Here is a 144,179-nt window from a genome sequence, read left to right as displayed (position 1 = left end):
GTTCCCTTCAGCGCTAGAGGCAATATTGAATATTTACTTGTTTAAGAGTTGCAGTTTGGCATGTTAATTATTGCGAGGTGTGTATAGTCCACTGTAAGTAATATGATTATCAGTTTCTATAATTTCGAAAGCGCTGATACTCTCGGCGCTGCCTCCCCAAGAAATGTCTGCACACTGCGCGAAATACATGCGCTTTCGAGAAGCTTGCAGACAAAACAACCTGTCTAGTGCAAGTAACAGTTTGAAAGAGCCAACATTTGTTAGGCCACAGTGGCGACGGTAGCCGTTTTTTCATTATTCTTAAAACTGATATAGATATTATGGTGTACTACACGCCTTTGAACGATTAATGAGTTTAACAGCAACAGTCAGAATGTTAACTATTCAATACTAGTTAACCATTCGGCTAGTTATCACGTCTTAGCTGTATTCTGACGTACTGCACCACTGACAATGTTACGCCAAAAAAATTATTCTAACTCAAACAGCCTATTTTAAAAAACTGTGTAGAATGTTATGTGAAAATGTGCACATCAAAAGTACGCAGTAGACGCACGTGCAGTTACAACAGTATTGCATCCGTACACGAGAACGTTACCACGGGGACTAATTGATATGCTCTATGGGTCCGCGTAGCATGGTAGTCTGCACCGCTGTATATATAATTGGGAACTTTGCGCTGTAGCGGAGAAGTTTTGTAAATACGCCGCTAGTGGACGCTGACTGTCAATTGTTCCAAGATGTAGTGTACAGGCTCCTAGATTTGCGCGCTTCTTTCCCCTGCACCGCTCACAACTGTATTGATTAAGCACGATCACCTGATTGAAAAACATCCATGTGACAGCCCATTCGTGCAGCTACTGTTCTCGTGCTTTGCGGCATTTTATTTTGACCGAGTGCGCATCTTCAGTGAAAATAAATTTGTAATTTTTTTCTTTTCAATAACGCGCAATTCCATCACAAGAGTTCGCTAACTCTTGAAAAATGTTTGCGATTTGTGGCGTTTGCAAGAGAGGGCGCCACACATCCACTTGGCGAGTATTTTGTTCTTACCTCATCTAGACGAGCCTTGGTGCAGCCGACGCATTGCTAGCAAGCTCTCTTGTTCAGCGAAACAGTAATCTGTTTAGACTGAAGCAAGTTCGACAGGCAGAATCCAGCGGATAGAAAGTGCACTCGCTCTAACCACTGTACCAGGCCCGCCTCCTGCCGGAGGGTTTGAGGGTTTCTCTGATGGTTTCGATGCTTGTGAGAGAAAATATGTTTGACCTACGCGGGAAGTCTAGGAACCTATATATTAACTCCACCTCTTCCTACATGTTCCTGTTCTGCAGGGTTCGGAGTCAAGACCCAGCAGCAGGCTGTCGTCGTCCAGCCAGTCCTTGTCAGTGCATACTCGACTGCCATCGTTCACTGGCAGTCCGCGGAGGCAGCTGGGTCACATGGAACCGCAGCTTCAGCCTCTGGTGGAGCTGAACACAGAACGCTCCATGCCACCTTCGCCTTCAATCTACCTTAGTACGGAGCAGCAGAGGAATTCGAAACCTGTGTATTCGTGTGAGTGTCCGTGATGGGAGTTACCTGCCTGCACATAAACTCTATGCACGATTACGTCTGTGGGGGAGTATAAAAGAAGTAAGCTGTCCTCTAAGGCTCTCCCTTTACAAAAGAGAGTGCGTTCAGGGCAGCTTATTGTTTTTTTAATCATTTAGTATTTAGAGTGATAGCCGAAGAAACTCATCACGTTCGTTGAGTGGCTCTGGCGTTCCGCTGCTCATCGCAAGGTAACGGGAAAAAATCCCTACCACAATGCGTCCGCATGCCGATGGAGGTGAGATGCAACAACAATCGAAAGCATCCGATGTTCTGTGCAAATTATGTGCGCCTTAAAGAATCCGAGGTTGTCTAAACCATTCGTCGCCATCCGCTACGGCGTCCCCTTGCTCATAGCCCGTGTTTCTATGAGGCGCGTTGAGCTCCGCATACCGCTGGCGAATCGGCGCCACAATTATTCCGGCCGGCTTTATACCTGGTGTTCCAAAAAGTTTCAAAAATTGGATTTTGGAGGAAAAGTATGCCTTTTTTGGCATAGTAATACCAGTGTTGGCGGCACCAGAATATCTGGGAGTCGTCATAAGTAGTAAGGTGGTTAACTAAATTTTATAATCAACTTTTTAAATGTCAGACTTAGGAGCCCAATTGGAATTTGAGATCTGTATCCGGTCGTTAGTTATAGCCATTTCAGATTTTGGAATTCATAAAGTGCTATTATCCTTGGCGCTGTGGCTTGAAAATGTTTTGCTTTTTCGACTAGTGACTTGCACTGGAGAAGGTGTACTGAAAAACGTCTATGACGTTTTCCCCATACATCTAATATATGTTTTTTGCAAGCAGAGATGTATTAGTTGAGATGTATAACAGTTTACCGAGGCCTCCTGTGCAAGTGCAGTGGCCCCTCCTGGCCGCATGAATGTTATTACGCGAGAAATGTCCGGTAAACCTGTATACGTCCCCGCTAATAAGTATCCGGCACGCGAAAAACGTCTATTCTTGAGTCGCACCGCCATGCAGGCAACGTATACGGGCACGCCGATGATGCATACCACGCGCCGCTGCTGCGCCAAAGGTTATAGCTTTGGCTGTGCCATCGGCCAGAGACTTCCAGTAGTTCTTACAAGAACGATAGGGACTTGTGTGGTACACACTCTTGAATAGCGTGAGTGACGAGGGCCTCTCTCCTTACTATATATACATATAGCGGTTGGTCATATTCTTCGCGTTTCTCTATCATCTGGCTGATAGTGTAAATATGTTCTACAGTCTAGTATATTTAACAAAAGCCTGCCTGGTCATTAGGCTGGTTGAAGTGCAAGGTTGTCCTGATTCTATTTGCGATTACCTTAGTAAATACCTTGAAGGCAACGCAGAGCAAGCTGATCGGTCTGTAATTTTTCAAGTCCTTGGCACCTCCTTTCTTATCAGTTACGATAATGTTAGCGCTCTTGCAAACTTCTGGTACGCTCGAGGTCATAAGGCATTGCGTATACAGAGTGACTGGTTTTTCTCCCACAATCTTTCCTCCGTCCTTTTGGCCTGTTATACAGGTGGGCGCAGATCTGCATTGCTAAGGTGGCGCGTTTCACTACTTTTAGCGGCGGCACAGGTTCGCATGTGCGCAGGTTAAGCGCAGGCACCCACGTATAGAGAAGGGGCATTTGAACTTAGTTCAAATCGGTTGCCAAGATGCAAGTGGTGCGTAGGAACTTTAAACGAGAGCCATCAAGCACAATTAGCGCCATAAGCAACTGATGCCGTATAAAGGAAAGCTGGCGGAAGTAACTCAAGATTACCTGTGTAACGCGTGAGCTTTGGTCCAATGTAAAAACTTGAGATGGGCCTTCAGACTACTGCAGTGCTATCAATGCGTAAGGATTTGTCTCTCATTGTGGGTTACTATAGTTGATTTTTGTTTCCTATCGAGTAACCAGTAAAAATACCTCAAGGGCTTTTATGTTTGAGACCTTTACGGTAAATGTCTTTAGCTTGAAAGCCTTTAGAGGGAAACCCTTCGTATGAAAAGCATTTAGGCGAAAAGCATTAGTCCTACTGGCATTGACTGTATTGGCCATTGGTTGTCTATGTATACAATGGTTCCTCTGTTCACTCTCTCATGGCTGCTATGCAGCTGAGCTGATGTCGTCATTGGGGTTTTGGGGCCGTTTGGTATAGGCAACAACGCCGGGTTTCATTGGCTACGAGCCGTATAATGGTCGCGCATTATTAATTCTGTTGATGCTGTTTTCAAGGCAATTTCGGGAAGAACAGGTTGCGGATGCACACCTCGTCGGCCGCCGAACTCCATTTGTTGTCATAGGTTTTTCTTTATATTTATACCGCAACCGCTCCAACCCCTGCTTGCGACGCACCAGAGCGGGAGGCTTCGATGTTGTCGTTGCGTTGTGGTGCAAATTCTTAACAGCTATTTCAGTGAATTGTGTTTCATCTACACCGCTCAGTTTACCACCTCTCCCTTGGTGTGATGCATCGCAGGGTCCGGTGGCTGTCACGACCTCTACGACCATCAGAGCCAGGGTCACTCGGACGAGGCCAGCACGGGCCCGGACACACAGCTGTTGAACGAACCCCTGCCATCTCTGCCTCATCTTTGCTCGCCCAGACTTTGCTCGCACGACACACCGGTGGAATCGACCAGCGGGGGCTACGGCCATCCTTCACCACACCAAGAGCCGCAGCTGCCTCTTACACTGGAACAGCACTCCCGACCGGAACTCTCTTTTTCTCGTCAGGAAATTCATCCAGTGCAAGAGGCAGTGATGCCTAAGGAGCACTTCCTTCCGCGACCGGGACCATCAAATTCGCGCGAGGGAACACTGCCGCATCTGGAGCTGCCCCCGCAGTTCCCGTGGCCACCTCAAGGGCCCCCACTGCCAGGAGGACCCACTTGGCCCCCTCTACAAGAAGAGACGGGGCCATGGCCTACGGTACCTGGATTCAGGCCGCGAGCGGGGCGGCTTCAATTGCCTGGGTGGCCATACGTAGGGGAGCCGGTGTTTGCGGCGATCGCGGAGCCGAGGAGGGCCGTGATGATGGAGGACGGGACATGGTACATGTTGGTGTATCCGGCATTTCCCGAGAACGACGAATGCTTAGCCCGAGCCGTATGGCGTTGGCAGGAATGAATTACCGCGTGCGGCGTTGCACTGTAACCAATCCTGCGGCACCTGCGGATAGCAGCCAGCACCTGGGCGACGGGCTGGTGCCTTCCATACTCGGGTTCTGATTCCCTAATCGGGTTCTGACAGGATGACTCTCACGGCGTAACTGCGACCAGGGCAGTCATCTTAAGAGTCGGCATTTGTTGTTAGAGAGGTTTAGCATAGCGGAGACATATTAGCGTAGACGTATACTTGCTTACCGGACACCTGCTCGCCAGCATTGGCACGGTGGAGCCAGGCAGGGTCACTGCGCGTGCGTAGGCGTGGTCTTGTACGCTGGTATATACCTGCGCTAGTAAGTCTCCGCCAAGCTCAATCTCTCTATTAGCTTTCTCCACCACGCAAAAGAGAATGTGGTGTTTTTTAAATGTTTTTTCTTTCAGAGCACGGGTGGAGACCAGTATCGTGTCCTCGTAGTACAAGGTAGAGCGGCGGTTAAAATGAGTGGGTTTTCAAGTTGCGTGTTTTTAAGACGTTCATTAACTCTTGGTCTCATAGTCAGGGTACAAATCTTGCGGTCAGTCCGTGAGTGCCCGCGAAATTCAGGCGAACTATAACGTTTTAGACCCTGAACCCTTGGCGATTTTGATGCGCTGTTCAGGAAACTGTGTACTCGCTTACGGCATTTTTTTGCCTCTCGGAGCGAAGCTAGATTTTGATGGTTGCGTCCCATCGCTGCTAGACAATGGCAGCTTTTACATTCCTTATCATTTCCTAGAATTTTTGATCATGCTGCTGCGTGTTTAATTTTTCTTGCCAAGCATCAGGTGAATCCTTTCTCTATCTGACCCTTAGTGTCGTGTGCCTTATAATTCACTCTGCAGGCAGCACCCAGGTGATATATGGCACCTTTCTAAAGGTAGAGCTGGGATTTATCCACTCCGACCGCTAGCTAGGTGCGAGCTCAAAAGTGGTCATGTTTGCAGTCGGGTGCTGAAATCTGCAATTTTTGGATTCTGGGCTCGCTCTATAATTTGGTTCTATGTTGGGTTGTAGATTAATGACCCCAGATGATTTTTTTTTCACTTTTCATGTTGAATGTTAATATAGTTCGCTGCCGTCTTTAGTGCACCAGGTATTTTAGGGAAGGTGATAACTATTTTTTTAAATAAGGTTCTCGAGGTTACGAGAAGCAATTTGCGGCATAGTAATATGAGTGTGAACGGAGGTCAAAAAACAGGCGAGTCATAACTAGCTAAGTGATCAACTGAATTAGAATACTTAACTTTTTAAATATTACCAATAAGCACCTGATTGCAATTAGATATATGTAGCCGGCAGTCAGTAATAGCCATATAAGTCTTTAGAATTTCGAAAACGCCATTACTCACGCCGAGGTGGCACAACAAAATTTGGCGATTTTGACTAGTGGCGACCACTGAAGGCGTTGCTTTGCCTGCATACTTTCCGAAAGTCCACATATTTTAGCACGATGTAGTCAAATTCTGTTGTGCCACAGCGGTGAGAGTAATAACATTTTCGAAATCCTAAAAACTGATATGGCTAATATTAACGGCCGGCTACAAATCTCTATTTGCAGTCAGGTACACAATGCAAAATTTTAGAAAGTTACCTATTAGAATTTAAATAATCACTTAGACAGTTGAATGATTCGCCTGTTTTTTGACGTCCTCTAAAGCTGGCATTACTATGCCGGAAAAGCTTCTGTTTACTTCAAAATCCCTGTTTTTACTCACTAATGATCACGTTCCCTGAAACACCTTGTATATTACTGGCCACCTTGAGACCACCGAATTCTCTTGTTTCCTTTTGTTCATTTGCCGTTCAGTGCTAGGCTTGTTGTTCATAATCGACCAGGCATGATCTCATTTTTTTTCATTTTCCGCATTTTTTACTGTACAGTTATTTGTGTGTAGTTGTGTGTCTCTTATGCTTGGTTCATATCTGCTAAGCAAGACGGACGGAGCTCGTTTTCTGAATAAAATTTTAGCAGCAAAGAAAAGACTGGTTTCGATTTATGAGCGACATATTTTGCGCGCACTCCAGGTGGTCTCAGCCGTTGTGCCACTTGAAAGGTCACCGTGTGACCTGTTCTTATCTTTTTGAACTGATAATTGCATTACGACCTTCAGACCTCTCCCTCTATGCTACGAGGAGTCGCCTATATTGGTGCAGAAATGGATTTTAGGCAACTGACAGATGTTTCGCCCATTTCTGCTTACGCAACACGCAGTTCACTTGGATAACAACTAAGGTTTTTTCTTATGTATAGCAGTAGAGGCCAAACTTATGTAGAAAAGCTGCCATTGTATACATGCATGACATGACATAACGTGCGCCATAATGGTGATTCACGCTTAGCTTGGCCGTGCAGGCCAGAAGAAGCACTTCTTGCAGTGCTCCTGGTTCCCAAAATGGCGGCTGCTGGGATGTCGGCGCAAGCTATATTACCCTGTATACATGGCTGTTTCTTGCAAGTCGTCCATAGGACCGTAGACAGTGCTGCTAGATTACACTTTCAGTAATGAAGAGAGAGGGGAGTGAGACCAGAGAGAGAGAGAGAGAACTAAAAGGGCAGGTACATCCTTTCTCAGAAGTCTACAACCAATCGTGTCAGTTCCTGAGGCATGTAGTGTGGTTCGTTTTTGCGTAGCCAACGTTCCGCGCCTCAAATATGTGCGGGACTCGAACGCCCTCGCGACTCTGGCAATTATGAGGACTATGGTGGTGCAAAAGCGCACAAAGGCTTAACTTCATTGATTGATTGTTTGATTGAAAACTTAATGTGAACATTGGAAATTGCTGTAGCCCTTGGTGGTCCGCCTATTCCGGCAGCCCTTTGGCCTGCGCCGCAGCGTGGGCCCTGCGAACCAGTCCTCTTTGCTGGTCGGTGTCCTCGCTGTGCAGAATTGCCTCCCACTGCTCCCAAATCGCAAATCAGAAGTGTGTCTGTAGCAGGATCGAGTTGGCATGCCCACACCCTGTGAAAAGCTGTTACTATTTCTCCCCAGTGTGTGCACTCTAGTTTGTAGAGTGAGGAGCACTATTGGTGGAGTTACGAGAGTGTCTATTTGTAGTCGGCGAAAGGTGCGTTATTCTTCCTTGTTTAGAGTTTGGTGAGCTGTGGGGTATGACTGTCTGGCCTGTCTGCAGGCCTCTAGGTGTTCGGGGAAGCTGATTATGGGCTGTGTAATGTGTTCCTCTCCATGGCTCTTCAACTAAGGGGGAATCCCGGTACAAGAGAGCTGTGTGTTACCGGTGGGCGGCATCATTCCCTCCCGTGTGGTCTGTGTGGCCTGGAAACCTTATGATTGATGCTTGATTACGGGGATGTTTGGCTAAGAGTATGAGAACTGAGGCTAGGTTATGGAATTTTCAATTTGCGAAGTTTTCAAAAACTTGTTAAAAATGGGTCAGTTATCCTCGCTCCTCTTAGTGGGACGTGTGTGGCCATATTGCTTTTTTGTCACATGGGTGGCTGCAGATTACGTCACGTATGTGGCAGAAGTGGTGACGTTGCACACGTAATTATGCAAGCGCAAATTGACAGTTTTTTGTGACAGCCTCGAGGCGGTCAATTTGACCGTTGTGTTTGTGACAGAAAATGGCGGCATGTACGCGGCGATACGAATGAGGCGGCTGCGCTGGTGCGAGCAACGGCGAAGGTAAGCGCACGAAGACGCGTTTGACTTTCTGGGCAAGCTGTTCCGACGCCTTTGTCGACTGGAGAAGCAGACGGTGGAGTGGCTATGCGACGAGTTCACCCGCGATGAACTGGGAGGCGTGCTTGCGAGCGCGTTGTCCGTGCGGCCGCAGGTGCTGTGGGCACTGCGGTTATTTGCCACGGGCGGATTTCAAACTGCCGCTGGTAACGAGGCGCACGTCGGCATCCCAGAACGCATGGCAAGCAAATGCGTGAGGCAGGTGTTGGAGGCAATCTGCAAAGTTAGCGTGCAGATAGTGTAGGCTCCCGCGGCCATCTCTGTGCCACAGCTACATATAAGTAAAACACGCTTATGGTGGCAAAGCTCTTCAGTTTTCCCAGCAAATCGCACTTCGTGGTCGTCTTCTGTTTCCGAAGGGAAAAGAAACAAATAACTACACATCACATACTGCAACACCACACATTTTGGCATTTTAGTCATCGATCAAATGAGCCGAACAGCACAGAGTTCAACAAGTTGTCTTGGTCGATTTCGTTCCGTGCGGTCGTTGCAAGTTTGCTCGGCAGGCACGTAGCCTTCACTGCATTTGTTCAAACTTTTCTGCGCGCTTAAATCAACCGCACAATAGCTTGATTTCAGACGCCGCGTAAAAAACAATAACACGGCGTGGAATCGGCTGCTTTCGTGCAAACATGAAGGAAAAAAATTGGCTGTGGTTTAGTTCTGGTTAAACCTCGTTTAATTGCGAAAGCTTGCTTAGACTTCGCCTTAGAATTTAAATGTTCCGAAGCAGTAGAGCAACTAGATTCAGATATAGACTATTCGTCGCTAACTTCCATGGCGAGTCTGATCAACAAAAGCGTAGTGCCCCGCTATATATCCCAGTGAAGCCGCCATAGAGCGAGCGCAAGGCGATGAGGTCGTCATATCAACGGAGAGACCACCTGCTAGGCGCGGCGCCGGCTCGGGGGCCACGGCACACGCGACGAGCGGCTGCCTTCTAGCTGCGGCGGGGAGCAAGCTGACGCCACGCGCCGTCATAGCAACGGAGAGATCTGACGTCACACTACCTGCCAAGCGCAGCGCCGGCTCTGGGGGAGGACGGCATACGCGATGGGCGGTTAGACCTGGCGTAGTATTTCTTTCGCAATAAAAATCTTTTTCCTCTATGCGTGCAAAGCGGCTCGACGTCTTTTACGGGCATCAGCGCTTTCCCGCGGGAGCAAAAGTTACTCACTAGCAATGTAATTGCATAGCCTCGAACACTCTTTGTTATTATTAATATTTTTCAGCATTAAACACACTGCTTTGGCAAAATAAAATATTAGTTATATTGATCACTGCATATTTCTTAATACTATTTGCAAAAGTTTAGCGGACGGTTCCTCACCATGCAAATATATTTATCAATACTATCAATCTCTGTTTCAAGGGTTTTCACAGCAGTGGGTTCTGGCCGCAGGCAAAAGTCGATCATGGAGGGAAATGAATGCTTTCGGGGCGCCGCCCTGCTGCAATTGGCTGATTCCTCGTTGCGTCCAGCGGTGACAACGGATCGGTTCGTCATTTTGACGTCACTATCAATAACTTTTGACAGAATTTTCGAAAGTTCCGTAAAACGACCCCTGATTGGTGGATTAGTCCATTGTGTATATTTGTGTACGAATTTTGAGAATCTGTCAGTACAGTGGCGGTTGGTTTGGTAGCTAGCGCTAGCGCAATCGCTGGCTCCTCTGCGTGAGTGAGGTTAGACGTGCGCACTGACGCGCAGCCGATTAGATTTCCCTCGGCGTTCGTTATGGCAATGGTCATCCGCCATTGCACTGGACAGGCTGCATCCACGTAGAGCGTGTCCCGGTGGTCATCCCATTTCTTGCGCAGGCTCTCGGCTCTGGCGTTTCTTCGCTCCGCGTTAAATGTTGGAAGCATATCTCTGGCTATTTGATGGACATATATAGAGCTTCTTGCGGATCAACAGAAGTTCCCTCCCTTGGTCGACCATGTAGGGTACTGTGAGGTGTATCTTGCTCAGAAGTGTCCGGCCTGTTCGAGTGAAGGCCAGGCGATGGAGCTGTGAGTCTTTGCGCCTCCCAGATTTCTGGGGCGTGTTGTGGATACCGAGACATGATGCGCAATGCTGATGCTGTCTTTGGGAGACGCAGTGCCGTGATTAGTGATTCCAGCTTTGCTATTTCTGACTGGGTAAAGGGGATGTAGGCAGTCCCATACATTGCTCGTCAGACGACAAAATCTTGCACCGGGCGAATTGTGTCCCTCTCCTATATGCCGTGGTGCTTGTTGCAGATGCAGCTGGGCATCCTGGTTATCTTCTGCGTAGTAGTTGTGAGCTTTTTGACCCCAGCTATGCCCCTGGAAAGGAGGTCGCATCTATTCCATTTGCGAGGTAAAGAAATAGTGCTTTATTAAGTTCACTGTCGAACAGAGAAATCGCGCTGCATTCAAGTGACGTCTATTTCCGTGAGACAACATGGCTGTAAATTTGGAGCTGTTTCATGTTTCTGACCTACCATCTGTACTGAAAAATTGGCAGTTGATATTTGCGTAGTTAGGCCAAATACGAATATGTGCCTTTGGGGCCGCGTTTTAGCTTCTGCTTCAGTGGAGTGGCTGATAAGTATTTTCGGTCTTGTTAGGGCCTCTGCGCTTCTTGCCCCAGGCTGCTTGAAAATTTGACCACTAATTTCAGGCCGCTGATGAATCCAGGAAAAAGAAGGGCGCCAAGCGAGGTCTTGACTGCACCGGCACAGCTTCAAACACAGCGGCAAAAATGACGCAACTTCGTCACTCATAGCGATCGCTATCATCACCGGCACCAATGTCACTGTTTGAAAAATATTGACAAACACTAATATCGTCTCTCTATCTTGGATTTCAAACTTGAACATGCAATTACCGCGGCTACAACTGTAAAGTTTTACCGACATTAAATATAAATATTATAACAGGGCTTTCAAAAGTTAGCGCAATGTTGTGTACTTGTAACCCAGTTCCTCCTTTGCCTGATTGCTGTTCTCGTTATTCATTTTTTTTTTGGCTAAGAGTGATATTCTTCTATCATCATCATTATGATAAGTAAATAGCAACTGGACAAACTTATCTGCAAAGTACGTACATCTAGCACAAATGCGTAGCGCTGTGCCGACCTCTGCCATACCGTTCTCGACAGATGCGCTTCGTGCAAAGAAACGGTGACCGTGGATGATCTGACCAGCGGCAGCAACAATCCGTTGAGATATAAGCAACACTCCATTCAGACTCACCCCCGCATCCGGGTTCACTCATGATCCACCCGCCGTGGCGTCCTCCAGCACGCAAGTTGTGTCGTGTCGTTCCCGGGTCTCGTCATGATCAACTCGGGGCGAGGACGTCGCCTCATGTTCGCGTCTTGCTTCTCGCAGCCCGTGGCGACTTGTGCACGGCGTCTTTTTTTTCCTTGTAGCTCCACGAGCGGAGGTCGCGGTAGTTGCTTCGCAATCTACGACCGGGCATTCTTAGCGGAGGCTAACTCGCCTCTGCTCGGGAAACTGCGATCAGCCAGTGACCCGTACGAGCATGTTTTTCTTTTTTTTCACCCTCCTCACATGTGTTGTTTCGCGAGAAATAACACCTCGTTCTGGGTGCATCTTCGAAGGAGTTAGGAGCGCCACTCTACGTAGACCGGCGCAGTGTTTCCTCAACTTTCGCAACAGCTTGCGTAATATAAGCTCGATTGACGGAAGACTTCCTGAAAATCAACTAATCGACAAATGAACTAAGCGAAGCCGAGTACCTGTTGATCATGGTTAATTGACGGGTGCCTCGTGTAGACTGCATAGTTTTCAAGGGACGAGGTGGTTGTGTCACGCGGTTGCGGCCTGAGGCTTCAGGCTGACACCAAATGCATCGGCTGTGATCCGCTTGCCTGTTTGCTCGTACAATTAGTGAAAAAAATTGAAACAGCTGTACAGTGCAAAAGCGGAAAGTTTTCTGAACATCGCCTGCGTGATGACGGCTGAAATCCTGGGGCAAAAGAATACGAGAATCTTTGTAAAAGGAAGCAGTATGTCATCTTACAGCCGACTTTGTGGGCTGAGTGTTCAGAGCGTCTTGTTTTTCTATATTCGTTTTTTCTTCTTTCTAGGGGCAGCGTTGCGCTGCCAGTTCTGCCATCTCGTGTTTACGTTTTGTTTTACGTAAGACGAAGTTTAACGTCGTCTAACGCTATGCATATTTATGCTTGTGGTGTCACGTTGTCCACTGAAGAAAACACACATGACATGTAGTTTTGCCTCTTAATTTATTTGGCCAGTTAAATCATCATTTTTTAATTGGTCTTGACAGATGGTCTGTCTAGAAAGTACAATATGATAGCTACAATATGATAAAATGCAGTACGATATATAGTGCGGTGATTTTACTCTGCAGAGATTGAGACGATTTCTGTGATCACTGTGGCATGACCTACACTGTGGTGAATTACTAAGCTGTTCTGTTACAGCTGCCTTGCAGGTTGTGCCATGCACTTGTACGTGCCAGCCGGCAGTGACATACAGTAATTGGAGCATGCCCGGTGCTGGAAATTTTTCCATCTCGCACCTACGTTATGCAGAGTAAAAAAGTGACAGCATTCTCACTGCAGTGTTTCTTCATTGGTGATGAAAATTTACGCTAGTGAATTTTCATGCTTGGTTCAGGTTATTTTCATGTAATCTTTGGTGGAGCTGGTGTCCACTCTAAAATCAATTATGTTTTTGCAATTGCATCTTGAGCACTATTTCTGCAGAATTTCGATTTTGTGAAAGCTGACGCAATCCTAGAGCGTTCCTCTATACTCATGTTGAAAACGCCAGATCAAAAAATCAGGGACTAGAAGATGAGGACAGAAACAGCACTCCATAGATGTTGGAGATGCTGGGTCCTCCAGTGAGCTCTTTCAGCGCCGCAGGTCCCTTCTTCGAATGACGTTGTTAAACTTGGTTTTGAAGGAAACTGTACAAGGGGTTTATTTACATTATTTACAAGATTTAGGAACCCATTGGAGGGTGATGGGGGAAGGTCGGAGGATCTGAGAAGATCTAATGATGATCGAGGATTCCTTCCCCATGGCACTTGTCGTCCGGTTTTAAAGGGGCCCGGTCCCTAGGATTCCACAGGTTCGAGAAGGTCTTCGCAGGTTGGGCGTGGCCTAACCTGCACTGTCGTACACACACGCCACTTCACATAGGGACACGCCCCTGTCACATGCCTCGCCGGAGAGACGGAGAGAGAGGGTGCCGCTGGACCATCACCCCCACCAGAAAGAGCGTTGTCTTCGCGTCCGAACGACAGTTCTCACGCTGTCAAGCCGAACACGTCTTCCGGGAAGTCCGAATGGGCGAGGCGCCGGCGAGCAGGCACAGTTGAAGGGGTGAGCCACCCCTGCTCGGTTCTGGCGGTCGCTAACTGCCTCCGTGCCGAACGGTCGATCTTCCGGTAACAATGTTGTTTACAAACAGCAGCAGAATCCTCCGTCTCGAATCCAATAAACTAATCGAGGACCGGCCGTGGGAACCAAGATGCCTATCGCCGTGCATTGACCCCGGCTGCAGGCGTCCCGGGCCGACTACGCATCTGGACCAGACGGGCTGTCGCCAGAAACCTTAAAATGTGTAAGCTGGACTGCAGTCGTCAGTCTAGGGAAATTTCATGTAAATTCAGTCCTTCGTTATGCATTTTAATGCATATGTATATCAAAAATTGCAAAAATATTTGCAAGTGGCATCCACAATGTGCTATATTGTTTGTTAGTGTCAATTTGTTAGTTGAAAATTCAATGTAATGCAATTTTAAATGTAAAGAGATTCAATCTAATAATAATAAGTTTTCAGTGTAAGAAGTTTTAAAAACAGTTTGTGCATGTTGATTTAAAAGCAGGAATTGCAACTCTGTTTTAAATTTTCAGCCAGAAAAAGCCTGTCCCATTGCTGTATGAGCATCAACAAAACACGAGAACTTGTTTAGCCACTTGACCACGCAAGTGTTGCAAGGTTGCAGCTACCTAATTTGTTATAGCTTAGCTCTGCACTAATAGTATAAGTAGCACCCCTGGTTACCAATGTTACATGAGGCTAGTACTTATGCGTCTACATTGAAAGGCAAAAGGTGGCATCCAGTTACAGTGAGGATTATTGGCTGGTGTACCAAGTTAAAGGAATGTTGTACACCGTTTGCTAACCACACGTGTCCAAATTCCAGATCTACTCAACGCCACGGTTATTTTCTTCTTGTTTTATTTCTACGCTCCTGGTAATTCTCTTGCTGGAAGGCCTCGGCTTGTATTTAGCTGAAAACACTGCCGAAACCATGGTTTTCTACAGTGATTTCGAGGTGTGCAGGCCTATGCGCATTCCATGCAGATTTCATAGGAGCATACCTCGGACATACAGGACACTGTATTACTGAAAAGCTGCGGGAACGTTATCGCAATTTCCAGGAGATTAGTGCCTCCAGGAATCTTGCAGACCATTGCGAAAGCTATGACAGTATGCCACATTTTGAACAAAGTGGAAGCAGTCTAGGGCGAATAAAAAGCCTAGCAGAGCTATCTGGGAGGCATTTCACATCATTGACAACAAATATAGGAACATCCACAGCCCTTTTATCACACTCACAGAGCTTGAGATCAGATCCATTACAGGATTTATCTGAAGATAAAAGTTACGCAGTGGACACGTTAGCAAGATAATAAGCAGGGCGACTTTGCCAAAAATATGAGTGGCATGCGTTAATGGAAACATTCACTTGATGGTCTGGGCTCTCTCCTGATGTGCAGTATTTGTTCCCAATATCGTTTGAGCGCAATTTCCAGCAATAGACCTCTCCCGGCCTACGTCACCAGTGCACGTGTTTCTGGCCCGATAGGCAAAACATGCGCCGTGCCGAGGAGGCCTTCATATGGAGAAGAAAGGCTGCGAGGCGTCTCGAATCGGGGAACAAAGGCGCCGGAGGGGGGAGGGGCGGCTGCGTTTTTATGGAGGAAAAACGCTAAGGCGTACGTGTGCTGTGCGATGTCAGTGCACGTTAAAGATCTCCAGGTGGTCGAAATTATTCCTGAGCCCTCCACTACGGCCCCTCTTTCTTCGTTTCTTCTTGCACACCCTCCTTTATCCCTTCCCTTACGGCGCGGTTCAGGTGTCCAACGATATATGAGACAGATACTGCCCCATTTCCTTTCCCCCAAAACCAATTATTTTTATATATTCTAGAGGCCCGTGTACTGGGCGATGTCAGTGCAGGTTAAAGAACCCCAGGTGATCGAAATTTCCGGAGTCAATCACTGCGGCGTGCCTCACAGTATGTGTCCCTTTGGGACGTTAAACTCCCACAAACCATAAAACCAATTGCTGAGCGATTTGTTCATATCAAAAATAAAGAAAATAGCGTTGGTTCAACTACTGCGAAACCTGGTTAGAGAGCGAAAGCTGTGGTGTATCGGGCAACTAGACGGCGCTTGGAGTCTGTAACGTTTAGGGCGTTCCGCACACTTGACGGGCAGTGCGCCCAACAGCGGACGGAAGATTGGTTTTCAGGAAAGGAAGTGGAGCAGTGACTCTCTCAAATATATCGGTATACACCCGAACCGCTCCGTAAGGAAGGGATAAATGTTATTGGGGCTGAAGGTCGTTCAAGGCCATTCTTCGGCCTACCCGACGAGTGCTTTACCTAGCGTAGCGAATTTTTTCGCTTCAAAAACTACGCGCTGCGGTGGCTCAATGGTTAGAGCACTCGGCTACTGATAAGGAGTTGGCGGGTTCGAACCCGATCGCTGCGGCTGCGTTTTTATGGAGGCAAAGCGCTAAGCCGACCTTGTGCTGTCCAATGTCATTGCAAGTTAAATATCCCCGGGTGGTAGAAATTATTCCGGAGCCCTCCACTACGGCACCTTTCTCTTCCTTTCTTCTTTCATCCCCTCCTTTATCCCTTCCCTTACGGCGCGGTTCAGGTGTCCGCCGATATATGAGACAGATACTTCGCCATTTACATTCCTCCAAAACCAAATATTATTAAACCTTCAGGCGGTGGTGGTAGCGGTTTTATTAAAATAATAGTTAAAAGGAAGGAAAAGATTTTTGCTAGTCCCGGCATCTGCCATCGATACTGAAGCACCTGAGCTGGGGCAGCGGAAATAAAGGATAGCAGGCAGAATGGAGAAATGAAATGAAAGAGGTGAGGGGACAGAAAGAGGGGATAGGGGAAGAAGTAATCGCTTTGTAATTTTGCTTTTTTTCTCCGCGCTCTGCGTGGACTACTCGTGCGACACGTGTTACTACTCCCCACTAGTAGCTTTCAACGACGCTGGTTTTTAGGGCCTCGCATTGATGTTTCCCACCAATTAAAGAATAATTACATTAACAGAGGCTCAACGCACTAACCAATTAGTCCGCCTGAGTCGCATGGAAACAGGACAATGCCTACTGCGACAGCTCCGTCTCAATCCACCCATTTCCACCGCAACAAGTCCTACACCTTACATGATTTCTCTGCGCACACAGGATCACATATATCAGAAGGCGGCAGGCTCTAGCGAGCTATTACACCAAAACATACAGCAACCGCTCCGATATCCTTTGTGTCGAGGCGGCAGAAAATTCTGAAGTAGGATTCTTCAAGGCAGTCGCAGCCTATGAAGACGGCACTGTGGGGGCGGCCGCCACTATACGAACTAATTCACCTGCAGAGGCGGAAGGAGCCGCCATCGCACTTGCGCTGGCCCACTCCACCATTGACAAAAATATAACCGAAATTTGCACACATTCCCAGGCCGCATACCGCCACTACCTAAAGGGCGTGGTGACGCCGGCCACACACCGTATTCTTGCCACAGCCACCTCTCTCGACCGAACGATTGCTCTGTCGTGTATCCCTGGGCATGCCTCGATCCCCGTTAGTGAGCGCGTTCATGCGCTGGCCCGAGAACTCTCCTCCCGAAACCCGGATGATCAGGCACCCAACCCGGCGGAAGAGGCCCAACAGGCCCAACAAATCACCCTATTACGCAAACTCAGCCGCATGACATTACCACCACCCTACTGTAGTTTGTCGCGATTATCCACCGCCACATGGTGACAATTACTTACGGGCTGCTTTATTTCACCCTACCCTCTCTCATGCTTTCACCCCACCTCTCCTCCTCATTGTAACACCTGTGGCATGCCCAGATCTACACTTTTATACTGCCTTTGGGAATGTCCTTCCCCACATCCCATTCATTCTTCCTGGGAGGCTGCTTTACGGATCGCTCAGCCTGCCGGCCAAAAATGGCTGGTTGGTCGGGCCTTATGCGAGGCACAAGCCCGTGGACTCCTGGACCAGTAGGAGACCACCGTGGAAGATTTTTTCTTTCCTTTTTTTCCTAATAAAAGTTGTTTCCATCCATCCATTCATCTTAAACTCGGGTTTCGGCCGACGGGCTTTGCGGAAAGTCTTATACTCGCTGATTATTTCTGGTGAATAGTCAGGTTCTTGAAAAAGTTGGCAAGGAATTACTCGGCCCATTATAGCCTTGCTGCCTTTAATGCGGCATCAGGAATTTAAAAAAAAGACGTAATATAATTTTAACGCAGTGTGCTAAATGCCTTTGCGCGCTAGGCGCCGTTTCTCATCAAAGCTGTAAACGTAAGGTAAACAATGCTCTCCAGTGGATATGATCCTTCGAGAATGTCTCAAAAAATCGCCACAAAATGAAACCACATTTCTGCCGAGAGCGAAAATGTTCGTAGCGAGAAAACGGAGCCTGCCGAGCAGAAATCTGAACTGAAACGTTGACAGCTATATTGTAACTTGTGAGGTATGGAAATTATTACTTTCATTAACAACATCGCGTTGAAAAATGTCCTTGTTCATAATTACTGGGCCTCATTTGAGATAGATAGAGAAACAGATTAGACTTTATTCATAAATTTAAAGTAATAACGCCGGTGGTTCACTCGGGTACAGCAAACCATTGGCGAATACGGCCCTCTAGGCCTCACCGATCAGCTGTTGCTGAAGGGAGAGCTCTGTTTGAGCCCGCTTTGCCTCCCACTGCTCATGGCTGAGTTCCTGTAAAGGTCTGCTGAAACGTAAAACTATTTGTAGGTGTCTAACGTCTGACGCTAAAATTTCGCCGCGAATATAAAACCGAGTTTTGCTGAATTGTTGTAGGTTTCCCTTATCAGCATGGAAATTTCGGAGTCGACAATATTTTGCGTGTTAATATTCCTGTGTGACTTTTTAATTTGTCCGCATAAGACTATTCTTGCCACCGTGCGTACGTCCTGAAGTGATTACGATGATCTCTCCACATAGGTCATCCATGGAGGGTGACCGAAGCCCTTGTTTCCGTAGCTTCTGGATAAGCTTGATAGGCGCGCCTTTTTCCTAGAATGGCGTTCGGCTAAAGATATCAAACTAAGGGATTCAAAAACCTGCCGGGGGGACTATATTTTCACAGAGAAGAAATGCACAACTACGTTTGTGCTCTGGGACATCGGTGCCTGCCAACACACTCCAACTGCCCTATAGAGGAAGTCCTCCATTATAGCGGCCCCTTTTTTGTTTCTTTTTCTCTCCCTCCTTTCCTTCGACTCCAAAGCGGTTGAGGTGTCCATGGAAAGAGTGCCAATTAACGGTGCCTTTCCTTTCTTGTAAAAACGTGTATTTGCGTGCGCTTTTTTTCTGAACTCTTCCCATTCACGAAACTGTGCAACCGTGGCCCAAATCAACGGTGCTCATTATCATTTCGGTTTGATTTATGGTTTATGGGCGTTTAACGCCCCAAAGGGAATCGGGCTATGAGGGAAGAATTAAAACACACCCGCACAGCACTGTATTGGCTACAACTGAAGTGGGCGTCCAGTTATTAATCGTTCAAGGTAGAACTCACGGAGCATTCGCTCACTGTAACTACCTGACGGAGAACAGACGGGACGTCAATTTCTCCAACATGAACTAATCACGCCCACAACTTGGACACATTTCTTATTGTGTAAATGGTTTGTATATATTACTTCTCCCCCTATCCTCTCTTCCTGTCCCCTCACCTCTTTCATTTCATTTCTCCATTCTGGTTTCTATCCTTTATTTCCGCTGCCCCAGCTCAGGTGCTTCAGTATCGATGGCAGATGCCCGGGGCTAGCAAAAATATTTTCCTTCCTTTCTACTATCATTTTAATAAAAAAAACCACAAATACCACCACCTATGAGGGACGCCGTAGTGAGGGGCTCCGCAAATTTCGACCACCTTGGGTTCTTTAATGTGCACTGACATCGCACAGTACACGCGCCTCAAGAATTTCGCCTCCATCGAAATTCGACCCACGCGGCTGGGATCGACCACGCGTTTTTTGGGTCAGCAGCCGTGCGCCTTAACCACTGAGCCACCGCGGCGGCGTGATTTCGTTTCATTTTGAGCATAGCAAGTGGCCGAAATCCAGTCTCCCATTATGGCACCTATCTCCCTCTTTCTTCGTTCACTTCCACCTTCTTCCCTTCCCTCCTGCCGCGGTTTAAGTGTCCACCAAGAAGTGAAACAGTTACTGCGCCATTTTCTTTCCTGAAAAACTACTAAACCACACCTGGCAGCTTTAACTCAACGCCCACTGAATGGCAACTTCAGATCTCCAACATTCTTCACGAAAATGAACCCCCAAATTCACAGGTGCTCGAGCTGCGGTTTCTGATACCACAGTCAAAGGCGTACCCACAGTGATGACAATGCATTTCGGACCTCGAGTCAACTTAGTCATAAAGGGTAACCGGCGGACATTAGAGTACATACACTTCGAAGCTTAGAGAACACAAAAGACTTCCTTCATGCCTGGTCAGCCCAGAGAAATCACCTTAGGGAACAAAAAATGGCCAGGCTGAGCTTGGTAAAGTCAAGAATGCGTTGCATGATGATGATGAAATAACTTTATTTGCACCCGTCAAGGAATCAGAGGGCGAAAAAGACGAGTCTTGACCGCCGTCATCTTCCTCCCCTTTCAGCAGGCTGGGATCCCTTGGGATTCAGCGGTGTCCAGGGCCAGACGGATGACTTCTTTTTGTTCTTCTTCTTTCTGGCTGGCCATTAAAGCCTCCCAGGACTCTATATTCCTGTCTGGTTCGTTGTGGCTAGGGCATGTCCACACCATGTGGATCATGTCTGCTATTTCATTACACTGTTTACACCTGGGGTCTTGGATCGCCGGATGCCATCTGCTTAGTGCGAGTGGGTTCGGAAAAACTCCCGCCTGTAACTTTCTCCATATGACCTCTTCCTTTTTGCTGAGGCCCTTGCATGCTCCAGGTAATGTCTGTCTTCCTAATCTGTAATGGTTAAGAATATCTTGGTACGTGTTCAGCTCCTCGCTCGTCTGAAGGGACTCTCTACTCGACGAGACCGCATTGGGGTCCCGGTGTGTGAGTCCTCGGGCCAATGCGTGCGCTGTCTCGTTTCCCCGGAGGCCCTCGTGGGCCGAAGTCCAAACAAGGTTAATTAGTTCTGCCGGTGTCGGGCCGGCTGTGAGAATTTTGACTGCTTCGACAGATACCCTGCCTGCGTTGTAGTTGCGGATAGCCGATTTGGAATCTGTTATAATCACCCTAACATTCCGTTGAGTTAAAGCCAGCGCAATGGCTACCTCCTCAGCCGCTGTTGCATCACTCTGTTGGGTGCTGCAGCTCGAGACTCGGTCTCCGCCCTCCCTGGTCGTCAGGGCTACGAAACCCGTTCTGCCTTCATATTCCGCCGCGTCCGTGTAAACCACGTCCTGTCTATTGGCTAATTTTTTCTGCAGAGCTTTCGCTCTGTCCTTTCGCCTACCCTCATGGTGTACCGGATGCATATTCCTTGGGAGTGGTGGGATTCTGATTTTGTTCCTTATGTCTGTTGGGATATTCTCCGTGTGTTTGAGCCGCGCTCGAGGTTCGAAGCCTAGCTTTGCTAGTATTTTTAGCCCCGAATGGCTGCGTAGAAGTCGTTGTTGTTGCGCTACTCTGGTAGCCTCAATGAGCTCGTCTAGGGTGTTTGAAATCCCCATGTTCAGAATTTTCTGGGTGGATGTGTACGGGGGGAGGCCCAGAGCGGTTTTGACGCCTTTCCTAATTAGGATTTCAATCTTGTTTTTTTCTGCTTTGGCTAGCCGTAGGTATGGTGCCACGTATGTGATTCTGCTGATGACAAATGACTGAACTAGTCTTAAGAGGTTCGTCTCCTTCATTCCTGCGTGTTTATTTGCTATTCTTTTGAGTAGCCTACACGTCTGGCTTACACTCGATTCGAGTTTTCGTATCGTTTCGGTGTTCTTACCGTTTGTCTGTATCCTAAGACCCAGTACTCTAATCATCTCCACTTATGGTATTTTGTCCCCGTTTACCGTTAGCGTTATCCCATGTTCATGGGACTTTGTTCGTCTCTTTTGTGGGCCAAGGAAGAGCGCTTCAGATTTCTCGGCAGAACATTTGAGTCCTACTTGTTTTAGGTACGACTCAATTTCCTCGATCGCTCTTTGGAGGGTACCTTCGATGTGCGCGTCACTGCCTCTGGTAACCCAGAGGGTGAGGTCGTCCGCGTATATTGTGTGGTTGAGCCCTTCTATACGCGTCAATTTCTGTGGTAAGCCAATCATTGCAATATTGAAGAGTGTCGGTGATAGGACCGAGCCTTGGGGAGTACCTTTGTTGCCCAGCCTTATGCCTTTCTCTTCCTTCCCTCCTAGGCTGATAGTAACTGTTCTGTTTGAAAGAAAGTCCTTCACGTAGTTGTATACCTTTCCCCCTACATTTAGAGTTTCTAAACGTTCTAGTATGGCTGCGTGGTCAACGTTGTCAAAAGCTTTGGCCACGTCAAGGCCGACTATTACTCTGGTATCAGCTGTTTCGTTGTCTAGCACTTGTTCTTTAAGTTGAAGCATAACATCGCATGCAGAAAGATGTGTCCTGAATCCGATCATTGTGTCGGGGTAAAGCTTTTGTTCTTCTAGGAATCTGTTTAGCCTCGTTTGAATAACGTGCTCCATTAGCTTACCTACACATGAGGTAAGCGAAATGGGCCTCAGGTTTTCGAGACTTAGTTTCTTACCTTGTTTTGGAATAAGGACTAGGTTGGCCTCTTTCCACGAAGGTGGTATTCGGCCCTTGTCCCAACATTCCTGCATGTATGCTGTTAGGTTTCTAATTGATGCATCATCCAAATTCCTCAGCATGCGATTGCTGATTCTGTCTGGACCTGCCGCAGTTTTAGTTCTGAGTCTGTTCAACTCCGCCCTAACCTCTCCGATGGTGATGGGCCCATCTAGAAGAGGATTCTCTGCGCCCTTGTACTCGGGGAGGGGTGTGGGTGGTGTGCACCTCAAGTACTTGTCCCTCACTTCAGAGATTAGTTGATCGCTAGTGCCTTCGTATTTATATACGAGTTTCTGTAGTTGTTGTCGTGCCTCATACTTTGTCTTGTCCGGGTCTAAGAGATGTCTGAGCATTTTCCACGTGTTGGCTTTGCTGATTCTGCGGTCCATCTGCTCGCAGATACTACCCCAGTTTTGTCTGGTTAAGTTCAGCGCGTGCTCCTCGATATCTCTATTCTGTTTAGCTAGGAGCTTACGTATGTTTCTGTTCCCCTTGTTTTGAGCAAGGTTTTCTTCTAGCTCCCTTTTCTTGCGGCACAGGCCTATCATACGCCTGTCTACCTCCTCTTGCGTTTCGTCTGCTTCCACCTCTTCGGTGGCTTCTTTAACTGCTGCGAGAAGGTCTGTGCCCCAAGATTCTATGTCCCTGATTGCGTCTCGGGTAGGAAGGTTCGCCCTGAATAGATCCCAATTTACCGCTGCGACCTTTTTGGGTCTCGGTGTGGGCGGTCCGTCTTCTACCACAATCTCAATAATTTTGTGGTCGCTTCCTAGGTCCTCCCCCGTGTTACACCACCTTGCCGTGATTTGGCCTCCGGTGAGTGTTAAGTCAGGTGTAGTGTCCCTACTCACGCTATTGCCCTGTCTTGTTGGTTTGATGGGGTCAGTGATCAAGATGAGCTCATTGTGGAGAATGCTGTCCCAGAGTTCTCTGCCCTTGATTTGCGTATATTTGTATCCCCATGCGGGATGATGAGCGTTAAAGTCCCCAACAATGACGATAGGGTTTTTGCCCGCTATCTGTTTCGTTTTTGCGAATAGCCTGTCGAAGCCGCAATCCTTTCTCTGTTTCGGAGAGCTGTATACGTTTAAGACGAATAGGCTTTTCTCTCTCTGCTTACGCGGTATCATTTCGATTAGAGTGTGATCTAATTGGACGTGCCCTGTCTCGTGCTGCAGCGCGGTAACGTTGCGTTTGACAAGGGTGGCAACCTGCGTGTTGTCCCCTCGGCCCGGGTACGATTTGTAACCGGGCAGCTTCGCGTTTTTCCCGCACTCTTGTAAAGCTATAATTTCCGGTTTGTCTCCGTTTGCAAGGAACGATTGTAAAACGGCCCGTTTACGCAGAAAGCCCCTACAGTTCCACTGCCAGATAGTATTATTGTTCTTTGGCCAAGGCATTTTTGGTTGCTTGGAATTCCGCGTATATCCATTGGTCCCTTTTCTCAAATTCCGCCGTGAGAGCAGCGTCTCGCTTTGCAAATTCTACTCTGATCGTTTCTGTGACTTGTTTCATGAATTGCATTAGTGTTCCGTTCAGTAGTTTCATGTCCTGTTGTTGTTTGTCGTTTAGTTGTTCGAATTTGGTCTCAAGATCCGACTCTTTAGTACGTTTCTTTTTTGAAGGGGGTTTTTCAACCTTCTCTGTCTCAACCTCTCTATCCTGCTCCACTTGCATAGGCGCCATTGCCTTTTCCTGTTGCGGTTTGTTTTCCTCGGGTTGTTTAGCTGTCGTTTCTAGCATTTTGATCCGCTCTTCTTGCTTCTTAATATAATCAGTTAAAGTCTTAATCTGATCTGCCTGCTGTTTAATAAGTTCTTTTAATTCTTTAACTGTCTCGGAGTCCTGGGAAACTTTAGCTGGCCAGCTCACCTTTGCAGCTTGCTCCTTGCGTGGCTGTTGCTGTCCGGTTTGTAGCCGGGGGAACGACTGTGACCGAAACCTCGTTCTGCTGCCGGATCTATCACGGGAGCGGCTGTTCCTTCGGTCTTCTTGCTTCGCTTCTTCAGCCTCCTGTTTGGCTTCCCATTGGCGTTTCTTGACAATATAAGGGGTGCGAAAGAGATTTTTGCACCTCTTGTCCCCGGTGTAGTGTTCTTTGCCACATAGTTGGCACTGCGGTGTACATTGGTGCCCCTCGGGGGGCGATGTCATGCCACAGCCGCGGCACTTGGTCACCTCACTGTCGCAGACGTCCGAGCGGTGGCCAAGTCCTCCGCACTTGTAACAGACCTCATAGCGTTTCTTGTATAGAAAGCACTTGAAAGTGATTCCGCTCAAGACTACTCTGCGTAGTACTTTCTCTTCTTCAAAGGTGATTAGGAAAGATTTAGTCTTCCCCATTCTTCGTGCATCTATGACTAGAGGGTTGAATCCGTTAATGTTCAGTCCTTCTAGTACATACTTGTGTGTGTATTCCACATCAATTCCATGGATGACTCCTCTGCCGCAACTCTCTGGTGCGTTCATGTAGGTGGTCCCACCGCGTTCCTTGTCTCCGATCTTGACAGTTTCAAGTTTCTCCACCTTCCTCGCGTTTTCGTAGCTAGGTGAGTGGTAGGTAATCGTTCCTTGCTTGGCGTTTATAGCTAGTCTGTCCTTCAGTGCCTCCTCGTCCTTGATTCCGGCGTTTTCCCTGATGGCCGCCGCAATTCTCATCTTGGTGGTGCTCTTCAGCATTGTGAGTCCTTCTTTGGGACGCAGAACTACTTTCCATTCGGTCGCTGGAAGTCTCGGGAGGTCTGAGGCTATTGAACGTTCAGCGAGTTTCCGTCCCGCCTCTCTGTAGGCTCTCGTGTCGCTGCCGTCGGTCGTCGCAACAGTGGCGGCGTTCGCTGCCACCGCGTCTCCGGCACCATGTTGGTGTCCTAGGTGGCGTTCGTTGTTCTCCAATTTTTCCGCTCGCTTCTTCAGTCGCATAATCCATTCTTCTTTTTCGGTTTCTTTGGGGTCGATGTCGGTTCCCACCACCGCCACTTCCATCGTCATCGTGGAGCCGGGCGCGGTCGGCGATGGCGGGAGCTCGCCGGTCGCCGCCTTCCGGGTCGAAGTAGGCCTATCGTAGCGTGTAGCGCTGGCGAACTTGGAGTGACGATATAGGCTTTAAAGATGCACTTACAGGCACAAATGTCGTATCCTCGGGTTGCTTGCACCTTAGGAAACAGGTTTCAAGGACATTGACGGTCAACGTAGGAAAAATCCGCCATGAAATCACTGATTTCGCGGAGCCGACGTGAACGCGTCCGTACTCCTCGACGCCCCCTTCCGGTCTCATGCGTTGCATATCTCGATGGAGTTCCGTGCTGCTCCGTTGACTCTATAGGCTATTGACTCGATCGCCATTGAAACTGCCCGCCTTTGAGTCGATAGACTATCGGTTCGAGGGCCCTCGAAATGCCCGTGTGACAGGGGTATAAGACTGTCCCGGCGAAGGAGCGCAGCTCTTTTATATATATGCCGTGACGTCAATCATAGCGCAGCACCCCTAGCGGGAGACAGGTGGTGGCTGCGGCCGCGCGCGACCGCGCCAGTTGGGGCCCAGCTTTTCCTCCGTGACGTCACGCGCCGGCGCAGCGCCCCTAGCGGGAGGAGCGAGAGTCAGGTGGTGGCTGCGGCCGCGCGCGACCGCGCGATTTGGGGCCCAGCTTTTCCTCCGGCTGTCGTGACGTCACGTCACGTGGTTGCGCTAAAGGTCAATGGTGGCTGCCCGGCCGCGCCCAAGGGCTGAACTGAGTGATTGCAATATGCAACGCATAAAAAGCCACCGCACACGAGGCGCAGTAAACGAAACACTTTGTGCTCTTTTAGGGAATAAAAAGTTATGCAGTCGTGTCAGGATTGGTGAACGAAATACCAAGCTAAAAAAGAAAATCCGGCACAGGCGACTGCAAAACAAAGCCCTCCATACGTCCACCATGGGGGTCACACTGGTGGCATCATTTTGTGTGTCTATTACCATGGCAGGAAACATCACGAACCAAGCATTACCGCAAATATTTTCTCGTGAAATGCCGTGTTGTCTTCGTCATTACAAGTAATAACAGTAAGGACGCCTTCATTCGTGCAGTAAGAAATTGTGAAATGTAGCCCGTCTTACGACAGAAAGACTGCGAGCCGGCCGCAAGAGGTTCCCCGGAACCACCTTCGCCGACTGCGCTGTTTTATTGTAACATTAGGCAGCGCATATTTCGAATTCTCAGCGCTAATTAACTGCCTGATTTCGTGTTTCACGAAAGTGCATTAACTTTTTCATGTTGCCTCGAAAATCCAGCAGTGATCGCCACACGTTCCTGCTGACACAGGGTATTAAACTTGCACTTCCTCCTTTTTTTTCTTCTTTTATTAGGCTTGGTTAATATGCTTCACGTATAGTCCAACCAACAAAAACGACAACGCTCAAAAATGCAATTTACTTTTCAAAGCGGAAAATCAATATAAAGCCAATCGGTAATCTCCAAAACTGTCGTAAAGCCCGTCTCCAAAACCCCCATTAAAGATGGACACAACTAAACGCAGGCCATTGAAAAGAGCAATCGTTGGCAAATCCAAATATGGGCATAGCTCCTTCGCGCTGGCACAGGTGTCCACCATCGACACTGTTTGCTTTTGTCTATGATTAGTTTAACTGCTCGGAAAGATAATGGGCAAGACTGCCGCAAGTTCACGAGGAGGGAAAGGGAAGGCAAGGTGCCGTCTGCAAAGCTGGCGCTTGCAAAGAAAAACAAACAAAAGTATACGTCCAGAATGAAGAGAGAAAGGAGGAAAATTACCTAGGCACCGCTGCAACGGGACCTCGCTTCATAGCTCGACATACTTTCGTATGGCAAGGTTGACCGTAAGTTCTTCTCCGCTGTGGAACGGCTGACCGCAAATACTTTTTCAGATTTGATGCCGCGATAACGATTGCGCATTTTCCTGTCGTTTGCAGACAATGTACGACGGTGACTGCAGCTCGGACGGGACCGACTTCCAGCCGGCGAAGAGGCCGAAGAACGAGGGGTTGTCTTCGACCAGGAAGGCGAAGCGTCTTGGAGGAGAGCGCTGTCGAGCCAAGCCTCGCAGTAAGTCGTGCTGGGCGGATGGCCGCCATGTTGGCTTACTTTCCCGTCCTCCGCGGGCTTTCAAAGTGACGGGCGCCGAGTCGCGATAAGCCTGGGCGGATAGCCGCCATGTTGGCTTACTGTCTCGTCCTCCGCGGGCTTTCAAAGTTCCGGCACCGAGTCGCGATAAGCCTGGGCGGATAGCCGCCATATTGGCTTACTTTGTCGTCCTCCGCGGGCTTTCAAAGTGTCCGGCACCGAGTCGCGATAAGCCTGGGCGGATAGCCGCCATGTGGCTTACTTTGTCGTCCTCCGCGGGCTTTCAAAGTGTCAGGCACCGAGTCGCGATAAGCCTGGGCGGACAGCCGCCATGTTGGCTTACTTTGCCGTCCTCCGCGGGCTTTCAAAGTGTCCGGCACCGAGTCGCGGTAAGCCTGGGCGGATATCCGCCATGTTGGCTTACTTTCTCGTCCTCCGCGGGCTTTGAAAGTGTCCGTCACCGAGTCGCGATAAGCCTGGGGGGATAGCCGCCATGTTGGCTTACTTTGTCGTCCTCCGCGGGCTTTCAAAGTGTCCGGCACCGAGTCGCGCTAAGCCTGGGCGGATAGCCGCCATGTTGGCTTACATCCTCGTCCTCCTCGGGCTTTCAAAGTGTCTGGCACCGAGTCGCGATAAGCCTGGGGGGATAGCCGCCATGTTGGCTTACTTTCTCGTCCTCCGCGGGCTTTCAAAGAGTCCGGCACTGAGTCGCGATAAGCCTGGGCGGATAGCCGCCATGTTGGCTTACTTTCTCGTCCTCCGCCGAAATTCAAAGTGTCCGGCACCGAGTCGCGATAATTCTGGGCGGATAGCCGCCATGTTGGCTTACTTTGTCGTCCTCCGCGGGCTTTCGAAGTGTCCGGCATCGAGTCGCGATAAGCCTGGGCTAACAGCCGCCATGTTGGCTTACTTTGCCGTCCTCCGCGGGCTTTCAAAGTGTCCGGCACCGAATCGGAATAAGCCTGGGCGGATAGCCGCCATGTTGGCGTACTTTCTCGTCCTCCGCGGGCTTTGAAAGTGTCCGGCACCGAGTCGCGATAAGCCTGGGTGGATAGCCGCCATGTTGGCTTACTTTGTCGTCCTCCGCGGGCTTTCGAAGTGTCCGGCATCGAGTCGCGATAAGCCTGGGCTGACAGCCGCCATGTTGGCTTACTTTGCCGTCCTCCGCGGGCTTTCAAAGTGTCCGGCACCGAATCGCGATAAGCCTGGGCGGATAGCCGCCATGTTGGCTTACTTTCTCGTCCTCCGCGGGCTTTGAAAGTGTCCGGCACTGAGTCGCGATAAGCCTGGGTGGATAGCCGCCATGTTGGCTTACTTTGTCGTCCTCCGCGGGCTTTGAAAGTGTCCGGCACTGAGTCGCGATAAGCCTGGGCGGATATCCGCCATGTTGGCTTACTTTGTCGTCCTCCGCGGGCTTTCAAAGTGTCCGGCACCGAGTCGCGATAAGCCTGGGCGGATAGCCGCCATGTTGGCGTACTTTCTCGTCCTCCGCGGGCTTTGAAAGTGTCCGGCACCGAGTCGCGATAAGCCTGGGTGGATAGCCGCCATGTTGGCTTACTTTGTCGTCCTCCGCGGGCTTTCGAAGTGTCCGGCATCGAGTCGCGATAAGCCTGGGCTGACAGCCGCCATGTTGGCTTACTTTGCCGTCCTTCGCGGGCTTTCAAAGTGTCCGGCACCGAATCGCGATAAGCCTGGGCGGATAGCCGCCATGTTGGCTTACTTTCTCGTCCTCCGCGGGCTTTGAAAGTGTCCGGCACTGAGTCGCGATAAGCCTGGGCGGATATCCGCCATGTTGGCTTACTTTCTCGTCCTCCGCGGGCTTTGAAAGTGTCCGGCACTGAGTCGCGATAAGCCTGGGCGGATATCCGCCATGTTGGCTTACTTTGTCGTCCTCCGCGGGCTTTCAAAGTGTCCGGCACCGAGTCGCGATAAGCCTGGGCGGATAGCCGCCATGTTGGCTTACTTTGTCGTCCTCCGCGGGCATTTAAAGTGTGTGGCACCGAGTCGCGATAAGCCTGGGCGGATAGCCGCCATGTAGGCTTACTTTGTCGTCCTCCTCGGGCTTTCAAAGTGTGTGGCACCGAGTCGCGATAAGCCTGGGTGGATAGCCGCCATGTTGGCTTACTTTGTCGTCCTCCGCGGGATTTCAAAGTGTGTGGCACCGAGTCGCGATAAGCCTGGGTGGATAGCCGCCATGTTGGCTTACTTTGTCGTCCTCCGCGGGCTTTCAAAGTGTCCGGCACCGAGTCGCGATAGGCCTGGGTGGATAGCCGCCATGTTGGCTTACTTTGTCATCCTCCGCGGGCTTTCAAAGTGTCCGGCACCGAGTCGCGATAAGCCTGGGTGGATAGCCACCAAGTTGGCCTACTTTCTTGTCCTCCACGGGCTTTAAAAGTGTCCGGCACCGAGTCGCGCTAAGTCTATCTGTACGATGTCCGCTGTCTGTTACTGGAAGTTTTTCGCCCTTGCACCAATATTTTTTTACACTGGCTTTTTATCGGCGCTCGCTCGAGCTTTTTCGCGGATGCTTGCGATGGCAACGACCTTTTATTAGCGCCCGCTTAGCTGCGCGAGTTGATGAGGGCTCGCATGGCGCGAGCCATTCTCCGCTCCAAACAGGGCACCTGATGGCCGTTCTCCATGAAACATGGCGTGAAGATTCGGGGGCGCCATGTTTAGCGCGCTGGGCAGGCGTGATTGTTTTTATTTAGCGAGTTTGGCCACATCTTGTATTAGTTTTTATATTATGATTTACGTTTCGGTAGATTCGGACACGACTGTTTGAGTTTTGTGATTTATTTTCATTTCTCTGATGCATTGAGTGATTGACTATTTCAGTCATCACTGGTTTATTTGACTTATAAATATGTATAGTGTATGATTGATTTGATTGATTGAGCGATGGATATATTGAGCGAGTGATTGATTTGTGCGCTATATATATGGACATGGTTGAAAACGTGCTTGTCCTTGTGTTCTTTGTTTGCCCGTTTGTCTACTTTCGCCACTTTTCAAACATGTATTACTAGGAACCTGACCCACTCTCTCCCTTTAGCAGATGGGGCTTAACGTCCCAGTATTTAATATCCGTTCTCCGATTGCTGGGTTCTGTCTACACCACCAGATGACACTCAGTCAATGCTGAAGGCAACCTCTTGCGCTCGTGCTGTGACCCGGATTTGAATAGTCGTCCGCACACCCTTCTAGAGCGCAGAGTTCTAGCTGTAGTGAGGTCTGCAGACGACTGTACTTCTGCATTGGAACTGACTAGCAGGCTGTCCCACTTATGCGAGCTTATGAGCTCCTGGAATTCTTCGGGTGGTGCGTCTGTGGGGCAGTCACAAAAGATGTGTTCTTTCGTGGCTCTCTCGCCACAAAGCTACGCAGACAATGAAGTTTGCTGTAGCGCAGTGAAAGGTGTTGGATTAATACCGACCAACTGGTTTTCCTCAACACGCGCTGCCATCGCGCAGTACACGAGATGCATTTGCTTCGCCTCCATGGTACCCTTGCCTTCACTTGAACGATTGATCAGTCAATTGATCGGTTGATTCATTCATTAATTAGTGATTGACTATCTACTGATTGAATGGGTCGTGTGATTTCTGATCGAATAATTTATTTAATTACATTGTTTGATCAACTGACCGAATTATCAGTGAATTTACTGATTGCTCGAATGATTGATTTGATATATGTTGATCAATTCACCGACTTTTTATTCAGGAAGATTTGTTCCATTCTGTATTCGTTTTTATATTTAACGTTTGGGCCGATTGCGACATGACTCATTGAGTTTAGTGATTTTTGTTCTGATTCATTGAGTGATTGACTGATTGAATCATCACTGACTTCATAGACAGTGATGCAGTTATTAGTTTATCATTAGGTTGATTGATTGACGAACAGAAAGATTTAGTTCGATGTATTCGTCAAATGGCCGATTGATCAATCGTTTGCATGATTGATTGACTGATTATTTTAGTTTGTTGATCGATTGCCCGATTGATCAGTCATTTGATTGAATGAATGGTCTGAATGATAGATTTCATAGCCGCATATATCCATTCATAATTGATTATTCAGACAACTGATTGATTAATTAATTAATCGGTTGTTTCATTGATTGGAAGATGGACTGATTGGTCTAATTTAATGTGCTGACCAAGTTACCGATTGATTAGTCAGTTGGCCGAATAATCAGTCATTTGGCTGCTTGAAGAATTCACTGATTTGTAGATTGTTTTAAAGATTTAAATTGATATGCTCGTCAACCGCTCTACTGCGTAATCATCTGATTGATTTATTGATCGATTGATTGAATAAATAATCTGAATGATTTATTTGATAGATGATTATTTCATTTGTTCATTGAAGGTGTGTCTGATTGCATGGTAGATTAGTCGATCGGGAGCTTGATTTATTTTAATGTATTGAGCAATCAATCAATTTCAGTAATTGATTTTTATTGATTTATTCATTCATTCTTAACTTATCGATTTTTTTCGATTTGTTGATTCGTTCATTGCTTGAGTGAATGACTGCAGACTGATTGATTGATCCAATCAATTACTCTCTATCCACTGCATGAGTTACTTTACTGATTATTTTAATCACTGTCATTGAATTGTTTTCTGATTGATTTGATTTTTTGTGTTGATCAAATGAGCGATTAATCAATCATTTAGCTGATTGGTAAATCAGTTGGTTAATCCAATTTGACATATGTAGCATTTGAGCGATGGATCAGTTATTTGATTACTTGAGTGATTGATTACTTGAGTGACTGTTTTTTTTTTCTTCGTGAATTGCATTCTGTTCATCCGCCACGGTCGCTCAGTGGTTAGGGCGAGAGAGAGAAACAACTTCAGTGATTCGAGCTCGACGTCTGCTTAGACGCCGTCGATGGGAGTGGTTCCCTCTTCACGGGACCCATATGCTTCCCTAGCCGCCTGGCCCCTGGAGATCAGGACGAGCTGGTCTTCCACGGCGGGGCTGGTTAGCAAGGTCTCCCATCGCTCGGTAAGGGAGGGTGAGGGATGGGGTGGGGTAGTGGGGCAGGTAAGAGGTGGGGGGATTTCTTTGTTGAAGTTGCATACTCCAATGACATGTTGGAGCGTGCCTAACTGCGCCTTGCAGAAATCACATTCCTTCTCGTACCTTTCCGGGTACATCTTGTTTTGAAGGTAAGGGTGCGGGAAGGATCCTGCCTGTATCTGTTTGTAGATCGCTTGCTGTTCTCTGGTAAGCGATTTCTGAGGATCGAGGTAACGTCGCCTCTCCGTCTTGTAATAGTTCGTAATGTCCTTATAACTAATAATGGACTGTGGCTCACCTTCCTCTGCCCGGTATTCCATCTCTCGGGCGAAATGGTGTGCAAGTTCGTTGCCCTCCAGCCCAGAGTGAGCCGGTGTCCATATCAACTCAACTTTCCGTTCAGGAACGTCGCGTTTACTTTTGAGAATTCCTAGTGCCGCAAGGGACACCCACCCCTTTCTGCAACTGTTATACGCCTTTTGCGAGTCAGTTACAATTCTTCCCACTTTGGGCTGCGCGAGTGCTAGCGCTGTCGCGGCCTCTTCTGCCACCTCTGGAAAAGATGTCTCAATAGAGCCGCAGGTTACGAGCATATCCCGCGTCGTAACTGCCAGCGTGGCTTTCGATGAAAACTTGGGTAATGAAGCGTCTGTAACGCCCTGTTCTTCTTCTTTTATTTGATCGAATGTCTCCGTCAAAGCCGCTATACGAGCCGCTCTGCGGCCGTCGTTACGACCCGGCCTCATGTTTCGAGGCAGCGGTTTACTGTAGATTTTATGCGCCTGGTTAGGGCGCTCGGTTACTCCGCCATTTTCTTTCATATAATTGGTTTTGGAGGAAAGGAAATCGCGCAATATCTGTCTCATATATCGTTGGACACCTGAACCGCGCCGTAAGGGAAAGGAAAAAGGAGGGGATGAAAGAAGAAAGGAAGAGAAAGGTGCCGTAGTGGAGGGCTCCAGAATAATTTCTACCACCCGGGGATATTTAACTTGCAATGACATTGGACAGCACAAGGTCGCCTTAGCGTTTCGCCTCCATCGAAACGCTGCCGCCGCGGTTGGGTTCGAACCCTGGAACTCCGGACCAGTAGCCGAGTGCTTTAATCACTGAGCCACCGCGGCGGGGGCATTACCTTTCCCCATTTCCTTTCCTCAAAAACCAATTTTTAAGTTTCAGTTCTCTTCATTAGTCCTTCCTTCATCCCTTCTCTTACGGCGCGGTACAGGTGTCCGCCGAGGTGTGACACCGATACTGCGCCATTTCCTTTCCGCAACAACCAATTTTCAATTCCATTTGTAACGCGATTTACAAGAATTCAGAATTCCTGCGGTAATTTCTAGTCTTCACTTCCACACAGCACGAAGTGACAGCCCTGGGAACAAGAAGCCCTGGTACAGATTTTCTGGTATCTCGAAATTCACCTTCGCTAAACCTGATTGAGATTCCCGCGCTTCCAACATATCGTTATGTGCTGGAAAATGCCAAGTATAAAGAAACATATCGAACGTCCAAAGCACAGAGGAAAGTTCTGCATTGCCGCACCTCGTATTTATACCGGGTGTCTCGCCTAAGATGCTCAAAATGTTTTAAAGAATATGTAACAGGGGCGATTTAAGTTAGAAGGGCGCTTTTTTCAGCATACATGGTTAGCGGCGTTGCACGTCAGAATACCGCTAAGACGTTCTAACTAGTAGGCTAGTTAATAGTGAACTTCTTGCTATTACTCTTACTACTACTGTTAGTCTCTGTTAGGATTTTAGAATTTCAAAAACCCAGTTACCTTAGGCGCTGTGGTGCCAAAAGTTTTCCTTATTTCGACAAGGTACATGCATTGGAGGGGTTCCTTTGCCTGAAATCTTCTCGAAAGCGCATGTATATTGGCGCGATATAGGCAATGTTTGTTGGGCCACAGCGCCGAGGGTAACTGCGTTCTTGAAATTCTAAAAAACAATACAGATTTTCCTTCCGGTCGGCTACAAGTTCCCACTAATTAAGCAGACTAACAATAACAGTTAGAAAACTACCTATCTCTGGCGTCTTTTGTGTTCAGATGCGCTACACCCCTGAAAATGATGGCGAAAAAGCGCTAATATAACTAAAAAGGCCTATTTAAAAAAAACAGTTCAAAACACCTTAGTAGCAACACCCGGTATATATGCACGGCCATCCCTTAGGTCCCTTTGTCTATATTTTCCGCCAGTATTTGTTTTATCGCGGATAAATGATAGCTATCTCGTCGATTCCATGCAAGTCATGCGTCTCGAAATCATAAACGACGAAATAGTCATAGAAGTGTGTGAGCAAAACTACACCGTAAACAAAAAAGGAGTAAAAACGGAGTAAGCTGCCCTCCAGCGCTCTTAAGACGACAGCTCACTTCCTTTTTAGTCTCACCTAGGCGTATTAGTGTTTATAGTGTAGTTCGCGCTGGGTGAAGTTCCCCGCAAACCAACTCCTGCTATCCCACGCTTTAACGCAGAGCGCTCGAAGCAGCCCCGCAAGAAAGACGGAGAATCCGGGGAGAAACGGCGACGCCGTGGCCGGGATCGCGTCCCCAAGAAGGCGAAGAAGAAGCCCGGCTCGTCGGCTGATGATCAGCCGCCCCCCGGTGCTGTGATGGAGTGCAGCCTCGTCTCCAAGGAGGAGGAAGAGCCGGAGGCAGAGGCAGAGGTGATGAGCCTGACGGCATTCGTCCATCTCGCGTCCGGGGGATACTAGCATGTACAGCCTTTGTCGAAAATGTACTATCATGAAGGAAAGAAACGCGAAGAACGAAGCGCCTACATGCTCCGGTGTTCGAATTTATTCCATCGCGCTTTTACTCCGCCCCCTTACAAAACCTTCTTTGTAGTCTATAGACTGTCCATAGACTTTTCTCTACAGAGCCTATAGACTTTCTACAGTCGAACCCTGGAGAACAGACGATAGGCAATAAAAATCCTATAGACTTTCTATACGTAATCTATAGATTAGTGGCCATACACTTTCTGTAGACTTATGTCTATAGACAGTCTAAAGACTATGATTAGACAAAAATAAACATATATAGAAAGGAAGTATAGTCTACAAGATGCTTATAGACGATCTATAGAAAATTTCTGTAAAGGGTGACAGTAATAACACGCTAGAGTCGTCTATGATGCATTCCAGGACGAATCTAACGTCTTTTTCGTACCAGCGACGTAAAAGCGCGATGCAAACAAATTCGAACAGCGGAGCGTGTAGCCGTTGCATGTTGGAGTGGTTTTATAAAAAATAATAGTAAAAAGGAAGGAAAAGATTTTTACTAGCCCGGCATCTGCCATTGATACTGATGCACCTGAGTTGGGGTAGCGGAAATAAAGGATAGCAGGCAGAATGGAGAAATGAAATGAAAGAGGTGAGGGGACAGGAAGAGAGGATAAGTGGAGAAGTAATATGTACAAACTATTTACACAATAAGAAATGTGTCCAGGTTGTGCGCGTGATTAGTTCATTTTAGAGGAATTAAATCACACACGCGCACAGCACTGTGTTGGTTACAACTGGAGGGGGGCGTCCAGTTATTAATGGTTCAAGGTAGCACTCGCGGAGCGTTCGGTCACTGCGTGTAACTACCTGACGGAGAACAGACGGGACGTCAAGCCCGTGTGTTCGAGGTATGCAAAGAGGGTCACTAAAGTTCGCTCACGAGTGCGCGCACTGCCCTGCGGACACAATAGCGTCTTGATGGAGTCTGGTAGTATGCCCTGCGCCCTATAGGCCGCGAGCATATCGCAACCAGCATCGGCGAACACGGCACAGTGAAGGAGCAGGTGTTCTAGTGTTTCCATTGCACCGCATCCGTCACACACATCACTCGTCGCGATTCCGTGACGCACCCGTCGTTCCCCGGGCCACACGCAGCCAATGCGCGCGCGGAGTATCATTACACGTTGTGACCGTGTAAGTGCGTGACAGCCGGTGACACTGTCGATGCGCTCACCTCCCGCGATGCGTGGGTCGGGGTGCTGCTTACGGAGATGGTCGTGGATGGCCGCACGCACGTTCTCCAGCGCAAGGGGCAGATCGCTGGCAGGTAGTTGGTGTGCAGCGGTCGCGAGGTCGTAGCTTCTTCGTTGCCGGCGATGCCGCAGTGACCGGGCACCCACTGTGCACGCACGGCACAACCTCTCTGCGTGAGGCGCTCGATGCGCGAGCGAATTTCCCGCACTAGTGGAGTACCGCGGCCGTTAGATTGCAGGCGGCTGAGGGCGGCGCGGGAGTCGCACAGCAGAGCACTTCTGGGCGGCGGAGGGCCGAGGGTGAGCAGCAGGTCCAGCCCGAGCCGGATCCCCATCAACTCCACCGTGGAGGAGGAGCCCAGGAAGGCTGCGTGTGTCTGGCTGTGCAGTCGCAGGGCGGGGATGGTGGCCGCCGCACCAAGGGTGCAGCTGTCACGGGCCACTGAGCCGTCGGTGTACAGGAGGAGATGGTCCTGGAGCTCCTCGTGTATGACGGCTCTGGCCAGCTACTGCACAGCACAGAGGGGTGTGCTCCACTTTCCCGCAATGCCGACGATCTCTCGCTGTGCCTCCGAGGCAGCAGGCCAGGGCACGCAGGAGCCGTAGAGGGGTGGGCCTTGTGTCAATTGCTCACACTCGAGCAGAGCCGCGCCCATTCGTGAGCGCAGGTGCGAGCGCATACGCTGCAGCAGCGAGCCGCCGCCCGGTGCGCTGTGAAGCCGGTCGATGTGATTCAATGCCCTGCGCGCTGCTTGGAGCTCAAGTGGCCACGCTCCTGCCTCGGCCAACGTTGCGGCGCACTGCGAGTTTTTGGGCAGGCCTAGGCACACGCGCAGGGACTCGTGGTGCTGAAGCTCGAGTTTCTTCCAGCACGGCTTGCGCACCGTGACGAGCGGCAGCGCATAGAGCACCGCCCCCAAAGATGCGGCATTGTATAGCCGCAGCGCGGCTTGCTGGGAGATGTCCTGGCCTCGAGCGGTGAGCTTGTGCACGGCGGCGGTGATCCTCCTCATCTGCAGACAGGCCTTGGTCGCCGCGGGGCGGAAGGAAAGGCGCCAGTCGATGTCCAGGCCAAGGTACCGCACCGACTTACGCCAAGCAATCGGAGTCCTGTCCAGTGACAGTGGCGCAAGTTGCGCGCGCGAGCGCGAAACGCAGGCCATGGCCAACGATTTGTCCGCGCTCAACGACAGACCAATGCCGCGCAAGCTGGCATCGATTGCGGTCAGGGCTCCCTGAATACACCCCCGCACGCGGAACGCCTCGCCCGGTGGTCCCCGGCACCACAGAGCTATGTCGTCTGCATATATGGACATGTACACATGGTGTCGGCTGCTCGTGGGGAGGGAGGCCGGCACCACCGACATGGCCACATTAAACAGAAATGGTGATAGGGCAGAGCCCTGCGGCACGCCCATGTCCACCGGGCGAGGCTTGGAGAGCTTACCCCCTACCTACTCGTACGGGCATGGTGCGCCCGCTCAGGAAGCCATGAACGTATCGCAAAAGGCGCCCGCTCACACCAGCCCCCTCAAGCACCACGAGAATTGGTGCGCGGTGAACATTGTCAGAAGCGCCCGAGACGTCCAATAGTAGCAGCAGCGTAACCTGGCCTGCCGCCCTGGCATGCTCCAGCGCTCTAACAACGTCTGATATAGTATCAGCCGTGCACCGCATCCCACGGAAACCCGTCTGCCGCTCGTCAAACAAATCAAAGGCAGCCCGCATTTCTCGCGTTTCTTTCCATCGCGATAGTACAGCTCCTAGGAGGGGGGGGGGGTCGCTCGATTTTAAGATGTCTAGTGGGCCTCTCTAATAATTCCTCCCAGAGTTCCTAAGCTAAGGACGATTAAGAACACTAGATCCTACAACCCTGGAGGCATTTAGAACGCTGAAGATGCAGAACCAGCCAAGCCACATGCGCAGAAGTATAACCGGTGAGCTGTATATCTTCGACGAAGGAGCTTTCGCAGGAGGCCATCGAGAACTGGTCAGAATGACGGCACTCACGACGTGGCAACAATTTCGTGGCACTGAGAAACTACAGCTGAGTTACATGCAGACGATTAATCGAGAACAGCGAAAATGAGCCGACGCTGAGGCAGTGATCAAATATCGAGCGTTGACACTCTTGACATAGGTCGCTGGTTCGAATCTCTGCCACGAGCTTGACGCTAACTTGGCTATTAAGTATATGCTGCACAAAGGGCGAAATCGTGTGCCACAACCACGAACACTCGGGGACAAACGGTTGAGCCGCAATGCTCATACGAACTGGACGTTCATTGGGGCTAGTTGGTACAGATCCATCTTTTGTAAAACTGCGCGAACAACGTCGGAGAAGAGCAAGAAGGACACCGGGCGAGTGCTGTCCCGTGTCACTCTTATGCGGCGTTGTTGGCGCTGTTTTACAAAGGATGCTCATATGAAGGTTCGTAAAGACGTGGAACTGGGTGTACGTAGGTCTCCGGTTCGAATCCCTGCCACGAGCTAACCTCTAACCGAACTATTAAGTTTATGTAAAAATGACTGAATTTTATGATGCCAGGAGGACAATTCTGCGGCATACGGCTTTCCTTTTAGACGAATGTCGGGAGTGCTGCCCACTTTGACGACTGCCAGAGGGATATATACACCGGTCGACATAGTTTAGTTCTCTTTTTTAGTGCTCGGGCGTGACACTGCCGCCTGTTATTATTTAATTCCGTTATGTAACCGCCTCGGTTAACATGGAAACCACTGGGCTACGATTTGCTTTATAACGCGTAACGCTGTGACCCGAAACGCGAGAAGTAGAGCTTCCCTCTCTATGTGATGTCGTTGCTACGGAGGCCGCTATCTTCTATGCTGTCCGTGCAATCAGCACAACTCCGAGGCCGACTAGTAGAAGTAACGGTCTAAAACTTCGCGCCGGTCATCACAGCAAAGGTCTCAAATAGCGCATGTCAACTCTTCTTAGCACTGGTGGGCTTATTATGGCGCGATCTAAGTACAGCGCGCTGTCGGATGGTTGGCTTCAAACCAACGCCGTCCGCCGCCAATGCGCGTTGGCAGTGGCAGTGCTTCTGTTTTGTTCACGATATCACCGCAGCCTAAGCTGCTTGGCCGAGTCTTTCCCGTCTCGGCCTAATTTGACGTAAGCATTTTTTTTCATGGCTGCATGGAAGTAAGCTAGGCTGCAAGGCAGAATCTATATAGCGTGTCTTTTACCCTCGCCTCTGTCTTACTCGCAGTTCAACGAAGATCTAATGGGCGACCTTGCCAGGGAATACTTGGAAACCATCAAGCCGGACCTGAGCACGGTCGTAGGGCTCAGCCACAGCCGCCGGTCCCGCTCCTGGGGATACGTGGATACCACGAAGAGGCGCCGTGGTGAGAGAAAAAGACTTGTGCCACTTTCGAACACAACTTTCATCATGATAACAGTCACTGTGCAAGTACCTAAGTACCTTGAGTTAAGCTTAGACTTGTGAAGTTGGTGCAGAAAGCATCCAAGTTGTGCGGCAAAGTCGCACTTCACGTTTGCAGGAGACGCTTTGCGGAGACGGGGCAATCTTCGAGCGGTTACCGTCGACAGTCACATTCCACTATATTTTACCGTGGATGATGCTCATTTATGCAGGGTGTTTCACTTCGGAGTTTACACAATTTTTTAAAACAAGTTTCCAGAGTTAAAAGATCGCTTTTTTCGGCATAGCATTGTCAGTGGTGTAATGCATCAGAAAACAGCTGAGGCGTGCTACAAGCAGGCTGGTGAACTATTTCTGAATGGATAACTTTTTAGCTATTCCTGTTGCGTTACTTTGTTATTGATAGACATGTAGCCCGCGGTAAGTAATATTTATAATAGCTTTAGGAAATTAGAAAACGCGGTTGCCCTAGTAGGTGTGGCCCAACAAATTTTTGCCTATATAGACGAGTTACGTGGACTGTAGAGGTTGCTTTGGCTGCAAGCTTCGCGAAAGCTCACGTATTTTGGCGATATTTAGCCAGAGTTTGTTGGCCTAACGCGCCGAGATCAGCCACGCTTTCGAAATTCTAAAAAATAATATAGATATTATTCACCGTGGGCTACACGCCTTTCGTTAACCGTAAAGTTAATATGTTAGCTATTGGGAGCTCCCGACCCATTAACGCTAGCGTTTGGCGCCTCACAGAGAGAATTTTGACTCTAAGTAGGACCGGCCCAATTATTCGAGGCCTGATGAAAGGGAGCACCAAGGTACTCTAGGGAATCAAAGTCCCGGGGTGCTAATGCCAGCAAAACGATTATTTTTCGTGCCCCCGTAACCCAACCAGAAAACTTTCAATTTTTACAAGTCGAGATCCGCGCCAGAGACGTCACAGAACTGCGCTGCTAAATGCAAAGCTTCAAGCACACTCCTCTTGTCTAAACTGAAAAGGGCGCACCGCCATCAGCATACGCTAAAGTTCTAATTTCATGCTTTCAAGTGAAAATTTTCGAATAGCCTAATTGGGATCTGATGATAATAGAGAGCAAGGGTTTAAGGTATAAAGCAAATAACAGAAGTGATAATGGGCAGCCCTGCTGGGCAGACGGGATTAGTGGAATTTATTTCGTATGGGCGTGATTTACGATCAGCATTATATTGGACTATTCATAGCATCGCCTAATGCCCTTATGCAATGCATCTACAATGTTTGCACGTTCCATGACAGCGAACAAGAACGGATGATGCACCTTGTCAAGGGCCTTCGCAAGATCACTCTTAATTAGAACAATCTGACCGGCCTCATCTGTTACCGACTCCAACACCGAACGTGCAATATGTATATGAGTTCGGATACTGCGGCCTCGAATGACTCTCGCTTGACGCGAGCCAATTAAATCCGGCGCCACAAGGTGCAAGCGGTAGGAAAGGATTTCACCAAATATTTTATATTCTGCGTTAAACGACGACAAGACCGGCGTCAAGCAATGCTAAAACGTATTGTAGAATTCGTTACTCAAGCTATCCCGTGATGCAGTGTTTTTCTGGGACATTCTGCAGAGAACAATCAAAAAGGATAGTGAGATTTCGCATGAAAATATAAGGCCTTCCCGGTTCTGCTAGACTCTAGGATTCCGCAGCGGGTTCGAGTCTCAGTGGCGGCAAAATTTCTCATTTTTAATTTTTTCAAGGTAAAGGTCAAGACCTGAATCTAGAATCGGCATTAATTTTTACAGCTTTGGTCGTGAAGTTTAGATTTGCCTCTAAAAGGTAATGAGAGCACCATCTGGTTAGACCTCATCGGGCAGTGCTTTACCTATCTCATTCTAGTCTGTTACTTTGTGTCAAAAGAACGAAAATTTTTCGGATTCTAACAAACATTTTTTCTAACAAACATTTTTTTTATAGTTGAGATCGCTCACTACAAGTTGGCAGATTACAAATTGTACATGGCTGTTGTACATTACTTTAGTTCGTACTGTCGTGCTTTACATCGTTGTGGCCTTTGCGCAAACGGCGCGTACACTTAAACATGAATACGGCTATAGAGGAGCAAACTGGGAGTAAGCTCCCCACTAGCGCTCTTCGCTTTATAAAAGGGTTTGTGGTGAAGGACAGGTTACTCGCTTTTTACTCTTTCTCTTTTAGAGTGTACCGTTGACGCAGAATTTCAGTTTATGCCCTCTGCGACATCCGTCCTGCAGACGAGGCTCGATTTGTGAGACGCTGTTTAAATGCGCGTCCTCTCGCCCATACAAAATCCTGCCACGGTGATAAAATAAGGAGGGCTCTCTCGATCAAGAGAAGGCGCGCAATGCTTGGCTGCTTTTGGCGTGCGAGGAGACACTTCCGCTAAGCCTCGCAATGGACCCTAACCGCGGCATCGACGGTTGTGGCCGGGCACTTCTTCAGAGCCCGCCAAGCGTTCCCGCCGCACCCGCACCATGTCCAGCCCCGACGACACGTGCACCGTGCCCCAGCTGCCTCCGGGTCCGCTGGCCGAGCTGCTCCCTGCTGGCACCATTGTCCGCAGGCCTCCGGGCGTGCTGGTGCAACTGGTTGCGCAGGCGATCCATGAAAGCCCGCTACAGGCACTGCGTGTACAGCACGTGTACGAGGCGTTGAAGTAAGTCCCTCGCATTCTTTTTTCGGGGGAGGGCGTTGTGGAGACCTCCTGCTAAATTGCGACCAGCCGCTGCAGTAACGCTACTTGTGATTAAGTAAGAGCCAACTTGACCTCCTAGTATACCAGTCCATGGTCGACAGTGGTTGGGCAGGTGGTTCTTGATAATCACAAAGTGAACAACGGACGGGAAAGCGTCAGGGGGCTTGCCAATGTTTTGACAAGAGGATTTGCCATCATCTGGGCGAAGACAAGTGTTCTTGTAGAAACGTTGGCAAGCACCCAGAGCCGTGGTCCTCAACCGTTCACTTTCTGATAGGCGCATACCACAGCATAAAGGACCGTGTCATGAGCAATCGTCTTGTTCTGTCTTTGGTAATCATGAACGGTGTGTGGTCTGTCTAACCTTTTTGTCTTAGCTCTCCCTTTAAAGCGTCTTTAGCGTAACCAGCGTGAAATGTAAGCTCAAGTAAGCTTTCGGTTCGGAAGCCCATGCGCTTGGCTAGCCTCCCGTCCATGCACAGACATAAAATAACCGTGAAAAGTATTTCATAATTACGAGGATATCGGTACTAGCTGTGTTCTCGTCTATCTAAGACACCTTTGAAGGTTAGTGCGCTAACCCACGTTATGGAATCGGGTATCGCATGCTACACCAAGTTGAAACTACTGCCTTAGACTGTAAACAGAAGGCAGTGAAAATAGAGTAGGCTTCCATTTAGGGCACACAGGCAGGGACACTTTATCGCGCAATAAAATTTTGTCCTCAAAGGCACTCCCATTTACAAAGAGAGTGGTGCGGTAGAAAACCGCTTACTCCCTTCTTATTTTCATACAGTCGTATTCATGTTTAGAGTGTGTAGAACCCAACTCTTGTCTTTAGCAGCAGCGCGAAGAATCTGTAGAGAAAGTCAAAACGCGATTAGCTGCGATTAACGCTTCAGGTTTTGGTCGTTGTATGCGAGGCGAGTTGAAGCGAGTTCTGACCCTTTGACCACAGGGAATTCCCTCGTATGCGGGATGCACAGGGTTCGAATCCCGGTACCGGCGAGGACTCAAGCGGTTTTCTGCTGGCTACGGCTATCCCACGGGTGGAGCACTTGGATAACGTAGCAGACATGTCCGCTTATATTCGCGCTGCTTAGAGCCCAAATACGCATCTAGCTTCTGTGTGACCACGGATCTGACCTGCCTTTCCTGTCACGCCATTTGGGCTGAAAGCGCGTTTCGCGTACACACGAGGAGACGATCATTAGCTGATACTGAAAACAATATTTTAATGAACCTCTGCCAGTTACATGACTGAGGCCGGTACCGTGACTGCTTGCTGCACGGTCACCCAGCTTATGACAACGTGGCCCAGTTGCAAGCACCACACTCTGTTCATAGTTGCCAGCACTAGACTACACTGCAAACACCACATCGCGTTGGCCGTCGAGTAAATATCCGTAATCTAAGCGTGAGTATGACAAAAGTTGTCCTGTAGGGTTAAATACTGAGGTATTTACAAAAGCAGGAACCATGGCTTTCTTTGTGCTGAATGGGAATGGTGGCATATACGCAACTAGCAAGTTGCAAGGCGGCGGAGACAGCGTCTGTAGCTTTTATCAGAAAAAAAAGACATGGCCACTGTACACCACGCTCAGTGTGCGCCAGCTTCGGTGTACAGAGGCATGCTCCAGTGTGTGTATTGTCATTGAGAAACTGTAGTCCCCGGTCGAATGTTCCCGTGAGTGTTTTTGACGGCGTTCTCGCTCTTTCTTGTATGTTCCCCCAATTTGCAGGAAGAGATATCCATATTTCATGTTTATGGATAAGAAGGAGGAGACAACCTGGAAGGTGAGCGAAGCACCGAGACTGATTCAAAGGTCTTCACTGATATGTGATTTTCCAATTGGGCACTGAAACTCCCTTGGACGTCCAGGGAACATTTGAGACATCCTCCGGACATTCAATGAAGTTTTAGTGCCCATTGGGTTTGGCGGAATTTTTCAGTTGAGAGAGGGAGAGCTGTCATTTACCTTGCGAGATAGTACTTGGCGGAAAAAACAACTTGTGGGTAAGAAAAAGAAAAGTGCAAAAACACAGAAATCAAAATACCATTAGATATATACCATTAGATTTTAAGTAGGACGCGAAGAACAGTGCTTTGTAGATAGCTAAGCGAAAAGTTTAATGCTTCGTTTCGTACAGGTACGAGCCCTAAGAAATTCGCAGCAAATTCGCACTCGATCATCACAACGTGTGATACCTATTGGCACTGAGCTTGAAAAGAATACTAAAGAGACATTGGGAGAGACTGAGCGCATTTTGGGTTCTTAGTGACAATAGATTATTTGCTTTTTCGTCGCTATACTGAAGTTTGTTGGAGGAAATGCAGCAAAAGACGCATTGAGAAAAGTGGATTAAAGGATGATACTGTTTTTTTCGCCAATCTATTCGAACTGTTAACATCAGTTATGAACAAAACTTCACGATCGCCTCTTAGATGTGAGTGACAGTGTAGCATACAGTCGAGAGACCTCGAAAACAAAAAGCGCTGACGTCGTCTGAAAAATGGCCGACGTCGGCGACATCTCAATTTCACTTTTTATCTTTCTAGTCTAACAAAGGCTCCATTTCTAGTTTAAGCAGCCTAATTTTCAATAGAATGGGATATTCTATAGATACAGATCATCATAGTTCGTCCATTGATTACACAACGAGTGAATAGCTACGTGTCATACTGCTGGTACAGTCGCGAATAAAAATATTGGTACAGTGACGTCACCGGAGTGATGAAAATAGCACCGCGCGGTGGCGCGGCGCCATGCTGTGCGCACACAGCTAGCACTATAGTTATCGGCGTGTTCTTAGCCCCAGCGCAGAGTGTAGCTATATGTCACTCCTGTGGCACATTACTAATGCTAGTCTTTTTTACTCGTGGATGTACAGTCTTCGCCACAATTAGCGGGAACATGAGAACACATCGCCCACCACCAGCCCGTTGCAATGGAACCGCCAAGAACTAGCGTATATGTGCAATAAGTGCCTCTCATGCCCTGCGGATATATACGCTGTTTCCTCAAGGCGCCGCTAGAATGCACTGGTAGTAAGCGAGGTCGCGTGCTGGCGTGTTCCCGCTAACCAAGATGAAGGGAGTGGAGACCTCGACACACACTTGTCAAGGAGCGCTCGATCGACGAAACTGGATGCACCGGCGGTACTTGAGAGTGCTATAGGGCTCGAAGCATCGCCATATGGGGTATAAACCTTCGCATGAATCGTGGCTTACTTGTCATGTCTTTTTAAAAGCTGCATGCAGCCCGGCAAGCAGCGACGAATGTCACAAGCGCACAACACACCGCACCGTTTGAGCGCTCTGTAGAGAAGTGTGTGGATATTTGTGTGCCTATGAAACCGGGGCCACTTGTTTGAAATGCGTGACCCGTTCATGTGTCCACTGTCGCAGAGCTCTGTCCGGCACGCCCTCCTCCAGCGATGGTTTGAGAAGGTGCACCCGCCCCCACAGGACAGAAACGCCGCGCGACACAAAAGCAATTTTTGGCGGATCAACTACCACAACAGGTACGCATCGCCTCAAGTGCGCCTGCGGAATGGTGAGCTGCGGAGGCTGCCGCGATAAAGCGGCGAGCTTCGACGGCCGACGCCTCGTCCGAATGCGGTAGCATTAGATGCGTCATCGGGAAGACAGTGTAACGGTTATTGGCTGAAGGGAAGGGACGTGATCAGATGGGAGTATTCCCATTTGCTGGAATGAATAGACGTCACCAGACGGGAGCATTCCCGCCTACTGTAGAGAAGAAACATCACCAGACCGGTGGTGACGTCACTTCCGCTAAAGATAGACATCAACAGCTGCTGATGCTATCGCACTGCCAACACAAAATGAAAAATAGGCATCCATGTAATTTTTTTCTCTTTTTTGTGGCTTTTAGACGAGGCAAATCAGCCAAATAAAAAGCCTCATCCTATAATCGTTACTCTCTCTTTCGCTGGACTTCCGGCAAACTGTGCACCCAGTGTGCGAAGGCTATGTGGCGCACTCTAATTGTCGATATATACCACGGAAAAGGGGAGAGAACATTTTTACGCTTTCATTTTTCTCGAGCCGGCAGTTCATAGAGTAGAATTCGCCACGGCCATCTTACCAGCTGCAGACCTTTTTGACCGCACCAACTTGTGAAACTGCTTGACTGACCGTGTTAATTCCTACCCGAAAGTAAAATTGGCTGTAGCTCGTTGGTCGACTTTGAAGGAATATTATCGAAAACAAAAACACTCCACACACGGGAGCAGACCAGGTCCCACACAAACCTTCTTATCCTCCTGCTCCTTATCCTCTTTAGTTTGTAGCCGACAAGGCTGCTCAGTGGTTATGGCGCTCGGTAGCTCACCCGAAAGACGCGGGTTCGATCCCGGCCACGGTGGTCGAACTCCGATGGAGACGAAATTCTAAAGGCCCGTGTGCTGTACGATGTCAGTGCACGTTAAAAAAAACCCAGGTGGTCGAAACTTCCGGAGCCCTTTATTACAGCGTCTCTCCAAGCCTGAATCGCATTGGGACGTTAAACCCCATAAACGAAATCAAACCTACTTACCTTGTTTCCGCGTCTTTTCACCCTAGTTACTATCCATAAAGGCTGGGAGCTGGTAAAGCACTGCTCGCCATTGCGGCGCATCACTCTCCTCTTCTTTGGGTATTGCGGCCATCGCACTCTGTGACGTGTTGCGCGCTAGCACCCCTTGCAAGGCAGAGGAATGTGAGGACGAAAGAAGGCATGCTATACTTTCGGTGTGTCGGGGCTTCGACGAAACAGGAAGGCAGTGACATCGTATACGAACGTCGCTTCGTTCTTCTCATTTCACTTGCTAATAACGTCGAGGAATCGGTGGCATTACACAGGGCAGCGGTGAAGATCATGGCAAAGATGAAACAGAAAATAAGACACCCTGCAGAAAAGCGAGGCACACATTACTGTGCCGGGATGGTGGCTGATACGCCTATAGATGTGCGACAAAGCATTCTGACCTCACACCCTCCCACTTCCATTCTAACCGGGGCACTTGCAGGTCGCGGAAATGGGACATGCCGGAGGAGGAGGAAATGCCGAGCAGCCCGGTCCAAGAAGGTGGCTTCGACCACTCACTGGCTACCCTGATGGAGCCCTTCATATCGCCACCGTCTGCGCCACCGTCACCCCACCATGTGCCACTGGCCAGCTTCAGGGAGCCCCCAGTGCCTACGCCGTCCGTGTGGTCGGAGCAGCTGGGCATGAATCTTGGCCTGCTGCCGCCCTTGCAGTCTCCTCCGCCGCAATCGCGCACACCATATCAGGTGTTGCTGTCGCCACAAACCGCGATGCAGGAGCAGCGGACGCCTGTGGCGCGGCCTATGCCGACCCTTTCACGACTGCCAACCCTGCAGTCAAGCAGCGCGGAATCCTCCTTGATATGTCCCCTCTACAATCTGCACATGTCTCCGCCGGCCTGGTGCACCGGTATCGACGATATTTCCGTTGGCAGCCAGTTGGGACCACTTTGTGCTCAAGTACGTACTCGGCAGATGTAGTCAGGCGGGCAGATGACGTTAGGAAGTCTGCAGGAACAGTGTGAGCCACAGCAGTATCCGCCGCGGTGGCTCGGTGGTTAGTGCACTCGGCTACTGAGCCGCAGTTCCCATGGGATGAAAGCTCGCCACGGCGGCTGTGTTTCGATGGAGGCGAAAGGCAAAGGAGCCCGTGTGCTGTGTGACGTCAGTACACGTTAATGACCCCAAAGAGGTCGAAACTATTCCGAAGCCCTCCAATACGGCACTTCTTTCGTCCTTTATTTCACTCCCACTTTCCTCGCTTCCCTCACGGCAGGGTTGAGGTGGCCACCGATATATGTGAGACCACTACTGCGCCATTTCATTTCCTGAAAAACCAATTTCAGCGGGAGCAAAACATTGTTATTTGCAGATCCATGGTAGAGATGTTTTAACGCGATAGCGTTTGGGGTCCTAATTATCCGGAAACCAGGTGTTGGCGTTGTAACTGGAAGGGGGTCGTGGCATCCCAGCCACATGATCTCTCGAGGGTCATTAAAACACCCCGCAACAACAAAATAGAACAGCAGTGATGATGTCAATACACAGTTCCTCATTGGTCTCTATAGACGTGGCGTCATTCCACCACCTGCAAGCACTGCTTGCGAAGAGACTAAAATTGCTGCTGGTTCAGCTCCGGTCAAACCTGGAGTGTACGCTATAGCTGACCCGAGGAATACGTAGCTTCGCTCGCGGCTTGTCGCTGTCATTTTTCCGCTTCTTGACGGCGTCATTTGTCGAGCCGCCCCTCTCGTTGTTCCGGCGTCTCGGCCGCGCGCTTTGCCTTAAAGGCTTTTTGGGCTCGTTGTCGACTAGCCTTATACCACTCCACAGCTTCGCAATCCGTCGACGTGGCTCCCCGCAGCCGCCGTTGTTGTCGGTCGCATTATACACGCGGATTTTCCGCTTCTTCGCCCATTGTTCATCTGAAGCACGAGCGTTTCGCACCCGCTGGTTATGAAGGGGCCGAGCAATGACGCGCATTTGTTGCCCAACTGCGCACGCGCTGCGCACCTGTAGCTGCTGCGCACTTTGACTCTTGTAGCTACTGCGGAGTCGTTGGTGGCTGCTGCGGCGATGCCGCAACTCTGACGTCACGCTTGGCGTACCTGTTGCTCGGCGCATGCGCATTAACGGTTCCGGCTCGCCCCTGTTCTTTGGCTTTACATGGCGTAGAAAAGCTATCGTTTCAATATCGCATCGAAAACAATTGCGCGGAAAAGGAAAATATCCGAGCCGGTACTCAATGCACTGCCCTCGAATCGTGAGCCGTTCGCGCTACCATTGGACCGGTAAGAAAAGTTCGCCTGACTTCGTTCAAGGGAGGCCTTGTGTGTCTTGAGGTAAATCAGGATTTTAAAAAACAGCAATAAAACAATTAATTCTACTGCTTCCCCATTTCTAAGGCCAAAATATTGTGCGAAAGCAGTTTCCTGAAGGTGGACACCACGGCCACGTACCTCAAAGCACAATAGAGGTATCCACTGACCCAGGGAGCCAGTTACACATGCTACTCAAGAAGGGTCACACACGTAGACTGAGGAGACACATCCAGAGAATAAAAAGAATGAAAATAAAGAACAGTGACAGTATTTGCGAAGTGATATGCGAAAGTGACCCCACGACCCGTATGGCAGAGCTGTGTCCCCGAGTTTTTCTTTTTTTTGCAGTGGGCTTAGATTGGCTAATGATGATGGTGCCGCTCTGGACATTATAGAAATATCTCCAATACTTAGTATCAAGACATAAAAACACGTGAACTTATGCTGCTCTTGCGGAAGACTTCCGGACCAATTGAGTTATTGCGTACCCTTCAAGAGAGCAATATCGAGCATGACGGCAAGTCTCTCTTGTGGATAACGATTCCCCTGCTCCACTCAAACTGGGCGGTATCCTTCCTCTGTTCAGAGTGCACAAAGTCGTTTGAAACGCGTGGTGATTTGGATTGATTTTTTTGCGGACTTGACTGTCGTCTCCTTGGCTGTCGTAGTTTCTGCAGAGTCCACAGACGCCACCTAACGCAAAACACTACTGCGTACATGCAGCCTCCGCCTCCTAACATCCACCCAGAAAGCTACGCAGTTCTTATACAGGATGGTTCGCCTAAGCCGTTACACAATTTTTTTTTGTAAATATGCTTTTTGAGTCAGAAGAGTCCTTATGTCGCCTTAGCAATGTCAGCGTTGTAGTACACTAGAATATAACTAAGACGTGCTAACTATTAGCATGGTTAACTAATACTGGCACGTAGGCTATTTACGTAGGTAAACAGCCTTGCAGGTAGATCAGGGACTAAGCCCGAAGAATTAGGCACCGCAGCAGTCAGCAATAGCGACCGAGAAGAGAGCACGATCCGCTCACTTCTTTACCTTATTAGCCCCGCCGCGGTGGCTCAGTGGTTAGGGTGCTCGACTACTGATCCGGAGTTCCCAGGTTCGAACCCGACCGCGGTGGCTGCGTTTTTATGGAGGAAAAACGCTAAGGCGCCCGTGTGCTGTGCGATGTAAGTGCACGTTAATGGTCCCCAGGTGGTCGAAATTATTCCCGAACCCTCCACTACGGCACCTCTTCTTCCTTTCTCCTTTCACTCCCTCCTTTATCCCTTTCCTTACGGCGCGGTTCAGGTCTCCAACGATATATGAGACAGATACTGGTGGTGGTGGTAGTGGTTTTATTAAAAATAATAGTAAAAAGGAAGGAAAAGATTTTGGCTAGCCCCGGCATCTGCCATCGATACTGAAGCACCTGAGCTGGGGCAGCGGAAATAAAGGACAGCAGGCAGAATGGAGAAATGAAATGAAAGAGGTGAGGGGACAGGAATAGAGGACAAGGGGCGAAGTAATATGTACAAACTATTTACACAATAAGTAATGTGTCCAGGTTGTGCGCGTGATTAGTTCAGTTTAGAGGAATTAAATCACACACGCGCACAGCACTGTGTAGGTTACAACTGGAGTGGGGCGTCCAGTTATTAATCGTTCAAGGTAGAACTCGCGGAGCGTTCGGTCACTGCGTGTAACTACCTGACGGAGAACAGACGGGACGTCAAGCCCGTGTGTTCGAGGAATGCACAGAGGCTCACCAAAGTTCGCTCACGAGTGCGCGCACTGCCCTGCGGCCACAATAGCGTCTTGATGGAGTCTGGTAGTATGCCCTGCGCCCTATAGGCCGCGAGCATATCGCGACGAGCATCGGCGAACGCGGAGCAGCGAAGGAGCAGATGTTCTAGTGTTTCCACTGCACCGCATCCGTCACACACATCACTCATCGCGATTCCGTGCCGCACCCGTTGTTCCCCGGGCCACACGCAGCCAATGCGCGCGCGGAGGATCATTGCACGTTGCGACCGTGTAAGTGCACGACAGCCGGTGACACTGTCGATGCGCTCACCTCCCGCGATGTGTGGGTCGGGGTGCTGCTTTCGGAGATGGTCGTGAATGGCCGCACGCACGTCCTCCAGCGCAAGGGGCAGATCGCTGGCAGGTAGTTGGTGTGCAGCGGTCGCGAGGTCGTCAGCTTCTTCGTTGCCGGCGATGCCGCAGTGACCGGGCACCCACTGTGCACGCACGGCACAACCTCTCTGCGCGAGGCGCTCGATGCGCGAGCGAATTTCCCGCACTAGCGGGGTACCGCGGCCGTTAGATTGCAGGCGGCTGAGGGCGGCGCGGGAGTCGCACAGCAGAGCACTCCTGGGCGGCGGAGGGCCGAGGGTGAGCAGCAGGTCCAGCCCGAGCCGGATCCCCATCAACTCCGCCGTGGTGGAGGAGCCCAGGAAGGTTGCGTGTTGCTAGCTGTGCAGTCGCAGGGCGGGGATGGTGGCCGCCGCAGCAATGGAGCAGCTGTCGCGGGCCACTGAGCCGTCGGTGCACACGAGGAGATGGTCCTGGAGCTCCTCGTGTATGACGGCTCTGGCCAGCTGCTGCACAGCGCAGAGGGGTGTGCTCCGCTTTCCCGCGATGCCGACGATCTCTCGCTGTACCTCCGAGGCAGCAGGCCAGGTCGCGCAGGAGCCGTAGGGGGGTGGGCCTTGGGTCAATTGCTCATACTCGAGCAGCGCCGCGCCCATTCGTGAGCGCGGGTGCGAGCGCATACGCTGCAGCAGCGAGCCGCCGTCCGGTGCGCGGTGAAGCCGGTCGATATGATTCAGTGCCCTGCGCGCTGCTTGGAGCTCAAGGGGCCACGCTCCTGCCTCGGCCAACGTTGCGGCGCACTGCGAGTTTTTGGGCAGGCCTAGGCACACGCGCAGGGACTTGCGGTGCTGAAGCTCGAGCTTCTTCCAGCACGGCTTGCGCACCGTGACGAGCGGCAGCGCATAGAGCACCGCCCCCAAAGCTGCGGCATTGTATAGACGCAGCGCGGCTTGCTGGGAGATGCCCTGGCCTCGAGCGGTGAGCTTGTGCACGGCGGCGGTGATCCTCTTCATCTGCAGACAGGCCTTGGTCGCCGCGGGGCGGAAGGAAAGGCGCCAGTCGATGTCCAGGCCAAGGTACCGCACCGATTTACGCCAAGGAATCGGAGTCCCGTCCAGTGACAGTGGCGCAAGGTGCGCGCGCGAGCGCGAAACGCAGGCCATGGCCACCGATTTGTCCGCGCTCAGTGACAGACCAAGGCCACGCAATCTGGCATCGATTGCGGTCAGGGCTCCCTGAAGGCACCCCCGCACGCGGAACGCCTCGCCCGGTGGTCCCCGGCACCACAGAGCTATGTCGTCTGCATATACGGACATGTACACATGGTGTCGGCCGCTCGTGGGGAGGGAGGCCGGCACCACCGACATGGCCACATTAAACAGAAATGGTGATAGGACAGAGCCCTGCGGCACGCCCATGTCGACCGGGCGAGGCTTGGAGAGCTTACCCCCTACTCGTACGCGCATGGTGCGCCCGCTCAGGAAGCCATGAACGTATCGCAAAAGGCGCCCGCTCACACCGGCCCCCTCAAGCACCGCGAGAATTGGTGCGCGGTGAACGTTGTCAAAAGCGCCCGAGACGTCCAGCAGCAGCAGCAGCGCAACCTGGCCTGCCGCCCTGGCATGCTCCAGCGCTGTAACAACGTCCGATATAGAATCAGCCGTGCACCGCATCCCACGGAAACCCGTCTGCCGCTCGTCAAACAAATCAGCCTCCGCAGCCCGCTCGTTCAGACGCTGCAACGCCATATGCTCCATGAGCTTACCTGCCGCCGATGTTAATGCCACTGGCCGGTATCCGCTCAGCTCCGTAGGTGGGCGCCCTGCCTTTCGGATGGGACAAACGACCGCGGTTCGCCAATCCTCCGGAAGCTCCCCGCGTTCCCACACCAGGTTGATCTGCTGCAGGAGGATCTGTCGTTGCTGCGCATCCAGGTTTCGCAGCATTTGGTATGTCACCCCGTCCGGTCCGGGCGCCGAGCGGCGGCGGCAGCGCTGCAGCGCATTGTTCAATTCCGCCGCGGTGAACGGCGCATCACATGGACCTTCCGAAGCGACGGGCGAGGGACTGGCGTCGCCTCTGGGGCTCTCAGGAGCAGCTATGTTAGCGGCGTTTGCGGGGCTGGGCGGCGCGAACCGATCGGCAAACCGCTCTGCCAGTTCTAGAAAGCTGAGCCCGCTGGAGATTGCGAGGGCGGCCAGCGGTTGACGGTTTGCCTGTGGTTCGGATATGCGCCGCAGGGTGTCAAACAGCCTCCGCGAGCTGACATCTTCCTCCATCCTTTGGCATAGTGAAGCCCACTGCCGGCGGTATAGCTTGTTGGCGTGGCGGCGCGCTGCTGCGTCCAAGCGGTTGTAGACAGTCCAGTCGGCGGCTCTGTCAGTCCGTCGCGCCCGTCGCTCTGCGCGATCTCTCTTCTCGCGCAGATTGAGCAGCTTCATATCAGGTGTGGGCTGCCCTGCCCTTACCTCTGATCGTTGGGTGGCTGCGAGAGCGCTTCGGACTAGACTTGAAAAGAAATCTGCGCCAGTGGCCGCCGCCTCGTCGACCGCCCGCCTGAACGCACTTCAGTTGGTAATGGAGTAGGCACGTTTGAGGCGCGCCTCCATCGCAGTGGGTTCAATTAGGATGGAGTAATGATCCGAGCCCCAGAGAGATGGTGATCGGCGCCATGTCGCCTCGATGCCTCTGGATGCGAAGGCAACGTCGATGCAGGAGCCGGTTGTTCCGCGTCGTCGAAAGGTGGGCTCGCCGGTGTTCAAGGGGGTGAGTCCCAGCTGCGTTGCTGCGTCGTGCAGGTCGTCTCCCCGCGCGGAGTGGCGCGCACTGCCCCATGCACTATGGTGGGCGTTAAAATCACCACAGATGATTTGGCGCGGGGCACAGCACGAAGACACAGCACGAAAACACAGCGCGTTCCACGCGACAGCTGGACGCACATAAACACTGGCCACCGACGTGTCAACACCACCGACGCGCACTGTCACCACCACGCACTCCTGGGCATCAGATGTCGCCGCCGCCGAGCCGACGAGGGTGTGCTGGACGTCCTGCCGCACGTATATCGCGCACCTTTATTTCCCGGGGCGATGAGATGTGACACAACAGGGCACTGCAGCACGGCTCGGACAACCCGCCTGGACATCGGGGCCATGGATGTGGCCATTAAAGTGGCCACGTGACGCTCTCGCTGCCAGTGCGGGCACGCTGGGTCAATGGCTGCGTGCCGCCCCCCGCAGTTAATGCAGCGGGGCTTGCTCGCACAGGTACCAGGATCGTGTGGCCCGCCGCAGCGCGTGCATCGGGCAGGAGCACGACACACCTCAGTGGCATGCCCCAGGCTGGCGCACTTGGCACACTGGAGCGGCCGGGGACGGCAGGGGCGGACCGCGAGCCTGCGCTTGAATATGGTGATGAACGCCGGGGGTGTCGGCGCCGCAAAACGGAGAGCGAGTGTGCTGCCCGACAGAGACGCCGACACCATCGGTACCGTTGACTCCGCCGCCGCTAGCAGCTCCTCCGCCGTCCTGCGCCCGTCCACACCGAAGACCAGGCCGGAGCTTTGATTCCGAGGAGGAGGCTGCTTGGCGCAGACCGGCACGCCGCGGATGACGGCCGTGGCTAGCAGGGCCTGGAGAGCATCGCTGCTCCCCGCGTCCACTGCCACCACATTCCGCCGCATGTTTACCCGAACGGCGAGGACGCCCGGGCGGGATCCGATCTCCTCGGCCAACTCCCAGCCCTGTTCCCTGGTGAAGGCGGTGCCCCGGTTCGCTGGCCGAAACAGCACCGTCCCCACCAGGCTGGACGGGACCTCCACGGCAGCCGCGGCTCGCTCCAGGGCAGCTCTCCGACGCCGCTGCGCATTGGTAGTGATAATGCGCCACGGGACCAGGCTGGCCCCAGCATCAGCGTCGCCGCTGCCTGCGGGGCATTGCTGCGGCGCGCCGCAGAGTTGGGCGAGCTCGGTGCCAGCAGACGAAGCCCCAGCTGCAGCCTGGTCTCGTGCGGCGGGATTTGGTTAGGTCGCACCCGTTTTTCTTCCGGACGCCGTCGCCCCACCAGCAACAGCAGCAGCATCAACAGCAGGCTGGAGGTGGGCTCCATGGGGCTCCTGCTGGGAAGGCCCTGCTCCTTCGAGTGTGGAGGGAGAGGGAGCAGTGACGGTGGGGGGCCTTCGAGCTTCCCGCTTAGCCACCGCGATGTTCCTTTTGGTTTCTGAGTCCCTCTCCTCCTCGGACCCCGTTGAGCGTCGCCGTTTCCGGAGAGCAGACTCGTCCATTGGGGTGCACATGCTCTCCTCGGCTGCAGGTGTCCGCGGTGAGCCCGCAGCAGCAGCATCAGGGGGAGAGGGCATCACAGCCGGTTCCCCAGGAGCAGCAATGGCGGCAGGAAGCGCAGGGGTGGCCAGAAATGGCGGGGAGGGAGCCGCCATGGAGTTCTGCGTCTGGTGAGCGAGCGCCATGGCGTCCCGCAAGGCTAGAACGCGTGGGTCCGCCGGCGACACGTCCAAGGTCCCGATGACGGACTCAAGGTTCTCCGAGGTGGTGATGAGCGCCGCCGTCAGGCACCTCACCGTGTCCCGCAGATCAGCGATCTCGGCCTGCATTCGCCGAATGGTGCTGGACGACCTTCCTCTGGACGGCGTTCGTCTCCGTGATCGTGAGCGAGAGCGGCCTGCCCTGCGTTGCTGATTGTCACCGCCAAACACAGGCCTTCGCTCGTTCACGGTGTCTGTGGCCTCCATGGGGAGACCCCGCAACGCCGCGAAGCCTTAGGCCCAGCGTCCGAAGGAGCAGAGAGCTAAAAAACACGTCCGCTCGCTTCGAACGCCCACCGAAGAAATCCCGACAGATACTGCGCCAATTCGTTTTCCCAAAAACCAATTAATATTATTATTATTATTTACCTCATTAAACATGGCACATACACACGCGGGGGGATTGGCCAAGATGTAGTGGCATAAACAAAGAAATTTCCTTTGGAGGTTACGACAAAATTTTACCACCAAGCGTGAATTTTTAAACATTTATGAATAAAAAAAACAGAAGAATATGCAAAGTTAAATAACAGACAGAATTCTGGTGAAAACAGAAGAGCTCGAAGATTATTAAAAGAATCTCCGAAATTCTCGTTGTCCCCTTCAGCGCTGACCGCAATATTGAATATTTACTCGTTTAAGAGTTGCAGTTCTCCTTGTTAAATATTTCGAGGTGTGTAGGCCACCGTAAGTAATATGATTATCAGTTTCTAGAATTTCGAAAGCGCTGTTACTCTCGGTGCTGCCTCCCTAACAAATGTCGGCTGCATTGCGAGAAATGCATGCGCTTTGGAGAAGCTTGCAGGCAAAACAACCTGTCTAGTGCACGTAACACTTCTAAAAGCCAAAATTCTTTTAGGCCACAGTGGCGAGGGTAGCCGTGTTTTCATTATTCTTAAAACTGATATGGATATTATGGTGGACTACACGCCTCTGAATTATTATTGAGTTTAACAGCAACAGTCAATATGTTAACCACTCAATACTAGTTAACCATTCGGCTAGTTAACACGTCTTAGCTGTATTCTGACGTACTGCATCACTGACAATGTTATGCCAAAAAAATCATTCTAACTCAAAAAGCCTATTTTTAAAAAATGTGTAGAATGTTAGCTGAAAATGTGCACAACAAAAGTACGCAGTAGAAGTACGTGCAGTTACAACAGTATTGCATCCGTACACGAGAACGTTGCCACGTGGACTAATTGATATACTCTATTGGTCCGCGTAGCATGGTAGTCTACACCACTGTATATATAATTGGAAAATTTGCGCTGTAGCGGAGAAGTTTTGTGTACACGCCACCAGTGGACGCTGACTGTCCCTTGTTCCAAGATTCTCCTAGATTTGCGCGTTTCTTTTCCCTGCGCCGCTCACAACCGTATTGGCTAAGCACGATCACCTGATTGAAAAGCATCCATGTGACAGCCCATTCATGCAGCTACTGTTTTCGTGCTGTGCGGTATTTTATTTTGACCGAGTGCGCATGTTCAGTGAAAATAATTTTTCCTTGTCAATAACGCGGAATTTCATCACAGAGGTTCCCTATTTCTCGAAAAATTTGATTTGTGTCGTATGCACCAGATGGCGCCACACACCCACTTGGCGAGTATTTTGTGCGTATCTCATCTAGACGAGCCTTGGTGCACCCGACGCATTGCTAGCAAGCTCTCTTGTTCAGCGAAACAGTAATCAGTTTAGACTAAAGCAAGTTCGAAAGCCAGAATCAAGTGGATAGAAAGTGCACTCGCTCTAACCATTGTACCATGTCCGCCTCCTGCCTGAGGGTTTGAGCGTTTCCCTGATGGTTTTTATTCTTGGGAGAAACCATGTTTGACCTACGCGCAACGTGTAGGAACCTATACATTAACTCCACCTGTTCCTACTTGTTCCTGTTCTGCAGGGTTCGGAGTCAAGGCCCAGCAGCAGGCTATCATCATCCAGCCAGTCTTTGTCGGTGCATACTCCATTGCCATCGTTCCTTGGCAGTCCGGGAAGGCAGCTGGGTCACATGGAACCGCAGCTGCAGCCTCTGGTGGAATGGGAGCTGAAAACAGAACGCTTCGCTACGCCGCCTTCGCGTTCGATTTACCTGAATACGGAGCAGGAGCTGCAGGCGAAACCTGTGCATTCGTGTGAGTGTCCGTGATGGGAGTTACACGTCTGCACTTAAACTCTCTGCGCAGTTACGTCTCTATGGGAGTAAAAAAGGAAGTAAGCTGTCCTCTAATGCCCCTCTTTACAAAAGATAGCGCGCTTGAGGGCAGCTTAATGTTTTTTTTAATAATTTCATATTTAGAGTGATAGTAGAAGAAGCCCATCACGTTAGTTGAGTGGTTTTGGCGTTCCGCTGCTCATCCCAAGGTAACGGGAAAGAATCCCTACCACGACGCGTCCGCATGCCGATGGAGGTGAGATGCAACAACAATCGAAAGCATCCGATGTGTTGTGCAATTTATGTGCGCCTTAAAGAATCCGAGGTTGTCTTAAATAATTCGTCGACATGCACTACGGCGTCCCTCCGCAATGGGCGCTGAAACTCCCTTGGGCGTTTTGTGGATGTTTAGGACGTCCATGGGACGTCCGAGGGAGTTCCAGTGCCCATTGGGTCATAGCCCGTATGCCTATGAGGCGCGTTAAGCTGCACATACTGCTAGCGAAGCGGCGCCAAAATTATTCCGCCCGGCTTTATACCGGGTGTTCCAGGGTAGACTTCCAGAAATTTTCAAAAATTAGTTTTTAGAGGAAAAGTATGCCTTTTGCAGCATAGTAATACCAGTGTTGGCGAGACCAGAAAATCGGGGATTCGTCTTAAGTAGTAAGGTGGTTAACTAATTTTATAAAGAACTTTTTAACTATCAAAATTAGGAGCCCAATTGAAATTTGAGACCTGTATCCGGTCGTTAGATATAGCCATTTCAGATATTGGAATACATAAAGTGCTAATAGCTTAGGCGCTGTAGCTCGAAAATGTTTTGCTTTTTCGACTAGTTACGTGCACTGGAGAAGGTGCACTGAAAAACGTGTATGACGTTTTTCGCAATCATATATGTTTTTTGCAAGCAGAGATGTATTAGCGGAGACGTATAACAGTTTACCGAGGCCTCCTGCGCAAGCGCAGTGGCCCCTCCTGGCCGCAGGAATGTTATTACGCGAGAAGTATCCGGTAAACCTGTATACGTCCCCTGTAATACGTATATGGCACGCGAAAAACGTCTATTCTCGAGTGGCACCGCAACGCAGGCAACTTATACGGACGCGCCGATGATGCATACCACGCGCCGCTGCGCCGCCAAAGGTTATAGCTTTGGCTGTGCCATCGGGACTTGTGTGGTACACACTGCGTAATAGCGTGAGTGACGAGGGCCTCTCTCCTAACTATATATACATATAGCAGTTGGTCATATTCTTCGCGTTTCTCTATGATCTGACTGATATTGTAAATATGTTCTACAGTCGAGTATCCTTTACAAAAGCCTGACTGATCATTAGGCTAGTTGAAGTGCAAGGTTGTCCGGACTCTATTTGCGATTACCTTAGTAAATAACTTCCAGGCATCGCAGAGCTAGCTGATCGGTCTGTATTTTTTTAAGTCCTTGGCCTCTCTTTTATTATCAGTTACGATAATGTTAGCGCTCTTGCAAACTTCTGGTACGCTCGAGGTCATAAGGCATTGCGTATACAGAGTGACTAGTTTTTCTCCCACAATCTTGCCTCCGTCCTTTTGGCCTGTTATACAGGTGTGCGCAGATCTGCATTGCTGAGGTGGCGCGTGTTACGACTTTTGGCGGCGGCATAGGTTCGCATGTGCGCAAGTTAAGCGCAGGCACCCAAGAGCAGAGAAGGGCCATTTGACTTTAGTTGAGATCGGTTGCCAAGATTCAAGTACTGCGTTGAACTTTAAGCGAGAGCCATCAAGCACAATGAGCGCCATATGTAACTGATTCAGTATAAAGGAAAGCTGGCGGAAGTAACTCAAAATACCTGTGTAAAGCGTGAGCTTTGTTCCAATGTAAAAACTTGAGATGGGACTTAAGACTACTGCAGTGCTTTGAATGCGTAAGCGTTTGTGTCTCATTGTGGGTTACTATAGCTGATTTTTGTTTCCTATTTAGTAACCAGTACAAATACCTCAAAGGCATTTATGTTGAAGAGCTTTATGGTAAAAGTCTTTAGGTTGAAAGCCTATAGAGTGAAACCCTTCGTATCAACAGCATTTTGGCTAAACGTCTTGGCCCTACTGGCCTTGGTCGTATTGGCCATTGGGTGTCTAGTATACAACGGGTCCTCTGTTGCCTCTCTCGATCATGGTTGCTATGCAGTTGTGCTGATGTCGTTATTGGGGTCTTGGGGCCATTTATTATAGGCAACTACGCCGGCTTTCATTGCCTATGAGCCGTATAATGCTACGCGTTAATAATTCTGTTGATTCTGTTCTAAAGGTAATTTTAGGAAGAAACAGCTAGGTTGCGGACGCACACCTCATCAGCCGATAAACTCCATTTGTTCTCAAGTGTTTCTTTTTCATTTTTTGCCGCTACCGCTCCAACCGCTGCTTGCGACGCACCAGAGAGGGAGGCTTCGTTGTCGTCGTTGCGTTCTGGTACAAATTCTTAGCAGCTATTTAAGTTAATTGTGTTTGATTTACACCGCTAAATTTACCACCTCTCCCTTGGTGTGATGCATCGCAGGGTCCGGCGGCTCTCACGACATCTACGACCATCAGAGGCAGGGCTACTCAGACGAGCTCAGCACGGGCGCGGACACACACCTGTTGAACGAACCGCTGCCATCGCTGCCTAATCTTTGCTCGCCGCGACTTACGCACGACATGCCGGTGGAACCTACTAGCGGGGTCTGCAGCCATCCATTGCCACACCAGGAGCTGCAGCTGGCTCTTGCACAGGAACCGCATACGCGAGCAGAACTATCTTTTGCTCGTCAGCAAATTCATCCAGAGCAAGATGCAATGATGAGTCGGCAGCAGTTTCTTCCGCTACCGGGACCATCAAATTCGCGAGAGGGAACTCTGCCCCATCTGGAGCTGCCCCCGCAGTTCCCGTGGCCACCGCAAGGGCCCCCACTTCCACGAGGATCCACTTCGCCCCCTATACAAGAAGAGACCGGGACATGGGGTCCGACACCGGTATTCTGGCCGCGATCTGGGCGACTGCAATTGCCGGGATTGCCATACATAGGGGAGCCCGTGTTTGCGGCGGTCGCCAACCCGAGGAGGGCCGTCATGTTGGACGACGGGACGTGGTACATCCTGGTGTATCCGGCATTCCCCGAGAACGACGAATGCTTAGCCCGAGCCGTATGGCATTGGGAAGAAGGAATTAGCGCGGGCGGCGTTGTACTATAACCAAGACTGCGGCACCTGCGGATAGTAGCCAGCACCTGGGCGACGGGCTGGCGCCTTCCCTACTCGGGTTCTGACAGGATGACTTTCACGGAGTAACTGCGACCATGGCAGTCATCTTAAGAGTCGGCATTTGTTACTAGAGAGATTTAGCATAGCGGAGACGTATTAGCGTAGACGTATACTGGCTTACCGGACACCTCCTGCTCACCAGCATTGCCATAGTGGAGCCAGGCAGGGCCACTTCGCGTGCGCAGGCGGAGTCTTGTAAGCAGGTATACACCTGCGCCAGTAAGTCTCCGCTCAGCTAAATCTCTTTATTAGCTTTCTCCACCACGCAAAAGTGAATGTGGGTCTTTTAAATGTTTTTTTCTTTCGGAGCACGGGTGGAGGCCAGTATCGTGTCCTCGTAGTACAAGGTAGAGCGGCGGTTAAAAGTAGTGGCTTTTCAAGTTACGCGTTTTTAAGACCTTCCTTAACACTTGGTCTCATAGTCAGGGTACAAATCTTGCGGTCAGTCCGTGAGTGTCCGCGAAATTCAGGCGAACTATAACGTTTACGACTCTGAACCCTTGGCGCATTGATGCGCCGTTCAAGAAACTGTGTAGTCGTATATGGCATTTTATGGCATCTCGTAGCGAAGCTAAATTTTGATGGTTGCGTCCCATTGCTGCTAGACAATGACAGCTTTTACATGTCTTAATTGTTCCTAACATTTTTGATGATGCTGCTGCGTGTTTAATTTTTCTTGCCAAGCATCAGGTGAATAATTTCTCTACCTGACCCTTAATGTCGTGTGCCTTGTAATTCACTCTGCAGGCAGCACCCGGTCGATATATGGCACCTTTCTAAAGGTAGACCTGGCAGTGATCCACTCCGACCGCTAGCTAGGTGCGAGTTCAAAAGTGGTGATCGTTTGCAGTCGGGTGCTGAAATCTGCGATTTTTGGATTCCGGGCTCGCTCTATATTTTGGTTCTATGTTGGGTTGTAGCTTAATGACCCCAACTGTTTTTTTTTTAGTTTTCATGTTGGATATTAATTTAGTTTGCTGCTGTCTTTAATGCACCAAGTCTTTCAGGGAAGGTAATAACTATTTTTTTAAATAAGGTTTTTGAGGTAACGAGAAGAATTTGCGGCATAGTAAAATGAGTGTTGGCGGAGGTAAAAAAAACAGGCGAATCATCTTAACTAGTTAAGTGATCAACTTAACTTTTTAAATATTACCAATGAGCACCTGATTGCAATTAGATATATGTAGCCGGCAGTTAGTAATAGCCATATAAGTCTTTAGAATTTCGAAAACTCCATTAGTCTCGCCGCGGTGGCGCAACAAAATTTGGCTATTTTGACTAGTTGCAACCACTGGAGGGGTTGCTTTGCCTCCATACTTTTCGAAAGTGCGTGTATTTTAGCGCGATGTAGCCAAATTTTGTCGTGCCGCAGTGGTGAGAGTAATGGCATTTTCGAAATTGTAAAAACTATTCTGGCTATTATTAACGGCCGGCTGCAAATCTCTGTTTGCAATCAGGGGACTATTGCTAAAGGCTAGAAAGTTAACTATTGGAATTTAGTTAATGACTTAGCCAGTTATGATGATTCGCCTGTTTTTTGACGTCCGCCAATGCTGGCATTACTATGCCGGAAAACCTTCTGTTTACCTCAAAAACCCTGTTTTTACTCACTAGTGATCACGTTCCCTGAAACACCTGTTATATTACTGGCCACCTTTAGACCACCGAATTATCTTGCTTCCTTTGTTCATTTGCCGTTCAGTTCTAGGCTTGTTGTTCATAATCGACCAGGCATGATCTCATTTTTTTTTCATTTTCTGCATATTTTACTGTACAGTTATTTGTGTGTAGTTTTGTGTCTCTTATGCTTGGTTCATATCTGCTAAGTAAGGTGGACGGATCTCGTTTCCTGAATAATATTTTAGAAGCAAAGAAAAGTCTGGTTTCGATTTGTGAGCGACACATTGTGCGCGCACTCCAGGCGGTCTCAGCCGTTGTGTAAGTTGAAAGGTCACCGTGTGACCTGTTCTTAACTTTTTGAAGTGATAATTGCAGTACGACCTTCAGACCTCTCCCTTCCTGCTACAAGGAGTCGCCTATATTGGTGCAGAAATGGATTTTACGCAACTTACAGATGTTTCGCCCATTTCTGCGTACGCACCACGGAGTTCACTTAGATAACAATTAAGGTTGTTTCTTATGTATAGCAATAGAGGCCACACTTGTGTTGGAAAGCGGCGATTGTATACATACATGACATGACATAACGTGCGCCATAATGGTGATTCACGCATAGCTTGACCGTGCAGGCCAGAAGAAGCACTTCTTGCAGTGCTCCTGGTTCCCAAAAAGGCGGCTGCTGTGATTTCGGTGCAAGCTATATTACCCTATATACATGGCTATTTCTTGCAAGTCGTCCGTAGGCAGTGCGGCTAGATTACACCTGCAGCATTGAAGAGAGAAGGGAGTGAGAATTGAGAGAGAGAGAGAGACAAAAGGGTAGGTACAGCCTTTCTCAAAATTCTACAACCAATCGTGTCTGTTCCTGAGCCATGTAGTGTGGTTCGTTTTTGTGTAGCCAGCGTTCCGCACCTCAAATTTGAGCTGGACTCGAGCGCCCTCGCGACTCTGGCAATTAAGAGTGCCAGAGTGGTGCAAAAGCGTACAAAGGCTTAATCTCATTGATTGATTGATTGATTGATTGATTGATTGATTGATTGATTGAAAACTTTGTTTGAACAATGGAAATTGCCGGAGCCTTGGGTGGTCCCCCTATTCCGGCAGCCCTTTGGCCTGCGCCGCAGTGTAGGCCCTGCGAACCAGTCCTCTTTGCTGGTCGGTGTCCTCGCTGTGCACAATGGGCCCCCACTGCTCCCAAATCGCAAATCAGAAGTGTGTCTGTAGCAGGATCGAGTTGGCATGCCCCCACCGTGTGAAAAGCTCTCGCTATTTCTCCACAGTGTGTGCACTCTGGTTTGTAGAGTGAGGAGTACCACTGGTGGAGTTACGAGAGTGTCTATTTGTAGTCTGTGAAAGGTGTGTTATTCTTTGTCTAGAGTTTTGTAAGTTGTGGGGTATGTCTGTCTGGCCTGTCTGCAGACCTGTAGGTGTTCGGCGAAGCTGATTATATGCTGCGTAATGCGTTCCTCTGGCTCTTCGACTAAGGGGGAATCCCGGCACAAGAGAGCTGGGTCTTGCCGGTGGGCGGCATCATTCCCTCCCGTGTGGTCCGTGTGGTCTGGAGACCGTATGATTGATGCTTGATTACGAGGATGTTTGGCTAAGAGTATGAGAACTGGGGCTGTAATGTTTAATTTTCAAATTGCGAAGTTTTCAAGAACTTGTCAAAAACGGGTCAGTTAGCCTCGCTCCTCTTAGTCGGACGTATGCGGCCATATTGCTTTTTTGCGTCATCGGTGGCTGCAGATTACGTCACGTATGTGGCAGAAGTGGTGACGTTGCACACGTAATTATGCAAGAGCAAAATGACAGTTTTTTGTTGCAGCCTCGAGACGGTCAATTTGATCGTTCTGTTTGTGACAGAAAATGGCGGCATGTACGCGGCGATACAACTGAGGCGGCTGCGCCGGCGCGAGCAACGGCGAAGGAAAGCGCACGAAGACGCGTTTGACTTGCCGGACAAGCTGTTTCGACGCCTTTTTTGACTGGAGAAGCAGACTATGGAGTGCCTATGCGACAAGTTCACCCGCGATGAACTGGGAGGTGTGCTTGCGAGCGCGTTGTCAATGCGGCCGCAGGTGTCATGTGCACTGCTCTTATTTGCCACGGGCGGATTTCAAACTGCCGTTAGTAAAGAGGCGCACGTCGGCATTGCAGTACCGATGGTAGGCAAAAGTGTACGGCAGGTGTTTGAAGAAATCTGCAAAGATCGCGCGCAAATGGGGTGGGCTCCCGCGGTCACCTCTGTTCCACAGCTCCATATAATTAAAACACGCTCATGCTGGCAAAGCGCTTTATTGTTCTCAGCAAACTGCCCTTCGTGGTCGTCTTCTGTTTCCCAAGAGAGAAGGAACAAATAACCACACATCACATACCACCACATCACAAATTTTGACATTTTTGTCATCGATCGAAAGAGCCGAACAACACAGACTTCAACAAGTTGTCTTCGTCGATTTTGTTCTGTGTGGTCCTTGGAAGTTCGCTCGGCAGTTACGTAGCCCTCACTGCATTCATTAAAATTTTTCTGCGCACTTAAATCATCCGCACAGTAGCTTGATTTCAGACGCCGCGTAAAAAACAATAACACGGCGTGGAATCGGCTGCTTTCGAGCAAACATGTAGAAAAAAAAAAACTCCGTGCGTGCAAAGCGCCTGGACGTTTACCACCGTCAGCGCTTCGCCGCTGTAGCAAAAATTACTCACTAGCAAATTTAATTACAAAACCTCAAACGTTTTATGTTTTGGTTAATATTTTTCAACTTTAAACACGCTGTTTTGGCAGAATAAAGTATTAGTTATTTTGATCACTGCATATTTCTGAATGGTTTTTGCAAAAATTTAGCAGACGGTCCCTCACCATGCAAATAAATCATGGAGGGAAATAAATGCTTTCGGGGCGCCGCCCTGCTGTAATTGGCTGATTCCTCGTTGCGTCAAGCGGGGACGTCTCGTCGGTTCGTCATTTTGACATTCATGTCATTAACTTTTGACAGAATTTTTGACAGTTCCGTAATACGACCCCTGATTGATGGATTAGTTCATTGTATACATTTGTGCACGAATTTTGGGAATCTGTCAGTGCAGTGGCGTTTGGGTTGGTAGCTAGCGCTAGCGCAATGGCTGGCTCCTCTGCGTGAGCGGGGTTGGACGTGCGCACGGACGCGCAGCCGATTAGATTGCCCTCGGCGTTCGTTATGGCAATGGTCATCCGCCATTGCACTGGACAGGCTGCATCCACGTAGAGCGTGTCCCGGTGGTCATCCCATTTCTTGCGCAGGCTCTCGGCTCGGGCGTTTCTTCGCTCCGCGTTGAGTGTTGGAAACACATTTCTGGCTATTTGATGGACACATATAGATCTTCTTGCGGATCAATAGAAGTTCCCTCCTTTGGTCGACCATGTAGGGCACTGTGAGGTGTATCTTGTTGAGAAGTGTCTGGCCTGTTCGAGTGAAGGCCAGGCGATGGAGCTGTGACAGTCTTTGCGCCTCCCAGATTTCTTGGGGCGTGTTGTGGATGCCGAGAGACATGAGGCGCGATGCCGATGCTGTCTTTGGGAGACCCAGTGCCGTGATTAGTGATTCCAGCTTTGCTATTTCTGACTGGGTAAAAAGGATGTAGGCAGTCCCGTACATTACTCGTGAGACGACAAAAGCTTGCACCAGGCGAATAGTGTCCCTCTCCTTTATGCCGTGGTGCTTGTTGAAGATGCAGCTGGGCATCCTGGTTATCTGCTGCGTAGTAGTTGTGAGCTTTTTGACTCCAGCTTTGCCCCGGGAAAGGCGATCGCATGTATTCTATTCGCCAGGTAAAGAATTAGTGGTTTATTCGGCTCTCTGACGAACATATAGTATGGTGGAGCTGCCATAAAAAGAATGTAAACCAATAAGCTCCTGCCTGCACCACTGACGTATAACAGGCTTGACCCAATCGTAAAATAAATGAAAAGGCCCGAAGGCAATCCATCGTTTTGCCACCCGTAGGTGGAAAAATAAAAGAAAGGGGGGGGGGGATGCTACAAGCGACCCATCGCCGGGGGAACGGGCCCGGGGAGACTCCCCTGATCTCCCCTAGGACGTAGCGGAGGGGGTGGGATATAGGGTATGGGAAATTGGAGTTGGGAAAGGGTTATGGGAATTGGGATGGGAATGGGGACAGCGAGATTTTGCTCTGATCCTTCGTTTGACATCGACTCCATTTCTGGCCCGCCTGGCCAGGGCAGGTAGGGCATCGAGCTTTTCCAATGGTGCGGCTCCCCCACGGGATGCACGACCACCCACTGGCTCGGACCGTCGGAGACAGGAAAGGAAGAAAAAAAAATTCCTAACTTGGGGTCCGCAGCCACCTGCTTCTCCAAGATTTTAAGGGTTGGATCGGACCGGCCGGTAACTAGCCGTCGACTGTGTTTCGCGGTTTTTCAGACTCCGGAAGTGTGTGTGGTGTGGTCCGGCCAACAGAGGCCCAGGTCGTCAGCCTATCGGCGCTTGGCCCTCGGCACCATAACCCGGTAACCCTGGGGGACCCACCTGTGCTACCTTCCAACCACCATGCACTTATTTCCTCCCCTTGCTTGCTCCACGCCTACTGAGGAGGGAGTATTCAAGGCCGGGCGCCCGGGCCACGAACCAAGAATCGGGCATAGGGTGAGAAAGCCGGGCCTACTCCACCGGTACTCTACACATCGACGGTTTTCGCACTGGTCCTACTGCACACCTTCTACCTCGGCGTCCCCGGTGGTCCCCAAGACCGGGTCAGCCTCGGCGTCCGCAATATGCCAACCCATCATAAGCGATCCGCAATGAGACTGCTTCCCCGAGGACATCGATTCCGAGGAGCTCGGGCTGTCGGAACCCCCGCGCGGACCTAGGCCTCTATGTAGCCAGAAACCGTGCGTCGGCACGCTACCGCGCGGACCTGACCTCTTCGTAGCCAGAAACCGAGCATTAGTAGCCGTGCACGTTCCCGTGAGCGGAGGTTTTTGACTTTTGACATTCCTTTCTACCGGATTTCGTGGGTCCAACCTGGTCTGCCTCCAGGCCTGCCTCCGCACAGACAACGGACCTCACGATTCGGCTGGCCCTCACAGCCGTGGGAGTCGCTGCAGCTCCCAAGAGGATGGGCCCCGGACAACCCATCCCCACCGCTGGCGTTGCACCGGAACAAAGCCTAGTAGCCGAAACTACACCGGCCCGTATCCGGCGGCAGGGGGGGCCACGGGCAGGCCGCACAGTCGGATTCCCCCCCCCCCCCCCCCCCCTCTGACGAACAGAGAGATCGCGCTGCATTGAAGTGACGTCTATTTCCGTGAGACAACATGGCTGCAAATTTGGAGCTGTTTCATGTTGCTGACGTGCCATCTGTACTGAAAAAAATGGCGAATGATATTTGCGTAGTTAGGCCAAATACGAATATGTGCATTTGGGACCGCGTTCTAGCTTCTGCTTTAGATTCTGCTTCAGTAGAGTGGCTCAGAAGTATTTTCGGTCTTGGTAGGGCCTCTGCACTTCAAGCCAAGCTGCTTGAAAATTTCCCGACTAATTTCAGGCCGCTGATGAAGTCAGGAAAAAGGAATGCGCCAGGCGCGGTCGCGACTGCACCGGCACAACTTCAAACACAGCGCCAAAAATGACGGAAGTTCCTCACTCATAGCGATCACTATCATCACTGCCACCAGTGTCACTGTTTGTTTGCAAAATATTTACAAACACTAATATCTTCTCTGTATCTTGGGTTTGAATCTTTAACATGCAACTACCGCGGCTACGACTGTAGAGTTTAACAGACATTAAATCTATTACAACAGGGCTTTGAAAAGTTAGCGCAATCTTGTGTACACGTAACCCAGGTGCCTGATTTACCTGATTGCTATTCTCATTGGTCATTTATTTTTATTTTTTGGCTAAAGGTGATATCCTTCTGTCATCATCATTATGATAAGGAAATAGAAACTGCGCAAACCTCTCTGCACAGCACGTACTGTACATCTAGCACAAATGCGTACATGTGGCGACCTCTGCCATACCGTTCTCGAACTACCGGCCACAGCTTACGCCGTGGCCCGTGGACTACGACCGGCGCGGTCGACGGATGCGCTTCGTGCAAAGAAACGGTGACCGTGAATGATCTGATCGGCGGCAGCAGCAATCCGTTGAGAGATAACCAACACTACATTCGGACTCACCTCCGCATCCGGGTTCACTCAAGGTCCGCCCGCCGTGTCGTCCTCCAGCACGCAAGTTGTGTCGTTCCGGGGTCTCGTCATGATCAACACGGGGTGAGGACGTCGCCTCAACTTCGCGTCTTGCTTCTCGCAGCCCGCGGCGACTTGTGCACGGCGTATTTTTTTTCCTTGTAGCTCCATGAGCGGAGGTCGCGGTAGTTGCTCCGGTAGCTAGGACCGGACATTCTTAGCGGAGGCTAACTCGCCTCAGCTCGGGAAACTGCGATCAGCAAGTGACTCGTAAGGGGATGTTTCTCTTTTTTTTTTTTTTCAACCTCCTCACATGTGTTGTTTCGCGAGAAATAACACCTCGTTCTGGGTGCATCTCCGAAGAAGTTAGAGGCGCCACTTTCCGTAGACCGGCGCAGTGTTTCCTCAACTTTCGCAGCCGCTTGCGTAACATAGGCTCGATTGAAGGAAGACTTCCTGAAAATCAACTAATCGACAAATCAACTAAGCGAAGCCGGGTACCTGTTGATCACGGTTAATTGACAGGTGCCTCATGTAGACTGCATAGTTTTGAAGGGACGAGGTGGTTGTGTCACGCGGTTGCGGCCTGAGGCTAAGGCTGACGCCAAGTGTACCGGCAGTGAACCGCTTGCCTGTTTGCCCGTACAATTAGTGAAAAAAAAAAAAAAAATCAGACAGCTGTACTGTGCAAAAGCGGAAAGTTTTCTGAGCTTCGCCGCCGTGATGGCGGCTGAAATCCTGCGGCAAAAGATTACGAGAATCTGTAAAAGGAAGCTGTAGGTCAGCTTACAGCCGACGTTGTGGGCTGAGAGAGTTAAGATCGTCTTGTTTTCCTATATTCGTTTTTTCTTGTTTCTAGGGCCAGCGTTGCATTGCCAATGCTGCCATCTCGTGTTTACGTTTTGTTTTACGTAAGACGAAGTTTTACGTCGTCTTACGCTGTGCATATTTATGCTTGTGGTGTCACGTTGTTCACTGATGAAAACACACATGGCATGTAGTTTGGCCTCTTAATTTATTTAGCCAGTTAAATCATCATTTTTAATTGGTCTTGACAGATGGTCTTTCTAGAAACTACAATATGATAGCTACAAAATGATAAAATGCACTAAAATAAATAGTGGGGTGAATTTACTCTGCAGAGTGTGACTCTTTCTGTGATCACTGTGGCATGACCTACACTCTGCTGAACTATTAAGCTGCTCTGCTGCAGCTGCCTTGCAGGCTGTGCCGTGCACTTGTACCTGCCAGCTGGCTGTGACATACAGTAATTGGAGCATGCCCAGTGCTGGAAAATTTTTCCATCTCGCACCTACGTTATGTAGAGTATAAATGTGACAGCATTCTCACCGCAGTGTTTCTTCTTTGCTGATGAAAATTTAAGCTAGTGTGTTTTCATGCTTGGTTCAGGTTATTTTCATGTAACCTTTGGTGGAGTTGAAGTCCACTCTAAAAGCAATTATTTTTTTTTGCAATTACATCTTGAGCACTATATCTGCTGTGCTTCGATTTTGTGAAAGCTGATGCAATCCTAGAGTGTTCCTCTGTACTCATGTTGAAGACGCCATCGCAAAAAAACAGGGACTAGAAAATGAGGACGAACTCAGCACTCCATAGATGTGTAAACTGGACTGCAGTTGTCAGTCGAGGGAAATTTCATGTAAATTAAGTCCTTCGTTATGCATTTTAATGCATATGTATGTCAAAAATTGCAAAAATATTTGCAAGTAGCATCCACAATGTGCTATATTTTATGTTAATGTCAATTTGTTAGTTGCAAATTCTATGTAATGCAATTTTAATTGTAATGTGATTCAATGTAATAATAAGTTTTCAGTGTAATAATTTTTGAAAACAGTTTTTGCATGTTGCTTTAAAAGCAAGAATTGCAACTCTGGTTCAAATTTGCAGCCAGAAAAAGCCTGTCCTGTTTCTATAAGAGCTCCAACAAAACACGAGAACTTGTTTTGCCACTTGACCACGCAAGTGTTGCAAGGTTGCAGCTACCTAATGTGTCATAGCTTAGCTCTGCACTAATAGTATAAGTAGCACCTCTGGTTATTAATGTTACATGAGGCTAGTACTGATGCGTCTGCATTAAAAGGCAAAAGGTGGCATCCAGTTACGGTGAGGATTATTGGCTGGTGTACCAAGTTAAAGGAGTGTTGTACACCGTTTGCTAACCACATGTGTCCAAATTCCAGGTGTACTCAACGCCACCGTTATTTTCTTCTTGTTTTATTTCTACGCTCCTGGTAATTCTCTTGCTGGAAGGCTTCGGCTTGTATTGAGCTGAAAACACTGCCGCAACTGTGTGTTGTTCTACAATGATTTTGAAGTGTGCTGGCCTATGCGCATTCCCTGCACATTTCATTGGAGCATACCTCGGACATACAGGACACAGCATTAGTGAAAGGCTGCGGGAACATTATTGCAATTCCCAGGAGATTAGTGCCTCCAGGAATCTTGCGGAGCATTGTGAAAGCTATGGCAGTATGCCACATTTTGAACAAACTGGCATGCAGTCTAGGGCGAAGAAAAAACCTAGCAGAGCTATCTTGGAAGCATTTCACATTACTGGCAACAAAAAAAGGCACACCCACAGCCCTTTTATCACACACATGGAGCTTGAGATAAGATTCATGAAAGGATTTATCTGAAGATAAATGTGTATGCAATGGATACGTTAGCAAGATACTAAGCAGGGCGACCTTGCCAAACCTATGAGTGGCATGCGTTAATGGAAACATTCAGTTGATGGTCTGGGCTCTCTCCTGGTGTGCAGTATTTGTTCCCAATATCTTTTAAGCGCAATTTCCAGTAATAGACCTCTCCCGGCCTACGTCACCAGCGCACAAACATGCGGCGTGCCGAGGAGGCTCTTATCGGGAGAAGAAAGGCTGCGAGGCGTCTCGAATCGGGGAACAAAGGTGCCGGGGGGGAGGGGCCGCTCGACACCAGGAATACCGGTTCAGAGCCGAAAGTAGACGATTTTGCCCATCGGGCCACACTTTTTTGCCGTCACACTGTTTATACAAGGGAGAGGTCTAAGGTCTATTATACGTAAAGCGTAGCTAGTTTTTTCAACATTGCTCAATAAGCTGTAGCACTTGTGATCATGTGAGTCAAGACAGCGTATACAGTGACCCGAAAGTCACAAAAGAGTAAAATTTCAAATTTCAAGAAGCACGGGCAGTAGCATGATGCATTTGTCGCAGCAATGCTCAGAAATGCATGGGAATTTTTTTTTTAAGTAACGTGAAATTTCATTCCCATAGTAAGTACATTTGCCGCCGACAGATAATGCCACAGTGTTGTCAGTAAGTTGTACAGCAGTGCTACATCATTGTATTTCAGTGAAAAATGATAAAAATTTTTCACCCTTAAAAGCAAACCCCATGTCTTTCTTTGCAAACCGCATCGTGCTACTGTCTGTTCTTTCAAATCATCTAATTGTTATCATTTCTGTGACTCCCGGATTACCCTGTATTTGACATGGCTGTTTGGAGGGGATGTAGTTTGCTGCGGAGGCATGGAGGAAGTCAGCCACATAGTGTTTCATGTATGTGAGTGACAAGCTGGCGAAGTGGGGGTGGTGCACATCCAAGTCGTATCTCTGTTCTTTGACCTCTACCAGGGAATGCTGCTCTTGTGCATTGTAAGACCTTTCATGCACACAAATTTGAAGCCATTTGGGGCAAGTGATGCTTGGTGCTGGCATACTTTGTAAGCTACTGCATGGAAATCTTCAATGCTACTCTCTTAAATCCTCCTGGCCCTGAATGCACCCAGGAAGTGGAATTAGCTCATTACAGGTGCATATCCTTGTCGTCAGTGCTTGGGCAGAAGTATAGAATGCAAAATAGAATTGCGTAATGAGGCTGTAGTCCAGGGTTTGATGGAATGCCGTCTGATCAGGCAGTGGCATGGTTGAATGAGTCTTGGGTCTTTAACCAATTTCCAAGAAACAAAAACAGTTAGTTGACGTTTCGGAACCCGTAGGGGTTTCTTGTTCGCAATCAGGAACCTGTAATATGCTGTCTTGACAGGACTAAAAAGGACCAGTTCAGACAAGTTATTTCACTTTGCGTGGGAAGGTGTATAGGAGGTTGAAGTAATTTTTCTAAAGTTGTGCTCATGACAGGTACTGTGCTCTTATAACATAAGTCTAGAAGGCAACTGTGTGGCTCACTCGAGCTGTTCTTGCGCTTTGTGTGTTCAGCAAGCTCGCTGGGAGGACGCTGTTCATCACGGGTGCCAGCCGGGGTATCGGCAAGGAGATCGCCCTCAAGGCAGCTAAGGACGGTGCCAACGTGGTCATCGCAGCCAAGACGGCTGAGCCGCACCCCAAGCTACCTGGCACCATCTACACAGCCGCCAAAGAAGGTATATGGGAGTGGGTGGGCTACTAACACATCAAAATGTTATGCGTGCTCTTGAAAAAAAAAAAGTCTTAGCAAGACTGTAGCATCACCTGTCTTGGGCATCTCCTATGGCATAGTATCAAATGGTGACAAAACATGCCAAAACACTTAGTGGAGACAATCCTAAGTGCACAGCAGCTGTTTACTATAAAATGGACCAATCTTTTTGCTTAGTCCTCTTGAATGGTTAGTCGCTTTCGCAGTGCAGCTTGAATAGGGGTGATAGCCTCAGTTATAAACTCTGATGCATAAAGAAGGTATGCATTGATATTGTTTGGTGTCATCTACACCTCTACTCAGCCCATTTTAGCCATTGTTCTATTAGGCATGTTTCCCCTACTATACTCTATCTCATAAGCTCCTTGCAGCACTGTGAAAAGTATAGACCGCCTCAGCCAATCAGGAGAGTGTATTAAACGTGTTCCTCCACACATCGTCGCCTGTGTGTCAACTGCTTGTGGTGTACACGGATATGGTTAGAAAAGAACATAAATGAACACTGTCTGCGCATCATAGGAGTACCAGCTTACGTATGCTGAATGCAAGCATTTTGCAGGGTGTTGCGCCACCTGTCACATTCACGCATTTAGTTTCAGCATATGCAAAGAGAGACAGACGCAACGATGAGCTCAGCCCAGTGGCACCATCTGGTTGCTAGAATGAGAAATGCTCTTGTTACCAAACTGATGCTTCTCATAAGCCTAGAACTGGCAGAATCATCACTATAAACAAAAATTAAGACAAATTTGTCATTATTACATTTTGTTACAGGCAAGGTAAGAGAAGCAAAAGACCGGTGCCTCATTTATAGCTAGTGAACAGACTGAAAATGGCATTAACAATGACAAAACGAGTCCGAAATGGAGGGGGGGGTCTTGCTTCAGAGAGTGCCGCCATTTTGGAAACAGTATTTTAGCGTACGCAAGAGCCACATGCGCTAAACTCGGAAAATAGCGTATGTAATGCGAGCGTTTCCAATACTACTGTTTTATGTACCATATTTATTCGAATCTATGCTGATAGTTTTTTTTTAAATAATCATATTCTAAACTCTATGGTCGGCTTAGATTCGAGGATATTAAAAAACGCTCCAGTTTTTCATTGAAACTGCTAAATATGGTGCATAGCTAGCGCCATCTAGAAAAGTCAGTATCGCAGCCGCTACTAGCCGTGCCAGTAGCCAACCGTACACAAGCGAGGTCACCATTCTGACCTGTGTCGTGTCGCCCGTATTGGTGTGCGGCATGGTGCTATCGCAATGGCACCAAGCAGGAGATGCCACTACAGTGCCACTTTAAAGCGAAAAGTTGTGATAGCCGCATAGGCATCGTCGAACTTTCAAGCCGGGCGGGACTTCGGCGTCGACGAGAAAAACGTCCGTCGTTGGAGGGGACAACGACAGCAGCTTTTTGCGTGCACCGCAACAAGGATGGCATTTAGCGGACCAAAAAAAGGCCGTCACCACAAAGTGGAGACAGTTTTGGCCGACTTTGATCGGACGCAGAGAGCAGCTGCCCTTCCAGTGATAACAGAAGTGCTCCAAGCGAAAGCTAGGGAACTTTCAAGGGATCGAAGTCTAACAGCAAAGGATTTCAAATCCAGCCGGGGCTGGCTTCAGAAATTCATGAAGTGCTTCGGCTTCAACCTCCGACGTCGCACTTCAATCACCCAGAAGCTGCCAAGCGATTTAGAAGAAAAGCTGATAGCTTTTCAGCACTGCGTGCTGCGGAGGAGAGAACCGGCCAGCTACAACCTTGGGCAAATTGGCAACGCCAACCAGATGGCTGTGTATTTTGATATGCCAGTGACGTACACCATGAATGAAAAGGGTGCCAAGAAGGTGAAGGTGCGCTCTGCGGGCTACGAGAAACAGTGCACAACTGTGATGCTGTGCTGCACAGCTGGTGGACATAAACTCCCTCCTTATATGATATTTATAAGGAAGGCACTGCCTACACGAGAGACTTTGCCAAGAAATGTCATTGTGCGGGCAAAGGAGAACGGGTGGATGACAGGTGTGATGGTGGAAAAGTCGGTTAAGATTGTGTGGCGACGGCGTCCAGAAGCCCTTTTGACAAAGAACTCGCTCTTTGTCGTCGACTCTTACCATGGGCACTTGACCAACAATGTGAAGGCTGCACTTGCCCAAGCAAACACGGACCTCGCTGTCATATCGGGCGGCATGACGGGCCAGTTGTAGCCACTTTATGTCTGCATCAACAAACCTTTCAAAGATCGTCTGCAGAAATATTACACGGACTGGTTGACTGACGAAGACCACATGTTCACGGCAACAGGCCGCATCAAATGTGCATCGCTGTCGGAGCTGGCGGGCTGGGTAGCTGCAGCGTGGGACGACATCCCAGGTACTTTGATCGTGCGTGCCTTTAAAAAGTGCAGCATATCTAATGCACTTGACAGTATCGAACGTAGTGCACTGTTTGAAGGTGACAGTGACAAGGAACATAGCTACGAGTCTAGCAGTGACGACGACGTTGAATAAGCTCCGCATGTTCAGATTCAATAAATGCTGTTTGCATTTTGTGAACGCTGTCCTCGCTTTTATGTTCGGCCTACATTCGAGCTAATATTTTTTTTTGTTGGCTTCGGATTTTATGGGGTCGGCTTAGAATCAGGGTCGGCCCACATTCGAGTAAATACGGTATGTATGTTACAAAGCATAACATTTCTTTAGCACACATAATCCGATGTGCCCACTTTGTAGTGGTACTGCATTCTGCAGGGTCGGAACATTGCAGACAGTTGTTGGATGCAGTTGGGCATATGAAATGTGGCATGCATGTAGATGCGCTGCATTGTAAAACACTAAAGAAACGTTCTATGCTTACACCAGGCACTAAATACAGCCAGTCATAGCGGTTATTGTGATGCCATCATCGCTAGGCAACTGAGCCATGTTGATCTGACACATATGTGGCAATGCCATGAGAACTAAAACGACTTAAATGTTTGTGCCGGACATACTCGTACCACTCCTGCGTTTTGCGTCTGTTTGTCACTCTAGAGCTTTTAGGTGTGAAAGCACCATACATTTCAAGCATGACTTATTTGCTTTTAACCTTTGTTTCCTTTTTCCCTATGGCTTTCCCTATTTCAGTATTGTGTTGGTCGACCATTTGCCTTCTCTTGAACAAGAACTTCACTTGTGAAAGCAGATTCTCTGGTTCCTTTTTTTTTCTTTTTCTTCCCAGTGGAGGACGCCGGTGGCAAGTGCCTGCCGTGCATCCTTGACGTCCGAGACGAGGAGCAGGTCAAGCGGGCCGTGGGCGATGCCGTCTCCAAGTTTGGTGGGATCGACATCCTGGTTAACAATGCCAGTGCCATCAGCCTCACCCAGACGCTCAGTACGGACATGAAGCGATACGACCTCATGCACTCCGTCAACGTGCGCGGCACATTCCTCACGTAGGTCACGTTAGTGCACTGTGCTGTGCTGTCCATTTGGTGCCTTGAGTGCTTACTGTCTAAAACATGTGGCATTCTTCTTTCTCTGAATGTAATTTTGGGTGTTTTGGTGCAAGTACGGCCTTGTTTGTGATGTATGTTGGTGGTAACTGTAAATTCTAACTTAGTTTGAGTTCAACTCTTACACTGCAACCTTAAAGGGGATGTGCTTGGAACACTAACACACAAGCTGAAGAAGGTTGTGCAGAGTAATGCTTGTCATTTCTTTCTTACAAAGCAATGTTGGAAAGTCAGGGTGAGGAAATCTTGTATGTGTGTGAAAATTTTTGGGTTGGGATTTTGCTTTATGGATGCCTTCATTAAGCATACAAAAGGACCCTTATAACTAAATTAATGGGGCTCCCTCATAGGGAGCAGACACTGTTTGGTGTGGAATTTTGCACTGCGGTCACTCAAAAAATTTAGTGTCATTCCAAGCAACATCTCCCCTGTAACAATGTAACCATGTGGGCTAGTTTGTGTATTTCAGACATAATTTCACCAGTGAAAGTATGAGACACCAGGAGAAGAACAACACAGGACAACGCGGGACAACCCAGCGTTGTCCTGTGTTCTTCTTTTCCTGGTGCCTCGTACTTTCACTGGTGAAATTATGTCTGAAACACCTCCCCTCTTAGACTTGCCTTTCTTGCGTGTTGTGATCTGAAAATAATGTCCAACAACCTGGCAAGAGACCAACAGTTTAGATTGGCAGCAGTGTACCGAAAGGGATAAGGGAATTCATCGGCCTAGAATGCTTATGATGAATTTCAATCACAGAATCTGAGCACTTCTATATATCAAGTTTTTCTGCCCTTTTCGGATCAAGTCTATCCCAATGGATCGCAGATTGTTTTTTTTCAATGGCAGATTAAGGGTAGTCTCCAAGCAAACTCTGCGAAGCAATCCGGACTGCTCCATCAAAATCAGTGGATTCAACTGGGAGCCTGTGCGACTTCCTTTCGTTAACTGTTCTGCAGCAGGCAATGTGCATGGAAGAGCGCGGGGAATGCTGGTTATGTCCTCTGTCAGTGGTGTGTGAGCTCCCTCAGTTTGCTCTGGCCAGAGCACGAGTGTTCCAACTGCAGATTTGGTGCGGGTGCCCTCCACGGATTCAGGTACTTTGTCACGAAGTAGGTGTACTGCTCTGGATCTGTGATTGGAATTCACCATTAGTGACCGCAAATCCGGGCCTGGAGAGTGAAATAAATATGAGGGTAAGAATGGGGTGGAGTGCATTTAACTGGTACTTTCAGATCATGAATGGCAGTTTGCCAGCATCCCTCAAGACGAAAGTACTTACAGTCAAACCCATTTAAAACAATATTGAAATACCATGGAAATATCGTTATAAGCCAATAATTCTTATAACCAGGTTATGCCGAAAAAAATGAAAACATGACACATTTTTTAGGAAATTAAACGATGGGAAAGTCTCAGAAAGGTTTGATCATCCTAATGCCTGTAAAAGCTCATTACTTCGAACTTTTGTGGACCGGAAAAAATGTTAGAATTATCTGAAAGTTCGAATTGTCGAATGACCCCAAATAAAGCCACAAGAACTTCTTGTATCACGATAAATTACATTGGTAAAGACTGGGCAATGGTTGCTTGCTTTTGAGATGAGAACAACGCAGTGGCGATCATCTTTCACATTTCCATAAATGCTTCATTGCGTTCATACTGTCAGGAGTATCAAAGGAGGACTGCTCCAAAGTGGCAAGGGAAGCCCCAGCAACTTTCACGGTGCAGCTCTGTAGCGCTGGAGCTCCACCACTACTGCGTCACACCATTCACAAGCGGCAGTGTCTTGTGTGAGGAGGCTTCACTGCACAAACGGCACATGGCACATGATGAGCGCGCAGTTTTGGCACACTAGAAGAACCGAACAAAGCCACACGGACAAAAACACTAGAAAAGACAATTGAAAAAAAGCCAAAGATGCACCTGCATGTGCCCGAAACGGTGCGCAGCTGGCCTTAGTTTGGTGGCTGGTACAGACTGGCGTGAAGATCAGGAAAGCAAAACCGAAGTTACGGGGTCTGACTGCTTTTGGAGACCGGGCTGTACGTTCGTCAACATGCCTGCCGTTGCATGCACATCAGAGGTGCTTGAACGACTCTGAACCATAGAGTTCAGGTTTGAGCAGGGCTGTTTGGACTATTGCTTATTGCACCAGTCATACCTGGACAAAGCCTCCCTTTGGGAGCCCATTCAAATTAGCCGGTACAAGACCCATAGCATCTGAATTAGTGATCATACGGCGCTCTTGACTTGCTTGGGAGTTGGCCAGGTCAGCGCCGGCAGTTCGAATTATCTGGATTCCTGAATTAATGGGGTTGAATTAACAAACTTTTTGCTATATGACACAACATGCATAGGTTCCTTTTCATTGTCATTGTCTGTGCCAATGACAGCATTGATGGTCGCCCTGTAACTGAAGTCTTCATTTATGGTGACTGCATCATCAGCGTGCAAGGATTCTTCAAAACTCGACACGCCGCCATCATCAGTGTTGAACCGATGACCAGAGCACTATCATCACCGCATCAGTGGGAGCTTTGCGAGCCTCCACGTTAGTGGCTTTCCGAGTGAAGCCCACCTTCCAAAGAATGCAATTCTTTGTAGGAAAACTGAGAAGCTTGCAAGACAAAGGGAACAGTGATGGCAGAAAAGAAAAGAACCACTCTGGCAATGCGTGTGCACCACACTAATTGATTGTGAGTACATATTGGCGCACGTGGCCAGAGCAGCAATGCAGCAGCTCGCCTACCTTCAGGACACATGCAACTCGCGAAGCAGGGGACGTGGCCAAGTTAATGAAGAATAGGGAAGGATGGGGCAGTGCTGCCAGCCATTGCGCAGAATGCAAAAAAAAAAAAACACGCCGGCACGATTTATCTAGGAGCGGAGAAACATTAATAATCGACGGCTCCACCAATGCTCCCTACTTTCTTTTTCTCTGTTCTGGCGCCTTGGCATAGGGTACCGTATCTGTTTTTTCTTCTCCTCTGTGTCCCTGCGACATGCAAGTATTCCTGGTGCGCCTGGTGTCTTTGAGTGCATGGCCACGTGCTCTTTTGCTTTCACTGCGCCAGCTTGGTCTGTCGGCTGGCTTCACATGCGTGCGCTTTTGCACTGTAAGCGTGGTTCGGCTGGTGTGGTTGTTGCATTTCTGTGTTTTTGTTTCGTTTGAGGTTGACTCTCAGTGTCCAGATTTACTTGGTATAGCTGATAACGGGTTTGACTGTAACAGCGGTTTGTTACTAGTACTCACCTATGGTTCTGAAACTTAGTAGCTAATGACAAATCTTGAAATTAAATGTAACACACCGCAGTGAGTTATGCAAAGAAATATGATAGGTGTAACATTAACTGACAGGAAGAGAGCAGATTGGGTCGGGGAAAAAACGAGCTGTAATGACGTCCTCGTCAAAATCGAGAAGAAGAAATCAGCATGGGCAGAGCATGGGATGCGAAAGCAGGGTAACTAATGGTCTTTAAGGGTAATGGTTTGGATTCCAAATTAAGGGAAGCATATAGCAGGGGGTGGCAGAAAGTTAAGTAGGTGGATGTGATTAGGAAGTGTGCGGGGATACGGTGGCACAGGAAAGTTTTAATTGAAGGGATGTGGGAGAGTCCTTTTTCCGGCAGTGGATAGAGTTAGGCTGGTGATAGCGTTTTTTTAAAGGCCAACGATTAGGATACTTGGTAATGCGAAGTTTGTGCACAGTTTCTGCGGTATTTGGAAAAGGCAATCACATACTGACGACGGAGTGCAGAGCGGTGGCGACACTTGGCCTTGGCTTCGGTAGCATGCCTCTGTTCAGCTAGAGCATTTTGCACTAGCCGCCATAAGCGGAACGCAATGCCACTCTCACCTGCCCCCCCTGTACCTCCTCCTCTGCTTTCTTTCTCGTGCTGTTTTTGCTGTCACTGTGCTTTCATGCTTTGCTGTGCTGCTCGTCTGCTCTGCCAGTTACAAAGCCAACTCCTGCGCTCGGCCCAGCAATGGGCGCTTAAGAGTGGTGCTCTAAAACAGTGTAGTGCACATCAAGGCTACGATGACGAGTGAAATGCTCGCTAAAGCAACTGGGGAGTTAGGCAAAGTGACACAAGAGATTTGGAATGTATGCGCCAGTCGTGGCTGATGCAAGAAAGGTGAATAGACCAGTCTTACCACTTACCATGCTCGCTCGGCATGCGTCCTGTTTCTTCCTGTGCTGTTGCGCAGTATCTGTAAATGCATCAATGCAAGTTTTAGTATAAGGCTGCCCTGAGACAAATGCCAAGTCTTGCCACACTGGGGTTTTTATTAACATTTTTTGCTGGATGCTATTTTTTCATATTGCACAGGTTATACTGGCACGGAGCTTTGTAACGTTTTTCTGTTCATGCTTGAAACCACTGGCATGAGGCCTTATCACTTTTGTATGTGATGCGAGGGTCAATTGCATTTCTCTTGCATGGCTTTAGACATGCGCAACTACTTCTGTGATGTTCGAGGTTGTCGTAGGTGCTCTCCGCACTTATCTCCCAAGTTCATGATCACTGCCAAGTTGAGTGCTGGCGTGAGCAGTGGTGATTCTGATCTTCGATCCCGCAGGGTTGTTCCATTATCTGTGGGTTCAAGTTAGCCCAATAAAGAGTTCCTTTTGGAAGCCTTTCACTGCTTTCCTACTGCTGGACTGCCTTCACCACAACTGGACAGTGCAAAACTTTTGTGGATTGCCGTGAGAAGAAAGAAAATCAGTCCAACTTGGATGTTCATGGTTAGCGAGCGCAAAAAGACTACGAAGAAGAAAACTGTGACAACAAGACACAAGCACTCATTCTTAATTGAATGTTTATCCAGAAAGGACAGCAATATATTGTCACGGGTCGTTCAGGCGACGCGGGTCGAAGGCACGATGGGGGACCAGGACCACAGTAGCAGGCGCCAGAGACAGGCCAAGTGGTCGCGGCCGGGCTCACAAGCGAGTTCTGCCGATCTTCTACCTCTTCACCGTCGATCAGCACCCAGCTGGTTGAAGATGACGTTAAGTGCAAAATGAGGGAATAATTATAACACACACAACACTATATTTCCAAAAGGCAAAGATACAACAAAATAAAAAAAAACACTGTATTAGCACTCCATCTGTCATGCTAACATCTTATGATATTGCATTCCTTGGAGGTACCTAACTTGGCTTCGTGTCTGAAAATTGCATTATTAGTACAAGGTTAACATCTATTGAATTTTATGTTTTTTTTTTGTCTTGTATAAAATGGCAGTTTTCTGCCTTCTCATTCATAACTTTGTTTTTTTCTTGGCCTCTCCCTAACTCCAGCTCCAAGTACTGCATTCCGCACCTGAAAAAGTCCAGCAACCCACACATTCTCATGCTCAGTCCGCCACTTGTCATGAAGCCAATCTGGTTCCAGAACCACCTAGGTGAGCACTTTCAGATTTGCTCTTGTCAAGGCAGTGATGATGGATGAGCAGTGCTTTCAGATTTGTAAACTCTGGATTGAGGAACAATTCGAGCTTTCAAGTTTCTGAACAGCATGGCATTTTGCACTGCCTAAGCTGCAATTCTTGCGCTGCCTGTGGGTGCTGCAATTTTCTTTTAGCAGTTTACTGTCGGATGCATGCTGTCATCATACCCCCACACTTCGTCGTTTCTCCATGTCGTGCAGCTTACACCATGTCCAAGTACGGGATGTCCATGTGTGTCTTGGGCCTTGCTGAGGAACTGCGGGCGGATGGTATTGCTGTTAACGCAATCTGGCCCAAAACAGGTACGTGTTTTAGGCTGTGTTTTAGCTGCCGCTATGATAGGTATCAGTTATGTTACTTGTAAAAACCCTTCGGTGCGCATTTTTTTATTGTGTGCAACATTGATAGATACAGCAGCGAGCAAAAAAGAAAAGATTATTTAGTGCACTTGGATGGGGCCAGTGACCTCATCATGGCAAAAAGCAGTAGATAGACAGATAAAGAGGAGGAGGGAAAGGCAGGGATGCAAAAAGCAGTAATGCTACATTACACGATTGACCTCATGAGTCTGGCTTTAAAGATTTTTCTACTGTCAAATCCTGCTGCAGTAAAATCTCGTTAATTCGGCCTTCAAGGGACCAAAAAAAATGTTCGAATTATCGAATGGCTCTAAAGAAACTGCCGAAAACCATTTTCCTCACAGAAATTTTTATCTGATGAATGCCCAGATGATGGTTGTCTACATTCGAGATGAAAACCAAGTGACAGCAACGATGTTCCACGGTTTTGTCACGGTTTCGTCAAGTGCTTTGCTTTCCACACACAGTTGGGAATGTCAAAGAATTGCTCCAAAATTGTAAAGGCCTCCGCGGCCCTTTTCGCAGCACGATGCAGTACCAGTGGTGCCTGTTCACAAACGGCCCCGTCATGTTTTGAGGATGCTTCACCGCGCTGACTCTGAGCATTGTGTTTCGGCATACTGAAAGATTGGAAGAAGCACGTGGATAAAAATGAGGGAAATATGTGTAGGCGTTAGAACGGCGTGACGCCATTTCAAAATGAAAATAAAAGACTTGTGAGGTTCCAAGGAGCGGTCGAAATGGCGTGACTGGATGATGCGTGCCCCTGATGGCAGCCGCGGAATGGCGTGAAATGGAAAGCGTAACCGAAACTATGCTGCTTAGCTAAATTTCGGCAACTTTGAACTTCTGGTCATTGTCGCACCTACCATAGAGTGCACACCCAATGCACGCGGGCACCACTGTTTCTTGCAATTCAGGTTCGGGCAGGTCTGTCTGGATAATCGCTGGCTGCGTGAATCATACAGCTGTATCAGAATTTGATTCGGTATGAAAAGTACTGGCAAGACCCAGGGGAAGTTGTTTTCAAATGCCACCTGTGTCCCACAGAATTCAGGCCTTGGCATCTGTAAAGGAAACATGTTTTCTCTTCAGTCAGGAGGGCAAAAGGCCAGGCCACACAAATGCCTAGGCCTGACCTGTTGTATGTCCACTGCCTCTAGTACTTCTCATCGCTGCTTCCGTTCATCACAAGGAAGAACCAGCATGTTCTGAGGTTCAGGTGAACAGCCACACACACCTTGCATTGCAGTGGCAGATGCACATGGTGGGTTCATCAGGAAGCCTGTGTGCAGCCCTTGTTGCTTTGAAGCAGCATGTGAGCGTGGCTTGCAAGCTCAGCCTTTAAGCTTGCTCGTAAGTCAGCAGAAAGTGCTGCACAAACTCCATGTCATGTGGCATAAACTATTTACAGTTTGTTGGCTTATGGCGTTTAACATCCGAAAGCAACTGAGGCTATGGGGGTCGCCGTAGTGGAAGGCTGCAGATAATTTCGACCATCTGGAGTTTTTTAACGAGCACTGACATCGCGCAGTAGATGGGCTTGGAGTTTTGCCTCCATTGAAATTCGATGACCACGACCAAGATCGAACCCGCGTTTTTCGGATCAGCAGCCGAGCACCATGACCACTGAGCTTCTCCGTGGTGGCTGTTTACAGTTTGCATTCTTAAGCAATGTGCACCAGTTTTCTTGCACAAGTTAGACAGCTTGCGTGGTGCCAAAGCCACCACCGGGATGTCGAACTTGCGGCAACCTGCGTCCGGTCATGCAGAAGGGCATGTTTGACAGCACTGCCTTCTTTTCTTTCACTTGGCTCATTCCATTTGTTGCCAGTCTTTCCACCCTATTTTGCGGTCTCTGTGCATGCATGACCCTGTTTGTCAACGTCAGTTCGCAGTAAACTGGATTAGTGATCTGCCTTCTTTTAGTGAGTTAGCACCAAGACCTTCCACTCACATCTCACCACTGCCTTTCTGGCTATGCTTGACCTGGGTGAACCCCCTAGGTGGCAAGTGGGCCGCCTAGGTCACATGACCTTGTGATTTCATCACAACCTGTTCACAGGATAGTGAACAAACTGCCCACTATGGCAGATGGCAGTTCATTTAACGATTGGCCGCAAGCCCCACTGGTGGCAGCACCTGCCATTGCAGGGCAGTGGTACATCGCTTAATCACTGCACCACTGTGCCAGGAGTGGTACAGTCAAACCTGTTTATAACGAGCAGCGTGATTCAATGCAAATTGTCAGGTTATAATGAGCTTCAGTAAACTTAATTGAGTACCAAATTCGTTACACATGAGGGAATGTAGAGTGGATCGAAAACTTGCTGCCAGAAGAAAAACCGTGCCACTCATCAAGAATAATCAACTCCGAAAATTGTAGGTAAAGCCTGCAAAACAAATTTACACTAGCATTTAAAATGGTGGTGTAACCGCTGCCTAAAGCGACGTTGGCATTCAGTCTTCTCTGCAGTGCAGAGTGATGGGCAGAAGCCCCAGTAATGATGTCACGTAAGACGGCACTACGTTTCTAGCGAAGAAACAGTTGCTCTATGGAAGAAAATGAACACTATTGAAGGTGAAGCTCACGAAGCATTGCTTGGCGGTGTTGGATGACTCACAGCAGCATGCAGGCGAAGGCAGCGGACGTCTGAAATTTTGGTGACAGTGACGTCATTACAAGTTTCTGCACATTATCCAATGCAGTGAAGAGAACCTTGAACATGGTCGCGGCTTTAATCGATGGTGACATCACCATTTTAAATGGTAGTGCAGAAATACTTTGCTTACTTTACCTAGAAGGTTCATGGAATGGAATTCTTGAATAACAGCAGATTCTCAAAAAACCATTTCAGCTTCCCTTCCAGCTCTGCTTAAGGTGGAGCTTTAGTGTCTCCTCCAGTTTTAGTGTACTCTTCATCATCATTTATTTACCCTTAATTAAAGGCCCTTGGCCTAGGGCATTACATAAGCACTAGCACATAAGCATTACTAGCACTAAGGCCCCCACTTACTGATTGCAGTGATCTTTGTACGAAGCTTGCTTGACCTTGAAAACTGAGCCTCGAACTGAAAAACCAAAACTGAAGTGCTGGTGCACCTAATTCTCATTTGGCCTAACCATGCTAAATCATCCGTCATTTTGATGAGGATGAAAAGCTTGGTCACGCATTCAACGTTGGTTGATAAAAGAAATACTCAGAAATATCTTCAGTCCTGCTCTTGTCATCCCTTAATGTGACAATTGTTTATTTTTAGTTACCACATTATCATGTTTTCGATTTTGTTTACATCTTATGAAAGTACAGCACTTACACGAATACATTATGGCTACGAATACAGAGCGAGTTTGATTCCATGCGAAAGCCAAACCATTGCATGATCACGGCAGCTTCTGCAGTCTCAGCATCATTTAAGAGGCGTTAATAACACCAAATTTAGTAGTGTCTTTATTCTAAACATTTTGTTGGCACACACTTACTGTCTGCAGTGGTATTGAGTGGCATTTCGTTTTTTTTTTCCATGACAGCTATTCACACGGCGGCCATTGAGATGTTGATGGGTGCCGAGCACGGCCAGAGCTCCAGCCGCAAGCCAGCCATCATGGCCGATGCCGCATACGCAATCCTGACCAAGCCAAGCCGATCCTTCACTGGCAACTTCTGCATCGACGAGCGGCTGCTCCGTGAAGAAGGTGTCAAGGACTTTGAGCAGTACTCATGCGTGCCAGGTAAGTGCTTCCCATGGCTTCCAAAGTCCTGACAGTATTGGCAAAGACCTGAACTTGGGCATCCCCAGATCTATGCCTAGAATCAAGATGCCGCCTTAGCTTCTTCATCTCTTTGTATTAAGGAGCTTTGTGCTGTGGAGTTTATTTGCTTGCTAAGTCTTACTCTGCAAGCTTTCCCCATCCTTCCTTCACCTGTAGTGCAGTCAGTCATTCATCGAACCGCACATGCAGCTGCTCATGAGCACGGCAAATTCACCAGTCACGTGCGGCTGACCATAACTGCGCACTTTGTATCACCACGAGGAGTTGCTTTGCCAAACATAGAATTAAGAGTCTTTTTACCTTAATTACAAGGAATCTCCTTGCCATTTTCTTAGAGTTCACAGTTTGTTCATCATCATGTTATAGAAAAATTCTCATTGCTCGAACACATATTTTTTAGTGTTTCGTATCTTTGAATCTCTGGTGCCTTGTCCTCATCAGTCTTACTCTCTGACACAGAACAAAGTATAGTATCGAACTCATCACCATACTCCGTTACCAAGTCCTTGATTTCTAGGTCCATCAAAAACTTGCTCTTCTGTTGAGAACCCATGTGGGAGCCTTGTCTTTTGCCGCTTAAGAGAGTTTATTTTCTCAGTCTACTGCAAATAACCTGCCCGAACTGCATTTACTTGTGTTGCCTTGTGTTGTCTCCTGAATCTGTCATTTGTCTTCTGCAGTTATTTGTGCTTAATGCATGAGTTATCAACTGGCCTACAACTACACCCTCTCAAATGGTGCACTTACATGTAGTTAGTTTGTGCCACAGTTCATCTGTAGTCACACAGTTGTAGTCACACACCGTATGGTCACACAATTAAAGTTCAATGTGTGTACTTCAGTGTAATGAAATCATGGATGGAATGAGATATTCCAGTTTTCATAACTTAGTGTCCATGGAACATTATGTATTTTAGCTTTAGCGTAGCGAAGTAGATCTCACCGCACTTTCAGTGTAATGAAATTTCATTGTTTGCTGGAAACAAACCTGACGACGGACCGCCGACAAATTGTACCAGCGGCACGAGTGGTTGAGCGGAGTGGACATCAGAATGCTTACAGAACAATGGGCCAACCATCATGGTCAACGTTAGTGTGGCGCCGCCAGGCTTTCAGATATAGAGCGCATAGGCAGGTGCAAATAGGAAGCGCCATCTGGGGTGGGGTAGTAAGAGCAAAGCTCACATGAGCGTCTGCACAGCCTTGGCAGCCTACCAAACCAGCCAACGTTGGTTGGCACACACGTCAGCTGTGAAGCTCGCCTCTTGCATTGCACCTGACAACCTTGCCTCCCACTCGGGTGATGCTTATACAGGTGCAAAAAGATGCACTATGTCTATGGCTGAAAACACAGGGAGTGAGGTTGATTTCATTTCACTTGTTGGTGATTGGAAGACACTGTCCTTGCTCTTACCGACATGGAGAAAGAAAGGAAGGTAGCGGAAAGTGTGTTGGGGGGGGGGGAGGGGGTGCAGACAGGGTGGACCACAGCGAGGATGGATACCGCCGCTGACAGTGGCCCCCCTTCCTCGGTTTCTCTCTCACGGAAAAACATGTCGACGATGTGCTCTGGGCACTCACAAGAGGGTGACTGTGGCAGCAACACCAAATCTCGACGAGTGCGTCGCCCTGGTCACCCTTGAGGTGCTTGGCGCAATAGACGTGATGAAGCAGCTCGCGAGCTCGCAACATGAGCAAGATGCGTAACGCCGATGTTGGTGGCAAATAAAGAGCAGAAGTAATGGACTGCTTTCACTGCAATAAAGGTTTTTCTCATGAGTGATCTGCACTGCATTTATGGTGGATTCATTTCAAGCTATGAGGCAAATTTCAATGTAGGGGAATTAATTTCAGTGTTATGAAGTAAACTGTGAATTTTAGCGACTTTATTAAGGGGGGAGACGGCTCTTGGAGGCTAAAAAATCGCGAAAAAATCGATTTTTCAAAAATGAAATTTTCGAAATCTGCAGCTGTTTCTCTACCAGCCTGTGAATTTTCTAATCTCCAGAGCCAATATTTGAGCTGTAAAATTAGGATAAAACTTCGATCCGAGCTCTCTCTCGGCAGATTTTCGCGCAATAACGGGGCTTTTTCCGCGACATCCTATTATCGTTTCACTGCAGCGATCGCGGCCATCTTGGTTTTATTTGGAAGAGCTGGTTTTCGTTTTGAATTTCGCGCAGTTGCTGCTCTTTTATGCTTATTGGATGAGGGAGAAAATGCCGCCAAAAAGCAGTCGCAACGCGCGATGCTATTCGCTAGTCGGTGCACGTGACTGAAAGTTGCTATCTAATTGTCTGAAGGGTCTCGTGTCGTCTGTTGAGCGCAAGCGGTAGCCATCTTGTCAAGGTGTGTTCGCTGGTGCATCTCGCGATGACGCCAAAGTTCCGCACGACTCACAGATATGGGAAAAAGAGGAAAAAATCGCTTATTAACAACCTGAAGAAGAGCGCCACGGTCACCTCGAGCACTGCGGACACCTCAAGCGCCGTGGATACGACTCCGCCAGCAGATCGGGAGGTGCCGTCCGAGCTAGGCCTAACTGCAGCGCCGGTCGCGGAAGCCTCATCGGGCAGCGGTCGTGGTCGTCATGACACCCGAATGCTGCAAGCTTGTGAGATCGAAGAAATGGACAAGAAAGCTCTGGAGAAACTTCAGCAGATGGCATCAGCGGCAGCAACAGAGTGCAAGGCAGCGTTCTTCGGTGGAATGGGAGACTCCGCAAGTGCCCCCACCCAGCGATACCTTCTCCATCGTCAGCTTGCGTTTGGTGAACGAGATGCTCGCGTCAGTGAAGTGCAAAGTATGCAACGGCGGCGTGACGATTGAAAAATCCAACAGAGAGTACGGCCTCGCCGCCAAACTGACCCTGACATGTGAGAACTGTGGCGACATTTCATCTCGATGGAGTTCGCCGCTTGTGGAGACCGACCAGACAGTTAGCCCGTTCGTGGTGAACGTCCTCGCCGAGCGCGTGATGCAGTCAACGGGAAACCAGCGTGCCGCGTTGAATGACATATTTTCGGTGATGAATATTTCCCACCGCGGTCTGCATTCAAAAACTTGGCAGAAATACGTCAAGAAAAAGTTGACACCTGCGGTGGACTGTGCGGCTCAGAAGTTGACTTCCGACTGCGCGCGATCAGTTCGGGAAGTTTACACAGAGTTGAATTTCGGGAATCCGGGCAACATCGCGGTGTCATTCGACGGCTCATGGATGACACGTGGGCATTCATCGCACATCGGCGTCGGAACTGTGATTGAACTGTTCACAGGGCTTGTTCTTGACTTTGTTGTTCTGAGCAATTTTTGCGCCGGCTGTGAGCAGGGCCCCAAAGAAGACGACCCGGCATACCCATTATGGAAGCAGAGCCACATCTGCCAAAAAAACACATCCTAGAAAAGTCAGTATTGCACCTGCTACTAGCCGTGCCAGTAGCCAACCGTACACAAGCGAGGTCACCATTCTGACCTGTGTCGTGTCGCCCGTATTGGTATACGGCATGGTGTTATCGCAATGGCACCAAGCAGGAGATGCCACTACAGTGCCACTTTCAAGCGAAAAGTTGTGATAGCCGCAGAGGCATCGTCGAACCTTCAAGCCGGGCGGGACTTCGGCGTCGACGAGAAAAACGTCCGTCGTTGGAGGGGACAACGACAGCAGCTTTTTGCGTGCACCGCAACGAGGATGGCATTTAGCGGACCAAAAAAAGGCCGTCACCACAAAGTGGGGACAGTTTTGGCCGACTTTGTTCGGACACAGAGCAGCTGCCCTTCCAGTGACAACAGAAGTGCTCCAAGCGAGAGCTAGGGAACTTTCGAGGGAGCGAGGCCTAACGCCAAAGGATTTCAAATCCAGCCGGGGCTGGCTTCAGAAATTCATGAAGCGCTTCGGTTTCAGCCTCCGACGTCGCACTTCAATCACCCAGAAGCTGCCAAGCAATTTTGAAGAAAACCTGATAGCTTATCAGTGCTATGTTGCTGCGCAAGAGAGAAGTGGCAGGCTACAACCTTGGGCAAATCGGTAACGCCGACCTGACGGCTGTGTATTTTGATATGCCAGTGGCTTACACCATGAATGGAAAGGGTGTCAAGGAGGTGAAGGTGCGCTCTGCAGGCTATGAGAAGCAGCGCGCAACTGTGATGCTGTGCTGCACAGCTGGTGGACATAAACTCCCTCCTTATATGATATTTACAAGGAAGACACTGCCTGCTCGAGAAACTTTCCCATGACTTGTCATTGTGCGGGCAAATGAGAACGGGTGGATGACAGGTGCGATGGTGGAAGAGCGGGTTAGGATTGTGTGGCGATGGTGTCCAGGAGCCCTTTTGTCAAAGAGCTCGTTCCTTGTCGTCGACGCTTACCGTGGGCACTTGACCGACAACGTGAAGGCTGTGCTCGCCCAAGCAATCACGGACCTCGCTGTCATACTGGGCAGCATGACGGGCCAGTTGCAGCCACTTGATGTCTGCCTCAACAAACCTTTCAAGGATCGTCTGCGAAATTATTACGCGGACTGGTTGACTGACGAAAACCTTATGCTAACGACAACAGGCCGCTTCAAACGTGCATCGCTATCGCAGCTGGCGGGCTGGGTAGCTGCAGCGTGGGACGACATCCCAGGTACTTTGATCGTGCGTGCCTTAAAAAAGTGCAGCATATCTAATGCGCTTGACGGTACCGAAGATAGTGCACTGTTTGAAGGTGACAGTGACAAGGAACGCAGGGACAATGACGTTGAATGAGCTCTCCACATTCAGATTCAATAAATGCTGTTTGCATTTTGTGAACGCTGTCCTCGCTTTTTTTTGTTCGGCCTACATTCGAGGTAATACAGTCGAGACCCGCAATAACGAAATCGCCGGGGACAGCAAAAAAATTCGCTTTCGCGAGAATTTCGTTGCCGCGAAAATGAGACAGAAAAGATAGAAAACAGCCCGCAAAAAGAAAATTTATTGCCAAAAGTCAGTCAGCTTAGTTTGCCGAGCCTTGCCTTGCAGCAACTTCATGGTTCTATTCTCGCACTGCAAGAAGTGATCCATTGCCACGTCGTCGTCGTGTGCGCCTAAGAACGACCGGATCGTGTCAAAGGCGTCCAACACATTCCTCGGGTTCGGGTTTACCGTCTCTCCATGTTGTGGACCTTGGTCCTCGATGTCGTCAGTTTCGCACACGTTTTTTGGCTGGCGGAGACATCTCAAACGCAAACGTGCGGACTGCTGCTCATACACACCGCCACCACACACAACGAACACATGTGCACCGCTCGCAGGCCTAAACGTGCAGCGCTGATGATCTAGTGTCGCTCCCTGATGGTGTCGCTGCGAGGCTGCCTTCCCTGAACATAGCCTCCGAGATAAACAACAACGCGGAACCGATCACAGAGGACACGCGCTGCGCCGGTATGGTGGCTAGCACCGGCTCAAGGTGGCTAAAGTTTTTAAAGTTGTTCCGGCTGCAAGGTTGCCAGGCGCCAATGCTCTCGCTGTAGCCACGCAAGCGCGCTATTGCAGTTTGCTCAATTTGAGTGCTTTTTTGACGCTGTTATTCATAATATGGGAGACAGTATGCGGACCGACGCTGCAGCAAATTTCGTTATCGTGGGATTGCGGTACAAAAATGTTTCGTTACCGAGAGATACGAAATACATTGGCCCCTATGGGCATTTGCCGGGATCTCGGAAATATTTCGTTGCGGCGAGAATTTCGTATTCTCGAGATTTCGCTATCGCGGGTTTCGACTGTATATATTTTTTTTTGTTGGCTTCGGGCTTTAGGGGGTCGGCTTTGAATCGGGGTCGGCCTAGATTCGAATAAATACGGCATTTTGCAGAAAAAAAGACAGCCCAGGAGACAGAACACTGCAGTAAGCATAACACCATTGTTGTCAGTGGTACCAAAACAATCAACACCAGTTTCTTCATCTTTCACTCCCTCCCTTATCCCTTCCCATACGGTGCGGTTCAGGTGTCCAATGATATATGAGACAGATACTGCGCCATTTCCTTTCCCCAAAAGCCAATTATTATTATTATTATTATTAGTTTCTTCAAAAGTGCATGACGCTATACAGCTTGTAGAAAACAGTGAAATTAATTTCAAGAGTGATTAATACTTTTGCAACATACAAAATTTTTTTAACCGTTCCAGATTAAACTTGGTAGTTTATTGCCTGCAGCGTTATTGGCTGCTACACTGATGCCACAACACCTTGGTGTGAGATGACGGAATCTCTCGATGATGATTGAGTTTGCCAATATAGCAGCGGCATAACTGCTTTGAGTTTGAAAGCAGTTGAGAACCTCGAAGGCTCTAGACTCAACAGCCATTCAAAATGCCGGTGTGACAGAGGTATTAGGCTGACTGATAGCATGGTGCAGGTACTAGGCACCAACTATTAGTGACGGTTCAATTGAAGACATTTAGGTTTTTTTTTGCATTGGTATAATTATACACACACAGGCGTTGCCAAAAGTCTTCACACTGCCGTGGCCTGCTTCCCAGCCGTGTAGTGAGGTAGTTGTACTTCTGAAATTCTCATCCTTTGCTGGGCGATTAGAGCTTTCATTCGCAGCTCATAAGTTTCTCAGAGTGCCGTTAATATTGTACCAGGTCGAAAGCAAACCATGTGTTCTGAAGACTTTTGGCCAAGGCTGTACATTCCTATCATTGGAATTTTATCGAGGTTGAGTGCTTGTGTGTCTCTATTGTTTGCGTTTTATGTCTGTTCTCCTGTGCAAAATTTCCCATCCGTCTCTTCCTTTTGGGATGCATATGTATCACATATCCTTTCGATGCAATGCAGGCTCCAAGCTGCAGCCCGACTTCTTCATTCCGGACGACGTCCTTGCCGAGTTTGACCAGGAGCAGGTGTCGACACTGGGCATTGGCACCAACCCACAGCCGTCGGCCACTGCTTCCGAGGGTTCCTCTGGGGATGGCATAGACGGCATTTTGCAGAAGATCGGCAAGAACCTCAGCCCTGAGCTTGTCACCCAGACTGGGGGCTTGTTCCTCTTCCAGGTCAAAGGTCAGCCTGCTGCAGCCTCTTGTCCTCATCGCGTTATTAGTGTGGTGGCCTCGTGGTATGAGCATCTGGCTCATATCAACGGCTGATATGATATCAAATGATATCAACACTATGGACTTCTATAAGCTGTATTGACTGACAGAGGCTACGTTCCACATATTTGAAGGAGCAACTTTAATGAGACCAAAGAAAGCTTTGCATTAAACTTGAAGTCTGGCTGATGCCAGCAGCATCGGAGAGTCATGCTGATAAACAGACGCAAGAACCCTAAATAGCAACTTGTAGAGAGGAAAGCTGACTTTCTAGGTGTTGAGATCAGGGGGAACGAACCTGCCGAAGCAGTGATAAAAGTATAACTGTGGCATATTTTTTTCAGGCCTCAGCTGAAGTTCAGTTTCTCAGCGTTAACGAATATCCAGTAAAAGCTGGTTAATTCAGAAATCCGAAAATTCGATCTGCCAGCTCGGTCCTGGCCAGCACTCATGTAAGTCTATAGCATCAGATGCTGACTAATTTAGACGCTGCGGATTTCGCACTGGTTAATTCAAGCAGGCTCCCGAGAGCAGGCTGTATCCAGGTATGACCAGTGCGGCTAGAAATCGTCGACGTAGCTCTTCTCAAAACCTAAATTTCATGCTTCACATTCGAGCGCGTGATGGCAGGTGTGACGATGAACGGACAGCCTTTTCTCTAGGAACAGTCAGACTACTTAGTTTCGGTTTCACTTTTATGGGCTTTGCGCCAGCCTGCAGCGATGGCGGCTTGATTTGCCAGTTCCTTCCAGCCAACCTGACCCAGCTGAGCATCGTTTTGGATGCTGATTGGTGTGTCGCTGGTGTTCTCTGCCTCGTATTTTTTTCCCGCCTCTTCGGCGCCGCTCAGCTTTTTCTTTCACTTCCGTCCGCATGGTTCCATTCTTCCAATGCGCCGAAATTGCGCGCTGATCACGTGCCATTCGTCATTTGTGCAGGGAAACCTGACATGCGATGTGGAGTTTCTTATGATGGTTGTGACATGGCAGCAGTGGAGCTCGAGCTCCACTGCTTTGCACTGTGAAGGATGCGAGAGGCCCTTAAGATTTCGGAGCAGTGATGCTCCCAACAGTATCCACTCAATGACGCATTGGTCACTGCCACGCTGTTCCCATCTCATAATCAGGCAACCATTCCTCAGTCGTTGACCATTTAAATTTACTTTGATGCAAGGAGTTCTCTTCAGTTTTTGTGAGGCCATTCAGTAAGTTGAACTTTCAAATAATTGTAACATTTTTTTCCAGTCCTTTGCAGCTCGAATGAATGCGCTTTTACTGTTTATCTGCCACGTATGGGTCTTCATGCACAAACTATTTGTAGCGTTAGGTCCAACAGTACATTCTGTGCGAGTGTTCTGCATGCCCTGTGGTGTGAGTTTCTGCTCCTTTGCAAACATGTAACATCATATGATTATGCACTTACTTAGTTATGTACAAACACAACACAGTATGCATTTTATTCAAAATCCCTAACCAGTCTTTTGCCATTGGGGCTAGGAAGGTGATTTAGACAATGCAACCACCTTGAAAGGCTACTCCCGGGGTACCTCTGTTGTTGCAAAAGTCTTGAAAAGGTGACTGTATGGAGCCCCAAGAATACTCTCTGGCTTTCATTGGCACGTAAGCTGCAGAACGAATGGGTTTATCAGAACATCACTGAAGACAGTAGTGCATCATAATGTGCTGCATGGTGCCTGTCAAGAAAGTACTAGCTATGCAGCCAAGTCATGTTTAAAATTAAGATGTTTAGAGTCATGTTTATGAGTCATATTTAGGGGTGATCAGCTGTACACACCAACTGTTCAACACTGACAACTACAGTCAATGAGTGGACCGGGCAAGGTGATGTGTTCCCTTCGCTCACTCTTTGCAGGTGGCGAGGACTTCTTCGTTGACCTTCGTTCAGGCCAGGGCAGTGTGGCCAAGGGTCGTCCGTCGGAAGGCAACTCTCCCGATGTCACCTTCACCATGGACAGCGAAAGCCTGCTCAAGATGTTTGCGGGCAGCCTGAAGCCCACCGCAGCATTTATGAGCGGCAAAATGAAGATCAAGGGTGACATGGGGAAGGCCATGAAGCTCGAGAAGCTCATGGGAATGCTCAGGTCCAAGCTCTAGGAATGGATTTCCCCAAGTATGATTACCGACGTAACGACCTTTCTCCCCATGGTCGCTGAGTAGAAAGATCGTCCAGCAGGACATCAACAACACCAAGCAGTGGTGGAAAGCCGTGGGAAGCATGCAAGTCTTCAAGCAGCTTGGCATTGTGGTTTTATGGGGCCTTCATGCCATGCAAAGTGGGGTGTGTCTTTTTTAAACTGCGAAGAGGCCCTGCCAGAAGATGTATTATACATTCTCAACATCCTTGAGAAGAGATTCTTACATGAAAAATGGTTTTAGCTGTATATTGCGTGAAGGAAGAACTTGACCTAATGCATTAGTGCCTTCAAAAAGCTGCTCATAAACGTGGTTTTTTAGGACTGCTTTGTGATGCCTGGTTGTCATGGGATCGTGTGTCTGTTAATTGTGGTGGTTTCCCATGGGCTGCTTCAAGTGGTTTGAACTTCCTATATATGGTTGTTGTTAACCTTAAACGGCAATGCAAAGGTGTACCTTATCTGCAGGCTACGTCAGCACCAGTGTATGGATGATTTCAGTACTAGCTTTAATGAACTGCTGTTTTTACGTGATGCATAAAGCGCTCTGCAGCTTTATTAAGCAACTCGCCTGGAAAATGCGACCAAGACGAAGCACGCTGTATAGTAAGGCAAGTTCTGACTTATTGCTATGTGATGAGGACGTTCAGTAGTGACTACCATTGTGGATGTTTCTTCCAGTCTTTTACGGTCCTTCTTTACTGTTTCTTTTAGCTATACCATACCATTGCTGCTATGTTGTCATGATTTTTCTGGTGTTTGTCTTAAGTAACGAAGGTCTTTCTAGCGGCATGTGGTGAATGATGGCCATTGATGTGGCATGTATGTCTTGGTTAACTATGTTGGCAAACTGGTTACATGCTTGCACTGCTGTCCTGCCTTCAAAGACTGGATGCTGTTCTTTTAATGATGTAAGATGAAGTTTTTGATGTGCTGCCTTTATTTGCAGTGCAACAACTCCTAAACCATAGATTATTACTAAACGTAGTCTTTCAGCGTCTATGTTTAATTGTGGTCGGAACTTCATTGTTCCATATCAATGAAATGTTACTAAACATTTTGTATCGGATACAAGTATCCTTAATTTCAAAGCATCATCAGCTCTGTTGTACAAATGGCAGAAACCATTGAGTGGTGCTTTTTTTAGTTAAGCGCTTCAATATCTTTAGCTGCAAATAGCAAATATAAGCTTAATGTTTTATGTTACAATTTGCCACATTTGTATGCAAAATATTTATCGCCTGTGTCTTTATTTCAAGTCTTTATCTGAGATGAGGAAATACATCGTCAACAAAGAATTAGTGAGCTCTTTAAATGCATGGCTGCAACTTTCGGTTTGAACTAAAAAAAAAGAATCTGCTTGTTAAAATGCAAATATTTTGCAAGATTATTGCGTCCTGTTTTTTGTCGCATGGTGCCTTTTGACAAGTGCTCATGTAGTACATTGATCCTCTTATGCCCAGGCCAGCCAAAGACTTTTTTTTTTTTTACGCTTAGAAAGCTTGTTTCATTCATAATTTAAGGGATTCAAAGTCCCTCTGTGCAGTCATAAAACTTGTTCACATTTCGTTAATATCTCTGCCAGGACCAACTGCATACTTTATATGATTGCATGCGTTTGTGCAGGCTGCGGTAATCTTTTCTTGAAAGTTCCCTTAGGCAAGGTTTTCAAGAAGATAGTTCTCAGTACAAACAAATCGTATGCATAACTGGAAATAGGGAGCGCATGGAACTAACTTCAGACCTTATGTGGCTCAAGAGTATCATGGCTGTGCATATGTATGATGCCAACTTCCTTTTACTGCATGGGCTTTATGTGTACAATCTGTAATTTAGGTAAGGTATGAACTGCGTCTGTAGGGTTGTGCAAGTTATATTATCAATAAGGAAATTGGTAGTGAATGATGGAGAGGTTTGTATAGTTGATGCACCATTTGACATGTGGTGCTTGTCACCTGCTGGTGCAAGTTTTGCAAGACGTCTAGAAGGCATGAAGTGTATGCAAAGTCAATAAACTGCATTGGGAACAAGAAACACCATGTTTCACATAGTGTCTGCTCTTGTAGTTGCCTGTCCTATTGTGTTTCATTTTTGTAGAGAATTACTGTTTTAAGTTCAACTTTTTTTTGCTTTCTCAATTGCATTGAGATGTCCCCATGTAGTGTCTTCACAAATTCTCTTTGCCCTAGCTCATTTCCAAGTCCCTCTGTTTTGTCTTCTTGAGGCTTGACATGGAAAGCCAAAAGTATACCTCATTAAGCAGCAGATTAAGTTCTGGTGCTGGCCATTAAATAGCACTCTTTTACTAAACCCATGAATCTGTAAATGGGTTACAGAAACAGCTTTTATGAAAACACTTCTGCTTTTGTTGCATGCCACGCAGATTAACTTAAACACAGTCCCAGAGAAGGAAACCCCATGTTAAAGAGCACTAACAATAGTAATGCTCTCTTTACTTCACTAGTGCGGCAACCAACACCTTCAAGATGAATGAGTTGAGGCACGAAGGTACCATGGCTTCGTGTTTATAGCAGCAAAAATTCCACTCTATGATGGCCGCACATTGAGGCCTCGTATAGACCACATTACAAAACCTTGGCTCCCTGTGGCCATTGTAGCCCTCAGCAGCAAATGCGAGGTTCTGTGCAGCTGCAGCCCACTTTTACTGTTGGGCCATGCCTTCCTGTGCCTTGGCATGAGAGTGTGACTTCTTCCTCATAAGTTAAGTTTCGGGGCAGACCAACCAGCGTAATGTCCATTGCTTGCAAGATACCGTACAATCTCATTTGTTCGAGGGGACACAAGCTCCACCTTAAGGATGTGACACGATAGTGAATGGGTCAATGCCCATATATGAAGAATTGGTAATCCTCTACTTATCGTTCATAGAACCCTAGCAGACCTCATACCAATCCTGGCATAGCGGTGCAGCAGCTAAGCGATGCGCCACTGCCCTGCAATGGCAGGTGCTGACACCATTGGAGCTTGCGCGATCCAGGTTGCTCTTCCTGAGCAACCGCTCACGACCAGACATTAATTTAATTGCCACCTGCCAAGGTGTGCAGTTTGCTTGCAATCCAGTGGACAGGCTGCAATGACACCACAAGGTTATGTGACCTAGGTGGCCCACCTGCCTCCTCGGTTTTTCTGGGGATTTTTCGTGGATATGTCGCTCACGGTCAACGACGCCGGATTTTCTATGACAGGAGCTTCTGAACACTATCGCATTAAAAACTTTGGTGATTCGAACGCGTGAGCACGTACAACGATTCGTTCGAAGAGCCCGTGCAGCTGACCTGCCCCGGCCGACAAATTGGGATAGTGCAGTGCAATAGCTGCCCTCCGGCCCCACAGCTGGCGGCCACCCGCCTGCGACGATGGCAGCCGATGACGTGAGAGCTTGGAGTGCACGGTTGCTGCGGTGCTAGTGCGGGAGTTCACGTGCTGCACTTCTGTGTGCGCTTCGAATGAGGCCCACAGCGCAGTCCAGAGCTCAGCATATGCGGCATAACTGGATTTTTGCTTGTGGGAATCAAAGGGTCCCTGCAATACTTTTTGACCATAGTGTGTAAACCTTCTGTATCGCTAGGTTTTGTTGGCACGAGCATCTGAGCCAAATACGCTTCAACACGCAGCAAGGAACCAACAGTCGCGCTCGGGAGTTGTCGAGTTCTCTCCTACAAATTTTTCAAAGTCGCGCCTTTGTTTTTATACACACGTGCGTATGTAGGTTTAGAAATGGCTATTGGCCAATTTATTTCAGGTGGCATGCAGTTCCCGTAGCCGTAGCCAGTCAGCTGCCTCGCGTCGGCGGGTAGCTTCGCTCCCTGATTTCCGCACGGACCAGCAGACTGGCGGTAGGGCGAGTAAGAGGGGCCGGTAAGGCACTGCTCGCCTATGAGCGTGCAAAAAGTGAGAGGGAAATGTGTGAAGGTGCTGCAATTCAGATTCTGAGAGCAGATAACTCCGCTCTTAAAAAGCGCATTAAAATGTTTTTTTGAGCGAGGATACTCGTGAAGCGGCGTCATTTAGCAGTCCAGGCAAACTGCAACGTAATTTAATTTTGCAGGGCCCCTAAATTTGGGACAATAAAGGGGAATACTAAGACAGGCTAAACTTATAGGTTGGCGTGACTTGACAGTCAATACATGTTTTTTTTTTTTTTATCGGGAACAAAGCTTTCGTTTCATAATCCAGCAAACTCCGTAAGAGTGAAGTACACGTACTCGCCGCGGTGGCAGTGGTTCGGGCGCTCGGCTACTAATCCGGAGTTCCCGGGTTTGAACCCGACCGCTGCGGCTGCGTTTTTACGGAGGCAAAACGCTAAGGCACCCGTGTGTTGTGCAATGTCTATGCACATTAAAGATCCCCAGGTGGTCGAAATTGTTCAGGAGCCTTCCACTACGGCACCTCTCTCTTCCTGTCTTCTTTCAGTCCCTTCTTTATCCCTTCCCTTACGGCGCAGTTCAGGTGTCCAACGATATACGAGACAGATACTGCACCATTTCCTTTCCCCCAAAACCAATTATTTATGTTATTATTATTAAGTACACGTGGCGCCGCCACGCACAGATTCGTACCGCTGCGACTGGTGACGTACTCATGCACTCTCTCGAGGAGCGTTATTTATTTCGCCATCAGTGTTTTTCTGAAGACAACGCCTTAAATTGTAACGATTTTTTTTCCCATACGACGGAGAATTTTTGTCACGAGTGTTGGAGTGATATAGGCTGCTAGTCCTCCGCGATACATCAACAACACAAATTAAAAATGACTACCGCTTCACCTCTACCCTCAACCTCCCCCCTCCCTAAATTCCGCGAACTAAGAACAAGGAATGAATCTTCAATATTCCGCGGGATAAATCAAAGACTGCTTCTCAGAATGCACCTCACGTTACATTCCGAACTATGGCATGCATGTAGTATGCATTGTTCTTTTTGTTCTCTCCAACCTATTCAAGGTAACTAAAGCGACTTTCGCTAGCAGGCTTGAATGCCGCAAGAAGCCAGCTTTTCATATATCTTGGGACAAAGGGCGCGGCGAGCGAGTGTGAAGGAGCAGGTGGCTATGTGTGTCGAAGGAAGGCGGTACGGGCCATTGAGGAATAGAAAAAACTGCAAGAGTTGAGAGGGGTAAGAAAAGCAAAGGGCGAGCGGACGCATGACTGGGCTGCTTGAAACACCGAGCTGCTGCGGCATGGTGACGGCATGTGCTGTTGTGTGAGAGACAGCGTGCATTAAAGGGGTACAGACACATAGTTTTTGGGTGTCCTTTCTTTTTGGCTTCAAAAAGGCCTACGACCCTAGTAATGATTCATATGAACTCGACACCAGTACGCAGCGTGAATTATTAATTATATCAGCGCTGAAGTGCCCTTGACGTCACAGTCGACCGAAAAACCTAGACTACCACATTCCTGAATATGTCGACGTTGCCGGAAAGAACTGGTTGTTCCTGTGAGCAACCACTGGTGAAAACGGACAACTTGACGTCACTCGATGGGAGTAGAAATGCCGAGCCGCTCCTCGGATAACGTTTAAAATCATATTAAATTACATTCTACGCAATGCCTGCTACTGAAACTTGCTAGAAGGCATCTCCTTACACACGTGAAACGATCTCTTTTTGTGTTCTAAATTTTGTCTTTACCCTTTCAATCACATTAACTGACGTAGCCATTGATTCCGTAGTTTAGCGTGCATACAGTCGAGCCCACTTATAACGATTCTGACGGCACGCGAATTGCGTTCGTTGTACCTGAGGTTCGTAGTAAGTGGACTTCATACAAAGTCGGACAGTGTAAGTCAGTTATGCATGTGTGTTTATTCATACTAGAACCTACTGGGGCGCTTTCCAAGCTCACGTGCAGTCACATGCCCCTCATCGATAGCATTGCTGCCCGCGCACAAGATGATTTGTACACGATTCATATAACTGCGTGTGGTGGAACCGTCGACGGCAACTGGTGGTAGGTCGGCCTCCCCTTCATCGTCTTCATCAGATTCCTTGCAATAGGAGAGTGTTCCTACTTTGCGTACTAATATTTTCGCCAGTGTACAGCTCTCCGATGTCGGCGTCCTAATCCGCACCGGCGAATTAAGTAATCCCAGGCGATATCTGGTCGGGCTAGTTGAGCATCGATCGAAGCGAATTTCCACGAATTTACACGCGTCTGATAGCGTAGATGTTCGACAGCGTCCTCCATCGCACCTAGGATCACAAACTCTGCCTTACGGAAGAAATTTTTGATGTGCTTCGCAGTAACTTCCATCCACGCGAACTTATTCCATGGCGAAGAACAGAATCATGCTATCTGACACGTCGGCCCCTTGTCAGTCAACTGTCGTCTATGCACAATGGGGACGCGGCGCTCGACCCTCGAACACGTAAACTATGCCGTTGGGAAGTCCTGCTTCGCGGCTGAATAGCGTGGTCATCGCAGTTAGAGAAGGCATCACGTGACGTGCCGCATGGTTGCCGAGCGCGAACAGGACCTTCATGTTTCCTATAATAAAATTAATCCTATGATGAGGACGAGCACTCTGACTCGAGGCTCCCGTACGCCAACGCGTGCGGCAGCAAAGGACTGCGCATGGCTCGCATCACATGGCCCTTCCCCGTACTACAATGAAGACTGTCCGACACGTCCAGTAAGAGCGAGTTGCCGTCCTCCCCCCCCCCTCCCCCCACACCACCCCCATTTTTCAAAGAGCAGCAAATAAACTGATGTTATTAGCGTATACCCGCCTTGCTTGTCGCGCTCTCCGAGCCTCGGCACTGTCCCATGTCAAGGAGAGCTTCCAGTCTCTCGGGTCGTTGCCTCTCGTTCGATGCCTCAAATCTGCGTCACCGCATCGCAACGTCATCGCATGCACCATGTTGCGTTTTTGGCTTGCCTCCGTTTAACAGTACTACGAGCTAATTTCAGATATCATTCTTATTCGCCCTCCGTCATTCTCTCAGGCGCCCGCTTATTCTCCCAGAAAGTTCATTCGACGGGGAGCATAATTTGTTTATATTATATAATAGTGAACAACTATATTTTGGACCTCTGCGCTTTTTGAAGAACAGTGTCATCAGAAGACAGGCAGACCATAACGGTAGGTCTAAAAACTAACATGCAGAAAATCAAACTATAATATGTTCAACAGTCTCGCAAGGGAACAGCAGTTCACAATTGGTAGCGAGGTGCTGGAAGTGGTAAAGAACTACTTAGGGCAGGTAGTGGCCTCTGATCCGGATCATGAGAGCGAAGTAACTAGAACAAGAATGGAGGGAGCTCATATGGCAGGTTCTCTGAGATCATGAATGGCAATTTACCAATATCCCTCAAGAGACAAATATACAACCGCTGTATCTTACCCATATTCACCTATGGGGCAGAAACGCGGACGCTAACGAAAAGGGTTTAGCTTAAGTTAAGGACAATGCAGATAACTATGGAAGGGAAAATGATAGGTGTAACGTTAAGAGACCGGAAGTGGGCAGAGTGGGTGAGGGAACAAACGCGGGTTAATGACATCCTAGTCGAAATCGAAAATGAAATCGGCTTGACCAGGGCATGTAATGCGAAGCCACGATAACCGCTGTTTCGTAAGGGTTACGGAGTGGATTCCAATAGAAGGCAAGCGTAGCAGGAGGCGGCATGAAGGTAGGTGGGCGGATGAGATTAAGATGTTTGTGGGGATACGGTGGACGCAGCTGGCAAAGGACAGAGTTAATTGGAGAGACATGGGAGGTGCCTGCAGTGGGCGTAGTCAGGCTGATGATGATGATCTCGGGTGCAGAGAGGGCACAAAATGAAAGTTCGGAAAGCTGCACTTACCCGCCGCGGTGGCTCAGCGATTAAGGCACTCGTCTATTGAGCCGGAATGCCCGGGTTCGAACCCGACCGCGACGGCCATGTTTCGATGGAGGCGAAAAACAAAGGTTGCTCGTGTGCTGTGCGATGTCAGTGCACGTTAAAGATCTCCAGGTGGTCTAATTATTCCGGAGACCTCCACAACAGTACCTCTTTCTTCTTTCAGTTATGTGAGACAGTTACTGCGTCATTTCCTTTCCTCAAAACCAATTTTTATTTCATTCAAAAACCCGCCGCAGTGGCTCAGTGGCTAGGGCGCTCGGCTACTGATCCGGAGTTCCCGGGTTCGAACCCGACCGCGGCGGCTGCGTTTTTATGGAGGCAAAACGCTAAGGCGCCCGTGTGCTGTGCGATGTCAGTGCACGTTAAAGATCCCCAGGTGGTCGAAATTATTCCGGACTCCTCCACTACGGCACCTCTTTCTTCCTGTCTTCTTTCGCTCCCTTCTTTTCCCCTTCCCTTACGGCGCGGTTCAGGCGTCCAACGATATACGAGACAGATGCTGCGTCGTTTACTTTCCCCGAAAACCAATTATTATTATTATTATTATTATTATTATTATTATTATTATTATTATTATTATTATTATTATTATTATTATTATTATTATCATCTTCATTTCATTCAAGCTGCACTTGCCTCTGAACACTTTCAAGGTTGGGTTACAAGTAATATAAAAACCCACGAAAGCAGAATGTACAGCCGCCGCCGTAGCTCAGCTGGCAGAGCACAGTGCGCGAAATTCGGATTTCGTGGGTTTGGACCCCACCGGCGCTATGTGGTTTGCTTTTCTTCTACTTTCTAATTAGTTATCTTTCAGCCGTAAACTTATTACCCTATTCATTCCCCAGTGATGATCACGAAAAGCTAAAAAAAAAAACGATGAAAACGTTCCCCTATGCCTTCCTTGCATGACTTTAGCGACTGCTGGCTTCCATCATTTTGTATATCACAACAAGCCCCCCATTTCTTTACTTTTGTCTGCTCACTGGCCAGAGAGAGAATTTTAGGTTGTGAAGATATTCAAGGAAACACATTTATCGATCCTTGACTGGAGGTTTTACTTCTGTGTCTTTACAATCCACTGAGTGAAGATATTCAGTTCTCTCTTTTACTTGCATTGTTTATCACTGGAGCACTTGGCGTAGAATGCTTGCCTGCATTTGCGGTGGCGAAATTGAACTGTACTAGCAAGCACCCACGCAGTACACAGTCCATTTCCTGCAAAAAAGGCCAAAAAATTGAAGAAATGAGGAGACAGGGTGAGTTTGACCTGGACAGAATGCAAGTAACGAACACGTAATGGGAATATGGGAACTACATGAGCAACAATAACGTGGTTAAAACAATATTTTGCAGTGCAGCCGTTATCATTGTTTTTATGCACCTTTAGATATACGTACAGGGTCAATCACACTTAAAGGGAACACGGCTCCGCGTGGATGCGCACACCCGGAGCACCACTGCGACCAAGCCAGTAGCAAACCCGTGCAAATTGGCAGATGACACGAAGCACCACGTCGAGGTACCTCTTCTCGAGCGCCATGCACTCTGCATTGATTCATGAACGGGTTAGATGCAATGGCACTCCGCAGGTACGTGGCTACGCGCAGCCGTACAGGGGTACATTCCCGCCGTTGTGGCGTTCATATGCCGATTCCAGGATCACGGGAACATATCTTGGCGGACGCGGCCGAGTTTGGTCGCATAGGCGAGATGCAAATACACCCGTGTGCTGTACGACGCTAGCGATTCTTAAGGAACCTTTGGTGGCCCAAGTTTATCCCAAGGACTCCATTACGGCGTCTCTCAGCCCATGTGGTGCTTCTTGACGTTGAACCACATATCAAATTTTGTGATAGAAATAAATATTCCTCCGCAACACCTGAATAAGCCATTCAGCTGGTGTACATATTGTATCTTGACAACAGGTAGAAAATGCGAAGAACGCCCCCGCTTTTACTTCTGCGATTATCCAAACTTCCTTTTACACTGGTTAGCCGCCGCGGTGGCTGAGTGGTTACGGCGCTCGGCTGCCGGCCCGAAAGACGCGGGTTCGATCCTGGCCGCGGCGGTCGAATTTCGATGGAGGCGAAATTCTAGAGGCCCGTGTACTGTGCGATGTCAGTGCACGTTAAAGAACCCAGGTGGTCGAAATTTCCGGAGCCCTTCACTACGGCATCTTTCATAGCCTGAGTCGCTTTCGGACGTTAAACCCCAATAAACCAACCAACCAACCAACCTTTTTACACTGACATGGTTTACGCAAAAAGAGCGTACAGGCGCTAAAAGACGAAGACAAGCACACTCAAGACAGGACAGGCGCCTGTCTTGTCTTGTCCTGTCTTGAGTGTGCTTGTCTTCGTCTTTTAGCGCCTGTACGCTCTTTTTGCGTAAACCATGTCAAGCTACAACCAACTAGCTCAAATGAAAGTCTTTTTACACTGGTTCGCTATCTCAGGTGCTGCTGCCTCTACTTAGTGAAGGGCCGGCGAGTATTGATAAAGTAAAAAAAATGTTTTATTAAAACGTTAATACCTCTTCACATGGGGACGCCGACGCTTCAGTGGCAGTCCCCTTCGTGCTGTCATGCGCCCACTTTTGGTGGGACGACAATTTGAACTTTCGTCGGCCACCGGCCTATCATACTGTCGTTGCAGGCAGCCCACTATGGGTTCAAGTTATAGTGTCACGCAACGGCAAGCCGAAGAAAACAGAGCATGACGGATGCTGATGGCATGTTTTAATAGCTGCTGGCCTAGCGCAAGCCCTCCTGCGAGCGCCACAGCTGGCTTCGTCTTTTTCTAGTCTATGACAATATTACGCCCTATACACTCCGGTTGGTTAAGAGTGCACTGCGTTAAATCTGAAGCGCAAGTTCCCCTTTGAATGAGTCACCCTCCACCGCAAGCTGGCTTTCCTGCAGGGCTGCATGCACATCTCGGCGATCATGGCACGTTGACTTGGAGTGTCAGTTTAGAAATGAACAGATCAAAAAAGCAAGCAGAATATTTTGCATGCGGAGTGTATTCTGCTTTCTCATATATAACTTAACTTGTATAGGAGGTCCCCGCAGTTCCACATGGGGACCTTCTGTTGAATATTATCGTTGAATATATTTAAATTCAAATAACAATAAACAAGAGATTGATTTATTGATTGATAGTATAGTCGAAGTTTTCGGCGTGAAGAAACAAACCGCCTTGCGAGGAATTACTACTGAAAAAAACGGCTACTTCATCGCGTTAGCCACTCTTTCCCACAAGCCGCAGAACGCTACGGCCTAAGCTGTTTTGTCAACATGCAGTTTGACAGCCCAATCGAGGCTTTTACGTGTAATGTACGGTGCTATTTAAAATACACGTGCGGTATAAAACCATTTTGCTACTCATATTGTAGCAATCTTTTCATACAACTGCAGCGCTAGCTAATGACTAAAAGGTGCGTTTATAGAGCTTGCCATCACTGGCGGTAGCTTCACTGCTCTAACTTGCACATAGCCTTGCACATAGCCAGTGCCTCGTGCTAACTTCATCTCACTTGGAGCGGTGTCGAAAAAAAGACGCCGCGAAGTGCTTTGAGACGGCTCTTATGAAAACATCCTGCAATTACTGGATGGCACGACACGCTGTATACCTACACAGTATAAACCGCTACAGTAGATACAACCACCAGCAATGACGTGGAACATCAACCGCGTTGTTGGAGGGACATGGAAGCTATCGAGGCGAAGTCAGCTGGCCGAGCCCGTAAGCATACAGAGGCTACACCATAATTTCCGTCACGCCAGCGTTCTAGAAAAGAGTGCCAAGCAGAAGCCCCTCATTTCACACGCCAAGCCACCGAGGAGCGATAGCAAGAGGCCAAAGCCGCCCGGCAACGGTGGCATATCTAGGCAGAAGCGCTTCACGGCAGCTTCTTTAATTTCAGCACCATATTTCTGGGCGTAACCTTTATCGTATGACAGGTAGAGCTGAATCTATGAATTACTACTTTATGATAATAATAATAATTGGTTTTGGGGGGAAAGGAAATGGCGCAGTATCTGTCTCATATATCGTTGGACACCTGAACCGCGCCGTAAGGGAAGGGTAAAGGAGGGAGTGAAAGAAGAAAGGAAGAGAGAGGTGCCGTAGTGGAGGGCTCCGGAATAATTTCGACCACCTGGGGATCTTTAACGTGCACTGACATCGCACAGAACACGGGCGCCTTAGCGTTTTTCCTCCATAAAAACGCAGCCGCCGCGGTCGGGTTCGAACCCGGGAACTCCGGATCAGTAGTCGAGCGCCCTAACCACTGAGCCACCGCGGCGGGGCGACTACTTTATGCAATCACCGTCTTTTTTTATTTTATCAAATGATATTGCTTTAAAGTTCAGAGTGCCCCCTTTTCGAGGAGCACGCAATTTTTAATACACTAACGACTAACCTCGATGCGCTTCAGCTTACAGCGCACTAGTCACATGCATGCTGTGATGGATGTTAGTGCAATTTCATGCTTATAGTAGAATGCTCACAGGGCTTATGGTATATTCAGGGCGCAAGGGGGGCTGCATATTTAATTTAACTATGCAACAATGCACTCAAAATACTTCCGGGGTTGGGATTCGTGCATGTCTCGGGAACAAGTGGATATCCATGCCAAATGGTGGCGTTCCATGTCTACATTTTTTAGTCGTCCGAATGGGAGAAAGGCGCGAATATATTGTACGTAATTGCAGCTTTCCGCCCCAAGGAGGCAAACCTTTTGAAGGTTGCTCCTAATTTATTTTTTTAGCACGGCCACACTACCCCAGTCAGGGATGTCCTTGCAGCGGTCTTGGACATCATTGTGAACTCGCAGTTGTCCCTAGGGCTGCTCGGTTTTAACGGTATCGCTTCCAAGCCTCCTAGGCACACATGAATTGGAGTTGACACACACCGGATCCTATATATCCATCGCCGCCAAAGACGTAACCCTGTTGGCTCAGATAAATAGAAAGGTAAGCCGTAAATTGGAGGACAGGGAAAACCCAGTTGTGAACGCGTGCCCATTCGCTGCTCTAGAAATTTCGGGTGTCTGCTGCCGTTGCCGTGATAACTGTTGCGTCTTCCCGCTTACGTTCTCATGGAAAGGCCTTCTTGGCACCCACAACGTCATCGAAAAGATCGCGGCACTAGATGAACACGCTTCTTGCACGATGCCATTTCTTTTCTCGACTCTCGGAGGTCGTTGGTTTGCTTCGGTTGTTTCCTGTTATTAAAACGTGTAGTCAAACGCTCTTACATTGCACTACATTAACCTGTTATTGTAGATGCCTTCCATCCGGCGCTATGAAGCCTCCGTTAATGCTGAGCAATAGTTTAAGTGCGCTTAATGCATGATAGGTTTAGGTGCTTGTGTGCCATAAAACAGTAGATTGTTTAAGCCTACCTTCTTGTTCATGTATAGCCTCAGCCGCTTATGCGGCCAAAAACCCAATACATCTAACTTTAAGCCTTTCTTCTGTCTAAAACGATAAAACTTAGACGCGCGTGAAGAGAAGCGCATTTTGTTACAGCTCAATAAAAACTGGATTACAGAATGCGGCAACTGCATGCGGAGTCGGGTGCTGTCGTGCCTGTGAAATCAGTCTAATCCGAGATTCGAAGGTAATTTTTCAGAGTTGTTAACGGTCCAAAAGTGCTTCAGCGAAATCTACTCCTCATCTCAAGAAGGGTTAAAAGGACCTGGCACTCTAATATGTAGCTTTCAATCAAGCATTCAAAATCGAGTACTTACCATCACTTGCTTTAGGGCGTAGAATAATGCACCGCTCATCAACGTATAAAATGTCATAGTCTCCGGTAAACAGCTTTGTGAGATTAGTGTTGGCTGTTCGGATAACAATATACGCAGAATATTAAACCATGCACATCGAGACTGATACACACGCAAGACTTTACGAATTCAATTCTTCGAGATTGGTGAGTCATTTCAGAGCGGAACTTCTACTTCATGAGCCGTTTCACCGCTGAAGCCTGACCTTGGATTTTCCCTGTGAGCCTAAATAAGTAAATAAAATAAATATTACCGCGAGTCGAGCCTAGGGTGGCGCGAACAGATTAGCGTCGCTGGTCTCTGTACGGGAGCACCAAGCATGTTATCGCCGCAGCCGATGATTCCCCGTGTTAAACTGCAACACACTGGCACTGTGCATTGCACGTCACCGCCTTCATCACCCTACTATCGAACTAATATCGTCGCCAGACGGGCCTATCACCCAGCCAGGCAAAACCATGAGTCAACCAGGCTAAACACAGGCTTTAGCACATCTACTTGCTTTAACTACGTTACATTTCAGACGCAAATTTCAAAAAGTGGCATAAGGTTTAACTACGTTAAAACCGTACGCTGCAGATAAGCTGTATAAGGCTTAAATTCGTTAAAACCTAATACCACTTTTTTGAAATTTGCGTCTGAAATTATTTGAACCCCACTGTAGAAAATGCCCGCCTTAGGCATTAAGAAGTTAACCTTAGCGCTCGATCTCTTTTCTGTGAAGCATCAGCAACACTTTTGGGCTTCTGGGCTGGAAATAAGTTGTCTTCGAGGGGCATAGAGCCGCAACTTTCTTTCTTATCGTTCCGAAATCAGTGGTCGCCAGTAGCAGTGTTATCCGTTCGTTGCCGAAAGCTCTGCTTCTACCAATGGGACATAGCGCTGATGCACAGTTTCTGCTGCGACACAGTGCATGACGCGCAAAAACGTGTGTCCGTCGCAAAGAATGCCCCTGGCAACCAACCAGAAGAGCAGAGAGCAAGTGGCGGTCTCCGCGATACGCAAGAGCAAGGCCGCACATTTAGTACGCCGCAAGAGACAACTTGTGCACAGTCGCGAAGAAAGAAGATTAGCACTGCGATGTGTCACCGGAGCAGCAGATAGCAACGCTCAGCGTAGCGGTTACGGACATGCCGATAACAAAAGCGCCAGGCGTGTTCCCGAAGCACGGTGCGATTTTTGTCGCTCCGGTGGCATCATTGTGCTAATTTTTTTTCGTGGTGATTGGACGACCCAAGACCAACCTATACGCTCGATACACTACGGAGCACACCGCTGGAATACTCCAAGCCACTGTGAGTTCGTCAGTGCCAGCGTGTAATTAGACATGGGCTGGGCCAGAAGGGAGACGAAGTTTTTTCGCAGTTACTTTCGAAGTTTTTTCAAAAGTGTTGGTCATTTGTTGCTATATCAGAACTGTCATCGGCGGCGATTGCCGGTGCCGAAATAACGTCGAGCACTCTTGTTGTCGTGCGTTTACTGGCAGTGAGGTATCGCGAGAACGACAACGATCTTCTTGCCGTAGCAGTGGTATCGGCAAGCTTGGTTCTTTCACTCCCTCTCTTATCCCTTCCCTTACGGCGCGGTTCAGGTGTCCAACGATATATGAGACAGATACTGCGCCATTTCCTTTACCCCCCCCCCCCCCCAAAAAAAAAAAAGACAATTATTATTATTATTATTAAGCGCCGACGGACGGACTCCCGCCATTCGGTTCGCTTCACGGAACCGTTCTTTGGGCCACCGTGCTTCGGTTCGTCGGGTTTAGCGAACATCGCACAGCAGTTCCGCCACGACTGCAAAGATACCTCCTGTTGGCCGCGTATTACAGACGCCAGCGCCAATTCCTCCTTCGGTTACGTTCCTAGCAGGCGGGGACGGAATAACGGCGTATTAATCTTCGTGACAACGGACGACCGAAACACGCTGGCGCGGGGGGAGGGGGGGGGGGGGAGGGGCTGTTTGCATGGCATCTGCAGCTTCACATGCGAATAGGTGCGTATACAATGTTTCTTCTCGGTTTGTTAAGGGGACGTTTGATCGATTTCTGAACGCTATCAATATGAAACGCGAACTCTCCTGGTCACAAAAATCTGAGACTTAAAGTGTTCTTTAGCATTCCTCTTTAGCATTTCCTCTTCAGCATTACTCTTCAGAATTTAGTGATTTCTGCTTCACAATGAAACAGGAATCACTGCTTCAAATTACTCACAGAAACTGCATTTTGTTTCGTCGCGAAATGAATCAGAATACACTGTATGTCTAAGCTACAGCATTCCATACAGTGCAGATATGGTTGTATTGGCTCTCCCACCGACCTATCTTCTTGCCATCTCCTCCAAAAATGTCTTTCTTTGCCCGCATTGCCCCCTAGTGCGAAACCACGCACATCACTCTTTTCACATGTGCCTCCATTTTCTTCAGTGACATTTAGACTACCTCATCCTGGAGCAGTTGCGATGCTGTTATGCTGTTACTTAGCTCGGCCAAAGTCACGTGCGCCACACAAAGTTCTTTAATAATTAATAATAATAATAATTGGTTTTTGGGGAAAGGAAATGGCGCAGTATCTGTCTCATATATCGTTGGACACATGAACAGCGCCGCAAGGGAAGGGATAAAGGAGGGAGTGAAAGGAGAAAGGAAGCGAGAGGTGCCGTAGTGGAGGGCTCCGTAATAATTTCGACCACCTGGGGACCTTCAACGTGCACTGACATCGCACAGCACACGGGCGCCTTGGCGTTTTCCGGAGCCCTCCACTACGGCACCTCTGATTCTGCATCGGTTTGCCTCTCTCCGCCGATAACAGCGCCATGGCATGTCAACGGTTCGGCCTAAAGCTTTTACCAAAGGCTGCTTGGCTTTTTTCCACAAGGAAAACAAGCAGAGCTGGTAGGCGTATGATAAGAAGACAAAATTATGCAAAAACACAACGGAGCAGATGCAGGGACACAACACAGTGTCATGCTTTAGTCTTTCTACAGGTCCATGTTTTGTATGCTTTGTTTGCACAGCGTTGTACTTTGGTTGTATCTATGCCATTGTTAAAGGCTGCCATCATAGATAGTGTGCTGCTAGATGCAATTCTGAAAATAGTTTTATTCTGTAAATGACTTTAAAGTGCGCTTGTGAGGGAATTATGAGCCCACTGACGCACTCTTCACGAGAACTTAATGCGGAAGAGCAACGCGTTCCCAAGCAGCACAGGTAATCGGCCCAATGTTGGGAAGGTACTGGCAAAGGCCGGTCCTACGAAGGGCCGCAGTAAAACCATCCGTTTCCACTATTGGGCTCATTACTTGTGCTGCTTGGGCAGGTGCTGTGAGTGTGTCTTACACAGCCATTCATACGCTGCCATTCATACTTCGACTGCGTGTTAATTTTTGTTCCCGCAGGATTCACGCCAAAAGAAAGGAAAACGACCAAGGGGTTACGCTTACCGTCAGTTGCAACCTGGAGTATTGCGTTCTCTCCTTGCCTCCGCAACGTGAGGTGTGTCTGAAATTTTCTAAAAGGCAGAAACAAAACATTTATGACTAATGAACTGATACAACGTGAGGGATTAACATACGTTTTCCCCCGAGTAAAATACACTTCACAGTTAATACCGCAGCTCACAGTTTCTACCGCATGAGAAGGGAATTCCCATTACATAGATTCAAATCACTTTCTAGTTCTTGCTGGTTTGCTTTGGTGAGAACCACTAAAAATGGCATGCATAAAGCGGACACGTACAGATCTGAACGTACGAGTGGATTTAATGACTATAGGCACCCATGTTCAAATTCCTTCCTCTTTATAATTGCAAATGGCTTTTTCAGGGTTCACCACATTTAGCGCAGTTTCTTAACATACATTTTGAACATCATTGCAGCGTTATAATTTAGATAAATTTATTTTCGTACCTTTATATATATATATATATATATATATATATATATATATATATATATATATATATATATATATATATATATATCGAGAGAGAGAGAGAGAGAGAGAGAGAGAGAAAGATAAACGTATTTGGTTGCTAGAGGAAAAAATTCAAAGTTGGAAACGCTTCATTTAGCCATAGATTTATTTTGAGTCGACGTTTCGGACAGAGCCTGTCCTTTCTCAAGAATATATATATATATATTATATATATATATATATATATATATATATATATATATATATATATATATATATATATATATATACACATAAAAAAAAGTAAGGGACTCAAAAAACAGGTTCACGAGCGCTTTTTTGTGTCCCTTACTCTGTCCGTCGTCCGGTATTTTGCGCTTCCTAGTTTACAACATGCATCACCAACTAGCCCGGCAGCTTGCTCTCCTGAACATCAGTTCTGAAGAACGCTTAGGTTACTTTTTTTTCAAATCATGGTCCAAGTTAGCTTGGACACTTTGTGTATATATATATATATATATATATATATATATATATATATATATATATATATATATATATATATATATATATATATATATATATATATAAGGTTACTTTTTTTCTATATATATATATATATATATATATATATATATATATATATATATATATATATATATATATATATATATACACACAAAGTGTCCAAGCTAACTTGGACCATGATTTGAAAAAAAAGTAACCTAAGCGTTCTTCAGAACTGATGTTCAGGAGAGCAAGCTGCCGGGCTAGTTGGTGATGCATGTTGTAAACTAGGAAGCGCAAAATACCGGACGACGGACAGAGTAAGGGACAAAAAAGCGCTCGTGAACCTGTTTTTTGTGTCCCTTAATCTTTTTTTTTTATTCGAGAAGTGTGCCATGAGGCATAAGTTGAAAAAGGAAAGGGGGGAAGGAATGCACGGAATTGAAAGTTAAAAGAAGGAGTGAAGAACCGTTGCGCTGAGGTAGTCGCAGAGGTTGTTAATGAAACGGTTGTCCATTGTCCACTTCACGAAGTCACTTTCGCGGTTCCACCGCAGGCCCACCTCCCTGAGGAGCCGTTTTCTGATAGCAGCCGTCGCTGGGCACGTCCACAACAAGTGCCGCACATCACATATGTCCGGTGCAGCGCCACAGTGAGGGCACCTGTCAGGTAGTGGCAGATCTTTGGCACGCCACCGATGACGGACAGATGGTGTCAGAGCCGTCCCTGCCCGAATCCGGCGCACGGATACCTCCTCCTGCCGAGTAAGACTACGGGGGAGAGGGTGCGAACACGGAGGAATTAGGGCGCGTGTTCGCTGGCGCAGAACTTCGGAATCGGAAACGTGGGACAGGAACGGATCTGAGGGAAGAGGGGAAGGTGGCGGATCGTGTAATGTATGAAGATGAGTCATAGCATCCGCTTGAATGTTATGTGGATCCTGGGCATGGCCGAGAATCCAGTGTATGCGCACAGGACATGGATACTTTGCGCAGAGCACATGAATAGATTGTGAAATCTGGAACGTTCGTCGAACAGCCTTCAGCTGTTTAAGGGCGGCGCGGGAGTCGGTGTAAATGTGAACTGTATTGAATGTTGGAACGAGCGGAAGGGAAGCAATGGCATTGTAAATGACTTGAAGTTCCAATGCCAGGGGAGTGCACGTATCCGCAGTATACGTCGCGCGAGAGTTGAGATGCGGATGAGATGGACTATACACAGCAGTAACTCCCCTCTCTGCAAAATGAGATGAATCCGTGTATAATATGCACCCTTCGGGCAGATACGCTGCTGATACCGACAGGGAAACAGTGGGGCGATTGTCAGTGAGCTGGCAATAGGACCACGGTGGAAGTGTCTTTAAACGATGAAGTTTGAGAGACTGTTTTCGAGCTCTATTTGCCACCCGTTGGTCGATGATTTCACTGAGTGTGTTAAGTTGGGCGAACTCCTGTGGCACAGGTATGGGTGTTAAACGAGGCAGATATGTTATGACGCGCATAGCCTCACGATTGATAGCTTCAAGGGAGTCCCACTGTCTGCGGGTGAGACGTTGAAATTGAGCCTGATATACTATCCGTGGCTGAAGGATAGAGCGCACAAGCTGGCGGGCCGTATGAGCACGTGCGCCACCAGAGCGCATAGCTATGCGACGAATCAGACCTAGAGTAGCGTGAGCCGATTTACGGGTGGCTGTCAGCCACGGGGTGCCAGTCCCAGATGTATGGAGGAGAAGACCAAGAATATGAACAGTTTCTACCTGAGGAATCAGAGAATTATGTACCGTAAAATTTAAAGGGGGAGCTTTCCGTAAGGCGGCTTTATTTCCAATTCGAATGAAACATGATTTAGTAGGAGAGAGTGTTAGACCCAGAGGTGGGAGGTGAGATGTCAATACATCCAGCGCGTGTTGAAGGACCGACTGATGAATATACGCATCTGGATGACAGCACCACAAGGTGATATCATCGGCATATGCAAGCACGCGGATAGAAGGGAGGGTCTCTAGGCCTCTAACAAGAGGAATTAAAGCCACATTAAATAATGTGGGGGTGAGAACGGAGCCCTGCGGCACTCCTCTATTGGAAGTGAAATTACCAAAGGGCTTTCCGTGGACACGCACGCTGAAGGTTCGATTTGCTAAAAAGGCGTAAATGGAGAGCAGGAACCGGTGAGGGAGACCAAGAGTTTGAAGGGAGGCAAGAATGGCAGAGTGAAGGATGTTATCATATGCCTTTGTTATGTCTGTAGCGATTACGCTTCGTACAAGGTGACTCTGTAGAGAGTGGTCAAGCACGTCAGCAGCCAAAGTAGCAAGGCCGTCCTCCGTTCCAATTTGTGGGCGGAAACCAATTTGGGAATCTGGGTAACAATCATGGGATTCCAGCCACCATGATAAGCGTGCGGCTAGAATGTTTTCATAAAGCTTGCAGATGGTAGGGGTAAGGGAAATTGGACGAAGGGCCGAGAGAGATACTGGAGGCTGACCTGACTTGGGTATTGGAACCACAATAGAATGCTTCCAGTCTCCCGGCATGACACCAGAAAGCCACACTTCGTTAAAAGTATCAAGTAGGGTTTCCAAAGCCCTCCCTTCCAAGTTACGGAATAAGGAGTTAGATATGCCGTCGTGCCCGGGAGTAGTAGTAGTTTTTAAACGGTCAATGGAGGCCAGCAGCTCTGCCATGGTGAGGTCAGAAGTAATCCCATCGGGGGGCTCTGTTACCGATAAGTCAGGTGGAGACGTAGCGCTGCAGTCATGGTTTGGAAAAAAATTGACGGGCCGCTTGTTGTGCAAATGTGTCCTCATCCACATTTAGCGCGAGGCGAATGCTCTCTGTGTAATCTGCAACCTGAGAAGGGCGCTCCATGGCGTGAAACACTCTCCAAAGATGTCGATTGCCCTGCGTAGAGGACAGGCGGACACACCATGCAGCCCAGCGTTGCCTGCCTAGCCGCTTTGCATAGCGCCGCGCCCGTGCGGTAGCGCGGTGAAGAGTAGGAAGAGCCGATGGGTCATCGGGGTGACGAGTAGCGTAAAGATCCGCCTGGCGACGAAGAGCCCACAGATTCAAGAGATGTATGTCCGGGTTTGGGTCGTCTTCATTTACAGTAGTGGTAATAGTGTGAGTAGCGAGAACAGCAGATAGAGTAGACAATGCTGAAGAGGGGTTGAATGTAGATAAATGATTGTCTGCGCGTACAGAGTCCCATGATGTTATTCGTACAGTGCGGCGTATTTTCCGTAGACGCGTAGGCGTGAGGGAGATAAAAATAGGGCTGTGATCGCTACCCCAAGTATCAGAATCAACAGCCCAACGAGGGTTACTGGGGCCTAACCACCAAGTCAAATCAGGTGAATACGGGCTACCTCGTGGGCGGGTAGAAGTATTCGGGTGGTTTAAAAGTTGAAAGGAATGATCTGAAAAGCTCCCTTGGATGTATGAACCCCTTGAGGAATCCGATGGGTAACCCCACGCAGTGTGTGCGCCGTTGAAGTCACCACCAACTAGAATAGGGATACCCGAGTTGGTAGAACGTAGAAAACGAACCCATCCCAGATTGGGAGATGCGGAGCCAGGACGACTATAAAAAGAAACTAGAATAAGGGGTGTGCGTGCAGGTTTTACGAGAAGGGCGACAACCTCTTGACGTGTGTTGCACCACCGTGAAAGGTCGAGCGGTGTGTGTGGAACTGAACTGTGAATATAAATTGCAGATTTACCTGGGCTGAGGGAGGAGGCGGTGCAACGGCGATCAGGGATAGATGGTGAATGGTATGCGCAGAAACCTGAAAGGCGTGGGAGTGCAATATGCTCTTGCAGTAGGAACGTCCATGCCCTCAGCTTTCCGTCGCGAAGGCGGATGTTCACTTCAGAGGCCTTATTAGCGAAACCTCGACAGTTCCACTGCACCACCACCGATGATGATGCGCTATCCATGACGAAGCCGAAGAGCTTCCACGATGAGGGATGTCACCTGCTTCATCAGCGCTAATATCTTATCCACTGTCGGGGTAGTCACGGCTAACAGGTGGTCGGCACCTGATTGTGGCCCAGTGCTTACTCGAGGTGATTCCTCTGATGACTGCTCCCGAGTTATTAGAATTCTTCGAGAGGAGTGAGAACGACGCTGTTCCCGGCGCTGGGTGAGTTCGTCTAGTCGGCGGCGAGCCTCCGCGATTGCATTGTCTAAAGCTGTGTCTTCATCTGTGGTATCCACATGTGATGGATGCACTGGACGTTTTGGCGTACCATTTGATCCGGGAAGGTGAGCCGCTTGTGCATATGTACGCTGGCGAGGAGATGTATGGTGAGCAGCAGGCTCAGATAAAGGAAGTTCAGGGAAGTCGTTGTCGTCGAATGCGAGAGCTGCAAAGCGATTACTTGTAGGAACATCCATTTTTGCAGGCGACTTGTGAAACTTCTTCGCTTGCTTCTTCTTTGGACAAGCGGGGGAGCGAATGTCATGGTCCGGCGATTTGCACAGGGCACAAGGAGCTGTTGGTTCATTCATGTCGGCCACAGCTGCTGGATTAGGGCAGGCATTTTGCAATGTCCTTCTTTGTGGCAGTGATAGCAAAAAATGCGACGAGGTCGGAAGGGCTGTGGTTTGACGATCGCACCGTAGTAGGTAAGGTACTTCGGGAGAGTCAACGGGCCTTGCAGGATGAGCAGGTATGAGCCCCGGCGACCCATAGGCCGTGCTTGCAGTACAACATGAGTTGAGCAGCGAATATTTGCGCGCACCTCCTCGGGAGGGCTCGTGCTGTCGACATGATAAACCATGCAGCGGAGTGTGTCAGGACCAGATGCAAAATATATTTGCACCGGGACATGCTTGCTGTCATCCAGGTGGATCCGCGTAACTGCGCAAAGTTTCTGGGCGTCCATCAAGGATGACAAGTTTACCGTGATGGTGTTCGATGGGCGATGGACGACAAACCCGCAGTAGTTCGAAGAGCCAAGGGCATGGTCAATTGTGGCTTGAACATTCCGGGCAGGGATGGCAGTCATATCAAAGCGCAATGTAGGCTTGATGGTAACGCGGAACGAGTTCGCAGCAGGCGGAAGAAAGCCTTGACTCACGGGAGGCATCTGTGGAGGAGGCTCAGACGCTGGTGACGGCCCTTGGTGGGAATACTGAACTGGCGCGACAGGCATAGTTTCTTGAGGGAGTGCCACGGGCACGAAGGCGGTAGAGCAGTCCATGTCACAGGCCAAAGTCGTAGCATCGGAAGACGGCGCAGGCTGGAGGCCCAGAGGCGCTGACGATTGCGTGGACGTGGAGGCTGCGTCAGGTGGCAACACAGCGGGCATCCGCGTAGCCGTCGTCGACAACGCAGAATCCATGCAGACGCGTAGCGCGGCCTCGCTCGGCAGCGCCGAGCTAAGCCTAGCTTGCCCCTGAGGGTTCCGGTTGGGTTTTATTACTTGAGAATGCGCCCGCCGTGCCGGGAATTTCTCCTCAGGGGTGTCGTCAGCATTCGGTCTCACGGAGGGCACTGTCCGACCCACGCCACACGCGAGAAGACAGCGAAAAGCGAAAACAGACCTAGAAGCAGGCACGTAGCCACCCACTAGGTCTTCTTCTTCCCAGACGGACTCTGTCCGTTGTCCGGTATTTTGCGCTTCAGAACTGAAATTGCGTGGATGTTGTTAAGGTTTATCTGAAGTTACAGTACCAATTTTTGTTATCGTCCTACTTGAGTAATCATTGGAGATAAATTATTTATTTTTAAAAAAAATATAGCTTGAAACGTTCAGGTGTCAATAGGAAAGTAGGAGCTCCACAAATATTGCCCAACCCAGGCACTTCCAACGCGATTGCCTCAGCTTGGCCGTTTTTATTCGGGAAAAATGATAGCCCGCGAAGTTTAAAAAAAAAAAGTGACAGCGCTCTCGGTGCGCCAGAATGCGCCTCGATTACAGCGTTCTCATCCGTGATTTGTAAAAAACATTGCCAGCGCCGCGTCTTCTCTTCGCTTACGAGGAAGGGCTTCTATCTTCGCTCGGCTCTGACGTTACCGGCGGCGGCTGGTGACGCATTGTGCAGTGTGCTAGCGTGAGAGCGCAATTATCGAAGCAGAAACGGGAGCCGGCTTTCTTTCAACTGCCACCCGAACCCACTGGCGCTTATCTTGGAACAAAGCACAACGCGAACCTCTGTCGTGTGCAGCACGAAAGGCGCGAACCGAGCGGTGTTTTTTTTACAATGCACGGATGAGAGCGCTGTAACTGTGGCGCGTTCGGGTGCGCGGAGCACGCTTTTCCCTGGTATGTTTTTGACCTTCGCGGGCTTTCATTGTTCTTGAATATATATATATATATATATATATATATATATATATATATATATATATATATATATATATATATATATATATATATATATATATATATATATATATATATAAAATCACCAAAAATTGAAGAAACATAACAGGATTTAATTCACGACGTTTCGGCTGGAGGACCAGCCTTTTTCGAGTATATATATATATGATCTCATGTCTCGCATTACGACTTGTTGGCCTGTTACTAAAATGAATGAACAAGTAAGCTTAATAATCTGTGTTGATATTTTAACACGAGAGCTTTAAGCATCCCGCTCAGCAGCTCAGCAGAAAATCCAGCGTCGTGGGCGTTGTGAGCGAAAAATACCCGGAGAACCATACTAGGTGCGCCACCTAAATCACGTCACCTTGCAGTATTACGACAACCTGTCCACTGGATAGTGAGCAAACTGATCACCGTGGCAGGTGGCAGTTAAATTAATGATTGGTCGCACGGGAAGAACAACCTGGGTAGCACAAGGCCCACCGGTGGCAGCACCTGTCATCGCAGGGAAGGGGCGCATCGCTTAACCTCTGCACCGGTGCGCCAGGAGGTGCATGAGGACATCAAGGGACCAATCAATGTAAAGTAGATAATGAATCTGAACTCGAGAATTCCCATATATGGAAATTAACCCTCCACGCTATAGCGTCATACCCTAAAGACGGAGCTTACGTGTCTCCTCCAATTTTTTTTACCTTTTGTTCTCTAGTGCACATGTTCTTCTTCCTTCCGATAAATTCTAAATGCAAAGTCACTGTACAGTAATCGTCATCATCCCCACCAGCCCAACTAGGTCCACGTAAGGCTTAGGCCCCTTTCGTAGTCATCTCTCATCCGCAGATTTCGCACTCTGGCGGACCCCGCTACGCTTACCTTCTCTTGGAATCCATCCCGTTACACTAAGAAACAACTGGTTATCTTTCCTTTTCGTTGCATGCCCTACCCACGGCCCTTTCTACTTGATATCAGCCATGATATCAGTGACTAGCGCTCGTTCCCCGACCTACTCTGCGCGTTTCTTGTCTTTAAACTTACACACATTGTTTTCGACTTCTATAGCTCGCTGCGCAGCTTACAGCTTAATTTCAAGTCTTTTCGCAATGTCTGTGGTCCGTTCAGCTTGATTTTTATTTTTGAGCAATACCCCAATTTGAATGTCATACTGGGGTGACTGGGACGCCATTTAACGCGAGGAAGGCTGTCTATTCAGCTGCAGTTGCGAAGTACATGGAGCCTGCTAGGGCGGCAAATGCGTTTGATTACTTTAATGTCAATAAACCTGAAAAACAGATTTATTTTAATGGAATCAGTCGCACCTCATTATATTGGCGATAAGGTACGTACCTGGCGTAACGCATGGGTGTCGGGAAGTGTGATCGAGCGGAACAGAGAACAAAGCAATTTTATATTATCAATACTTGTTTGCAAACCCATGAAATCTAGAACCTAGAGAATTCTGATTCGCTTTACCTGAATATATTCTGATGAAATAAGCCACACACAAAGCGAACAAGGGTGGGGAAGCCTCAGGGTACTCGCCAACATTTCGAAAACTTTCAGGCACGGGCTAAATAAGGCGTGATAAGGATCGCGTTGTTTAGCAAAACTAACTGCCGCGACGATGTAGAATCTTTTGAAAAAAAAAAAAAACAGACGATCACTGGAGCTCTCTGTAACTGATTGTCAAGATACGCCCATTTTATCGGGCATGGATTGCCATCCCATCTATAGCAAAAACTGCCATAGGCATGGATGTAACTATCCTAGGAAAATTTGCCAATACCCTGGCAATAAGAAGTTTGTATAAAACAACAACGTTAACGGAAATACGTACTGCGCATCTTCAGGTTGACTTGAAGACTGAAATATGAAGAGTGAACATTCTCTTACTGTCATATATTAAACATGTACTTTTTTTATTATCGCAAGAAAAGTTTAAAACAAACAGTTTCATCTAACAACTGTGCTTTAATTTCTTATGCGAGATATATCCCTCCACATATCATGGTCCAAAGCAGGTTAAACATGCAGAGAATATAAGAATGTGATAAGTACTGCGATTTTCGATAGTTATACGATCACGTCAGTAGGTAGAAAAATCGGCGAGCCGCCCGGCTTGTCTACTTTTGTGCTCCTTTTCACCTGCTCAGCTTCCACAATAGCGGGGAAGAACGCTGCATAATTTATGTACAGACGTAAATAAAGAGAAAAGCAAAAAGGTGCGATTGCTAGAAGTTTCACCAGTGGCGGTAGCATCGGTTTTGAACACACGTGGTTACGACGACCAGTTGTTAACGCTTCCGGTAGTAAAGGGAGCCCAGAGCGTTAAGAGCTGTTAGAACTAACATGCGGCTGCACGCGCGCCGAGACCATTAAGAAGCAGCAGTTGCTGTGTATCGAAATGTAGTTTTGATTTCTGTGTCTGTACTTTTATGTTTGCGACTTTGACACTAGAATATTTTTGGCGAACTGAGTGTTTGTTCTGTTCTTCAGTGGTGAAATGAAATTACTACTGTACACATCTTCTGAGGTTGGCCTTAACACGTTTTAAAAGGTGACTGCGACGTCCGGAGATGCTGGCTATTAACAATGTAGGTTTCGCTTTCTCCTCAGCTACTGGGATAGGAATATTTTATCGAAGAAAGTATGAAGAGCGCATTAGAGATCTCCATGAAAATCCGTTTAATTCACTATCCAGGTTACGATACAGTCGGCCATACAGGAGTGGAAAAGTTGGGGAAAACTCGATTGATGATCGGATGGAATGATGTATTGCATGTTCGGGAATGCTGATTATCTTTACTCTAGGAAGACTTAGCCCCAAGATAACCTCGCATTTACAACAGAGAAGGAAGCAAGCAAGGAGGGAACAATCCACAAATGTCTGACTGTTGGAGGTACTTAAAAAAATTCAGGGGGGAACTTTGCTGACCTAAAGTGCGGTGAGGGGAAAACCTTTAGCACGGTGTTGCTGCTTGTGTCACTAATGTGTGGTTAAGATGTTAATTAAGTACACAATTGTTTGTGAATCTTAAATGCTGGAGACACAGGAGGGCGTTTGGGAGGCATCCGTTTTATTTGACGCCTTTCTGCAAACACTCTCCAGCGCCGTAGGCAAGGAGAGCTACACATGCGTTGGCAGGAAGTAGCGTAGTCGTTTGCACGCTCGGCTGCGGAACGGAAGGATGGTTGTTTCAATCCAGTCGTGGCCAAAGATTTTTTTTTATCGAGTTGAAGAGCGTAATGGACGGACGGACGGTATGACGTCACTTCCGTTGTCGTGATTTTTTGGTTGGCGATGTAACGGACGGACATAGGCTCGACCGGGAGTATGAGCCATTAAAGGCTTTCGCTTTAAAATTATGCCTAGGTAAGCAGCTTGACGGGGTCCAGGAGACGGTTACATGGCTAGCCAGAGCAAAGCAGTTCCTCGGGTTCGGCCTTAATGCTATGCCTGTTCATTACTTGACCAGGGTGGGTGACCTCACCAAAGGCAAAGAAGCGCTTTTTAGGCGTGAGGCACAGGCTGGCAGAAGTCAGCGCTTCGAGCACGATGTGCAGTCGGCGCTGGTGTTCTTCGAACGTAGCCTGTACGACAGTATCGTCTCGTCGAGGTAAGCAAGGACCATGGACCACTGAGATGCCCGAGAACCTTATCCATGAAGCGCTGAAAAGTTGCCTACAAAGTATTTGCTAAGGTTATCGCCAATAGAGTCAGGACAACCTTAGACTTTCGTCAACCAAATGAACAGGCAGGCCTTCTTAAAAGCTACTTGACAATAGACAATCTTCACACTCTCAATCAGGTGCTAGACAAATGCGCTGATTATAACCAACCCCTACATACAGCCTTCATGCATTACGAGGAAGAATTTGACTCAGCAGTCATGGAGACATTGTAGGATCAGGGTGTAGAGGACCCATGTTTAAAAATACTGGAAGGTATCTATAGGGGCTGCATAGCCACCATAGTTGTCCAGGAACTAATAAGATCCCAATATGGAAAGGTGTTAGAGAGGGAGATGAAATCTTTCCAGTGCTGTTCATCGTGTGCTTGAAGAAGCTTTGAGATTCGCTGTTGACATTCGCTTGATAAGTAATTCAGGGATGAATTGCAGAGCATGTTCAATGAAGTAGGGAGGCAAAGCAGAGCAGTGGACCCAAAAATTAATATGCATGAAACTGTTGGGGACGCTCAAGATCCGCCTTAAGGGCATGAAACGATAGCGTAATGGGTTAATTAATGCCCACATACGCGGAGTTGATATACTCGACTTCATGCTCATAGATCCCTCCTGGCGGAGTGGTGGGGCGGTTAAGCGATGTGCCGCTGCTTTGCGATGGCAGGTTCTGCCACTGGTGGGGCGTGTGCGACACAGGTTGCTCTTCCCGAGCGACCAATCACTGACGCAACTGCGACGCCACAAGGTCACGTGACCTAGGTGGCTGACCCGGTTGCTTCTGCGGGCATTTTCCGCTCACAACGCCGACGTCGCCGACGAGAACGACGCAAGATTTTCTGCAGATTGGGAACCTTAACGCTGTCGCGTTAAAACCGAAGTAATGCTTAACAGTTTCGGAAAGGAACAGCAGTTTACAGCAGGTAGCGAGGCACTGAAGTGGCAAAGAAATACGCCTACTTCAGGCAGCTAATGACCGCAGATCCTGATCACGAGTATTAAATAACTAGACGAATAAGAGTGGGGCGAAGCGAATTTGACAGAACTCTCAGATCATGATTGGCAGCTTACCAATATCTCTCACCACTCAACAGCTGTATTTCGCCGGTGCTCACTCATGGGGCAGAAACTTGGGAGCTAACCTAAGGGTTGAACTTAAATTGAGGACAAGGAAGTGAGTTATGGAAAGCAAAAAGATAAGTGTAGGTAAAATGATAGGTAAAGACAGAAGAAAGCAGACTGTGTCAGGGAGAAAACCGGGGTTAATGACATCCTAGTCGAAATCCAAAAGAAATGGGCTTGGGCATGACATGCAATGCGAAGGCAAGGTCGGTTCGTCAACGGTAATGGACTGGACTGATTCCGAGAGGGAAAGCGTAGCATGGGGGGGGGGCAGAAAGTTAGAGGGACGGATGAGATTAAGTTTGAAGAGATCAGATGGCTGCACCTGGCATAGGGCCGGGCTAATTTGAGAGGTCTTTGCCCAGTAGTGAAGCTTCTGTGCATTGAAGACGCCAAGCTGAACGAAGCTGCCGTTACGAAGTCGCGAGTTCGACCATCATGAGGTTGGCAGGCAGGGCTTCACTATGACTGCCTGAAACTCGCCGCTTGGTGCACACCGTCCCTAAAGGTCACTAAATGTGGAACGTAGCGGCGTAGGTGCATTTTAACGCAGAGCCTGGGAACCGGTGTCGCTTGGAGGAGTCAATCGAACTCCTCAATTTTGTTACCCATCGTCATATATGCATAAGTTTAGGCAATGAATAATAAAACTAAATTAATGAACAAAGTCTGTGTTTGAAGCAGGTTTTGGGTGACTGATTCGATCAAAAACGATGTAAATGCGTTAGAAGGCTTACTTAGTATTAAAAATAAAATTAATAAAATAAAATAAATAAATGCAAAAATGAAGAACAACTAAAACAAAATTTCGAAGAATATGAATTTTAAAAATGAAAAACGAAGGGAGAAAGAGGTGAAAGGGAAAGGCTTTCGCATTTCCGCTCTTCAGCTGACTTAAGTGCAATGCTGTAATTTTTCTTGCTATAAAGAACAGCATTATTAGGACCTATATGCAAGAGTAGACTCATTTGGAAAGGGAGTGAGTGCTGAGTAGGCTACTGGCAGGTGCAATGTGCTAGGCCGAGACGTCATGGCCGACGGAATTAAAAAAAAAATTAGTCCTTTAGGGGTTGCATCCGATTATACTGTCGGAACCAGAAAATTGGCAATGCAGACAGCTTTGCTTGCAATATTTATTAAAACCGCAACCGTGCTGAACATGATTTCGTACTCACCTCCCCAATGCATGACGACTCGAGGGAATGCACCATCATACCTCTAGGTCCCCATCCAGTTTTTGTACTTTTCCAACACGTACGGTTGCCGAACGCTTTCGGAATGTCTCCACCCCAGAGTAACATCAGAGGCTCACCATCTTTTCTGAGCAGCTGCGTGAGAAGATTGAAAAAAAAATCGTGTAAAGGCAATTCTGTAACCGTGTATGCTTGCATTTGATGTGCTTTCATTTTGTTTAACTTGAACTCACTTAAACGAAAAAATCCTCTTGGTACTGTACGGAACCACTGCTATAAAACTAAAACAACCCCGAACCTAAAACACTGAACAGGTGCCGCGTGGTAAACGGCCTGAAGTATTCTTAGACGCTGAAGTCTAAAAAAATGTTCTTTTTTAGCATTTTAAGGATACCATGCTGATGTATCCGCGACTGAGCATGGCAGCTTCCTCGTGACGAAGACCTTGCCGCATAGGCGGAAAAATGTAGCCAGCGCAGGCAGCAAGTCTGCTATTTTCCGCGGGGAGCTCACTTCCTATAGAAGTACTTTTTTGTTAAGAGGCCTCTAGAAGCTTATTAAACTTCCCGTTTTGCACCTTGATCCTTTGCTTACTTAATCATAAATGCGGCGCACCTGACTCTCACGGGCTCTAAAAGCTACAGAAACAGCCGCACAGTCTCGACGACAACTGCAAGCATTGCTTTTTTTCTATAACATCGTCACATTTTGCGGTGCTGTGACGGGATTCACTGCTGCAGTGAAATGAGGTTGAAATGGTTGTTAAATAAGCTGTTCTTTTCTGCTCGTGTTGTCTCCATTGTTGAGATCTCTTTGTGCTTATGCAGTCCACGTTCTCACAAGTTTTTATTCTTGTCTTGGATTTGAAGAGTTGACGTGGCATCAGCCTTGTTGTTTTTGTATGTATGTGAAACTTCGTCAATACGAACAATTGGTTCTACACGTGTGCGCCATACATGCCCAGCAATTTTGGACAGAAATTTTGAAAATTTGAAATTTGTAAGATATCTTTACGGTAGTATTGAAGGTGATGGCCGAATCTTTTGATATATAGAAAAATCTTTCGTTTAAAGTGTTTCCAGCCATCGGATCGAAAAGTTGAGATTGCCATAGAAAACCAATGGGGAACGCTCTTGACGATAGCAAAAATGTTAATAGAAAAAAAATTCAAGATTGCCGTCGGGGGATCTGCAGATATGTTTATTGTTATACTGAAATCTTACATTATAAGAAAAAAACTGCGTTCATAAATGGTTTCCCATTCAAAATTGCTTTTGCTAAGAATTGCTGGGTATGAAGAAAGTTATTGCTGTTGAGCAGTCGAGCAGGTCAAGGCCAAAGTAAAGTATTTAAGTGCCAGGCTTACCCTTTGTGCCCGCACGTCATCAGGTTCTCTTGAATATTCTGCAGTTTCTTTCGAACCTTGAACAGAAATGAAAGCTTTGAGGACGTACATGATTATAGTCTAAAAGAAGATAAAATTAACTACAACCGGTGGAATAAAAGATAAGTATGTTTGATTTCTGTTGACAACCGGAGTGTTAGTGTACTTGTTTTATGTACTAAACTTCGTTATCCTATACAACTAAACGCAAGAACCGTTATGTGAAAGGCTTCAGAGCAGGAACGCATATCACGCACTGGAAAGAAGAGCAGAAACTTGAGGAAAGTTGGGATAAAGTCTTTGATTTGCATTACTTCAAGTGGCAACCATTTGTTTTTCGGAGATCCGTGATCGACACGATGGTTGGTTAATCACTTGCTGCTTGATGCCCGAATGCGCAGCGAGAACAGAACAAGGACAGAGCTCCTGACCAGTTAACAGTTTAATTTTTTTTTTGCACAACGTTGATCTTTATGCAGAAAGGAAAGTACCTCATAACGAACACAGGTGAGACATTCCTACTCTCCGCGAAAAGCGGCGTTTTTATACTTCAACTTGTAATAGTTCAGTGCTGTTGCGGCATCCGTCCACTAGTAATTTACTGTAAATGCGAAAATGCACATGTTTGCAAACTTCTACATTTTTTTTTCAATTTTTTTTTATCTAGTTAATCTTTCCTGCATAGCATTTTATTCTGATGCTGAATTTCGGGTAGGGGATACACTTGAAATGTTCATTTTATTTCTGCTTCAAAGCAAACACTAGTGGACTTGAGGAATCGAAATCCCTTCAAAGCCCTCGAGGGCGCTAGGTGTTATACCCCTGTCACAGGGACACTTTCGATCCTCATTGAGTCAATGCTCATCGAACTCAATGCAGATCGACGGTTGTCACACGGCCACTTTCAAGCGCAATCGAGCTCGATCCCGCTTGACTAGATGCCGATTCTACAAGAGTGCTTGAGGTTCCAAGCACAATCGAAAGCACTCTCGCTCTCATGAAGCTATAAAGATAAACACAAGTTAACAAAACAAAACCACAATTGTTGTTGTTGTAATTGATTAAAATGTAACACAGAACCTTTTTCAGGTACTATGCCTGCTTATATGCAAACATATGAGCATAATCTCTACAACATGCTCCAAGCTTCGCTGTCAGTGTAAGCAAAGATGGCGTCCTCCTGCTCGTCGGCGCGCAAACTGTGGAGCGAGCGCGAGACAGCCGCTCACATCGACTGCTGGCAGGACCGCCTAAATGATTTGAAGCGCCAGAAGAGAAACGCCGCAGTCTATGCAGAAATCGCGGAGGCGTTGCGGACCCACGGGTTCCATCGCACAGCAGGTGAGGTGTGCCACGAAGTTTAGAAACCTGACGCAGATACGCAGATGTACCAATTTGGCTACGGATTTGGCTGCCGCTGCCCCCGACTGCAGTGTTGCCGGACATCGCCATGTTATGACTCTCGGCGGAACATTTGGCGCCACCTAACACACATGTGGGAAACTTCTCAATGAGCATTGAAAATGCCCGTGTAGCACCGAATGTTTCGAGCGTGCTCGAAAATCTCGATCCAGATCTAGTTCAGTGATCGAAAGTGGCCGTGTGACAGGGGTATCAGATGATCTATCAAAATCTTAGTGTGTGCTAGTCGATGTTTCGCCTTAAGTAAGAGTAGTGCAGCGCAAAAAAAAAAATAGAGACCAGCTTCCAGCTCACTGTCTACAAATGTCATGCAGCGTTCATGCGGTATGTTTGCTTGCTTTATTTTACTGCTATGACCTAGTGCGGCACATACATCAGCTCTCTTGTTTCCACTGATTCTAACACGAGTTGGTACCCAGCAGAAATCTGTTACGCGTCCATGTGTTCCGGCTATTATTACGTTGTGTATGTGTCCTACAAAAAGTTTTATTGCTAATTTAGAGAGTGATGCGTCTGTACAAAAAATGTTTATGGCTGATGGATCTACTTAATGGTTCTCAGACTTGAAAACACAGTCTTATAATTTTTTTTCCAGAATTTTAAGCTTACTATAGTGCTTGCGCATAGTTGATCAACTCAGGAAAGGAACAGAGGAGCATTTTTTCTAAAAAGAAATGTTGCACATTTTTCTATCCGTACTGATTTTTTGACCTGGCAAGTATATCGCACGCCATACGAGCGATTCGCGTCTGAACATTGACTTTTTATCAGCCTTAAGTATGCCACAATTCCTTTTTTCGTCTGAAAACACGCAGGTGCGGTTGCATATGAGCTGCGGGAAAGCATTTAGATGGATAAAAATAATAAACAAAAACTCACTGCTCCCAGGGATCCAGGCGCACCATACAACTGTCATTACAGCGAAGCACCTCGGAGATATCATTGTCTTGCTTACTGAGGATTGCTTGTTTAGTGCACAGAAGTCACGTGGCAGTAGGCTCGTCTGTGGAGAACACAATTTTTTAGATCGTTTCTTAAATGGCGTAGAAGCAGCCTAAGAGAGTGTTATCATTCTAAGCTTAATTGGCTTCAGGAAACAAAACTGTGAGGTGTTTTTATTTTTGGTGCCACTCAAGTAGCCTTCTTCGGGGAGAAATAGCAAGGCTTTTTATTGTTTAAAAGTTCAATAAATTAGCACAACAGGGTTTTCCAGCTAACCTGTAAATCAAAGAATAACAGACTGAGCGTCAACCATCTTCAGCATGTCGAAGTATTTACGTCACAGGTACTTGCTCTATTTCTAGGTTGGGAACTATAATGCGAAGGGAGAAACACGCTGGCTAGTCACGTGGACTCAGCTGGCGAGATGGCGTGCGGCTGCAGCTGCGGCGAGTCACGTGGTACATCACGTGGCTAACACAGCTCCAATCCTCAACTTGAAGGTCAAATGTACCGCGCCGGTGACCTTGGCTCGATGAGGCTAGTAAAGCTTTACCTTTAAAGGGAGACCTCATTGTTCTCGATTTACACACAGTCACATAATCGGAAACGAATATTTGTTTCGAACCTTAAATACGTGCGCGCTTGAACTCTTAACTTCGCAGTGAAGAGTTCAAGCTCCATACAAGTTCACACTAACCACCTTTGCAGGCTGAGTGTGCGAAACTGGTTTTGCCCCCGTAAGGAGGTAGCCCGGTTTTCGGAGCCTCTTCAAAGCGCTTGTACCCATTGCCTTGTACCCATTATTGCCGATGGGTTGCTGGCGGCGAGTCTCGAACCAACCACCTCCCGCAGCCGAGGCGAACGCCCAAGCCTCTAGGCCATGACTGTGGTTCCGCCGTCGACCAACGGTTTGGTCGAAGACCCTTTTCCCAAGCATTTCACCCCATGAAAGCCGAGCACCAGGCCGGGGGAAACCTTCTAGAAAACCGGTGGGCCCACGGCTACACTGAGGACCCAACCAAGCAGCTCCCAAATGCGAGGCGAATGCTCTACCACAAGGCCACCGATTCGGTGCGAAAGGAAACATAACGATTCCTGGAAATAATATCAAAATATGCAGTCTAATTTGGTGCCACTTGATCTAGCACCTGAGGATTGCATTTCTTGTATGAGCCCTTCGGGAGTTCTTATGTCACAACGTGTGATGTATGAGCCCATTAACGAGCGCTCGCTAAGCGATGTGATGGATGAGTCATGACACAGAGGCGGTCGAAACACGCATTTTCCTCATTACCACCCTCGATAAATTAACGTCTCCTTTCAACTACGGCCTCATGCTCTCAGTATTACCCGAGCTATTTAAGCCCAATTAAAATATCCCTGGGCACGCCAGTTTCCCAGTCTATAATATTCCTTATTGCTCAGATTAACGGGGGTAATATTGTCTCTTGGCATCAGGTGGAAGTGCGAATAGCGGACACTTTTCGTGATTTCTGTGAATTTCTCTCAAAAACCTTGCCGACAGAAGCCGTCGGGGACAGCTCTTATAAGACGCACCATTAACATTATTATCATCAACTGCTGCAGTAAAACACCGCAGGAACAACGTCTTTCCTCTATAACCTTCCAATTGGCACCGCCCTTGCCACCATCAACATCCCCCAAAACTTCTCAGACTGATTCGCCCTCCCGAATACAGCCCTCTGCTCCCTACGGTTACGTTTTCGAGGAATCCAACCGGTTACCCTACACCGGTCATTAGTTTCCCTTGCATGCATTCTGCATTTGAAAAGCTATCCCCACATTTGCTTGTTCAACTCCACTGCTTAAGTTACTGCAAAAGAAAACCAAGCGATGCAGTGTCATGGTAATATTTGGTGAGAACATTTTCCCACAGGATGAGGTTGCTTTGTATTGTCTTAAAATTGCTAAATATGCGTTCATACACAACAATGAAGGCAACGGCAGGCTATAGCCTAGACAACTAGGACTTCTTGCCTAGTTTTGTAAAATTGTATAAAAAAAAATTAACGCAGATTAGCTCAGCTAATTCACGATATACAAAGCGAAAGATGTCGGCATTCACTGTGTTCATTGGCGTTGGAGTTGACAATGTTCTAGACGGCGATGGCTTTGATGAAAGGAAGGGCGCATAACTGGCTTCCTGGATATGCGGACGCCTCATTCGTGCTTTGACACATGTGGCGGTGGTGAGAGAGAGATGTGGACTGAATGTATTAGCGCTGACAGCGTTGTGGCTGACATACGCCATTGCTGCAATAGCTGGGCCACAGCGTTCATTTGGTGATCAATCTCTCGCGATCAACCACTAAATGCATGCCACCTCCCAGGGTGGCAGGGAGTGGGCGCTGCCTATCCAGTGTGCGGAACGCAATCAAAGCAGGCTTTTGCAGTTGGACACTGACATCGCACAGCACACGGGCGCCTTTAGCGTTTTGCCTCCCTAAAAACGCAGCCACCGCGGCAAAACGCTAATGGCGCCCGTGTGCTGTGCGATGTCAGTGCACGTTAAAGATTCCCAGGTGGTCGAAATTATTCCGGAGCCTTCCACTACGGCACCTCTTTCTTTCTTCTTTCACTCCCTCCTTTATATCTTCTCGTACGGCGCGGTTCAGGTGTACAATGATATATGAGACAGATACTGCGCCATTTCGTTTTCTCAAAAAACCAACCACCAACGCCACGTACATGAAAGCGAGATTGAGGTCTCCACTGACCCACGGAGCCGGTTGTGCGTCTTTCCTTTCGTGAAAATGAACAGCGTTTGCAAAGTTGTCAACGCCAATATGAACGCAGTCGGCTCACTTGTTTTGTTTGGTTTTTTGAAGGAAGGAAATGTCACAGTAACCGTCTGACATATCTCGGTGGACACCCGAACTGCGCCGTAAAGGAAGGAATAAAGGAGGGAGGGAAAGAAGAAGGAGAAAACTGAAAATTGAAAGTTGGATTTTGAGGAAAGGCGCGGCGCTGCGCAGCGGCGGAACACCTGTGGCTCGGTGCTACTAGTGGCGCATGCGCAGTAGTGACTAGGGAGAGAGAGAAATATTGGCGGCGAGGCGCGCGTTGTGACGTCATGTGCCTCCTCGGAGTGCCGCCACGGCGAAATCGCAAGTTCGCGGCCAGTAAAGCTTTCGCTATAAAAGAGTTCTCAAATGACGTTGTGAGAGCGTGCATGTGCAGGACTGGAAGAAATGAAATTCCTCTTTAGCAGCGGATTTCTCCAGATCGAAAGGGGAGCCCGTGAGCTGGTCTTTGCTTCTGCTTGTCTTGGAGGCTCAGAATCTAAGGTTTTCTCGAAATGTGTGCGTAAATTACAAAATTAAGCTTTGTTTTCCAGACGGGAGAAAAAGACCCACAATGAGTCTAACATAGCTCACTTTCAAACGCAGCCTATTTTTACTAAGTGAATTGAAGAGTGATGTGGCGTGAACTGAAATGACTAATTATAGGGCTGCGTCAACCGTTGATTTTTAATAGGCATGAACACTAATAGGCACGCGGTGTTCGTACGACCGGCACAGTAATAATCAAGGCAGAATCTCTTGATCTGAAAAAGCAAAGGTAAACTTACAGCAGCTTTGTCTGGAACAAGTGGATTCTCTGTACCTTTAGCGAAGGCTCGAAGCACAACACTGCTCCTCAAAAGCGGTAGAGCGGCGTCGCCGGGGCTTCTTATAATTGGTACCTTTTGCTGCTGCAAGGATAAAAAAAACAGTCTGAATAATAAGGAAGGATATAATAAGCAGCCGATACTTTTATGATAGAGCGAATCTCGGGGTATGACAGCATGTGACTGGTTTTAGTAATGCACGTGTGCCACATTCTGCACATGTAGGCACCAAGATTGTCGCGCTTTTTTAGTAGTTGCAATATGACGCTAAGAACGACTTGGACTGGCTTTTAATAAATACTGCCCGAAGAGCCCACTTTAGTTATGCTTTGGTGCTATGATGTGCCGACGTGACCTTTATTGGCCGACGTGGCAAGATACTGCGTGTTCAGAACCACGCAGCAGAAAGCGCTTACTTTCCGCTTTTAAAGACACTATATTTGCAGTTCCCTTAGAATACATTCGACAGTTTGATTTGAAATAAGCTGCAGCACAATATAGAGCCAGCGTCATCCATAAGCCAGTCTTAGTCTTCCGTTGCAGCCGCTCATAGCTTACTACTTAGTGCTGGTCTCAATGTAAAGATGAGAAAATAAGCATTATTATAGCCGCTAGTTTTTGCAACTTCCAAGAGAATCCAACGTGGGTATGCGTACTGACAGGACTGCATTTATTTAAACGAGCATTGTTGCTTATCTTAAACCGAGGGCTTCAACTACACCCCATTCGCATTGCACCCTCGAAGAATGTCAGTGTCTTTAGTGGTCTAAAATTACGTATTCGCCGTGTCTTAAAATGTGGAGCCTGGCTTTAGTGCTCGTACGCCATGAAAATTACACTTACTGGAAGAATAAAAATATAAAAGGTATAGGCAAAATAAAAACGTGCGCTGTTTTGTCCTTAACTTTCAGTTATCCTCATTACCGCTGCAGGTGCATGCCATTGCTCTCACCTTCCCTTCAAGGGTAGATGTGTAGTACTCTTTCGGCGAGATGCGAATAGACAGTATCGAATGATCAGAGTGTCGGTGTTGCATTTCTTCGGGGGCGAAGAACCCTCTCGACGATGGAAGCTTCACGTACAACGGTTCTGAGCCATGTTTTAATAGAGCGCGGTTGATAGGCACCTTTATTCTTATTTCGCATTGAAAAATAACGTAGATTTAAAAAGGAAACAGGAAACGAATACTGAAAAAGGAGCACTTAAACGAGTCAGTGATATCGGGATAAATAGAGATATGCCGCTTGAGTCCTTGAGTTGCTTCGGGAGGCTAAACACCCTAAACCAACCAACAAATACTTCGGACCTGGCACGAGTACTGGCAAATCGGTCTCTAGAATGATTTTTGAGTGCAGGCAATCAGTGGTAACCTTAACAAAATTAACACGGAATGCGCGATACACGAATGGTTTAGCATATCGGGAAAAGGTACTGGTACGCTCCGCTTGGAAATACTGAATATTAGAGAGTTATAGCATAGCGCGATCCTATGCCGCAATCCGCTTCAGTGGGTCACCATTGCGTACGCTCTGATAGGTCCCGATAGGGCAGGCGTGCACGCAGCTGAAGGGCACGTGGCGCCATCTGCCCCCCCCCCCCCCCCCCCCATAGTGTTCTGCGCACGCGCAGTGGCGCCTCGCGGAAGCAGATCATGGTAGCGGATCGAGCTACGCTATAACTCTCTGTTATAAAGAAAGGCTGTGGTTTGAACGTAAGAGCTTCAAAGAAAGTATATAACCAGCAAACCTCTGAAATTATCAACAAGCGCAAGCCAAGTTACATAAGGCACGGTACATGGAAACGATCGAAGAAGCTCTCAAGCATGCCGGAAGCTATAGAGCCACGAAAACGGGAAATCGCTCAAAGCCAAAAAAAAATCAAATAAACGTAAAGAGTGACCAGCGCCAAATGTTGAAATAAAAAAGCATACTTATAGTAATAGGGGAATTTTATGAGGCATCCAAAAAAACAGTCGTGCTAATATTCGGCCTTGCAAATGGGCACCCGTAACGACGTCATGGGTAAACAATGCTTCATGAACTGAAGCTAAAAAAATGCTAACGTTATAAAATTCCATCCGAAAGGTGCAGCAAATTATATAAGGAATTATAGACCGGTCCTCCACAGATATATATATATATACTGAAATAATCACCCCTGGCCGCAAAGAAGGACAGCGTGCTGTTTGGAGTCGACACTGGAAAGTAATCGCATTTACGTCATTAAACAAATCACTTCAGTGAAAAGCACCGAATAAAACCAGCCGGAAGTACTGTCTTCATAGACTGTAAAAACGTGTAGGCTAGTTCACTTGAAACTTCAGTAGCCATGCATGCATTGCACGACCAAAACGTAGAGAAGGCCTATGTAAAGGTGCTGGAAAATATCTGAGGGGCCGCACAGTAACAACCAGATGTGCCCAGGAAATGTGACAATACAGAATAGAAAGCGTGTCGGAGAAGGCGACGAAAGCTCGCCGCTGCTTTGCACTGCGCGTTTACGTGACATATTCGGAGGGCTGGAGCGTGATGAAGTAGGGAGAATTTAGAGTGGAGAACGCAATGGTAAGCTTAAATTTTCCAGTGACAGTGTGCTCCTGATGAACCGAGGAGAATTTTGCAGCGTATGCTGAGGGCCTGAACAGTTGAAGTAGAACGGTGGGAGTATATTTCTTTAGATGAAGCAAAAATAATTTTGAAAGCCTGGGTATGTAACAACAGTTTACAAAATGCAGCATGCATTTTTTGTAGAGACAAGTGTTTAGATATACAAAGAGCAAGTATTCACCGAAGTACCTTGAGAGTGAAATTGTTATCAATATAAGTATGCGGTGTAGTGCACTTATCACGTACAACGAGGTGATGAAAAGTGGGTTATCAGTGTCCCCCTGGCGCAGAACATATTTTGGTAGTGTATTACCAGGACGTACCACAAGGCAGCAACGTGGAAGCTCATGGAAAGGCCAGAACTTGGACTGGGGACAGCACAACGAGCTATGAAAATGAAAAGCACGGGGTTAACGTTTAGAGACACGAACAGTTCAGAGTGGGCAAGGGATAAAACGCGACCTAATGATATGCTTGGTGAAATCAAGGAGTAGATATGTAAGTCGGCAGGGCATGTAATTCGGACAACCGAAAAGCGGTGGCCCCCTTAGGCTAACATCGTGAATTCATAGAAGAGGTAACCAGGACACAGCGTGGAAGAGGTGAAATGAGAGGATGAGCATAAAAAAAAATGGCGCAGGCATGGTGGTCACAGTTCGCACAGGAGAAGGTACTGGCGATCAGACGCAGGTGCTCTTTATCTGTAACGCACGTAGTTAGGGTGATGCCGATGCAGATATGCAAACCTGCTTCATGTAAGTGCTGTTCAAATAGATAAGGCGTTAGGGCATTGCTTCGAAGTGCAGTTTCTCAGCACTGCCTTGTTTGGAACTATGACAAATGATTTTCAGCCATTGTGTTGGAGTTTGTACCTTTCGTCTGTTATTGACAAGGGCAGTGTTCGATTCGGAGGTACCCTTGTCTAAAAACACCGTTTATACCTCAATGTGATTTAATGCTAAGTGACCTCCTGAGCGCGGAAAAAGTGAAGCAGTTTTCGTTTCGTTAATTAAAGAGCCACCGCAGTGAAATCTCCAGCTTCGCTTTCGAAAAGACACGTCCTTTAAATATCCTGACATTTTGCATTTCACATGACAGCGCGACGGCCTCAGCAATTTAAAATGTGCAAGGCTGATGTTCATTATCAGTATTCTGATCTAAAAACGATTTTAAACTAATTGCTTTCTTTGCTCTGCTTTAATTACGGGACCATCCCCTCAGCACGAAGATCTGTAAGAGTGTTTTCTATTATGTCGAAAGAAACCCACCATTTCTGCAACTTGTGCAGCATAATGAAGCTAATATTTAACTTTATTGTTTTAATTGCTATTGTTTTGAGCACTTTGAAAACGAACATATCCCGTACGTTTCTTAGCGATGTGCAATACTTCATATGCAAATAGGAAGATGGGCAGCGGCGGCAGTCACACCGCCAAAGCACGGCATGACACTTGAGTTAACGGTCGCAGCTCGGACTGCCACTTTGCGAAGTATTCCTCTCGCTGCCTTTCCTGTGCATAAACCAGGTTTCAGCTTAGTGGAGGTGCGAGGTCCAGCCTTCAGCCTACATCCCAGAGCTTCGCAGCGTAAGTGTTGGGTCAGCCATTACCACCTGCGCAAACGAGCCACCTGCCTTTTTGACTACGACCGCCGTTCTCCCTCGCATGCTTCAGCATTGGGACCCAACCATCTTCAGCGGCTCCGATGACTCCGACGTTGAGGTTTGACTGCCTACTATGAGCGGGAGAGCGGCCGCAACCAGGCGGATGACCTCTGAAGCTGAACAACGCGATATTCTACGTGACAGACGTGGCCAGCTTGTGGTACAGAAACCGGGAAGCACGATTCGCCACCTGGTCATAGGTATTTAAACGCGACTTTTCCGACATTTCGGACGCCCCACCGTGCGCAAGCTTCGCGCCGAGCGGTGCCAACGAGTAAGAGCTCAGCTGCAAGGTGAATCCTTCCTCAGTTACACAGAGGATGTCATCAGCCTTAGTTCACGGGAGGGCCCGTATACGTCCCAGGCGGACCGAATCAAGCCCGTTCACAAGGGCCTCAGGTCAATACGCATTTCAGATGCTTGTCGCCAGGAACGCCACCACTGCTGCCGAAAAATTCTTACCCTTCTAGAGCTTTAGATGAGCTCCGCGAGCACCGTATTTTGCTTCAGTCACTCTCAGTGCAGAATAATTCGCTTTCTAGCCTTGTCGTATCGGCCGCCAGCAGCTCGGTCCTTGACCAGAATAGACTGTCCCTGAGGATGTGGCTCCAAAGCGGTCGCTTCATTGCAGTCAGGGACCTCCATACAACCTATCTCCGACTATCGGGGCTCCACTTGTGTCCTGCTGGCTGCCAACGTCTCAAGCCCGGTCCAAACATTCAGCCGTCCCGATGCAGCCTCTGCCGTGCCTTTACCGGGGCTTTTGACCGCGTTGAGATCGACATTTACGGAGCGCTTTCGTACACTGCTGCAGGAAACCGCATGGTTATCCTTCAGCCGTGGACCACCTGACACGTTAAGCCGAAAACGCGGCCTTCTCTGCAGTTGAATCTTCCATCTTGCATCGCTTCATTCTTTGCAATACATCACACCATGAACTCCCGAGCGACCCGGAGGTGCGTCTTTGGTTCGGAGTTTGCGTGATCTCTTCTGAAACAACGTAACGCCACTCACCATACCGCTACGGAATACCGTACGCAGAGGGAATGATTTCACCGTCCCTTGCGGGACTTGCTCTGAATGCATGTGGTTTCAGATCACTAAAAGTAGGACATGATACTCTCCTTCTTCACCTACGCCTACAAAACCGCCACGCAGACCACCGCTGGTTTCTCAACGCTTCTTCTTCTCTACGGGCTACAACCTCCCTCTCCGCTCAGTGCGATCATTGCTTAACGGCCTGATGCGCCGAAGGGCACGACCGTCTGCGAAGTTTCCAAGCCCGCTGAGGAATGCCATAAGCTCACTCGATCGCTCAGGTATGGTGACAAGAGGCGCCAAAAATCCTGTTTCGATACCGCTCACATTCCTCACTCTCTCGTCTGGCTTCGCGTTACTTCCACAACCGGTCTTCCTGGAAAACGTCCTCCAAAGTATTACGGACCCTATCACGTCCTAGAGCGTACTTGCCCGTTAAACTACATTGTCGAAACAGTTACACTCGCGACAGTTACGTTCGCGTAACCGTACATGTGTGGTGCCTCAAGCCGTCCTGTGACCCGTGTGTGTTCTCGCTGACTCTCTTTCAATACGGGCTGGTTGTAAACAGGAAAACAGCCAGCGGGTGAAGCCGCACTGCCAGCTCACGGTGCGAGATCCCTGCGTGGACTATCTGACGTCTCCATGCGATTTTGACAGCTCTTTCTCACGCCATATTTCCTGACAAGAAGCCGCGTTTCAACTGATTCACTTTTTTCAGAGATTTCACATTTGGAGAAAAGCTGAACGATTTATTAAAGTTGCCGAAATTGAACGCCAGAGCTATGTGCAGAAGAATGTGTGATCATATGCACCTTCTTTCTGTCATGATTCCGGCATAGTGCATGCATTTAGAGCAAATTCAATGACGGAGCTGTTCGCGGAGCATAAAGCACTGCCAGCCATTGTTATATTAGCGCAATGAAAACTTTCTGTGCCGTCTTTCTTACACCACAGTTTGTTGGCAAGTTTGTAAGATCTGTTGAAGTTAAGCAGCGCCTGGAGACAAAGAAAATATTTTGACGCCACATTATCGGGACATTTTGACTAGTCGTTGCATTTGTTGGGACGCGAGGGCTTGAAAACGTGGAATCTGCCGACACTTATGCCCACGAGGAATACGTACGGTGGAAAGTTGACGGATTACTGCACTTTATTAATGTACGGTTTTGGAAATTTGCGGCAAAAATTTACCCGGTCTTACTTTTCTGTGTCTTCTCTGGCAATATAAACTAAATATTCTCGAGTGCGACAGGTCTCGTTATTTTCATTTGTTTTCATCAGTTTGATTGAACTTTGATAATTTGCATCATTACTTGCATTAAAAAGCTATACTGCGAAAGGGCTTTAAAAACTGTAAGTTTGACATTAGAATTTCGGCTTCAAAGGAACTTCAAAGATGATTATTAATGCTGGTGGTCAACATTTTGAAGCGACAGCAGAAAAAGCACATTCCTTTGTTTGCTTTATTAACCATTTTATTTCCCGGCACTCTATCAATTGCTTTCATAAGAGCGCCTCTTCTTTTCATTTGCAATCTGCACTGTTCGCACACATTTCCTTGAAAGCTGCTCTGCAAGCTACGTGGCCGAATAGAACGGTTCCGGCAGGAACCCACACCGTACATACGGGACTGCCTGAAATAAAGAAATGTTGAGAAAGTATGAATGGATGCTTGTTTGAGCTCAGAAATTTTAAAACTTTCATGTATACAGAAATATGCTGCTGAATATGAAGAAATATGAAGCTGGTTTGCTAATGCCACTTTCAGATAAAGGCAGTGTGGGTAAATTTTATGTACGCATCTTCAATGGTACTACTTGGATGGTTGAGGCAAAAATATCGTTTCTCGCTTGCGAATAGCTGTGGAGGCGTGATACATCGACCATTAATGATGCGTAGCATGAAACTGTTTGAATGTTACTTGTCATAAATTCAAATCCCACATATATTCTTGCTGGGTGCTTGCCGCATATAGTACGATATAGTTGTCTTGAAATTCCGCGGATGACGCTTTATAGTACTGTGTAGTGGTGCAGCTGGAAGAGGGGAAGTTTGTAGGTTTGTAGGTAGTAAAACGCGAAAAACGGATGTCACGGCTCACACTGTGAGGCGGTCGGCCCGGACGGCACTCAAGCGGTTCTCAGGGACCGTACAAGTGAGTGGCCCTTAGAGCTAAATCGAAGATGATTGAGTGGGCTTGGAGGACATGGAAGTGGCTGCGAAGCTCCACGGCAGAAGGTAACCGGCACCTCCGCCAATTGAAAGGTGGTTCGCATGCAAGTTAAACTGGATTTGTTAGCACAAAGCCGAACAACGGGCAATGCAAAGGACAGCTAGTCTTACCACTGTAGCAATGTTGCGCAGCCCGACGACGATTGTGTTTCTGATCTTCATCTTCGTGCATAACATCAGATGCGACCGTGTTTGTTTGCTACACTATTCTTATTCGATTTGTGCTTCTAAAATCAGGAAATCGACAATTCTGAGCTTAGAACGCAAGCAGGAAAGATCTAGGTCTTCTCTGGGGGAATGTATTTGATAATGATGAAAAGAGCTCATTCAATCGCCGCCACCATAAAATAAGCACAGTCCAGCATACCCTTTCATAAATGTGATTCATTCATGTCTTAACAAAAGTGCATATAGCCGAAAAAAAATGTAGCTGAAATGATTACAACGTGCGTATGCGCATGACTGCAATTATAAAAGCAGCCTTATTTGTTTTACAGGGCTCTGATTATAAAGGGCAAGTTAATAAGGCAACTTTTCAAAGGTATTCTTTCACCTGGGCTTGAAGGAATGCGCAGTTGCTAAGACGTTCAGTGTATTTACTGGCAAAATCACCAAAAAACCGACTTTATTTTATCCTTGAAAGGACGTGGTCAAACACGGCTGTGCAACGTGTGTTTATAAAGCTGTCACAGATTTTATACTCGGTCACTATAACGACTCCATAGATATGCGCAAAGGTAAGCGATAAAGTCATGCTAAACGTGGGGTTCCTTAGAGGCTTCGGCATAAGTCTGCTACCAGTAAGTGTCGATGCCTACTCTCTGACAGAGGTATCTGGTGGCAAGTCATGTGTGCGATTATCTTGACATGCCTTCGCATACGTTCGTACGAGAACTGCCTAGTTCCATTTCTCGAATACGCTGAAATCATCATATAGAGATACCACTGCCATCATTGAACTTTTTTTTCTGCAGCAAGCGGTCTGCGCCTGGTGAACTTGATTCACACCTTATGTTTCTTTACTGGAAGCAATGGGTATTTCTTCTAAATATCTGAGAAGTTTGTTTTTCGCAGTGCTTTTTTTCGATATTGTCTCTGTTTTTTGCAGTTAATAAGTGCACATGTTCACGTGTGCTGAACTGCGGCGAAAAGCTTAACCACAGTTTTATTGAGAGAAAGAGAAGGTTAAAGGCAAGAGTTGAACCCCAGCAGCAGAACTTGGGACCATGCTTTGTCAGGTTGACCCGTGACCTCAAGCACGAGCCCGTAGCGGTGGCAGGCCAATCAGGCTGACCGACTTTGGAGTCAGCGAACTAGCTACGGAATCGTATTTATAAAATGGGTGTTTATTGTAAGCTTAACTTAGTGGCAATTGTGTCGGGACGCATACCTAAACCGTAGACAATGGCCACCGAAAACGACTTATTGGCGGGAGGTGCTAAAAGAAAAACACTGTTCAAATAAATTACTTGGCCCTTCCGCTCGCTCTGGACTGACTGAGGTGGCTATGAGATAAAAAGTAGTAGCTGTAATGCCCAGCGGTTTCGGCAGGCATGAAATTTAGGAGATCTACATCTCACTGAAAACCCGATGAATCTAACCCGGCATAACTCGAAGATTTCTCTTCCGCTAGCGGTTGTTCAGGGATGAGGTGCTTACCGTTACTTGATGCACGACGTATAATTATACACCATGAATCAGCAAATATAATATGGTAGCTCCCGCGAACCATGTTACCCAAGGTGTCCGTTGCTGTAAGGTAATTATTGAGAAAACAGTGAGATGATTTCACTTCGGACTTCGTGCTCCTATTGAAAACCATGGAGAGCAGATGTAGTAATTTACCAGTGCGCGTAGCTCATGCAGCACAGTAAAGAGCGAAAAAATTTAGATACGTTAACCTGAAGCGTGCTCCTAATGTAAAAAAGCAGTGGTACCCTAATATGTGGCTTTGGATACTACGGAGTCTGCTACGTGCAACGTCTCGAAAATACACTGTGGGGCGTTCTGTGGGACACCGTAGTGAAGGGTTTCGGATTAAACAGCTGTTTGTTCTTAAGTGATAGCACGCGGGGTTTCTGTAAAGAGAAATTAAATGTGGAAGAATTAAGATGAGTGGCGGGGTGGAGCGCGCATCAGGATAAATACTTATTTACTCAGAAGTTTCTGTGTAAGCTGCATAGCTTTCCTTCGTGACCGTATGGCTGCTCTCGGGTGGATGCCAATGCCCGATTACTTCCTGACAATTTATTTTTTCTTGGAAATTGAATATAGCATAATCAGCGAATTTCACAACACTGGAAATATTAATTACTGCGGAGAAACGTCTTGCACTACAAAGGCGCCAGCCTAAATGTAGTTCTGCGAACTTTGAAAATAAATTAAAAGCGATAGCTGCAGTCTTCCTTTAGCAGCGTATAAATGTTAGGCTTAAAAAGAGAGGCCTTAAATGTATTGAAAAAAAAATCACGGGGTGTTGCGAGCTTGTAACGGGAATGGTACAGAGTCAGCTGGATCGCGAAGGAACGTGCTCATAAAAATTACAGGATTGGACTGCAGTCTGCTTATGAGCGCAAATGCGAAAGCCTTTCCGTGTCCTCTTTTTGCCTACATTTTTCATTTTCTTTTACTTGTCGTAATTTTTGTTTTTAATGTTTTGCTTCTTTTAGTTTATTTTT

General features: G+C 48.1%; 2 protein-coding genes across 2 annotated transcripts; one reads left to right on the top strand and one right to left on the bottom strand.

Moving 5' to 3' along the window:
- The first annotated feature begins 69,261 nt into the window (after positions 1 to 69,261).
- Hsdl2 (Hydroxysteroid dehydrogenase like 2) lies at positions 69,262 to 98,199 on the top strand. Its single transcript, XM_077643800.1, has 8 exons — positions 69,262 to 69,530; positions 73,669 to 73,832; positions 77,083 to 77,296; positions 82,669 to 82,772; positions 83,018 to 83,119; positions 86,709 to 86,909; positions 93,757 to 93,981; positions 95,886 to 98,199. Exons 1-8 carry the CDS (start codon positions 69,517 to 69,519, stop codon positions 96,125 to 96,127), a joined length of 1,266 nt encoding a protein of 421 aa, XP_077499926.1. The 5' UTR covers positions 69,262 to 69,516; the 3' UTR covers positions 96,128 to 98,199.
- Positions 98,200 to 105,065: 6,866 nt separating this feature from the next.
- On the bottom strand, positions 105,066 to 133,947 carry LOC144110869 (uncharacterized). Its single transcript, XM_077643941.1, has 8 exons — positions 133,921 to 133,947; positions 130,266 to 130,389; positions 127,947 to 128,002; positions 126,563 to 126,715; positions 122,420 to 122,445; positions 113,269 to 113,336; positions 109,790 to 109,882; positions 105,066 to 105,250 (listed from the first exon to the last, which is right to left on the bottom strand). The coding sequence occupies exons 2-8, from the start codon at positions 130,327 to 130,329 to the stop codon at positions 105,141 to 105,143; spliced, it is 570 nt and encodes a 189-aa protein (XP_077500067.1). The 5' UTR covers positions 130,330 to 130,389; positions 133,921 to 133,947; the 3' UTR covers positions 105,066 to 105,140.
- Positions 133,948 to 144,179: the final 10,232 nt, after the last annotated feature.

Source organism: Amblyomma americanum, chromosome 11, assembly GCF_052857255.1.
Source record: "Amblyomma americanum isolate KBUSLIRL-KWMA chromosome 11, ASM5285725v1, whole genome shotgun sequence".
Lineage (NCBI taxonomy): Eukaryota > Metazoa > Arthropoda > Arachnida > Ixodida > Ixodidae > Amblyomma > Amblyomma americanum.
This window is presented reverse-complemented; position numbering and strand designations above follow the sequence as displayed.

Excerpts from the sequence above, each read along its gene's own strand:
- LOC144110869 (XM_077643941.1), bottom strand. The coding sequence starts at position 130,329 with ATGATATCTCCGAGGTGCTTCGCTGTAATGACAGTTGTATGGTGCGCC. Across the intron at positions 122,446-126,562 it reads AGTCGTCATGCATTGGGGAG|TCTTCAAGTCAACCTGAAGA; the intron begins GTGAGTACGAAA and ends TTCATATTTCAG. Across the intron at positions 113,337-122,419 it reads AGTCAACCTGAAGATGCGCA|AAAATTTCAGACACACCTCA; the intron begins GTACGTATTTCC and ends TCTGCCTTTTAG.
- Hsdl2 (XM_077643800.1), top strand. Across the intron at positions 73,833-77,082 it reads CTACACAGCCGCCAAAGAAG|TGGAGGACGCCGGTGGCAAG; the intron begins GTATATGGGAGT and ends TTTTCTTCCCAG. Across the intron at positions 93,982-95,885 it reads GTTCCTCTTCCAGGTCAAAG|GTGGCGAGGACTTCTTCGTT; the intron begins GTCAGCCTGCTG and ends CACTCTTTGCAG.